Genomic DNA, 144179 nt, shown 5'->3' with positions numbered 1-144179 from the left:
CAACCAGCTTCTACTAGGGCACCTGCCACAACCAAATGTGTTGATTCATTTATTTTATAACAGCTTTATTGAGAGTATTCACATACTATACAATTCACCCATTTAAAGTGTACAACTGAATTGACTTTTATTATATTCACAGAATTGTACATCTATCACCACAATCAATTTTAAAACACTTTTATTATCTCAAAGAGAAACCACACATTTCTCAGCCATCACCCTTCAACCTCCCCTTTCCTCAATCTCCCTAGCCCCAGGCAACCTCCAATCTCTACTCTGTCTCTATAGATTTGCCTCTTCTAGACATTTTGTATAGGTGAAACCATATAACACATGGTCTTTTGTGACTGAGTTATTTCTCTTAGCATAATGTCTCCAAAGTTCATCCATGTTGTAGCATGTGTCAGAACTTCATTCCTCTTTATGGCTAAATACTATTCTATTGTAAGAATAGCCCACATTTTGTTTATCCATTCATCAGGTGATGGACATTTGGGTTGGTTCCACTCTTTGGCTGCTGCTACGAATATTTGTGTACAAGTTTTTGTGTAGACATATATTTTCATTTCTCGCGGGTATATACCTAGAAGTGGAGTGCTGGATCATATGGTAACTCTATGTTTAGCTGTTTGAGGAACTGCAAGACTGTTTTCCACAGCAGCTGCATCATTTTATAATTCTACCAGCAGTTTATGAGGGTTCAAATTTCTCCACATCCTTGACAACACATTATTATCTGTTTTTTTACTATAGCTATCCTAATAGGTGTAAAGTGATAGCTCATTGTGGTTGTGATTACATTTCCCTGATAGATAATGATATTGAACATCTTGTCATGTGTTATTGGTCACCTATATAACTTCTCTGGAGAAATGTCTATTCAAATTCTTTCTCCATTTCCTAATTGGGTTGTTTGTTTTATTGTCATTGAGTCATTGGAGTTCTTTATATATTCTGGGTATTAATCTCTTATCAGATTTGTGATTTGCAAATATCTTCCCACATTCTGTGGGTTGCCTTTGTACTCTGTTGATATTGTTCTTTGATGGGCAAAATTCTTAATTTTGACGGAGTCAATTAATCTATTTTTTCTTTTGTTGGCTCTACTTGTGACGTCACATCAAAGAAACCAAAATCATGAAGATGTTCTGGTATGTTTTCTTCTAAGAGTTTTATAGTTTCAGCTCTTATGTTTAGATCTTCAATCCACTTTGAGTTAATTTTTTATGTGGTAAGCCCTTTGACTATTTTTAATTGAGTTATTTTTCTTTTTTATTATAAAGTTGTAAAACCATTTATTTTTATGCATTTATATATGCTAGTCTCCTTTAGTTTGTGATTTCCTTGAGGCAGAAATGGTCTTCCCGATTTTGGCATCCTCAGGGCCCAACTTAATGTAAGGCATAAAATAGATGTTGAAAAATTATTTATTGAACTGAGTTTATACAATATTTCTGAATAGAACTACTCATGTTGTTACCTAGGAAAGTATATATGGGGGATTTTGCATTCCAAGTACTATTCATGGTTTGAAATCACATACCATGTCTGCTCTTATTGCATTTTCTTAATGTTGTGCAGTATCTTTTGCTGAGTGAGTTTCTGTTGCTGTTTCAGTTCAAGACTAAATACTGCTGGTTTCTTCCTGTTTCCTTAGAAGCCATTAATAGTCAATCCCCTTTTCTTTGCAATCTTCCTAAACCAGGATAAAGTGAGTAAAAGAGAATCCAAAGCAGGTGAGGCCAACCCCAAGTGTACAGACAGAGGTGACAGGCCCCATGACAACCTGGAATACATCTTATTTAATGGATAGCCTCTCCTGTGCTCACACATACTCAATGCTGCCTGGTCTTATAAATTTGGATGTTTATGAGAAGTTGTCCAACTTTTAAGTGTTGGTAACTAACTTTTTTAAAAAAACATGATTTTTAAACATGTTTTAAACAGGAGGACAGCAGTTTGTATCTTTGATCTATATATATTTACTCAACTCGTGTTAAATTACTCACTGTAGCTTGGATTCCAGTCTTTAAAGTCTATTAAATTGCTTCTGCCAAACAAAGTACTAATTCTGAAGCTTGCCTTCGCTTGTCATTACTTATTATTTATACCATGCTGAGCTAATCCCTGAATTTGACCAAACATAAATCATTGGATGCCTACCCTGAGGAATTTCTGTCTTCCTCTGCACTTCAGAGAATTACTAGATTAGACAAAGAAATCTCAGATGGGTTATTGAATGCAGAAAAAACAAACCTGCCCAAAGAAGCACTTTAAACAGATAGTCATGCCTTATACCATATGCCCTACTCCGAGGAAAATCATAACCTTTGACCTACTTCTCTCTGAACAAATATTCAATTACATGATTAATGAAATCAATGTTTACAATTAAGTTGCTACATTTCTTTGAATGATTTCTAAAGCTGTTTAACATTTTGCTGGTGGATAAATACCGCTTGTAGTAAATGTAAAAGTTGTCCTTGTTCGAGGAGTTCTGGTTCTCAGCTGAAAGTGCTCTGAACCATGGTAAGCCAGGAAGGAACTTAAAGCAACTGCCAAACAATTGTTTGTATTGTAGGGGAGGAAAGCTCTTCCCTTTTTCCCTTCCAGTGGCTAGTCTAGTAATTAAATTGACATAAGACAGATTAACAGGAGAAAAACAAATTTAATTTTGTATGTTCGGGAGTCCATAAGAATATGGAACTCAAAGAAGTGACCAAAGCAGACTGCTTTTATACCTTTTAGATAAGGAAACAATAAATGTGTGAAGAATTGACAAGATGAGGAAGTTTGGGTTTGGAGTAGTAAATTAGTTAGGAAGTAACAGGTTTGCTTATACAGGTTTCTCAGCCCTAAATTCCCTATCTTTGGTGATATGGGTGCCTTCTACCCTTCTAGTACAGGGAGGGGACTTTTCACAGGAGAGATTTATCTCCTGCTTTCAGGGAGAAAAAGGAAGTTCGGAGTGTCCTTCTTGCAACAGCTGTTTCTCAAGTTCTTTCAATTCAAAATCATCAATATTCCAAAGTGGCATATCTTGGAATGACATATTCTGAACCCCTGCAATGATTAGAGGCTTCCCAAATATAATATACTGAGAAGCATACCCCTGAGTGTGCCCTTATTCTTGCCTCTCTCCTCTCCTCCATCTTAGTAAATGGCCATGCCATTCACCAGGTAATCAAACTAAAACCTTTCTCTCCTTGCCTCAAACTTATACCTATCCATCAATATTCAAATGTCCCAAACATTTTGATGTGCTAAATGTGTGCATTTGGAGCTAGCATTTGCCTCAGAGCCTTCAGGCTTCACCTGGGCTCACTGATCATCCTTGGGGCTTGGCTTTGGTGTGAGCTGGGGGCCACTTCTAGGCACTAGTAAGTTTAGAAGTGAAGGCAAAAGGATAGGTGTAAATAAACACCAGACAGCAAACCCTGATAGAATGAATGATGCTGACGGATGGGTGCGCACAAAGGAGAGCTCACAGCCCATTTCTGGAACACTGAACGAAGACGGAAGAGCGTTGATGGAGGAAATAGCAAAGGAAACCACAGCCCAGAGGAAACCACAGCTAGACTAGGAGATGCATTTTGGGGGGAGGATGGTGGGGAGGGGAACAGACTGCTCTGCCTGTAGAATGTGGGATGGGCCCAGGGCTTGACACTTAGGGGCAGGAGAGAAGAATGGGGCTGAAAACCAAGCACTGTCTGAAGATCTGTGTACAGGAGGGTCAACATCCCCCTACCCCTCCGCAGTCTGTGCACAGAGCTGCTGGGAACATCAGCCAGGAACTTACCTGAGCCCAGAGGAATGTGCCCAGTCAGGGAAGGACTTGGGCAGCTGGTGTGCAGACCCAGAGTGAAGACCACCTCCTGCTGGAATGCAGCTGTTGAGGGGAGAGGGGCAGAGCCTTATCTTAGCCTCAGGTGCTTCTCTGCCCACTCCTGCTGAGGAGTCCAAGGCAGCAGTCCCTGCTCTAGTCCCAGAGTTTTTGTCTGCCTTTAGGGGCTCACTAGAGATTAGACAAAACTTGTAGCATGAAAGAAAGCAACCAGGATTCTAAAGAGAGAGAGAAAGACAGAGACAGAAACTTATCTCAGAGGAAGCAGAGAGAATTCAGAGAACAAGAGAGTATAAAACAAAGAACATAACAGAATAAAACGTCTTTGATCAGCATCCTCAGAGAGATTTTAGAAAACATTGCATCCATAGAACAAGAGCATGGCACTATGAAAAATGAGCCATGTGAAAATACCCACAACAAAAGCCTCTGGAAATTAAAATTGTTTCACAAAACATAAAATAACAAATATGGATGGACAATAACGTTTGGGACATTTCAGAAGCTACAGAGAGAAAGAGGAGACAGAAAATAGGACAGAAATAATAAGAGATATAGATGATTAAACCAGGATTAATCCAGATACAATGCCTAACTAGTAGGAAATCGAGAGAGACAGAGACAGAGAGGAAGAGAAACAGAGGGGAAGAGAAGAAGGAGGAGGAAGAGGAGGAAAAGAAGAGAGGGAGGGAGAGAGAAAGAGTGGGAGAGAAGGAAAGAAAGAGAACATAAAATGTAGAGTAGAAAATTATCAAATAAATAGAGAAATTTTTCCAAGAGCTGAGGAAAGACACAATCTTGAGATTGAAAGAGGCTTTGAGAGTATAAATTAATATGCCACTTTGAAGAGTGACCTGACAGTAATTCCTGGGGCTGACTGTTCACACACCAAGTAATTTCCCTTTTGAGTCTGTCCTCTAGGACAGAGCTTCCCGACCAGGTGTCCCAAGTTGAATGCAGATGTGTTGAGTTTGTATGTGTTCTCAGGTGTCCCCTGGTGGCTGAGCAGGGCCAGGGGCATTTAGGGCTGCTGGTATCAGCACCTCCTGAAGGAGCAGCGCCATCCTGTGCTGACCCCAATCTGCCACACCAGTAGTGCTGTGTCTGGTGTGTGATGTGATGTGGGAAGGTTGGGAAGCATTTGTCTCAACACAGAACATATAAGCAGCTTACGCGGTGATGTTCGTGGAAGCAAAATAAATGGGAATAGCCTAAATATCTACCAATGGATTAAAAAGTAGTGCATTTGCTGTGCAAACTATTATATATAGGATGGATAAACAAGGTCCTACTGTATAGCACAGGGAACTATATTCAATATCCTGTGATACACCATGACTGAAAAGAATGTGTGTGTGTGTGTGTGTGTGTGTGTGTGTGTGTGTGTGTATGTGTATGAATGATATCTGAATCACTTTGCTATACACCAGAAACTAACACATTGTAAATCAACTATACTTCAATAAAATAATTTTTTTATAAAAAGTAATGCATTGATCATACAATGAACATCACACAAAATAAAAACATGAACTGGACTACACATATCATCAAGGATAAAGTCTGAAAACAAAATGTTGAATGAGAAAACAAGTTGCAAATCATTTATATAATGTCTACAATACCATTTATGTAAAATTAAAAAAAATAACAGTGGACTGTATGTTAAAAACAAGCTTTCTGAAACTGGAATCTATGAAAAGAATGTGCAATGTCAAAATTTAGAAGATTGCCTGAGATGAAAGGAAAAGAATACATTTAAAGATTTATGATTTGGAAGCAAACATTTGATGTGTCCCTTCAAGAAAAAAAGAAAAGCAATGACTATAAAATACTAGATAAAATACATAATGATAAGATAATAGCAAAGGGGAGGGGGGAAAATGGTTGTGAAACAGGTAGAAATGAAAAAGAAGCAGGATGAAACAAGGAAAGAATGTGATATGAAGGACCAGCTTGAGTCACAAGGCTAGAATGCAGCAAAAAACATTGAACTCTATGACTGAATCAATATCACACTTTTTAGAACTACCATATGACCCAGCAATCCCACTTCTAGGCATATACCCGGAGAAAACAATAATTCAAAAAGATACATCACCCCAATGTTCATTGCAGCATTATTTACAATAGCCAGGACATGGAAGCAACGTAAATGTCCATCAACAGAGGAATGGGTAAAGAAGACGTGGTACATATATACAATGCAGTATAACTCAGCCATAAAAAGGAACAAAATAATGCCATTTGCAGTGACATGGGTGGACATGGAGATTGTCATACGGAGTGAAGTAAGTCAGAGAGGCAAAGACAAATATATGATACCGCTTATATGTGGAACCTAAAACAAGGGTACAAATGAACTTATTTATAAAACAGAAGTAGAGTCACAGATGTAGAAAACAAACTTACGGTTACCAGGAGATAAGTGGGGGGAGGAGGGGTAAACTGGGAGGTTGTGATTGACATATACACACTACTATATATAAATAGATAACTAATAAGAAACTACTGTATAGCACAGGCAACTCTACTCAGTACTCTGTATATGCCTATATGGGAAAAGAATCTAAAAAAAAGAGTGGGTATATGTATATGTATAACTGATTCACTTTGCTGTACACCTCAAACTAACACAACATTGTAAATCAACTAGACTCCAATAAATTTTTTTTTAAAAATCACACTTTTAATTAATATAACTTAAAAAACATTTTTTAATTTATTTATTTAGGCTGCACTGGGTCTTAGTTGCGGCACACAGGATCTTTAGTTGTGGCATGTGGGATCTTTTAGTTGTGGCATGCATACTTCTTAGTTGCAGCATGCAGACTTCCTTAGTTGCAGCATGCAAACTCTTAGTTGCGGCATGCATGTGGAATCTAGTTTCCCGATAGGGATAGAACCCAGTCCTCCTGCGCTGGCAGTGCGGAGACTTACCCACTGGACTACCAGGGAAGTCCCTAATTTATTATAACTTTAGAATAAGCTTTAATATCTGATTACGTTGCTCAACTTTCAATATCTTTCTTTTAACACTTAAAAATATATTCATAGTTTCTTCCTTTTGAAGAAAAACTTTTTAGATATGACAAATAAAGACACTACCATAATTTTATAAAAACAAAATATTAATTATTAAATTTGAAGAGAATTTTTTTTAAGTTTTCTGGACTTTAGTTATTGATTATTTTTTAAAAACTACCAATGAGACTTGAGAAAGTATATTTGTTGTGATGTTTGGTGATGCTCTACTCCACGACCAGGGGATGTGAGTCTCCATTATTTTATGTTTTCGAGGCCTGACTTTATTGACAAAGTTATAAGCACCTTAGATGTAGGAAAGAAAATGCATTTACTATAAAAAGTAAATAAGGTAATTGACATATTACATATTAATAAAAAAGTAGAACAGGATTCTGTCAAAACAAAAATTCTGGGACTTCCCTGGTGGTACAGTGGTTAAGAATCCAACTGCCAATGCAGGAGACACGGGTTTGATTCATGTTCCGGGAAGATCCCACATGCCGTGGAGCAACTAAGTCCATGTGCCACAACTACTGAGCCTGCACTCTAGAGCCCACGAGCCACAACTACTGAGCCTGCATGCCACAGTTATTGAAGGCCGGATGCCCTAGAGCCCAGACGCTGCAACTACTGACCCCGCGCTCTGCAACTACTGAGCCCACGTGCCACAACTACTTAGCCCATGTGCTGCAACTACTAAGCCCATGTGCCTAAGGCCCATTCTCCTCAACAAGAGAAGCCACCACAATGAGAAGCCCGTGCACCACAACAAAGAGTAGCCCCTGCTCACTGCAACTAGAGAAAGCCCACGCACAGCAATGCAGCCAAAAAAATAATAATAAATTAATTAGTTTTAAAAAAATGCTTAAGAAACTCAAGAATGAAATTATCCATTCATTCACTCCACAATTCTGGATAAGTGTGGACTAAGGAGCTGGGGACACATGTGGTCCATGCCCAATGGAGCTCCTATTCTGGTAGAAGGGCCAGGTAGAGTTGTGACCAACATCAAATAATAATCAGTATCATGACTGAAAAGAACAGAGTTTTGTCTGAAGCCTTAGGAATTGCAATTCAGGAGACACAGATGCAGGTAAAACCAAGAGTGTTCTGGGGAAGAGAAACAGGAGGTTATAAAGGCAAAAGCTACAAGGTTATTACAGTTGTCTTGCAAGACTTATAATTGGCTCTGATGCAAAAGAGAAATATTTGTTCCTTTATTTTTTTCTTTTGCATTATGGTTTAGTACAGGATATTAAATATAGTTCCCTGTGCTATACAGTAGGACCTTTTTGTTTACCTATTTTATATATAGTAGTTTGTATCTGCTAATCCCAAATTTCTAATTTATCCCTCTCCCCCACCTTTCCCCTTTGGTTAACCATAAGTTTGTTTTCTACGTCTGTGAGTCTATTTCTGTTTTGTAAATAAGTTCATTTGTATCATTTTTTTTTTTTAGATTTCGCATATAAGTGATATTGTATGGTTTTTGCGTTTCTTTTTCTGACTTACTTTATTTAGTATGATAATCTCTAGGTCTATTCATGTTGCTGCAAATGGCATTATTTCATTCTTTTTTATGGCTGAGTAGTATCCCATTGTGTATATATACCACATCTTCTTTACCCATTCATCTGTTGAGGGACATTTAGGTTGCTTCCATATCTTGGCTATTATGGGAAATACTCGTTTTGAAGAGATAGGCTGAAAGGGCTTCCCTGGTGGCGCAGTGGATAAGAATCTGCCTGCCAATGCAGGGGACACAGGTTCGATCCCTGGTCTGGGAAGATACCACATGCGGCGGAACAACTAAGCCTGTGAGTCACAACTACTGAGCCTGTGCTCTAGAGCCCATGAGCCACAACTACTGAAGCCCACATGCTTAGAGCCCGTGCTCTGCAACAAGAGAAGCCACCGCAATAAGAAGCCCGTGCACCACAATGAAGAGTACCCCGGCTTGCCACAACTAGAGAAAGCCCGCCCACAGCAACAAAAACCCAAAGCAGCCAAAAATTAATTTAATTAAAATTTTTTTTAAAAAAAGAGAGAGAGAGGCTGTCACAAGTTATTTAGGGTAAGGGTCCCATAAGTATCTTGGGTTTCTGGAACACTGTGCAGATGATCTGGATGCCTGTGTTAAGGCAATAAGTGGTCAAAAGTTAAGATTCCATCCAAGCTGAGACATGCATAAGTCCCACCTCATCAGTGGCCTCCTGGCTCCATTTTAGAGAGCTCTCTCAGCAATACTGACTCCATTCTGATTTTTCTTTTACACCAGAAACTGGAATGTAAAGTAGAGAAAGCTGCAGGTTCCCCAGGGGAGATGTGATCCAGCCTAGGCATCAGGAAGAGTTGCCTTGAAATGTGATGAGTAAGCTAAGAGCTGAAGGACCAAAGGAGCTAGCAAGGCAAAGAACAAAAGAACATTCCAGGTGAAGGGGGCTCAGGTATGGAGCCAGGTGAGAAATTATTGACTAAAATGAGAAATCTGTGATTACGGACTTCCCTGGTGGTCCAGTGGTTAAGGTTCCATGCTTCTACTGCAGAGGAGTATGGGTTTGATCCTTGGTCAGGGAAGTTCCACATGCCATGCAGTGTGGCCAAAAAAAACAAAATCTGTGATTACAAATAGTGACATTGTCACTCAAGAATTACCAATGCCATTTCTATTCATAAAAGGGATTTGCTCATAGGGTCCTCAGAACAAGATGTGGATTGAGTTTCATCTTCACAGTAAGCAATCTGGTAGATTACACAGCTCTACTATTCTGAAGTAGAAACATATTCTACTATGTTCCATCTAAGACTGACATTCTTTCTGCAGTTGCAAAACACAATATTCAACTGCTTTTGTATAGCTTTGTAGCTTCATACAAGATAAATGTCCTATATCCCAATATATTGACTGATTTTTGTATTTTATAAAAATATTTTGCCCAGGGCTTTCCTGGTGGCGCAGTGGTTGAGAGTCCGCCTGCCGATGCAGGGTACGCGGGTTCATGCCCCAGTCTGGGAGGATCCCACGTGCCGCGGAGCAACTGGGCCCATGAGCCATGGCCGGAACCATGCGCGTCCAGAGCCTGTGCTCCGCAACGGGAGAGGCCACAACAGTGAGAGGCCCGCGTACCGCAAAAAAAAAAAAAAATTGCCCAGAGGATGCTTTGGATTCTTTTTTTCAGAATTTAGAATGTTGCACATGGTGGGGGGGAGGGGTACAGTTGGAAGCCTTTAACTACCAAGTAGAAATTTCATGATGTTCTATATTTGAATGTGTAATTTCATTAGTGATGTGTTCTTTTTCTTTCTTTTTTTGCTGTTTGCAGTGACTATTTCAGAGTTCAAATTACAAGTTTTACTTTGAAGAGTTTATAAAGATACAATTGCCTACATTAATTTACAATATTGAATTTTCAAATAAAACAAGGATGCACAGTGATTAAGGTCCTAGCCAATGTAATAAAGAGACAAAAACTAGGAAGTTAAATAATGGAATGATGCTTGTCTTACAAAATTCAAAATGATCAACATAAAATCTAGTGGAAGTAGTAAGAGAGTTCCATTAGGTGGGCAGATATGGTTCCAACAAACAATAACCATTCACCCTGAAACCAAGCCAGACCCTAAGGAGCCCTCCTGGGTACAAGTCCCTTCATGTCCTGACTTCTGATTTGTAAAAAATGCTTTAGTCTCCTAGGCCTTCTCCAAGTTCCAAAGATCAGACTCAAGCAGTTAAGTATTACAGAAGTGAGAAAACGCAGAAACAAAGGAAAAGCAGTCAAACAAGAAAAGTACTAAGCCTGAACAATAGAGTCACAGGACTCCTAGTTCCTTCTGAAAGGATATAGATAACAATCCGATGCATATCCTTGAGTTTTTTACAGAAACTAGGACCGCCCCACCCCCCACCCCAGGTTGGAAACTGCTAACCACAAGCACACAGACATCAGACTGGTTGGAACCAGAAGGTTGAGGATTGAGATTCCTGAAATATCACCTTGTTACTGCACCACCAACCAAAAAGAAGAATGTCCACAAGCTGATCATGCACCCTATGACCCTCACCCCTAATGTTGCCTTTAAAATCTCTGAAAGCCATGAGGAAGTTTGGGTCTTTTAAACATTGGCTACCCATTCTCCTTGCTTAGTGCCCTGCAAATAAACACTGTACTTTCCTTCACCACAACCTGGTGTCAGTAGATTGGCTTTATTACATGGCAGGTGAGCAAATGTAAGTTTGGTTTGGTAATAGTTTTTCACATAGGAGAACAACCTTACAAGGAACATCCAGTTAGAAATGTAATGCAAAATAATCCCAACAAAAACTATAAAAAAATTACTCAGTAAATTCAACCAATCTTAAACCTAATGGAACTTGAAACGTGAATTCTAAAATTTTTCTAAAAGATAAATAATATCTGCCAAGATTTTTTGAAGAAGAGGAATGATGAGAGCACACTGTCCTATCACAGGCAAAATACTGATGGCTGTGAAATGAAAATAGTGTGGCTTTGCACTGCTGCAGGCTACTTGACCAATGGGAATTTAGCACATGACAAAGTCAAAGTTCAAAAATGTAGAGAAAGAATGCATGATTTTTTAAATGGTATTGAGACAACTGTCTGTTCATACAGGAAAATCTGAGATGTCTTTCCAGTGTATGGGAGCGAAATTTGCCACCCCAAATTGTGTCTCTTTGGCATGAGGATTAAAACAGGCTGATTATTTTTAAGAAACAAGAGATTCAGGAAGTCTTTTCTCTCCCTTCCCCTTAGCTGCCTAAAGAAGTTAAATAAAGGGCTTATTTACAGAATAAAGCTGTCCAGAATTATCTGCAAAGAATATAGATTAGGTGTGGTGGGGGAAACTCAGCAGGACCCAGAGACCAGAGTTTGCTTTGTGTCCCCTCACCTCTGCCTGGCCCAGCAAACATTTATTTACCAAACATTTGCTTTTTCAACTTCCTGTGAATTGTCTTTCTCCCCTTTGAAGTTCCAAACTACTATCCCCAACATCTCTTTTTTCTTTAGCTGAAGATGGTATTTAAGGTCAGGGTTTTGGCCATTTGGGTGAGTTACTTAGTTTTCCTGGGTCTCTCCCATGTACAGGTTATTAAAATTTTGTTTGATTTTCCCCTGTTAATCTGTCTCATGTTAATTTAATTCTTAGACCAGCCAGAAGAACCTAGAAAGGTAGAGGAAAATTTCTTCTTCCCCAACATCAGTTTAAGAATCACACAGCCTTGGGACTTCCCTGGTGGTCCAGTGGTTAAGACAATGCACTTCCAATGCAGGGGGTGCATGTTCGATCCCTGCTCAGGGAACTAAGATCCCATATGCCACGTGGTGTGGCAAAAAAAAAAAAAAAAAAAAAAAAAAAATCACACAGCCTTAAAATGTTTTGTATTGATTAAGGATGTAAATGTTAAAAAGTGAAATTATAAAAGTACTAGAAGAAACCAAGGGGGAATATTTTCGATTGTTAGGTGGGAAAGTGAAACCAAACAGAACCCTGTGGGTCTCCCAAGTACAAATCCTTTCTGTGTTCCCTGTTTCTTGTTTGCAGAAAATAAGCTTAATTCAGCTTCCATGACCTTCCCTGAGTCCCAAAAGGCAGGTTCAAACAGTTGCTAATCAGGGAAGGGAGGGAATGCAGAAATAAGGAAGAAGTCAAGAAACAATAGTACAGCCTTGGGGCTGGGTCCTGGTTCTTCCTGAAGGAATATATATAATAATACCTTTGAATTCTTCTGCAGGAGCTAAGGTCCCCACCCAGGTAGAAGATGGTAACTTCAAGCTGAGCACAAGATTCCTGGAGCACCACCCTTTTACCTCACCACCAGCCAATCAGAAGAAAGTCACACACCCTGCAGCCCTTACCCTAAATTTACCTTTAAATACTTCTCACTGAAAACCATCAGGGAGTTCAGGTTTTTTAGCACAAACCACCCATTTTCCTTGCTTGACCTGGCAATAAACCTTTCTTTACTCCAGACTCCCACATTTCAGTTTGTTTGGCTTCACTGTGCATCGGGCACACAATCTTGTGTTTAGTAACAAAAGTACTGTTAGGGACTGAATGTTTATGTCTCCCCCAAATTCATATGCTGAAATCCTAACCCCCAGGGTGATGGAGTCTGGAGGTGGGGCCTTTGACAGGTAATTATGAATGGGATTTGTGCCCTTATAAAAGAGGCATCAAAGATCTCCCTCATTCCTGCCAGGTGGGGACACAGTGAGAAGACAGCTGTCTAGGAACCAGATAGTGGTTCCTCTCTAGACACTGTACCAGATGGTGACTTGGTCCTGGACTTTTAGCTCATAGAAGGTGAGAAATAAATTTCTGTTGTTTGTAAGCCATGTATGGTATTTTGTTATAGCAGTCCAAACAGACTAAGACAATGACTTACTAATGAGGATATGAAATGCAAAAGCCATAAAGAAAATAAATAGGTTGGACTTGGCTGCATTAAAATTTAAACTTCTATATGGCAAGACACCAAAAAAAAGTTAAGCAAATAATGCACAAAATTTTTTTAACATAAGAAGAAAATTACAACAACCCAGCAGGAGGGAAAATGCATAAAGGATGTGAGTAGACTGTTTAGATAAAGAAAACTACAAATGGTTAACAAAAACACTCTCTCGTAATAGTTATCAGAGAAATGAACACTAAAATAGTGAGATATCATTTAAGCTAATTAGATTAGCATAAATATTAAAGATTAATAATATCCAGTGTAGGGACTTCACTGGTGGAGAAGTGGTTAAGAATCTGCCTGCCAATGCAGGGGACACAGGTTTGAGCCATGGTCCAGGAAGATCCCACATGCTGTGGAGCAACTAAGACCGTGAGCCTGCGCTATAGAGCCCACAAGACACAACTACTGAAGCCCACATGCCTAGAACCCGTGCTCCGCAACAAGAGAAGCCACGGCAATGAGAAGCCCTTGCACCACAACAAAGAGCAGCCCCTGCTTGCCACAACTAGAGAAAAAGAACCCGTGCTCAGCAACGAAGACCCAATGCAACAAAAACTAAATAAATTTATTTTAAAAAATAATAATATCTAGTGTAAGCAAATGAATCTGTATGTTTCTGGCATGGGAAGGAAAACTTATTCTTATACATTTTCGGTAGGAAATTGGTATAGGACTTTACGAAGAACTATTTGTAAGCATCTATCAATCAGATTTTAAAGTGTACATATACTTTATGATAGCAATAACATTTATAAAAAGCCCTTCTACAGAAATAATCATGAATGTTAAGTGGATGATTATAGAAGTATTGTTTATCATAATGAAAAACAGAAACACCCTAGATGTTCATCAGAAGGGGAATTTAATTAAACTGTGTCACCTTAATATTATAGAAAACTATGCAGTGGTTTAAAAGGATATAAGAAAGTCCAGTTCAGGACAGCAGACCAATGAGACATCCCACCTTCCACTTGTCTGAGACCTCCTGCTTATAGCAGTGCCTTCTTCATCCCAAAGCTCCCTGACGACACACACTGAATGAAGTCTGCTGGTCAGTGAGTGGTCCCCTGAGTTCCCAGTCAAACTCACTAGAAAGATCCCTGGGGTGACATGACTTCCATCCAAAACAACAGCATAAATTTCCATTGGCCACTGAGCTCTCCTGTAACAAACATCCACCAATCACCATGCAGAAAAAAGAGAACCAATAATTTACAAGAGAAATACACAAACAAATGGCCAGGCATGGAACAATAATTTGTGAACAATATATAAGATGAAAAGTCTCTAACATACTTGGAGAAATGTAAGAAGATTTTCGTCAACATAAAACCCAGATAAATGTGGAGTTACTGTGTACCGGGTACAGAGTTCAAGTCTGCGAAGATGAAAAGAGTTCTGGAGGTGGAGGGTGGTGATTGTTGCACAACAGTGTGAATGCACTTGATGCCACTGTACTGCACACTTAAAAGTGGTTACAGGCCTTCCCTGGTGGCTCAGTGGTTGAGAATCTGCCTGCCAATGCAGGGCACATGGGTTCGAGCCCTGGTCTGGGAAGATCCCACATGCTGCGGAGCAACTAGGCCCGTGAGCCACAACTACTGAGCCTGCACGTCTGGAGCCTGTGCTCCACAACAAGAGAGGCCACGATAGTGAGAGGCCCATGCACCGCAATCAAGAGTGGCCCCTGCTTGCCACAACTAGAGAAAGCCCTCGCACAGAAACGAAGACCCAACACAGCCAAAAATAAAATAAATAAATAAATAAAAACTAAAAAAAAAAAAGTGGTTACGATTATGTTATCTCTATTAGACTACAATTATAAAAAAAAAAACAGAATATAATGAAAAATAAGACAGAGGGCCAGTTACTCGGCATGGTTCTTCTTGCAGCTTTGGTACCAAAGGAGATGTTAACGGAAGTTCTTCGATTTGACATCTGGGAAAGTGCCTGGAAAGCGGCACACATCCTGGGATGTGTCTGCCTCCGACATACAGCTGTCTTGGGACAAGAGGGAAGGCAGCCTCACCAAAGGCATCACTACCCTGAAGACCTAACAAAGGAAAACAGACGCCTTCCCCAGGGAAGAGGTGAGGAATAACCACCCTGCACTGCGAAGGCACCTTCCACTGGTCTCCTCTGTGGAGGTGGTGTATGGATGATGCCCCAGCAGATGAGGTAATAAGACAAAACCCCCATTGTGAACGTATGTGTTTCAGCCCCTTGGGAAGTCAGCTGTCTGAAGCCAATCAACTTGTGGGCATTAGTGTCAGGGAGCAGGTGACAAATCACATCTTGCTTGTTACAGCTAAAGCCAGAATGCCTCAGCTGTTGAGGAGAGACGCGTTAACCCCTCAACATCCGTTCCCATGACGCGCCTGTCATGAAGACTAGAAGAGAAATGCTTCCCTTTATTCTTGGTAGCCAAAGGGGATCACTTATTCCATGGACACAGGGGATAAAAGAATTCTTAGTCATCCTCATTAGAAAGACCGTTAAACCATAAATCGCACAGGTCATGGAGGCATAGGACAAATACTCCAACTGCTAGCCCTCCTCTTTCATTTTGGAGGTCAGAAACTTGGGCCTGGAAAAGCTAATATTTTTCACAAATTTAACAACTAATTTGGGAACTTAAATTCATGCTTGGAAGTGTAAGAGAAGAAAATAATTTTCCCTCTACCCTCTGAGTTCTTGGCTGAGACCCTCTTAATAATAAAAGACAGACTGACAAGAAAAAAAGAACAGAAGTTTATTAACATGTATACCTCATAGGTGCATGGAATATACCCAGGGAAACTGTAAATCCCCAGATTACCCAAGCCACCACCTTAAATACCATCTTCAGCTAAAGACAAAAGAAAGATGTTGGGGAAGGGAGGCCAGTCATGGTGATGGTGGGGGTTATTTCCAGGAAGAGTAAAGTAAACAAGGGTAAAGTTGTTATATAGATTCAAGTGTGTGCCTCCCTCACTTATTAGACTCTCTTGTAATTTACAGTCATCGTCCTCTTCCTTGTACATAATAGGTGATACCCATACAAATGGATAATTACTTTATAAATGTAAATGTCCCTTACAATAAGGTAACTTCTACTCTGTTTTCAGAGCTTCTATGGCCTCAGCTGTTTCTCAAAATAATCCTTGTGCCAAAGAGGCATATTTTGGGGTGGCATATTCTGCTACCTTTCAGCAAGCTCTAATATCTGTAAGAAAAATGGATAGTTTTGATATTTTTCCCCAAAAAACTGCACATTCACTATCACCTTGAAAAAAATCTAGATGCTTGACTGTATTTTATTCTATTGAGTTGTTAACTGCTCTGGTATTTATAGTTCTGTTTCCCTAGTGAAGACTGCGGTTTTAAAAGCCACTATCCCTCCCCCATACATCACCATCTCCCTTACTCCGCTTAATTTCTTGGCAGTTGGGACCTTGTCTCTAGTCTTCAGGTCAAGAAGAAACCATGATATAAAATATTAATTTAAAATGTCATACATTATCTATTCTGGGTTTTATATAAACCATAATATAAACTATGTTGGATTATATTAACACTGATTCATTTTTTTTATAAATCTTATTTGATGTCTAGAAATTTTTTTCCCTAGAACTCTAAATTTTTCAGCTATAGAAGCCAAATATTCTCTCCATATAGGACCTCAAAGCATAAATCTGTGTTTTCCTGCAGAAACAGTATCAACAATCTGTATCAAAGATCTTTATTTATTTATTTATTTATTTATTTATTTATTTATTTATTTTTGCGGTACGCGGGCCTCTCACTGTTGTGGCCTCTTCCGTTGTGGAGCACAGGCTCCGGATGCGCAGGCTCAGCGGCCATGGCTCACGGGCCTAGCTGCTCCGCAGCATGTGGGATCTTCCCGGACTGGGGCACGAACCCGTGTCCCCTGCATCGGCAGGCGGACTCTCAACCACTGCGCCACCAGGGAAGCCCAAAGATCTTTATTTTTTTAATGGTGACTAAACAGCTCTCAGAAGGTAGAAGTGATTCAACACGTTAAACACAGGAACTAGAAACCTTGCAGGGGAGAAAGGTCCTCGCGTCTTTCACATTCTCATGTGCTTGTGCAGTGGGTCAGTTTTCCTTCATGACCCCTTTTTGTCTCTGTACTTTGCAGAGGGTGAAAACAAAGTCTCGGTATTTACATCAGTAGCACTAATATAACCGGTTTTGCTTAACTGATTTATTTCCATTACTATGCAACGTTTCTGATGGTGGACTATATAAGTAATATGACATAGTCCTATCTGATCCATGTTTGTTCATGAATCAACGTAGCTCTTACATCCTCCTTCCCTTTCCCTTTACAAAAGATTTTGTTTAAAAAAAAATTAAATGGGGAGCAGATGGAGCACTCTTCAGCACATATTAAGCCTTAAATGTGAAAATAGGGAGCTTCCCTGGTGAGACGGTGGTTAAGAATCCGCCTGCCAATGCAGGGGACACAGGTTCCAGCCCTGGTCCGGGAAGATCCTACATGCTGTGGAGCAACTAAGCCTGTGTGCCACAACTACTGAACCTGAATGCCACAACTACTGAAGCCCATGCACCTAGAGACCATGCTCCACAACAAGAGAAGCCACCACAATGAGAAGCCTGTGCACCACAACGAAGAGTAGCCCCCGCTCGCTGCAACTGGAGAAAGCCCATGCACAGCAACTAAGACCCAAAGCAGCCAAAAATAAATAAATAAATAAATAAATATATATAAATAAATGTGCAAATAAGCTGAGGTAGATATAAGGATCTTGCAATGTCCACTTGTGAGCTACAGGGACATGGGAACACATGTAGACATCTCCCTGAGGCTGCAGCCCTGCTTTGTGTTTCCCCACCTTCTTCCTTCCAACACCAGAGGCTAATGGATAGGCACCACACTTCTCCCTTAGTTCTGAGAATGCAGAAGTAAACACTTTCCTACCAACTCCCTGGTGGTCACTGCCTTGCCTCTCCTGAGCATCTCTTTGCCCATACCTCTTTTTCTGCATCCTTCTAAAGGACAGAAATTTGGGGATGCAGTCCACTCTTCACTTCCCAAATACAGAAACTGACAGCTCTCTCCCCAGTCACTCTGGCCATAGTCCAGTCACCTGTAGGAACAGACCAAGGAGCAACAACTGGGCCACTTCTCTTTTTCCTTCTCAAACAAGCTAAAAGAAATTATCCTGATACTTGTTCAAATGGTAAGGAAGACCTTTCTCAAGACTATTGCGATAGGGGCAAGAGATCAGGCCCAACTCTGAATGCAGCAAAGATGGCTAGGGGTTTACAGCCAATGAGCCGACTGTGAGGTTGGTGGATGGGAAATCACTAAGAGGAGACATCCAGGATGGGGGATTCTAGCTAAACCTGTCTAACTGGATTCTTGCTGAAGGCATCAAGGATGAGACACCAATAGTGGGGGATGAGGAGTTTGATCAGATATCAAGAGTGGGTGAATCAGGCTAAACTGACTTAGCAGGATTTTTTGCTAAGATTGTCTTTAGCAGGCCGTGGATGAGGATTCTGTCTAAAGTTTGGTCAAACAGAGAGTCCTTGTGAACCAGCTGACTTAAATTGGGGTAGCCAGGGAAACTGCAAGAGTCCTTCCTTCCTCAAGAATGCCTGGGCCAAGGAGCTGGTGCTGGTGGTGTCCTTCACCATCGGGGGCCTCATTATAATTCTGCCCACAATCAGCCCCTGCACCAAATATGCCATCATGATCAACCAGGCCTCACCTTACAACCACACAGTGCTCCTCCTAGACCATGGGAACATACCCAATGGGTCCAGCCACTCACAGGGCCCAAGCTTAGAGTGGCTGAAGAAACTGTGAGCACCTACATTGACAGGGCAGGGTCCTCTTCCCTGGATCCCCCAATAAAAATGTGAAAACTGAAAAAAAAAAAAAAAAAATGTGGGCAGCAAGCGTATGTGCATGTGCATGTACGTGTGTTTAATTATGGGAATGGGAGAGGCAGAAACAAGTGTATTTTTAGATGAGACAAGGCCCTAGGCCCAGTTATTCCATTCCAAGCTGCTTGGGGATTGGTGCCCTGCCTCTATCCAGAGATTTGAACCAGTAAAGGTTTGCTCCATCTGTTTTTTGAAATACAACTATAATCCCAGGGAAAAACAGCTATTTGTCTTGGGGACAAACCAGCCAGGGAAATTTCAAAGAAACGAGACAAGAGTTGGGGGGACTGGCCCACAGCACTGTCGTACTCATCCTTCAGGATTCCGCCTGGCTGGCTTCATTCCCACAACGTCTGGACAGTCTGCATACTAAGCCCTAAGGGTGAGGACTCTGCCTTTAGTCCTCAAACATTTGTTGAACACCTACCTGAGCTGGGCCCTGAGAAGGTGCTGAGGATCTTGACCCCACTCTTGAGGAGCCTGCAGTCTGGGAGGGGAGGTGAAAATGCAAACACTCCCAGGACACCGGGGATGGGGGGATGGGGGTGTCCAAGGCAGCTGGGGTGCAGCGTCAAAGGGAGGAAAGAAGGAAAGGGGAGGAGGACAAGTCAGAGAAGCTTCCCTCCCTCTCTCTCTCTCCCTGCCTCCCTCCTCCCTGACAATAGGAGAATTCATTTTGCTGTTTTATTTAATCCCAGTAATTCCACAGAGTCTAGCTAACTGCTGGCACATAGATGCTCAAAAAAAGTTTAATTGACTGACTGACTGAACAAACCCCATTTTTCCTCTTAGAATGTCTCCTTGGCATGAGGATTATCTCAAGCTGATAATTTTTAAGAAACAGAAGACTCAGGAAGTCTTTCTTTTTACCTCCCTCTTACTCCCTAAAGAATTTAGATAAAGGCCCTGACCCAGCAAGAGCCCCATCACCAGAGATATCTACAAAGAATACTGGCTGGGTGTGGCAGGGGTCACTCAGCAGGGCCTGGAGACCAAAGTGCTCTCTGCGTCCCACTGTCTCTGCATGGCATAGCAAACATCTGTTCACCAAACATTTGTTTTTCCACTTCCAAGTGAATTGTCTTTCTCCCCTTTGAAGTCCCAAACCCCTACCCTTTCTCCTTCCCTCAGATGACATATAGGCCTCAATTACCTAACTCGCATTCTTATGGAGGCCCCGTAGGTATGTAATATGTAATTAAATTTTATTTTCTCTTGTTAATCTGTCTCATGTCAGTGTGGTTCTTAGACCAGCTAGAGGAACCTAGAAAGAGTAGAGGGAAATTTTTTCCTTTCCCAACATGGCACCATGAGCTTCTGGCTGGCATGCCAGTGCCTCCTTCTCTTTGCTGCTGCTCTTCAGTATTCTGGATCCCCAAGGCATTGATAAGGGTATCCAACCCCACTATGAGGAAACATATTAGCTCTGTAGGGGAGGAAAAAACCCTCCCTCTTCCCTCCTAGGTTCTCCAACTGGGGCCCTGCAAATTAGACTAATAAGAGACAGATTAAGTAGAGAAGCTCAGAGTTTATTAATGCGTGCAACACACATAGACATGGGAAAACTCAGGGATGAGTAACTCAAAGGGGTGGTTAGAACTTGGGATTATATAACATCTTAACAAAAAACAATAAATCTCTAGAGATGTGACAAGACTGAGGAAAAGATGTTCAAAATTTAAAGGCAGCAAACTTGGGAAGGTAAATATATGGGGAGAACTCATGGAAGATAAGTGTTGTTTTAGTAGCCTTGTTACATAGATTCCTCTCCTGCTATTTTGAGAGCTGAGAAGAGACTCAGAGCCACCCTCCTCTTCCTGGTACAGTACAGGGGACACTTTTACAAATGGGGATTTATATCGTGCTTTTAGGCAGATGGGGAGGCTGGAGAGTTTTGTTTGGCATCTGCTGTTTCTCAATTGTCTTCAGCTCAAAATAATCTTTATGCCCATGTGGCATGTTTTGGGGTGGCCTGTTCTGATCCCCTATAGCCCTTAATAATCCCAAATCTTGATTGGTGGCCAAATGCACTGCCCATGTTTAAGGACAACCATGATGATGCAGGATTTATATACCAGTAGTATAACAGAGTTTAAGATGCCCTGGGAGGATGTGGACCAGACTTGTCACCTTATTCCAAATGGCAAAGGCTACCTAATGTGATGGGTTGTATGCCCTTGGCTGTATCAAAGAGTGAGATTTCTTTCTATCTTTTCAATCTTTTTAGTGAGTTACATTGAATGCCTGTGATGTGCATCGAATTCTGGTTTAATGCTTTATTTGATAATAATGTTGTTTTCTTTTTCTTCTGCTTCTGTGGAGCAGTATTCTGGGGTGGGAAAGGATTTTGCACTTATATTTGCCCCGCACTGGCCAAAAACAAGCCCCAGCACACCTGGCCCAGTGTACCTCCAGGTGGTTGCAGACTCAGCCCCCTACCCCAAGGAGTGCTCTTCTTCCTGCCACACCTAAAGTGCCAGGGTACTCTGGAAAAGACCAAGGCCCTGTAGCCCAGGCCAATTATCATTGATCAAAATTTCTGGGGTAGAGCTGGGAAATCAGCATGTTTTTTTAAAACTTCCCAGGAGATTCTAGTGTGCAGTCACTAGAGAGATTTGCAGCTCTGGGAGACAAAAACCCAACTCTTGCTGGAATTGGAGCCTCAAGCAGAGCTATGTAGGGGTCGAAAATGGCCAAGCTCCCCATGAGGAGACACCACATCTCTTCCTGCTCCAGGCCTCTCAGGCTTCTCGGTCTCCCTGTCCTTTCTCAGCCTGGGCCTTTAGCCTTTCCTTCGGTTTTGGGAACAATAGATTGCCATTCATTTCACTTCACTTAAGTTAGCTCACAATGATAAAACCTCATACAGTTATCGGAAGGAAGTGTATGGGATGAAGAGGGATGACCCTCTCAGGGTCCCTGGCTAGGTCTGAAAATTAAACTGATAAAGGCAAATGGACAGGAGAAAAGCATACACATTTATTTAATATAAGTTTTATATGACATGGGAGCCTTCATAAGAAAATGAAGACCTAAAGAAACAGTTAAAACTGAGTGTTTTTATGCTAAGTTTGATGAAGAGTGCACGGTCATGAAGGAACAGGATAGGACAGGGTATGAAGTCAGTGTAGTAAACTGGGGGAAACAGCAAGGCCTGTGTGCTCAGAATCTTCTCAGTGTCTCTCCAACCTGGAGATAAGGAGGCTCCTTTACTCTGGGTATAAGGAGGGCACCTCTTATAAGAGGATCTCATGACCTGCTTTGGGGGAAGTGGGAAGTCAGAGAACCCTTCCAAGCACCTGTCATTTCTCAAATGCCTTCAGTTTAAAATATTCAATATGCCCAGGTACCAAGATGTTCTGAACCCCATCAGAAGGAATTGTTACTTTCAACTTTATACTGAAAAATCTAACCATGAGTTAGATTTTTTTATAACCTCTCAAAACTTAGAAAATCCAATCCAAACTTCCTAAGACTACAGCCCTGTTAAAGAAAATATCATTATGACACTTGTTAAAACAGTAAAGAAGACTCTCTTCAGCACTACGTTGAAAGGTGTCAAGACTATTGCAATAGGGGCAAGATATAGGTCCAACTCCAAATGCAGCAAAGTTGGCTGGTGGTTTATAGCCAAAAATCAGAGTGAGGAGTCAGTGGATAGGAAATCACTAAGAGGATACATCCAGGGTAGAGGATTCTTGCTAAACTAACTTAAGAGGATTCTTGCTGAAGGCAGGCTGGGGTTGTCAGATATCAAGGGTGCAGGGGTGAGGAATTTGATCAGATCTCCAGGGTGAGCAGATATTGAAGGCATTCAGGGCACTGTCAGGGAAGAAGAAAACTTTCCCCTACCCTTCTTAGCTTCCTCTGGTTGGTCTAAGAATTAAATTGATATGAGACAGATTAACAGGAAAAAATCAAATTTAATTTTGTATGTATAGAAATCCCACATACATGAGAGAGTCAGAGACCCCACATACATGAGCAGTTCAGAGACAGAAAGGTAAAATGAGGTATATATGTCATCCTGAGCTAAGGAATGGGATAGGGGCCTGGGGCTTCCAAGGACAGGAAGGTAATTCACAGGACAGTAAAAAGAAGAGCATGTGTTTGGTAATTAGATGTTTGATCTGCTGTATATATTGGGCCACTTAGATAAAATTTATCTCCCAGTAATAACTTTTCTGGGAAAAATCCCCAGTTTAAATTCTTCTAGGTATTTAAGAGAGGAGAAATAGCTTCTCTTAAACCAGCAGGGTCTCAATTGCCTTTAGCTCGAACTAATCCTCATGCACATTTTTGAGAGGCTTGTCCTGAATCCTGACAACATGCTACCCCAAAATATGCCATTTTGGTATATTGATTATTTTGAGCTGAAGGCACTTTAAAAACAGAAAATCAGGGAGAGGCTTTCTCTGAACTCCCCTCATTCACCTAAAGACAGATCCTCCAAAAGGAATTCAGTTGTCATAAATCATATCCCCGGGAGTTTCATCCACCAGGAGAGAAGACTAGTAATTGACATCACATCCAGAATTTGTCCCAGTCTGTCATACCTCCCATCTATTCCTCTAAGGGCTCCGACATCTTTCCTGAAAATCACTTTCTCCTAAGGGGCCCATATTCCCTATCCCCTTCCCCTATTAAGATGGTATATAAGCTCTTACTTATATATGTTTTTTTTAGGTATTCACTTTTTTTCCTGTGACGGCTTTGTGCATGTAACATTAAAAATTAATTGGGAATTCCCTGGCGGCGCAGTGGTTAGGATTCCGCACTTCCAATACTGGAACTCAGGTTCAATCCCTGGTCAGGGAACTAAGAACATGCAAGCAACATGGTGCGGCCAAAAAAACAAAAAAGAAAAAAAAGAAAAAAATTAATACATTTGTATACATTTTCTTCTGCTAATCTGCCTGTTGTCAGGGTACTTCATAGACCCAACCATCAAATGCAGGAAGGTAGAGGGAAAGTCTTTCCTCCCCTACAATACCAAGGGTAGGGGATTCTCTCTAAACTGAGTTAGCAGGATTTTGGCTATAGCTTGACTTGTTAGGCCAAGGACAGGGCTCAAGGACAAGGCATAGTCAAAAAGGAGGCTGTCTAAAGTTTGGTCTCACTCTCTGTTTCCATCACTTCTCAGCCTTTACTTCATGCTCCAGCAACAACCGCTTGTATCCACACACATGCACACATTCCACTCCTTTGACCATGCAATCTTCTATGCTTGAAATATTCATTCACCTCTTGATCTATAACCCACATTCAAAGTTAAATAAGCTTAGATAAATTCCTTGAAAAATATAATTAGCAAATATGACATAAGAACATCTAAAGAGTCCCAAATTTATAAAGAATTCATAATAAAAAAAATCCTCCCTCTACAGAAAGGCCCAGACCTAGAGGTCTTTCCTGGTGAATTCTATCAAACATTTAAGATAGAAATAATATAAATACTATACAAGCTCTTTCAGAAAATGGAGGAAGAGGAAATACTTCACAACTTGTTTTGTAAGGCCTGTGTGACCCTGATACCAAAACCTGATTAAGAATTTGCAAGTAAAGAAAATTACAGACAGATGCAAATATCCTTAACAAATATCAGCAAATTTACTTTAGTAATATATCAAGAATTAGGCTTATCATGACCCACTGGGACTTATCCTAGAAATATAAGGATGGTTTAACATACAAAAATCAATTAATGTGGGCTTCCCTGGTGGCGCAGTTTTTAAGAATCCGCCTGGTAATGCACAGGACACGGGTTCCAGCCCTGGTCCGGGAAGATCCCACATGCCACAGAGCAACGAAGCCCGTGTGCCACAACTACTGACCCTGTGCTCTAGAGCTCGTGAGCCACAACTACTGAGCCTGCATGCCACAACTACTGAAGCCTGTGTGCCTAGAGCCCATGCTCCACAAGAGAAGCCACCGCAATGACAAAAAGAAGCCCCCACTTGCCACAACTAGAGGAAGCCCAAGTGTAGTAACGAAGATCCAATGCAGCCAAAATTTAAAAAAAATTAAAAAACAGAAAAAAAATCAATTAATGTGATTCTCTACATTACATTGAAAAAAGATAAACTTTGAAAACATTATGCTAAGTGAAAGAAGCCAGTCACAGAAAATCACAAATGGTTTAATTCCAATTATATGAAACAGCCAGAATAGGTAAATCCATAGAAACAGAAAGTAAATTAGTAGTTGCCTAGGGAGGAGGGAATGGAGGGTGATTGCTTAAGGATATGGGTCTTTTGGAGTTATGAACATATTTTAAACCGATTGTAGTGATGGTTATGCACTTTAAATGGATAAACTGTATGCTATGTAAATTATATCTCAATACATGCTATAAAGATCTCTTAGGATGTCCGAAAAGGCCCTGTAGGACATTTCTCATGTATCATTCCATGTTCAAAAGGCCAGACCTCCTAACTTAAAAATACAGTGAGGGAATTCCCTGGAAGTCCAGTGGTTAGGACTCAGCACTTTCACTTCTGAGGCCTGGTGTCAATCCCTGGTCGGGGAACAAAGATCCTGCAAGTCACGCGGCATAGCCAAAAAAAGAGAAAAATACAATGAAATCTTTTTCGAAAGATAAATTAAGTTATCTAAACCTAGACAAATACTTTAAAGACAAACAGGAAGAATGCCTCTTCTACCCCACACATGCTCTCAATTTCTGGGAACTTGTACTTGGAATAATGTGGTTTCCTACCACTGAGGCTCAGATGCCTGACTCCTGTGGCCTCATGTCTCTCAAGGATTGGGCAGAAGTTCTGGCACCAAAGGATACAACTTTTGCACAGGCTTCATTGATGGAAACTGATTTTCCTTTTTTGTTGTTGTAGTTGCACTTCATTTTTTTCAGGCATTATTCACGTCTTATTAAGCATGATATCCCTTGCACCTAACTGTGCCTAAAAACTCAGTAGGCATCCAAAAAATATTTGTTAACTGAATAAGGGCAGGAGGGCAGGGAGGGAAGCCTGATATCTGTAACTATAAATTGAAGACTCTTGTTATTTCTATACTTTTGACATAAACAACTCCAAAAAAATGGCAGCATCTTGTAGGGATCTCCATGTCAGGGAATTTTATTGTCAAATTTCAGTGGATTTTTTTTTTTAACTTCTTTTTAAATCATGTTAGCATTTTGCTGTTATTACATGCTGTGATGGTTTTAGAGTGGGATTTGCCAGAATCGTGTTTGCCCCATTAACGAACTGTTATTACCATTGTCATGATTTTTTCCTTCAGTTGAGCATAATCTTGTTCTCCATCTCCAGATACACTGACCATAGGTATATAAATTACATAGTATGGCTTACCAATAACATTACTAAAGTACTTAAAATGCTTTACAAGCAAACCTTTTACAATTATCATTACAAAATTTGTGAAATAATTTTACTCGCTATGACGTGGAACCTTGTGATACATTATTTAGTGTTTTATTAAACCTGGAAACTCACTAGCTTTAAGGAGCTTTCTCTCATAGGTTAATGGACACCAACCTACTTCGTCATTGTTCACTAGTTCTATGCCTCTGACTCTCTGAATCTCTGGTGTGCAAGGTGTAAATTTATCGGAATAAAGCATAATTAAACACAGTGTAGATGCTCAATGAATACATAAAAATCCCACCAGTATGGTGTAAAAGTGGTCTAAAGTATTTGATCACCTAGAGTGTGGGGTCACATTTCTGAATGAGTCAAATTCTATCAGAAGTATTACTACGTTTAGAAAATGAATGAATGAGTCATTAAAATAGATACATAGTGACCTCCAAGTATTTATGCACTCATTTGTTTTGATATTATTTAAACTTATTAATAATATGCTTTGAAAGATGAGAGCTTTTGCTACTTTCCTACATTAGAAAACACCTGCTGTTGGAATATGTCCAAATGAATCTTCTATCCTACTTTATGCCTTTGTTTGCTTGACAGCCAGGTATGAGAAACCAGGTAATTTAAATTTTTTTCTACAAAAATGAATTGCTCTTTGGTTCAGTTAAAATGCCAAATGAATAACTTACACAGTTGTCATGTGTTTTCCTTGCCTAAATGTGAAGCAGGCTCTCTGGCTACAGACACTGTCTGCTGTAGCTGAAATTAAAAGACCCAGCTCAGTGTTGGGTTCATTCTAGGATTAAAAAAGCTTTACAAGTAAGGATAGCTTTATATTAAAACCAAAATGAGACCAAAATAGGGGGGATCTTTTGCTAAATTTAATGAAAAGAATATGTGATCAAGGATCCCTGTGGTAATGATACTTTTGCAGCAATCATTCTAGACCAAAGGCAAGCTAAACAATACAGCATTTTCCATGCCAGGTATAGATGGTGTTCTTATTTAACTTGCATTCCACTGTTTTTAGTGTTTTATTTAAACTAGAGTGTGAATTTTATTGTTCTTGAGCTTGTTTTCTGAGGCAGCACATAACTTGTGTATGAAGAACCAGGAGAGATGGTTAAAAGGAAGAATGTGACTCAGTAGCAGGTGGGTCTCCCAGGGGCTGCTGCTGGTCCATGAGCCTCATATTCATTAAACATGAAGGTCCTAGAGGACTGACCATTCAAAGATCACAAAGGGAGTGATTCTCCTTCCAGTAAGAGTGGAATAAAGGGGACAGAATTTGTATCTTGCCTTACCCAACTGAAAAATAGATCAAATATAGGAAACAACTATGGATTACTGCTTGGATGGTTTGCTGGCCACGGAGCATCATAAAGGGTGCCCAGATGTAGCCCAGCAGTGGCAGGATCCCTGGGTTAAGGAGACACAGCTCAGAGATGGGGGTGGCCAAGGCAGCTATGCTTCACAGGAGAGAGTGCCCCAGAGGAGAGATCTCCACAGAGAACTCCAGAAATCTGTCTGCAGATATGTGAATGAGTTCTGAAAAGTGTGAGTACCTGAGGAGACAGGCCAGAGAAAGATCACCAGAAAGGATCAGGGGAACAATCCCCAGGTTCACACAGTCCAGGAATAATTCATGTTCCACTAGCCAGACTGGAAAGACTCCTAAGAAACAGGGTGTTGAGAAAAGTAGTCAATAGTGTATTGGCTTAGGAGTAGGGACAAATTAGCCCTAGAGTGAAAATCAAGTCTTGGAAGGATCAAACTATTTACAAGTACCTTCAGTATGTACCAGGATAAAGGCTAGTAACATTTAAAGGAATACTAAAAAAAATTCCTACACCCAAGAATATATTTACCATATCTATCATGCAATAAAAAAATTACCAAATATGCAAAGATCTAGGAAACTATAACTCATGATTAGTAGAAAAATAAATCAGTAGAGACAGATCCAGAAATGATACAAATGATAGAATTAGTAGACAAGCATGTTAAAATAGCTACTATGGATGTTTTCCAGATGTTCAAGAAGGCAGAGGAACACATATGTATAAAAGAGTTATTGGAACATATGAAAAAAAATAGAAAGGACCTCAAGAAATAAAAAATATAATGTCTGAGATGAAAAATACACTGGATGGAATTAACAGCATTTTAGACAACGCACAAGAAAAGATTAATGAACTTGAAGACCTAGTAATAGAAATCATCCAAAATGAAACAGAGTCTCAGTGAACTGTGAGACAATATAAGTGGCCTAATATTTTTGTGACTTGAATCCTAGAAGTATGGAGGGAGGGGATTTGATGAAAACTATAAACCCACAGCTCAAACAAACAAGAACAAAAACCAAAACTGAACAACCCCAAGCAGCAGGATCATGAAGATAATTACTCCAAAGCATATCATAATAAAATTGCTTAAAGTGAGTGACAAAGGAAAATCTCCCTGGCATGTGGAAAACAAAGGGCACATTAAGAATGGAGAGATGAGGATGGCAGGGGAGGAGTGGCCAGTGGGTCTAGGACCCTCTGCTTGAATGCTTGTATGTCCCTCATTTGTCCTCCTGGGCCCAGCTCACGGGCCAGCTCCTGTGAGAGACAGGAGGGGACACTGCTTACTCTTTTTTTTTTTTTCACTGCTTACTCTTGATTGGCAAGATCTGTTTCACTGATGTAGCAGGTGAGGGAGGATAGCACCCTCTCCCCTCACTCTGTGTACCTGTCTCTCCAGACTATCTTTGAAGAGATTTGTGTTTGGAAAGGGTAGAGGAGGAAAGACTTGCCCTGGCTGGGTCTATGAAACACACTGACAACAGGCACAGTAAACAGAACAAAAGGCATGCAAATTTGTTTATTTTGAACATCACATGAATGGGGGTGTCTCAGGGAAAAAAGTGAATACCCAAAATGGTGATGAGATTTGAGAACTTATATACTGTCATAATAGGGGAAGGGGAGAAGGGATGTGAGCATTTTAGGGGAGAGTAAATGATTTACAAAAAAAAACCCCAAAAAACCAGATGGAAGGTGTGGTAGCTTGGGACAAAATTTAAGAGTGGTGGTGACTTCCTCTCTCTTCTCCTGTGATAAGAGTCAATCTTCCCTAGTGAGTGAAAAACTCCTGGGAGGGAATTGATGACAATTGAGTTCTTTTTTTTTTTTTTCTTTAATTAAAAAAAATATATATTTATTTATATTTAGGCTGCCCCTGGTCTTAATTGTGACATGTGGGAAATTTTTAGTTGCAGAATGCAGACCTGTTGCAGCATGCATGTGGGATCTAATTCCCCAGCCAGGGACTGAACCTGGGCCCCCTGCATTGGGGATACAGAGTCTTACCCACTGGACCACCAGGGAAGTCCCTGGTTTTTTTTGGAGGATTTGTCTTTAGGCAGATAAGCATTTGCTTTTTTCAAGTACCTTCAGATCAAAATAATCAGTATACCAAAGAGGCATAGTTTGGGGTGGTGTTTCTGAATTCCTTCAAAGGACCTTAGAATTTGTTGGTGCAGAGTTAAAGCCTTGGGAAATACAGAATCCAACACAGACCTTAGAATTTGTGGGTGCAGAGTTAGAGCCTTGGGAGATAATGTCACTTAAATATCTTAAGAGCCACAAAAAGACAAAAATCCCAAATGCAAGGAGGTTAGGTACCATCTTAAGGGGGAGGCTGCTGATCTTCGGATAGGAATTAGATAATGTACAACTTGAGTGATTGAAACATGGGCTGGGACTCCCTTTGGTACAGAAATATGTCCCTTATTTTGAGAAGGATCACCTGGATTTTCTGGAGCTGAGAGAATAACCTTGCTTGGGATGGTTACTTCACTCCACTCAGGTGGCATCACATGCTTGTGTATTTGTTGTGTCAATGTATCTAAAGTATGTGTAGACCTAATTCATAAATCAAACATATAGAGTTAATATTTTTGTGCATACTTAGCATTTTAAGTATTTTTAAAGTTTCAGAGATTTGGGGCCCAACAATCTTGTAATTTCAGCTTAAAATGTGTAATTAAATAACTGACAAGACTTTTTTAATTTTAAAAGAAAATCTTACTCTTTGTAAATAGTATTACCATTTAAAAGAACTTACGGGCTTCTCTGGTGGCGCAGTGGTTGAGAGTCCGCCTGCCGATGCAGGGGACACGGGTTCGTGCCCCAGTCCGGGAAGATCCCACATGCTGCAGAGCAGCTGGGCCCGTGAGCCATGGCTGCTGAGCCTGCACTCCACAACGGGAGAGGCCACAACAGTGAGAGACCCGCATACGGCAAAAAAATTTAAAAAATAAATAAAAGAACTTACAATTCATGAATTTATGAAGATTGGTGATTACTGGGAAAATTTTGTTCACTAATCAAACAACCAAAGTACTCACAAAGGAAATCAAACACACACATATATATACACACATATATACGTATTTTGCTATTTTTTATTTAAGTATAGTTGATGGAAATCAAATATATTGTTAAATGTTTAAGGAGACTTAAGTTGTATAAAAGCCTTAAAATTTATTTAAAGATTTGCTAGATATATAAATAGAATAATATGAATTGTAAGTTTATTTAAAGAAGAACTAGGTTTTTACAATTTTAGAATTCACTAATTTTAAATTTGTAACTTTGATATAGCAAATATTGATTTAAAAAACAAAGTTTACCCCACAAAGTAGTTGAAATGTGTACAAAGAGCTACTCTCAAGGATATCCAAAATGTGCTTTGAAAAGAAGGAACTTTTCCAATAAAAGAAGGACTCTGTAGGTCAACAGGAGCCTTCCCTGAGCATTGAAAGTGCAGGTGGAGCTCATTTTATACATTTCTGTCATTCTTTGTATCTTTTACAGCAAGTATGCATGAGTTTTCTAGTAAGAAAGTGTTTTAACAAGAAAAAAAATCCTTCATCTTCCTTTTCTTCCCAAGGGTGGTCGATGACTCATGTTGACTTAAAAAACACACACACTGTAAGAGCTGTGAGTTGAGTATATTCAGCGTCTTGCTGAGGACTGTAGACCAGGAGACAGCCTCTCAGCCCTGAGAAATTGTTCCGAAGCAGTAAGGGAGAAGCCAGCATATATATGAGATTTTTGCTGGAAAAGACAAACAAAAAAAACATGTAGTTGAACGTCAGATTACTGCTAATCACAAAAAAAAACAGACATATAAAGTTAATGATTTTAGTGCTTTGCTGTATGTGGAAAGATGCAAAAATCTGGGGTCATTGAAATTTTTCCTTAGATATGTATCTTAACTACTTAGGGGCTGGTATCCAAAACCCAGAATGCTTCCTGTTATTCTCCATCCTGAATTCCCCTCAGGTGCACAGGCAACTGCAGTGGTTAATAGATTGATGGTTGTAGAACTGGAATAGCAAGCAACATTTTTTTTTCCTTTACCCTCAGAAGTCTAGCTCTTCGACTGCAATAATGGAGGAGGGGTACAGAGCCCACTGAGGAGCCTGGAACATAAGGGGTGAACAGGGTAATTAAGGAATGATTTGCCGGATACTACTCCAAGAAGAGCTTCAAAGGGCCAGTTGACTTTTGTCCTTGAGAACAAAAAAACATATCTCCTGGAATTAAAAATTCTTCCCCTTAGCCTCCACCACCTACCAACACAACATTATCATTAGCAGAAAGTCACTGCACGCACTCTAGCTGGGCGAACTTATATTGAATTTAATTGACATCCAAGGCAGAGAGAAAAAGCTATGCTTTGCCAATTTTTTATGTAAAGATTAGCAGTAGTATATATGGACACACATTAGAAGCACATTCACACATGGGGGTGCTTGCTCAAAAGGTTTTCAACTTCGAGATCGAACATGTTTGGAGCTCATCTATTTAGAACATTCCAACTATTCTGCCTCACAGGAGAGGTGATCAGAAAAAGACTGAAGATAACAAAATTCTTGGCTTTTGATTTACAGAGTAGGATTCTGAGGTCTCAAGGCAGAGATTTTAGTTTGAGAAAAAAAATTTGAGAAGTATGAAAAGTGGGTTTGAGACTCAAATGCCAAATTGCTAAGGACTCACAGATTTGGGGGATATCGAAAGAATAGATGAAATTGGCCTTTCCCGCCCTCCTGAAATGAAGACTCCCTCCTCCTTCCAGGAAGCTGGCATTGCTATGAAAAGTAGAAGGCCTTGGGATCAGGGCTTGGGACAGATCATACCTGGTGGGAGTCTCTCTGTCCCTAGGTTGCCGATGCCTGGAAGCTAGCATCTTAGCTACGTTCTCCATAGGTTTTGGCTTTGTCCTGGCCACAGGTTGCACCTCTGTGGGTTATCCTGGATGTATGTTATCTGCTAGAATGCCAGTGCTCACTGTATGTGTCTCAGGCTTTGCTCAGCGCTCTGATTCATCCTCATAGCTACAGGAGGTGCGGTGAGGCCCAGATTGAAGTTGGTAGATGACCCAGTCTTGAAGGCAAATTGTGAAAATAATCACCACCCAGGGTCCTTGTTTGCAAGCATTGTGGCTTCACAGATTTAATATCTCTGATAGCTCTAAGGGACTGCTCCAAAGAGGCAAGGGAGGATCCAGGATATACAGGAGTTTTTGCAACTAAAAGCAGGTACTCAAAACATCAAAAGTTACTGCTAACTAAAGAAAACCAGACATCTCAAGTTAGCACTTTTCTATCTATGGGAAGATGCAAGAGTCTGGGCTCATCGAAATTATTCCTTTGATATGCACCTTAACTCTCTAGGACTGGTATCCTGCTTTTCTCCATCCTGAATCTCTTCATGGTGCACATTATGGGGCATCTGCAGTGGTCGATGGCTTGATGGCCCCAACATCCTTTATTTACTGATAAGCCTGGTGACATTCTTCATTCTCTTGATGAAGGGAAACCTCACTAAAATAGAGTTGGGAGGGCAGAAGGGGGAGCTCTCACACAGATACAATTTGAAGTCTATAAGATCCCAACAGGAAGAGAAGTACCTTCCATCTCCTACAGGAATGATACTACTTTATTACCACCAGCAGGAGGAAGAGAGATTTTCTTCTTGCTTGGCATGGCTCAGACAATGAGAGACTGTCACAACTTAACCAATGAAAAGCCACTATACTTTGAACTCCCAGTTTCCTCTAGTGCAGCAGTCCCCAACCTTTCTGGCACCAGGGACCCATTTCGTGGAAGACAATTTTTCCATGGACTGGGTGTGGGGCAGATGGTTTCGGGATGAGTCAAGCACATTACATTTATTGTGCACTTTATTTCTATTATTATTACATTGTAATATATAATGAAGTAATTATACAACTCACCATAATGCAGAATCAGTTGGAGCCCTGAGCTTGTTTTCCTGCAACTATATCTTCCCATTTGGGGGTGATGGGAGACAGGGACACCCGAAGTGTGTTGTTTATGTCCAGTCTACTCCATAATCTCATTTTGGTTGCTGTCACTGCAGGAAACCCTGCTTCACAAAGATAGGATGTTGGAAATGGAAGCGGGCTTTTCAGTGCTTTTGTGGCAATCTCAGGATATTCCGCTGTGACTTTAATCCAGAATGTATGGAGTATGGAGATTTGAAGTTGTCTCAAACATACTTTTAAGGCCACCATCATTTGCAATCTCAAGCAGTTGATCCTCTTCTAGCACAGACAAAGTCAATTCACCTGGCTTATTCACAAATGGGTCACAGATCCATTCCTTCCCAGTTCGGGGGTCTTTTGTGGTTGGGAAGTAATGCTCAAACTCTTGTGAAAGCTGAGATAGATGAGCAGTTTTGAAGGTTTCATGGTTTCGTTGGATAGCTGGTCGCCACATATTATACAAAGTGGGCTTGGAGAATGTGAATCACCTGCTGCAATTTAAGTAAGACTTGGTATTTTCTTTTAAATGCAGCTTTTTTTTGTTGGCAGCCTGAGAGTCTTCTGCTCTCTCATCATTGGGTCTTTCACCCTTTTCAAAGAAGCTCTTCAGCGACATTTGTTTTTTACTCATTTTGGCTACGGTGAGCTTGTGGGCTTACCAAAACTATGACTGAGACAAGTGCACAGTGTGGGAAAGAGGCGCGGATGGAAGTGGTAAATAAAATAATGGGCGGGCCACGTGCAGACTAAAATAAGGGTCAAATTCTGACTTAAAGCCTGCCACCAGATGCAGCTTAATTGTCACTTGTCACTCACTGATAGGGTTTTGATATGAGTCTGCAAGCAATTGATTTATTATGGTCTCTGTGCAGTCAAGCCTCTCTGCTAATGATAATCTGTATTTGTAGCCGCTCCTCAGTATTAGCATCACCACCTCAGCTCCACCTCAGATCATCAGGCATTAGAGTCTCATAAGATCCTTCGCATGCGCAGATCACAGTAGGGTTCAGGCTCCTATGAGAATCTAATGCTGAGGCTGATCTGACAGGAGGCAGAGATCAGGTGGTAATGTGAGTGATGGGGAGTGGCTGTAAATACAGATGAATGGCTCACTCACCCGCCGCTCACCTCCTGCTGTGAGGCCTTGTTCCTAACAAGACACAGACTGGTACCAGTCTGTGGCCCGGGTTGGGGACCCCTGCTCTAGTGGGCTTTTTGTTTATAATAGCCCCTTCCAAATTTCCCTTCTCCTCAACAAAAAGTTTCCTCTCCTTACTTTGCTGCACTTCTTTGCTGGATTTTGATGTCAAAACTCCACAGGCAACTTCCTCACTTTGACCCAAGCTCTTGATAAATATTCAGCCGATGGAATGTGCTTGGCTCTAGCTGATGCTGGTGACACTGTTGAAGATGCTAACTTTATGGAAACCATGGCAGATGCAGGTATTCTCCATCTGTACACCTGGGTGGAATGGGTGAAAGAAATGGTTGCCAACTGGGATAACCTAAGAAGTGGTCCTGCCAACACCTTCAATGATAGAGTTTTTGCCAGTGAAATTATAAAAACAGATCAAAACCATGAAAAGATGATGCTTAAAGAAGCTTTGAAAACAGGGTTTTTGAGTTTCAGGCTGCGAAAGATAAGTACCATGAATTGGCCATAGAAGGGATGCACCAAGACCTTGTGTTCCGGTTTATTGAAGTTCAGACACTTCTCTTGGCTCCATTCTGTCCTCATTTGTGTGAGCACATCTGGACACTCCTGGGAAAGCCCAACTTAGTTATGAATGCTTCATGGCCTCTGGCAGGTCCTGTGGATGAAAGCTTGATACATTCCTCACAGTATCTCATAGAAGTAGCACATGACCTTAGACTGCGACTCAACAACTATATGATACTAGCTAAAGGGAAGAAGACTGACAAGCAGCCTCCTCAGTAGCCTTCACATTGCACCATCTATGTGGCAAAGAGCTATCCATCTTGGCAACACATCACCCTGTCAGTTCTACGTAATCACTTTGAGACAAACAGTGGAAAATTGCCTGATAACAAAGTCATGCTAATGAACTAGGCAATTTGCCAGAATTGAAGAAATACATGAAGAAAGTGATGCCATTTGTCACAATGATTAAGGAAAATCTGGAGAAGATGGGACCTCATGTTCTGGATTTGCAATTAGAATTTGAAGAACAGGCAGTGCTCATGGAGAATAGAGTCTATCTGACCAATTCCCTTGAGCTAGAACACACAGAAGTCAAGTGTGCCTCTGAAGCAGATAAAGTCAGGGAAGATTGCTGTTCTGGGAAACCACTTAATGTTTTTAGAACAGAACCTGGTGTATCAGCTTCCCTAGTGAATTCTCAGCCATTCAATGGCCACTTCTCAACCAAAATTGAAATCAGGCAAGGAGATAACCGTGATTCTATAATCTGGCGTTTAATGAAAGTGGACTGAGGAATCAAAGACCTTTCCAAAGTGAAACTGATGAGATTTGACGATCCACTGTTGGGGCCTTGGCAAGTTCCTGTCCTGGGAAAAGAGCATGCTGAGGAGACGCCCATTTCTGAGCATGCTGTTTTCCACATGGACCCCACGAGCAAGAAAATTCATCTTACTGAAAATGGGCTACGGGCAGATATTGGTGATACAATGATATATCTTGTTCATTAAATTCAGGCACATTGGAGATTTATCCTGGTTTCTGGGGATATTACGACTATGACCGTGCTTACAGATGGGCTATGAGAACCTTAGGCTGGACCTAAATGTGGTTTGCTATAGTTGCGTGCCTCGAATTGCAGTTGTTTTCTGCTCCCAGATAAACTTGCTTTGCTGGTATAATAACTGGCTGTTTTATTGTCTGGTGTTAACAAAATCTTTGCAGGAAAAAAATACTACAAACAAAAGAAAAACCCAAATAAAAAATTTGGTAAATTTTTTGCTACACATATGACAGAAAACTAGTATTCTTCAAGGTGCAAAGAGTTCCTACAAATTAAGGAGAAAAATAAAACAAAAATCCAAATAGAAGAATTGACCATGGACATAGACAATTCACAAGAAATAAATATCAAATGACTGTTTTCTGTTTCATTTTTGAACAGCTTCTTTTGAGATTTAATTCATTTACGGGTAATTCACACCTTTAAAGTGTAAAATTCAATGGTGTTTAGTACATTCCCATAGTTATGGATCCATCATCGTAATCAATTTTAGAACATTTTCATTACGCCCAGAAGAAAGTCTGCACACCTTAGTCATCACTCTTCAGTCTTCCTAACCCCTCATCCCAGGCAACAAATAACCTAATTTCTGTCTCTACAGATTTGCCTATTTCGGACATTTCAGATATATGGAATCATACAATATGTGGTCCTTCATTGGTTGATGATACTGAACACTTTTCCTGTGCTTATTGGCCATTTGCTTATCTTATTGGGAGAACTATTCAGATCCTTGGTCCATTTTTAATTGGGCTATTTGTTGTTTTATTATTGTGTTGCTAAGTTCTCTGTATGTTTTTATACAAGTGCCTTTTCAGATATGTGATTTGCAGATATTTTCTCCCATTCTGTGGGTTGTCTTTTCACTTTCTTGATGGTGTTCTTTGAAGCTCAAAAGATTTAATTTTGGGGATCACTAGTTTACCTATTTTGTTGTTGTTGTTGCTTGTGCTTTTGGTGTTAGAATTAGAAACCATTGTCTAATTTAAGGTCACAAAGACTTATACCTATGTTTTCTTCTAAGCATTTTATAATTTTTACATCTAGGTCTTTGGTACTTCTGAGTTAATATTTACATGTAGTGTGAGATGGAAGTCCAACTTCTTTTTCTAAAATGTGGATATACATTTGTCTGAGCACCATTTGTTGAAAATACTGGCACCCCTTTGAATTGTCTTGGTACTCTGTTGAAAATCAATTGATTGTAAATGTGATGGCTTATTTCTGGACTCTAAATTCTACTCCATCTATCTATATAGCTATTCTTTTTTTTTTTTTTTGCCACACAGTGGCCTGTGGGATCTTAGTTCCCCAGCCAGGGATTGAACCCGGGCCCTTAGCAGTGAAAGCTTGGAGTCCCAACCACTCAACCACCAGGGAATTCCCTATATATCTATGCTTATGTAAATACCATATTGTCTTAATTACTGTAGCTTTGTAGTAAGTTTTAAAATTGAGAAGTGTGATTCCTCAAACTTTATTCTTCTTTTTCAATATTGTTTTGGCCATTCTGTATTCCTTAAATTTGTACACAAATTTTAGGATCAGCTTATCAAATTCTGCAAAAATGTCGAGATTTTGATAAGGATTGTACTGAATCTGTAGATCAATTTGGAGAGTATTACCATCTATAAATATTGTATTCCAGTTTGTGAACATGAGATACTTTCAAACTTATCTAGTTCTTTAATTTCTTTCAACACTGGTAATTTTCAGAGTATAATTTTTGCATTTCTTTTGTTAAAATTATTCCTATTTTATTCTTTTGAAATCTATTATAAAAGGAATTGTTTTCTTAATTTCACTTTTGGTTTACCCATTGCTACTGTATAAGAAAAAATTGACTTTTGTATATTGATTTTATATCCTACAACCTTGCTGAATTTGTTTATCACTTCTTACAGTTTTTAGTGGATTTCTGAGGCTCAAATGACTTTTAAATATATGAAAAGAGACCAACCTGTCATAAAATGAGACAAATGTAAATAAAAACTATCATGGGATATGGTTTTGTTCACCTACTGAACTTGCAAAGATCTAAAATGACATTCATATCATTGTATGGGTGTGGTATGTATTAATATTTTTATTAATATTCATACTCTTTATTCAGCAATCCCACTTCTAGGAATATATCCAAGAGCAGCTATCTTCCAGTTCACATACAGTATCCCTAGGGATGCATAAGCAGTATTGAAGTGTTACGTTGTATGTAGGCAGGTCACTGTTTGATTCCATTTACATAACCAGGCAAAACCACTCTGTTGAGAGAACTCAGCATAACTGTATCATCATATCGTTTAATCAAAATTTTTCAGGAGACTTCCCTGGTGGTCCAGTGGCTAAGACTCAGCGGTCCTACTGTAGGAGGCCTGGGTTCGATCCCTGATCAGGGAACTAGATCCCACATGCCACAACTAAAAGTTCACATGCCACAGCTAAAGATCCTGCATGCCACAACTAAGACCTGGCACAGCCAAATAAATAAATAAATACTTAAAAAAATTTTTTTTCAGGATGTTTCTTTAAATCGTGAGGACTTCCTCCATCTCAACCTAACCATAATCCTCCTCCTCAATAAAATAATAACTCTCCTCTATCATCGAGTAGTTTGCTTGCTGTTTGTTTTATTTTTTTAATATATATTTTTTAATTGGGTTCCTTTTAATTTTTTTTTAAATTTAGAGTTGCTTTACAATGTTGTGCTCGCTCCTGCTGCACAGCAAAGTGAACCAGTCATATGTATTGCTTGCTGTTTAAAAGTTATTGTTATATTACCCTTTTCATAAGCATTGTATCCAGTTCAAATCCAGCCCCCCCAAGTTATTTCAGTAGCCTTCTACATGGTCGCCTATATTTCATAATTCCTACTCTAAATTTTCTTCTAGATAGCAACAGATTGATTTAAAAAAGTCACCCCACGAACCTGACTGAACATCTTCAATTGTCTCCCACTGGATGGTGAAACTCCCTTACATGTGCATAGAATTTAAATTCCCCAATATCCTGGCACTTGAGGCCCTTCACAAACCCTATGTTCTAACAAATGCGCATGATACAGTATTCAGACAAGGCATGTATTCATTTATAATAAATAGTTGTTGAACCCTTACTGTCCTCTAGGAGGTATATTGATAAGGAAAACAGATCTTGCCTCTGGCCTCTGGACTTTATAATGGGGTGGGTGGTGACTAAACAAGTCAGTGCTGGATGTAATTACAAAAGAGAATCAGTACTACAAAGAAAAATAAACAAGGATGTCAGTAAAAGAGAATAGAGGGCAATCTACTTGTGCAGGTGGTCAGAAAAGGCTTCTCTGAGGAGGTGACATTTAAAAGCATATATTTGCCTGCTGGGTAGAGAATGACCTGGAGAAAGGTGGGAGTGAGCCAGGGGAGGAAGCTTCTTAGTTGACCAGATGGCTGAACTCTGCTCCTGCTGTTTCTTTCTTGGAGTCATTCATTCAGTAAATATTTCCTTAGCACCATGTGATGTTCCCTTCATGAAGTGTAAACATTCTTGTGCATGTAGACATAGTGTCCCCTCCAGAGGCTAATGCAGTACCTTGTGCTCAGTAGGGTCCATTTGATATCTGTTGAGCCAGGGAGTGGAATGGCTCTTCTGGCTCTCTTTTTCATTCAGCAGTGCTGTGACAGTGATAGTTTCAATTATTTGAGAGAAGACTGGAAGAGGAATGGTGCTCTAATTTATGATTTTCCTGAGGTTCCAAGGTAAGCCAAAAATGAGTGTGGAGAAAGAGTACTTTCTGAGAGAATTCCTGAGAAGAAAGTGGTCCTCTTTGGTTCTTCTGGTCCCACTGCTGCCAGACTTCCAAGGAAAGAGGCTTGCAAAATCTGGCTCCTTCCCCCTCTAATAGGAAGCTGCTGGGGTCTACCTGGTCTGAGGCTTCCTGGGAAGCAAGGTGGCCAGACCTCTCCATTCAGAATGGGAAAGGAAGGGACTCATACCCTCCTGGTTGAGGTTTTTGGAGCCAGGGCGGACTGCCTCCAAATATGCCACAATGGCACATTGATTATTTTGAATTAAAGTTACTTAAGAAATGGCCAATGCAAGAGGGACACTCTGACCTTCTCCTCTGTCTCCCTGAAAACAGGAAATAAATCTCCCATGTGAAAGGTACCCTTTTTGTACCAGGAGGCAAAGAGAGATCCTTATCACCAGAGATAAGGAAATCAGGCTAAGACGCCTGTATAAACAAACGCTGTTACTTTTTAAATTTACTACCCCAAGCCCAAATTCTGTTTAGATTTTTCACTAACTGAGCACCCAAAACCTAAGTTTGTATTGTCAATTCCTCACAAATTTATTTTTTCTTTGTCTAAAAAGTATAAAATCTGCCTGCTTTGGTCACCTTGTAGATCCCATTTCTATGAGGCCTACATGTGCATGAATTAAAATTTGTTTCTTTCTCTCCTGTTCTTCTGTCTTGTGTTAATTTTGTTATTAGTCCACCCACAGGAACTCAAGAGGAGTAAAGGGGGAAATTTTCCCCTCTCCAACAAGGTGAGGACACTAGAGAGGGCATGGGGGTGGGGGTGGGGGTGGGGGGTGGGGAGGGTGGGGAGGCGGAGGGGGAGGGGGAAGGGGTCAGAAGCCAGGGTGTTGGATCTAGGTCTGTGTGTGGCTCCTGCAGAGCCAGCAGTAGCACCTCTGGCAAACCTGTTTTTTTCCCCTAACTGGTTACTTCCCCTCGAAGAAAAACTTCTGCATTGAGGCCGTGAAACAAACTTGGGGAAGCTGGCTACAAACCACAACTGGTCTTCTGTAGTCTTTAATGAACCACATCTCTCACCAGGCTCTAGTCCAGGCAGTACAGATACCGCAGAAAATAGAAACAAAGGTGTGCCCTCTGGAAGTTCAGAAGACACGATGTGACAGAGGGTGTTAAGAGGCTTGGAGAAACCATCCTCACTCATTCCAGCCTCGTGTAGCCCCGAGTGGGGTAAATACCTGGAGAGGTGCCAGGCAGAGCTGACCCTGCCTTTTCCTGAGCATTCCTTACCTCTTCCTTCTTTTTTGGCCCCACTGCTGGCCATCCAGGTAGGTTGTGGTCACCTCTGTCCTGGATGACAGCCCTAGACCTCATGCTTCTCCCTGTAGAATATGTGCATCAATGTGGCTCTAGTCAGAGATCTGACCCCAGAGCCAGCGGAGAGGAGTGGCTTCTGTCCTAGTGAGGCCACCATCTTCTCAGGATTCACATAGGGCTGCCTAACCAGCGTAGCCATAACCTATAGCCACAAGTGCGAGTAGGAGAACCAGCATAAGCCACAATCATAATGAGGGTCATCATGTTAAACTTGTAAGCCCTGAGTGCTCCCAGTTCAATGACCTTTGTCTCCACTTCCCCGGGGACAGCAGGCTATAGCATCCAATTGGGAGTTGACCCAGGCAAACACTGGGGAGAGATCATCCTTACTTACAAGGTGACTGGTGGCCTATAAGGCTCACTCACCTAGAGGTTAAGTTAATACAAAGAATCATCCCTATTGCGTGGGGTACATACTGAAGACTGAATACTTTTTGCTGTGTTGAATAACTGAATAATCCTGTAATAAATATAACTAATTTAAAAAGGCTCCTGAGGATCAGTTTCCTATGATCCATCAATGTCAGTGGGGTGAATATACCAAGGTTCACTGTGGGTTCATCTCTGGGGCAGAAATTCCCTTCTCCCCAAGTAGAATCCCTGGGATCCAGCATTAAAATAGACATAGGCCTTGTATAAGTTGAAACTTTTAACACGCCTGTTTATATTTGTTTATATTTGCCAGCAATATAGTTCCTGCAGGATGAAAAATACATGCAGGCCCTTCTGACGTAATCTCCAGAAGTACAGTGTGGTTGAAAAACTGTAAAGAAATTAAGTTTCTGGAAATGCTTAGTTAGCAAGTTGGAAGAGAACAGAGGCTGCCTGGGAAGTTGAAGCAATTTGGCTTATTTAGCATTCCAGAAATTCACAAAATACTTCGTATTCCACTTTTCTAACTTGTTATTTTGAAAAATTTCAGTTTTCCAGAAAAGTTGAAAAAATTGCAGAATTAAAACATATATACCCATCACTTAGACTTACCAATTGTTAACCTTCTGCTACGTTTGCTTTATCTGTATATAAAATACATGTGTTTCTGAGCTATTTGAAAGAACATTGTAGCCACCACAACTTTTAAAATAATTCATCACACAACTCCGAAGAACAAAGACGTTCTCAAACATAGCCATTATCACAGTGAAACATTTAACAGACTAAATAATACTCTCTTTAATATATTTTCCATCAAGTTCTCCAATTATCTCCCAAATCTCTTTCATAGCGTCTTTCCTTCAACTTGGTGTAGGATCAATGGTCATGCAATGGATTTGGTTGTGGTCTCTTATGTTTGAACTTATTCCTAGCTGTTCTGTGTTTTTCTTGATGTTGATTTTTTGAAGAGTCTGGTGGAGCTGTTTTGCAAAATGTCTCTCACACTGGATTTGTCGGATTTCTTCCCCTGTGACTAGCTTCATTTTAAACCTTTTTGGCAGATATACATGGGTGACGTAAAACCTCATTTTTGACATTCAGCACGCTAGCAAGTAAGGCTTCTGAGGGCCATGGAGATATTTTTAGCAGAAAGACTAGTAGTTGCCTTCTCTGGAGTGTGGCCCTTCCTGACATAGGGCTGGCTGACATCCCTGGCCTGTGCATTCTTTTTTGTTTTAGAAAATATCTTTTTTTAAATTAAAAACAATTTTATTTTTATTTTTGGCTGCATTGGGTCTTCGTTGCTGCGCAGCTTTCTCTAGTTGCAGTGAGCATGGTCTGCTCTTCATTGTGGTGCATGGGCTTCCCATTACGGTGACTTCTCTTGTTGTGGAGCACCAGCTCTAGGTGCGTGGGCTTCAGTAGTTGTGGCTCGCGGGCTCTAGAGCGCAGGCTCATTCGTTGTGGCGCACGGGCTTTGTTGTTCCGCAGCATGTGGGATCCTCCCAGCCCAGGGCTCGAACCCATGTCCCCTGCATTGACAGGCGGATTCTTAACCACTGCGCCACCAGGGAAGCCCTGGCCTGTGCATTCTTGATAGCTCCCAGTGATCATCACTAGAGGCCAACTTTAAAACAGGGGTCCTCCGGTGTTGGAGGGGGTAGGACAACATATTTGGCTTTGTCTGGAGACATTTTTGGTTTTCATGTTGGAGGAGGGAGTGTGCTACTGGCACCTAGAGGGTAAAGGCCAGGTATGCTGCCAAACATCTCCCTTAAAAACGAGTTATCTGACCCCAAATGTCAACAGTAGCGAGGTGGAGAAATCCAGGGGATGCCACTGAAATATTCCAACTAGCTGACTCCTTGGCACCTGCCTCCTTCCATTTCTCCTTGTTCCTGAAATGCTCCACTACTGTCTGCATCATAAACATTAAACAGAAAGGAAAGTAACAATTTCTCAACACTTCCTAACTGGTAAGTACGGCGACACACTTTTGTATGTCTGTAACTAAATTGGCCCTCTACTTGGCCTGTGAACTTGTAGCTCTTGCCAAGTGTGTCATCTGAGATGAGCACTTTAATTGTTCCAACAGGCACGTATCAATCTTACTTGGAAGAAAAAGGTGCCAGTAAAATCCCAAAGAGCATTGCTAACTGACAATTGTCCTGCAGGTTAGAGTATACACAATGCTTTCCAATAATACATCTGTCATTTGACCTGACAACATTCGGGGAGGCGGTTTATTACGAAGTGACTACGCTTTTGCACTCGAGGAACCACGTCCGCCCAGCGACTCGCTGGAGGACACCGGGCCGGTGGGCGGAGAGGGCTGGGCGGGAGTCGGGAGATGAGGATGTGGGGAGAGGCGAGTCCCAGGCCAGGGCTTGGGGGCAGAACTCCAGGCTGGGGTAGGGGTTCAGACCCGGGGTTCAGCCTCCAGGTACGGCACTCCGCAGGAGTCAAAACTGTTCTGGACGCTTCCTTCCTCTCCCCGTCCTCCTGCAAACAAATAACCTGACACTCAAAGGGCATCTTGGCTTAAACATAACTCAAACAAGTTCACAAGTAACCGTGGGAATGCCTGGCTCCTGACTTCCGCGGAGAGCCGAGCGAGTTCTCCAGTTTGTGGTGGGGGCGGCGCACGGGGAGGGAGTGCAGGGTCAAGAGCTGCAGAGCTCACCCTCCCCTGCCAGGTAGGGCAGGTGAGTGGGCGAGGCCCGGGTCCGTGCCGCGGTGGCGCAGTGCGGCGGAGGGGTCCGCGCGGGAAGCCGGATGGCACTGGACGCTGTCTCTGCGGCCACGGCTCAGCCAGTGGAGGGCCTTGTCACTGTATCCGGTTTTATCCAAAGGGGCGGCGTGCGCGACGCAGGTCGAGTTGCTGCTTAAATTCAAGGACAAGGAGGGACAGTCATTCGGTGAAAGCCCTCCCACCTCGCGAAAACGAAACTTCCAAGGATGCCAGACTTCCGTTGCGACCGCGCCGCCCCTCTCCCGGGCCTCCGGGCCCTGAACGCCGCCTCTTCCAGCGCGCAGCTGGGGCGCAGCCAAGCCCCGCCCCCAGGTGAGAGCCGCGCCCGGCTCCTCCCCGCCGCCAGGCCCCACCCGGCGCCAGGCCCCGCTCCGCTCTGTTCGGCGGCCAGGTGAGTTGTGCCAGACCAAGGCCTGCTCTGCCACCAGGCCCCGCCCCACCTCCAGGCCCTCCCCCACTCAGTCCCGCCCCACCACCAGGTGAGCAGTCTCAAGCCAAGTCCGCCGGGCCCCGCCTTCCGCCCTCTAGGCCCCGCCCACCGACTGCAGCGCCTGCGTAGTACGGCCCGTCGGGCCGGGGCCGGGCCGCTCGGCCGGTGCAGTCGGCGGGCGCAGTGCGCGTGCGCTGTGCGGCCGGGGGCGGGCGGCGGCGGCCGCGGAGCGGGGGCGGGGCGGCGCCGTCTGGCTCGGTTGGGCCGGGGCGGGAGCGCGACGCGGGACGGCAGGGCCCGCGGGCTGCCGACGGCGGCCTAGGTGGCCGGCAGGTGAGGTCCGTGCGCCGTGGGGAAGCGGGCGCCGCAACGGGGTCGCGGGCGGGGCGCGCTGAGGGACGGTGGCGCCCGGGGAGCAGTGGGCCGAGGCGCATTGTCCGGGCGGCGGGTGGCGCCTGCACAGCGCCCCCTGCCGGCCGGGCCGCGGGCGGGGGCCTCGGGCTCTGACCGCGCGCCTTTGTTCGCCGCCCCCGCCAACATGGCCGCCGCCCCCGGCCAGGCCGGTCGGCCCGCGCGCTTTGTTCCGGAGGCCTCGGCACACAGTGGGCGGGGGGCGCGGGGCGGCGGGGGCGCTGCGGCGGGCCCTGGCGGGGGGCGGGGCGGGGTGAGTGTTGCATAACCCGGGCTGGGCGGGGAGGAAGGAATGGGACCCTCGGGTCTTGAGGGGGAGGGGTTCGAGTCCCCTGGGGCGGGGGTGGGGACTGTATCCCTGGTTGGGTGGGAGGGGATGTAAAGGGGGGAGGGGAACGGGCCCTCGGGGCGTGGGGAGGGGCTGGGGTGGAGGGTGGGAAGGAGGTGGGGGAGGGAATGGGGACTGCCCCCGGGAGCGTGAGAGAGAGAGGGGCTCTGCACCGAGACCTCAGAAAGGGGAGGGGGTACTCCGGGTTCTGGACCCCCCTGAGGCCTGGCGCTGGTCTCCCACCCAGGGCTGTGTACCTACGACGGCGTAGCCTCCCCGGCGGCTGCCCTGGGTCCTGCAGCAGTAGGCTTCGTGGAGAAGGTGGTTTTTCGGGGCTCCCCGTAACACCCCCCTCCTAATTTCCACCGCCCCCTTGGCTGCCTGTCCGCGCGCCCTGGTCAGCTCTGCGCGGGACTGGCGGACGGCGGGGTTTCTGCACACCCACACTCACACAGTTTTCTTTTTCATCACGAGTGACCTTGAACGCATTCCGCAAGCATTTGCTGAGATTAATTGCACGGCTCGGAAACTGCGCAGTGCCTTCGGTTGGGCTCTGTTCATCTTTCCAACTGCGGATGCGTCCTCGACTCTACCGGGTTAGATTTTAGTGATGGCTTCAGCAATAAATGCCACGAAGTAGGCACCCCAAATCTGTTTACGCATTTGCTTTACGGTTATTTGCTATTTATGATTTGTGGATTGAGATTCCTGGTTTTGGAGAGGGTTTTCCATGCATGTTGAAGTAGCAAATATGGATTTTGCTGTACGTTAAAAAGCAACACCAAATACATTTAAGTGTTAACGGATTACACTGTATAACGTGACTTGTGCCAGAGACGACATACCTACCAAAATGCGAATTCCTATATAACTTCTGTTGGAATTTTCTGGAAGGAACTCCGCGGTCTGAAAGCATTGATGGAGAGTACAGTAATTGCTTTCTACACAGCTTTTGTTAGGAAGTGAAAACTAAACCTACACTTGAGGATGTATACCAGGACAGATTGAGTTTGTGAACATTCTTAAAGGTTGTGAACTTTCAGAGGCTGTGAAATTTCGGATGGGGGTAGAGTGAAATGAGGAGGCTTCTCCCCCATCCCCCCAACCTTGGTTAATGGGCAAATACCAAAAAGTTGTAGCTACTGGATTACAGAACCTTTATTATCAGACTTGATAATTAAATGTAAGAGTTGCTAAATATGTTTGTCAAAATTATGGGTAGTAGATGTGTGTTTCTTGTGAGAAATAAAATAGAATTTCTTTATTTTGACTCTTGAGTAGCAAAATGGTTACTTTATTTTTTTTAGTATTTATTTATTTGTTTATTTTGACTGTGCCGGGTCTTAGTTGCCACACACAGGATCTTTACTTGTGGCATGCGAACTCTTAGTTGCGGCATGCGTGCAGGATCTAGTTCCCCACCCAGGGATCGAACCCGAGCCCCTGCATTGGGAATGCGGAGTCTTACCCACTGGACCACCAGAAGTCCCACAAAATGCAAAATGGTTATTTTCAAATGCCGTGAAATGGGTAAGGAAAAGAGGCCCTCAGTCATCTCTATGATTAACTTAGCATTCTTTTTGTTTTTTGTGATACGCGGGCCTCTCACTGCTGTGGCCTCTCTCGTTGTGGAGCACAGGCTCCAGCTGCGCAGGCTCAGCGGCCATGGCTCATGGGACCAGCCGCTCCGTGGCACGTGGGATCCTCCTGGCCCGGGACACGAACCCGTGTCCCCTGCATCGGCAGGCGGACTCTCAACCACTGTGCCACCAGGGAAACCCCTAGCATTCTTTTTTTTAAGGTTTTCTATTGGCCCCAGAATTTTGATAGTACTGTTTCTGACAGTACCTTTATTTACCAATTCAGACCACAGTAACAGTATTTACTTAGTTTTGGAATATATATCTGAAGCAGTGTTTAAGGTGGTATTCTTGGTAATACTAGTGCTAAGAAATGCTACAGGAAAAACAAAACGGTTCTTGGTTACCTTAGTTTGGGAAACGTTGCTTTGTCCTTTTCCTTCTCCCCAAGGGTCACAATTCACATTATCAGGTTAAGGGCTCTGAGAAATAGTACCAGCACTGTTTTCCGTATTTGGCCCCAGATCCCTTCTTGTTTTGTTTTTCGTGTAATATCTAGTAACACTCTTGAAATCCAGGTAATGGTGAAACGTTGGTCATTGGTGTCCTTACCGGTAATGGTACCACTCCTGTAAATTGTGGACTGGGAGGTTGATGTGATTTGTGTGTGCCTGTGTATTCTATGGGAAAGAGTACCTCAGATTTGGCTCTTATCACACTGATAGTGTATAATTATGAGTTATTAATTTGAGGTCTTAACTAGAAGAAATTTAATTATGTAGTGTTCTCACTTCCCAATGACTTACCTGATTGCGTACAGTTAAACTCCACTGGCTGCACTCCTTAATTGTTAGCATTTTTTCTGCCGGTATGTTGGAAACACATAAAAAGGGTACTGTTGTTCCTGAAGAATTATTGTGGATTATTTTAGAGATTAAAAATAATGCTGTTGGGTATTTCTTTTGAATTAGCTATTAGCAGGATTCTAATTTGCTGAGAAAGAACAGTTAACATATATCATGTAAATACTTTCTTATATGTATTAGATGCTTAATTGTGTTTTCTTTCTCTTTTCCTTGAATGAAAAGAAATTGGAAGCAGGGAATCAATTGTGCAAAGGATAAGAGCTCTGGAGTTGGACATGGAGATGGCCTTCAGCTCAGAAGAGTCTGGGTTGAAATCCAGCCACACTCCTTACTGGTTCAAAGCTACATACATGATTCATCACATAGCCTTTTTAAGCTTTCTTAAAAAGCTTAAACCTGTGATGAAACCTAGATTTCATCCTATAGGATGAAACCTATCATATAAAGCTATTATGAGAATTAAATGCAATGGATTTGTAGAGTTCCCAATACAGTTCCTGAAGTTCAGCAGCTGGTGCCAGTCATTGTTGATTTCCTTCTCCATCCTGCTTTTGAACTTTGCTATAGTTATTAGCATTTTTTTTTCAACATCAGGTTGCTTAGTTGTGCTCGTCTTCAATTAAATTTTTTTATATATTTATTTATTGGCTGCGTTGGGTCTTCGTTGCTGCACGCGGGCTTTCTCTGGTTGCGGCGAGGAGGGGCTACTCTTCGTTGCGGTGCACGGGCTTCTCATTGCAGTGGCTTCTTTTGTTGCGGAGCACGGGCTCTAGGTGCGCAGGCTTCAGTAGTTGTGGCTCACAGGCTCTAGAGCGCAGGTTCAGTAGATGTGGCACATGGGCGTACTTGCTCCGCGGCACATGGGATCTTCCCAGACCAGGGCTCAAACCCGTGTCCCCTGCATTGGCAGGCGGATTCTTAACCAGTGCGCCACCAGGGAAGTCCCAATTAAATTTTTAATTAAATCTCTACTGGGTGCTTATTATATGGCCTTAAAATTGCCATAAGTCGTGTATGGACATAATACATAAAGATGTGTCCTCAGAGACCTTACGGCTTGGTAGGGAAGATACCCATACATAAGATGAGGAAATTCTATGCTTTTGATATCTGGGAAGAGAAGGTGATGTTCCAGCAGGGTTAAGAATATAGATTAGGAGAGGAAAAAAGTCTAGATGAAGGGACAGCAGGAGCAGAGTCCTGAAGAGAGTGTTCGAGACCATTCTGGATTTGAATTACAACCAAAAGTTTGCCCTGTATTATCGGTTACTCCTGTGTGACTGATTCCTAGGGTCCCTGGACATCATAAGTTCTCTGTGGGTATTGATCATACCACTGCTGACACCACTTATAATTTGGCATGGCCAGTCTGTCTAGGGATGAATTTGGGGCCAGATTTTAAATAATTGTACATATCTCATTAAGGTGGTTGGTGTTTATCCTAAAGGTGAGGGGAGCCATTGAAAGGCATTAAACCGTATGAAAGGAGCATTGGAGGAAATCTGCCAGTGTAGGAGCTCTAGTTTAAAGAGTGTAGCCTGTTCAAGAAGGCAGATGAAGTCATTTGAAGCAGGGGCAATTTGTTTGGAGTCCCTAGAATGTTAAGTGTGTTGACTTTTTGGGGGGTGGGTGGTGGGTGGTAGAGGGAGGAAGGATCCATTCATCATGGATATTGTTTTATCCAAATGTTGAGAGAGTAAATGAAGAGGTTAATAAAGCATTTTCATACCATTTTAGATGTTTCTAGATTGTAGTAATAAAGCATGACAACTTTTTAAACTTAGATTATATTTGTTTGTTTATATTTGTTGTTCAGCTTGCTTATAGTTATATCCTTATAACCTAGGTTTAATTTTTGGACCTGTCTGCAAATGATCCACGTATTTATCTATAGATGATCTATATACTTACACGTATGTATGACCTGTATATCTACCTGTATAGTAACTAATCATATATCTAAGTTAATATTCCTAGTGTGAGTTTTAGGTCCTGACACAGGATAAGAATGTTCTTTTTCCTATGTACAGGGTTGATTTGTTGTTGTTTCTTTTTGCTTTCTCTCTTTCAGGATCACTGTGGACCCAAGGAATTTTATGTATTTGGTGTGTTTTAAACAAGTAGTCATCATTCTTTTCCCTCAGCTTGTTCTAATTTGGGCATGGCTTGGTCCTTTCAAACTAGTTCTCTTCCCTTGGATGCGACCCCATTAATCTTTGAACTGTTTCTTGCTCATGTTACAAGATGTCTTAGATTCACTTTGTGCTTTTCCTGCCCAATATCTATCAGCCAGTTGTTTTAGCTCTTTTTATCAGGCAGTGGAATTTAGATAACAAAATCTGGTGCTGTGTGTCCTTACTGCTACTGAGATGCCCTTGCTTTCATTGGATAGGCTTGGGAAATAATAAATTTTGATTTTGTGTTGATATTTCCAATTCACATTTAACTTTATAGGGTTTTTACTTTGACTTTATCCTTTCTTCTCTAATGTTAAAAATTTGCATTCTTAGCAACAGTAGTTACTTTCCTTTATCCTACAGTATAAATATAGTAGTTTGAAAACGTTAATAACAGTAGAGTGATTGTAGGTTTGTATTTTATTCTCCTTGTTTTAAAAATGTATCCATGCAAGGATGTACAGTTGACAATCTGAATTATAAAATCATTTGAAAACATTTTCCCTCTGATTTTGTAACCAATTTGATCATTAGTTTGGTTTATTTGAATGAAATCTTTAACTTTTAAGGATTTCTTTAATGTTTTAATGTATTTTTTCAGTGTGTAAAACATTTATATAGTTCCAGAATCAAAGCTGCATTACTAAGGTATGTTCACATTCTCCCTTTTCTTCCTATCCCTGCACTGTACCCCTTCTGCCCCACTTTTATTAGTTTCTGGTTTATTTTTCCACTGTTTTTGCAAATTTAATCACAAGTATGTTTTTTACCTGCCTTTCTTAAAAAGAAGTTTGTGTACACTTTTGTTTCTTCCTTTTTACTTAATACATTCTAGAGATCACTTCGTATACACTCTTTTTCATTCTTTTGTGCTTGTAGTTCATTTCCTAATTATAAACACTTGGGTTGTTTATATTCCATTGCTGTGAATAACCTTGTGGATGTATTGTTTTGTATTTGTGCAGGTATAGTTTCAAGATAGTGAGATTGTTGGGTAAAAGGTAAATGTGTTTGTAATTTGTTAGTGTCAGAAATTACCTTTTAAAAAGGCAGATCTGATTATGTCACCTTTTACGTAAAACCCTCAGTGGCTTCCCATTGCTTTAAGGACAGAACTTCAAAACGTGGCCTTAAGGGTGTGCATATTTCTTAAACTTTGGGGCCTTGACCTCACCAGTACCACATCTCCCTTTGCTTTCCTCGCTCCAGCCATGCAGGTCCTTCTCACATCTCCCGTGCCCATCATCATCTCCGCCACCAGGGAGTGTGGCATTTGTTCTTTCCCTCTTCCTGGAATGCTTTTCCGTCCGGGTTTCAGTTATTCCTAGTTTCATTTAGAGCTTGTCTCAGGCATCACTTTTTTATGAAATTCGTTTTGTGTGAGTTTGCACATTTTATAATAAAGGTAGAATAGGGAACTTCGATATATCCACCTCTTGCTACAGTAACTAGCAGTTTTCTTGACTTTACTGAAGTCAAGTTCTTCTATTAGGGACATTGTTGTCCTTCCTGGTGCTTATCAAAATTACAGGGTTACATTTGTTCACATGATTTAATGGATTTTTGTTTTCTCAAAAAGGCTGAGCTTCATTAAAGTAGAGATTCTTCTTGTTTTGTCCGTAATTACTTTTCTAGTCCTTAGTTCAGTACTTGGGTTGTGAGTGCTCAAATTCCCTGGGCAGTAACTAGAATTGTCCAAGGGCAGGTTGAGGCTGTGTGGTTAAATGTGTGGTCTGTTGCACAGGGGTCTGTCAGACAGTCTTATTCAGGGATCTCAGTTAACACAGTGTAGGAGCTGATGATGCAACTCGTTGATAAGACTGTTGTCTGTGTGCCTGATGCTGGAGTTTGCAGTCCATAGGACAGGCATTTGAGAAGGGAAGGTGGATGTAATGTGGGGGAGAACCCAGACTGGAAGCCACAGCAAGACAGATGGAAAGCTGTGTCAGTTCTGTTGCCTCTGACCTTGGTTGTGTGGATATCCTGAAAGAACTGGCCCTTTGTCATGGAGGTAACCACACACACTTGGCCCAGGAGGCAGAGACTCTCAGGGAGCCTGGGGGAAGGTAGAGTAGTTGTTGCAGCCTCGCATCCTTGAAGCAAATGGGGAGTTCAGTGGGTGCAGACTGCAGATGTCCTACCAGATGTTTGCCCCTTCACTTGCTTCCTCCGCGTGCTGCACAGTAGTCTCTCTTCTGGCCCGCCCAATCTGGAAACAAATGGGCGTGGAAATCTTGGGGAATGCGATTTAGCCTAGCCAAGTGAAAACGTTGCAAAGCAAAACGATGAGTTCAGGGTTTTAAATTACCAAGTCAGGTTCCACATAAGGGACCTGAAAGTTTCTACAACTGCCCTAAAACTGCAAATTGAATTCCCCGTTTGTAAGTGAAAACATTGGTTGGTAAGGAATGGGATCCTGAAAATTGGATTAGCGGCATATGGTCAGATTCTGATTTAACTGGAGACCTTGAACACCTAAATTCTGCTGGGCTACCTTTCCCAGTAGAAGCAACCTTTCCATCCCTTCCCTTAACTTAATCTCCCTTTGCCTGAAAAACCTGCATTTGGCTTCCCCTAGGATCATCCCAGGAGGTCCCAAAGGGTGAGGTGCAAATTGTGACCCATGAAGAGGTAGGCCTACCCAAAAGATTGTCTAGTTTGCCATGAGAGAAATAGGAACCTGGGGAATATTTATGGGAATGGATGTTAAGGGTGTGAGTTGAAGGTGAAGGGAATGTAAAGTTGGGTTAGGCCAAATTTATTGATGTGGACCCATAAGGAGAGATTCTGGATTCAGTGTTACAGCTTGAGGGCTTAGAAAGGGCTCTGCTTGGTTGATTGCCTGAAACAAACCGAAGGGTGACCTGTACTAAGTGGAGTTGAGATGCCAGAACTACCTTGGTATACTGTAGAGGAAGGTATCCAAAGGCTTAGGGAGATTGGAGTATTGGAGTGGATTTGTCATGAAAGACTTACCCTTCCTGGGAAGGTTCACAACTCAGGCCTTATCCCACAGCCATAAGACACCTGCAAGACATCTGAACATTTGGTACGATAAGCCCCAGTATCCTTGAGAACTCTGGTCACTCTTCTCTGTAGATCAGAAATCACAGTGGGATCTGCTGGCACTGAACTGGGATCTGTAAATGCTGTGGTGACAGTTGGATCCTGGGTTGTCAGGTCTATTAAATGGTCTTTTTTATTTAGAATCAATCTCTGGGTTGTAACTAGTAATTTTTTGGTTACTCTGGTATTTTTGTGTAACCCTCTGAAATTTTTCCTTAAATTGACTCAGTGAAAGATAAAAGCAATTTTATGTACTTTCCATTCATAATTACTCTTCACCACAAGCTTTAGTCCATAAAGTAGGGTTCATCTAAAATACATTAGCCTTTAAATATATAGTTTATATGACTTGTGGGACTAATTTGGTGGACTCTTTTTGGAAGGTGGCGTCATTGAAACAATATAAAATGCCTGTACTCTGTTCGGCCTAGCAATTCCACTGCTAGGAATTTATGGTATAGATGTATTTGCACAAAGGTACAAACCTGTATGTGTAAGATTTTTCATTATAGTGGTGTTTGTGGTAGTGAAAAATGAGAAACATCTGTCTAATATTGAAGTTAACAGTAAAGTAAGTGATCTTTATGTCCATACTCTGGAATGTTCTGTCACTATTAAAAATAAGAAGGAAATAAAAATAAGAGGAAAAAATTTCCTATACTGCATGGAAAATGTAATGTTTAGTAAGAGAAGCAAGTTGTAGAACTTTGTGTGTGCATGTATGTGTTTTAAGATGTTTGTATATCTATACTTACTATGCTTTAAGAATTTGCATATGTCATTAGATTCACAGCAGTCTTTTAACAGTGGTTACCTCTGAGGGATGTGAGAATGATGAAGGAAGGGGGAGGAGGGCTCCATGTAAACAGTCTGGCTGCATACAGCTTCTTTTTTTTTTTTAGTTTATTTTTCTTGAATTTTTGAATTTTATTTTTATATAGCAGGTTCTTATTAGTTATCTATTTTATACATATTAGTGCATATGGGTAGCTTCTTAATCTGAGTTAATAGTAAGTAGCAAATTCCCCTTTGGTTTAAGGATAGTTGACTTTTCAGAGTCTTGCCTTTTTGATTTTTCTTTTTTTCTTTTTTTTTTTTGGTGAAATGTACTGAAAGTACAGAAGTAGTTACAGATCCATGGTTTGTGACATACCAACCGTGGAACTCTACACATTTTGTCATTAATTTCATTCACTCGGTCATGTATAGTTGTAGTTTGTTTATTAATGTAATGATTTATTCATGTATTATCCATGGTAGTAGTTCATTCTTCTGTTGATAAATATTGGGTTGTTCCCAATTTGAGCCTGTTAAGGTCCCCCAAGGACAAGAAGACAACAAGTTGGGGTTAGATTTTGCTGTAGGAGAAATACTTGTGACAAAGCCAACAGCCCCTTGCAGGACTGATGTATGTAGAGGAGGAAGAGGTTGGAGGGAACGTTTGGTACGATAAGTCTTCGGACTTCAGTGCAGTTCTAAGAAAGTTTAAGTAAGGCCAGTGACATGTCCTCCAGCCAAAGTTGGGGTCAGAGGAGTTCCTTCTCCTGCAGGAATGGACCTGCTTTAGCATCCTGCCTATGGCCAGTCATTGGCTAGAACAGCCTGTGGGAAGTGTTGGGCTGGGGGAATGGTGATGATGGATTCAGAACAGAGCAGCTCCCCATGTTAGGTGATCCAGCAGGCTCATTTCCATGACTGTCACGGGGCTCATGTGAGCAGACGTGCTGTGAACATTCAGGTGCATGTTTCTTGTATGCTTTTTTGTTGGGTAGACTTAGGAGTAGAATTGTTGGGTCGTATATTATGCCTATGTCTGGTATTAGTAGATAATGCCAAACTTCCAGTGTGGATATACCTATCAGTTTCTATTCCAGCTACAGCAGGGGTCCCCAACCCCCAGGCTGCGGACAGGTACCTGTCTGTGGCCTGTTAGGAACTTGGCTGCACAGCAGGAGGTGAGTGAGCGAAGCTTCATCTGCTGCTCCCCATCACTTGCATTACCGCCTGAGCCATCCCCCACCCCCGTCCATGGAAAAATTGTCTTCCACGAAACTGGTCCCTGGTGCCAAAAAGGTTGGGGACCGCTGGTGTAGAGCAAACAGAGAGCAGAGGGTGGGGGAGAGGGCAAGGGTGGAGAAAAGAGGGGGAGGGAATGGGTGGGAGTGGGAATTTTCTTCATCTTAAGCAGCTAAGATTTCTAGGGTGGTTTGTAACCATAGCATACTCATTAACCTATCTTGTCAGATAAACTTTTTTTTTTGTTTTAAATACACTTTATTTTTAAGAGCAGCTTTAGGTTCACAGCAAAACAGTAGAAAGTACAGAGTTCCCCTGTACCCCCTGATCTCACACAAGCACAGCCTCCCCCATTAGCAGCATCCTGCACCAGATTGTACATTTGTTAGAATGGGTGAACCTACATTGACAAATCATTATCATCCAAAGTCCATAGTTCACATAGGGTTCACTCTTGGTGTTCTATATTCTGTGGGTTTTGACATTTATAATATGTATCTGACATTATAGTGTCATACAGAATAGTTTCACTGCTCTAAGAATCTTCTGTGCTGTATTTGTTTTTTTCTGATTTCTGTCTTCATTCCATTGTGGTCATAATACTATGTAATTAAAAGCTTATGAAATTTTTTGAAGCTTGGTTTATGGTCCAACATATGATCACTTTTTGTAAATGTCCTGTGTGTGCTTGGAAAGAATGTGCTTCTGTCTTTGTTAGATGCAGTGTTCTATGTTTGTTAGTTTAACTTGGTTAATTGTGTTAAATTCTTCTACATCCTTTTTTCCTTTTCGTTTGCTGGTTGTATTGGTTACCAAGAGAAATGTATTAATACTCATATTTTGCATTTGTCTGTTTCTCCTTACTTGCGATAATTTTTGCTTTATCTATTTTGTGGCTATGTTACTAGGTGCGTACAATGTTTAGCATTGTGTATTTTCTTTACCGGTTGAGTCTTTTAAAATAATTGTCTTTCCTTAAGGCAAAAGTGTTATTAGAGGTAAAGGTTGATTAGCTTAATATTAATGTAGTTGCATTATCTTTTCTCTGATTAGCAGGTGCAGTGTATATCTTTTTTTTTAACCTTGTACTTTCATTCTTTGTACTATGTTTTGGACGTTTCTGTTGTCAGCAGTATATAGGTGGGATTTTAAAAATCTAGTCAGACAATACTTCTCATAATTGGAGTGTTTAGTCTATTGATATTTAAATTTAACCCAACTGTTGACATAGTTGGGTTTGAGTATGTTGTCTTAATAAGTGCTTTCTGTTTATTGTACCTGTTTTATGTGTCTTTTACTCCTTTCTTGGCTTTCTTTGAATGCCTTTTTTTTTTTTTCCCTCTGCTAACCTCAAGGTTACTTAAAACATGCATCTTTGACTTGTCAAAATCTAATATTTGGTTGTTTCCCCCTCTTCCTGGACACTTAAACTCCATTTATATTAGTTTCACTTACGTAGCACAGTTTGTGCTATTTTAATTCTGTGTATATTTTGTCTTAGGACACTATTAATTTATACAGTAGTAGCCATTTAGATTTACCCTTTTCATTGCTCTTCGTTCCTTGTTATAATTCCAGTCCAATCCAATTCCAATTCCATTTTCCTTCTGCCTGAAGAACATTCTTTATTTCTCCCCTGTTGTGTGACTCCTAATAGTGAATTCTTTGAGTATATGTTAGTCTAAAAATATCTCAAATTGATTTTCCCTTTTGAGGGATATTTTTGATTTGTATAGAGTTCTAACTTGTCAGTTTTCTTCTAAGGTGTTGAAAGAAGTTATTAGATTTTCAGCTTTCATTTTTTTTCTTAAGTAAACTGTCAGTTTAATATTTGCTGTCATGGATGGGATCTTTTTTACTTCAGGCTTTTATGGGTTTTTTTTTTTTTTTTTTTTTGGTCTTTGGTTTTCAACAGTTTTTATGATGTGTCTAGGTATATATTTCTTTTTATTTATATTTTGTGTTTATAGGTCTTACTGAATCTGTGGTAGTGTTTTCTTTTGAGAAGTTTGCAGCCATTATCTTTTAAAGTATTTCTTCTGCCCTGTCCCCCCTACCCTCTACTCCATTTAAATGCATGTGAGGCGTTCCCAGTCTCTTACCCTTTGCATGCTTCGTCCTTGGTATTTCTTCTGATCTATCTTTGTTCACTAATTTTTAACGAGGCCAGCCTATTGATAATCTATCCATTGAGTTTATTGTATTTTTTCACTTCTGGAAAATCTGGTTCTGTGATAGTTTTCTACCAAAGTTTTATATCTTATTTTTCTGTCTCTGAACATAATAGTCACAGCTATTTTATTTTTCATTTAATAATTTTATTTATTCCTGTAACCTTCCTGTAGCTTACTATAAAGTATGATTTTGTAACTGCAACACCTGGTAGCCCAGTGGGTCTGCTTTTTTTTGTTGTTTATCTGTCGTTTCTGCTAGTTTTTATTTTGTCTCTTTCTGGGCTAACTTGCATGGTTGCACATGTAGTAGATTACATTTTTTAAAGTGTTTGACATAATTTGGGGTCAGGATGATATTCCTAGAGAGGATTTATGCTTGTTCTGCCAGACGTCTGAGGGAGCTGGCAGCTTGGGATCACCTCTGCTAAGTTTTAGGGTAAAGAGGAGTTGCGGCTGGACTTCTTACCATTCCTCCAGCTCCCAAGAGCAATTCAGGATTCCATGTCATAGAGACGTGGGTTCACCAGCCCCCTCCTTCCTTTGGTAGTCCCTGGGTTCTGGTCTTTGGCCCCTCACCTGGCAAAGTTATTAGCCTCTAGCTGCCCCTTAACACTTGGCAGTTACTCTCAGGGAGAAAAGTGGTTGCATATGTGGGGTTTACCTACCACTCTAGGTCCTGCCTCTGGAAGCACTGCTATCTTCAAGTTCTTTGATGCCTTCAAGCATATGGTTAGTGTATGTGTCACTGTGTGTTTTCATGTTTTTGTCACGGAAGTTTTCAGTCATATACAGTCGTTCCTCGATATCTGCTGGCGATTGGTTCTAGTATCCCCAGAGGATACCAAAATCCATGGATACCAAAATCAAGTCCCTTACATAGAACGACGTAGTTTCTTGCATATAACCTGTGCACATCTTCCCATATACTTTGTCATTTCTAAATTATTTATAATATCTAATACAACATAAATATTGCATAAATGGTTGTAAATGCAATGTAAAAGCTGTGTAGATAGTTGCCAGTGCTTTCAGGAACTTTCTGGAATTTTTTTTCCCCTGAATATTTTTGATCTGAGGTAGGTTGAATCTGTTGACGTGGAACCCACAGATGTGGAGGGTGAACTGTACAATAGTCAAGAAAATAGTGTAAAAGATCCCCCTTTGTCTCTGTGACACCATTCCAGTGATCTTCCTGACCTTGATAGCTTCCTGGCTTCTGGTATGGCAAGATGTTCCAGGCTCTTCATATATTTCCTCCCGCTCACCTGGAATTAACCTTTTCTATAAGAAACACTGCTTCCCAATAGTTTTTGTTAAGGGTGTTCTTTTAGATTTTATTTTGATATTCTAGCTTTCAGGAGAGTGGTCTAAATTACCAGTCCATCACTACCAGGATTGTCCATTCTTTACATTGATTCCTGCAGGTGGCCTTTAAAGACACATCAAAGATTCAGGGTTGCTTTTTGCCAGTGGTTTTAGGCAGGGGTTGTTGTGCCACGGACGTTTTCTCAGTCTGGTGAAACTTGTGGATACCTTCTCAGAATGTTTCTGAATACAGTGAATAAAATACAAGGGAGCAAAGAAGAAATGTTATATTTAAATAGTTACTAAATATGAAAACAATGTTAATTTAGTAATATGGCTTTTTTGTTAATATGTTAAGTGACAGATAAGACATACAGAAACAATTTCATATTTTAAGGTACTAAAGTGACAGCTCTTGATGTTTATCAAAAAGTAAATTGAGGTGGTCTTTTCTCTCCTTTCACATATTGATCAACAAATAATTGATGGTAGGGAATACAAGAGAGCATAGTAGATCTGTGTGTCACAGCACTGTAATCCTGACACACTAGCTACCCAGAGTGAGGTCAGACTTTATAGGCCGAACCACTGTCCTCCATAAAACTGCCCTCACTACAGACACCAACAATAAACTTGGTGGTCCACAGGCCACCCATGTTTCTGACCACCTGGCTACGAATTCGGGGGTCCTCGTGATCTCATGTTTGATAATTTACTAGAACAACTCAAAGAACTCAGGAAAGTGCTATACTTATGATACAGTTTCTTTATAGCAGAAAAGGATCCAAATCCATGACCATCCAAAAGAAGCACACAGGACAAGGTCTGGAAGGGTTTGAATGGGAATCTTCTAGTTTTCTTCTGTGGAGTCAGGAGTATCACTGACCTGCACATGGATATGTAATGGTGCATGGAGTTAGAGTATTGTTGACCAGGGAAGCTCTCTCCGGCTTCTATGTCCAGAGTGTTTATTGGGGTTTTGTTATGTGAGCATGGCTGATTGAATCATTGGCCATGAGGTTGAGCTCAGTCTTTAGCTTCCCTCCTTGAAAGTTGGGCTATCGGGATTCAAAGCTCCAATCCTCTAATCCCGTGGTTGGTCTTTTTGGTGTGGCCAGCCCCATCCTGAGTCATCTTGTTAGCACAAACTATCTAGGGACCCACCATAAATCACAAACACTCCTGTCATTTAGGACATTCCAACGATTTAGAAGGTACTTCCCAGGAACGGGGGTGGGGAGGGGGCAAGTTCTAGCCAAACTCTTTGTTTTACAACAGTCACCAATTCTGTTGTCACAGTTTGATGACTAATGCCCTGATGGCTGACCTACTCCGGTCATGTCTTGTTCTGTGGCAGGCCTCATAACTTAATTTAGAAGTAGTTGATGAGGGCTTCCCTGGTGGCGCAGTGGTTAAGAATCCACCTCAGGGGACACGGGTTCAATCCCTGGTCTGGGAAGATCCCAAATACCGTGGAGCAGCTAAGCCTGTGCGCCATAACTACTGAGCCTGCGCTCTAGAGCCCACGAGCCACAACTACTGAAGCCCCCGCGCCTAGAGCCCATGCTCCACGATAAGAGAAGCCACCGCAATGAGAAACCTGCGCACCTCAAGGAAGAGTAGCCCTCGCTTGCCGCAACCAGAGAAAAGCCCGCACGCAGCCACAAAGACCCAATGCAGCCAAAAAAACAAAAAAAACCCGAAGTAATTGATGAGCTTAAAAGCTGTTTTGAGATCTGTAATAAATGCAGTGGGGTGGAAAGATCTGTGATTTCTGTTGTTGAGAAAGTCAGGAATACTGGTAAAATAATGTGGTTTCATACGCTCATGATGGAAGGAAGTGCTTGCTGTATAATTCAGGTGAAAGTTAGGAAAATGAAGATAGAATTTTTCCCTCATCCAAATTCATGATACTTGTGAATTTTGTCCATCCTTAAGAGCTCCTTTGTTAGAACTTGGTGGTTGGATGTCTCGTGATTTAGGCTGTTTAATAATTTTGTTTATATTGATATGAGAGTTTGTGGCCCTGAAGGCCTTCAGATATACACTTGGTATGTACTGTAGCCAAACACTGGGTAATTAACAATGCTGTGTTCAAACAGCCCTTCATTTTAATCTTGAGGTTTTAGCCAAAGGGACAGCCTATGCTGGAGACCTCTAGAGCACTGGTTTTACATGCCATCCATTGAAACATTTGTGACTGGGCTTTCTGGTAAATTCTTTTGGGTACTTAGGAAGGTTCTGAGTTGTAATACAATGTTTTTTCTTTCCAGATTTATAGAATCTAAAACTATTGACCCTTTTTCTCTCTTAACATTTTATTGTGAACATTTTCAAGCATACAGAAAAGTTGAAACGCAGTCGAACACCTGTATACTCACCATCCAGATTCAGGAATTGCAAATACTTTGCCACCTTTTTTTTTTATATAATTTTTTTAAAAATTATTTTATTTATTTATTTTTGGTTGCATTAGGTCTTCGTTGCTGCGTGCGGGCTTTCTCTAGTTGTGGCGAGTGGGGGCTACTGTTGGTTGCGGTACAGGGGCTTCTCGTTGCACTGACTTCTCTTGTTGTGGAGCACAGAGTCTAGGTGTGCAGGCTTCAGTAGTTGTGGCACGTGGGCTCAGTAGTTGTGGCTCACGGGTTCCAGAGCACAGGCTCAGTAGTTGTGGCACATGGGCTTAGTTGCTCCGCAGCATGTGGGATCTTCCCAGACGAGGGCTTGACCCGTGTCCCCTGCATTGGCAGGCAGATTCTTAACCATTGCACCACCAGGGAAGCCCTACCACCTTTTCTTAATCTATTTTTAAAAATCACATCTTAGGAAATAAGCTACAGACTTTGGAGTACCTACAGTAAATCTGTGTTGTTGCCACCAATTCCAGATTTTGCTGTTCTTCTCTCTCTGCTGTTGTTTTCCCCAAACTTTTTATTTTATTTATTTATTTTTTTTGCGGTACACGGGCCTCTCACTGTTGTGGCCTCTCCCGTTGCAGAGCACAGGCTCCGGACGTGCAGGCTCAGCGGCCATGGCTCACGGGCCCAGCCGCTCCGCGGCATGTGGGATCTTCCCGGACCGGGGCACGAACCCGTGCCCCCTGCATCGGCAGGCGGACTCTCAACCACTGCGCCACCAGGGAAGCCCTCCCCAAACTTTTTTAATGAAACTTCCTATACACTGAAAAGTTAAACCTATAGCTGAGTTATACCTGTATGTTTTCCATTGAGATTCATTTGCTGACATTTTGTTATACTCAACATTTTTTGTTGTTAAGCCATTTGAAAGTTGCAGTAAATTGCAGACATCATGATACTTTTAAAAATAAGGATTTTTTTTGTAACTACAATATCATAATTAAGAAATTAAGAAAATTATTTCTTGTTTAATATTCAGGTCCTATTCAGATTTTAGCCATATGTCATTTTTCACATAAATATTTGTGATAGCATACATTCCTCCCCACACTTTGAACCCTTTGTGACGACAACTGTAAGACACTTGTTGGCAGCCCAAACTTCAGCTTAACACTTGGTGTGTTTAGCGGTTTGTACTTTTCCACTAGTGTTGAGATTTCTTTGGAACATGGCACTTTTGCTTAAGCAGTTTTAGAAATTTATTTTCTTTTTATAAATAGCACTGTTTGGTGATAGCAGCTGGCAGCAAATATTTTGATATGTAACTTTCTAAAAAAAAATATTTATTTATTTATTTATTTTGGCTGCTCCAGGTCTTAGTTGCAGCATGCATGTGGGATCTTAGTTCCCCTACCAGGGATCGAACCTGTGCCCCCTGCAGTGGAAGCACAGAGTTTTAACCACTGGACCACCAGGGAAGTCCCTGTGTTTATTTTTAAAATAAGAAATTTATCTCAGCTATGTTACTTGTAGTCTGTATGCCCACGTGCATTTTAATTTCGGTGCCGTAGGTTTTTATTATTTATTGTTTTAACATCTTTATTGGAGTATAATTGCTTCACAATGTTGTGTTAGTTTCTGCTGTATAACAAAGGTGCTGTAAGGGTTTTTTTATATATGAATTTATTTATATTTGGCTGCGTTGGGTCTTCATTGCTGCACACGGGCTTTCTCTAGTTGCAGTGAGCCGGGGCTACTGTTCATTGAGGTGCGCGGGCTTCTTGTGGTAGCTTCTCTTGTTACGGAGCACGGGCTCTAGGTGCGCAGGCTTCAGAAGTTGTGGTGTGTGGGCTCAGTAGTTGTGGCTCGCGGGCTCTAGAGTGCAGGCTCATTAGTTGTGGCTCACGGGCTTAGTTGCTCCACGGCATGTGGGATCTTCCCGGACCAGGGTTCGAACCCGTGTCCCCTTCATTGTCAGGCGGATTCTTAACCACTGCCCCACCAGGGAAGTCCCGGTGCCGTAGGGTTTTAATTTCCAAAATGGAACAAGTATAATGTGTGCCTTATGGTGGTTGTGTAGAGTCTGAGTTGATGCATATATAGCAGTGTGTGACACACAGCATGTGCTTGGGGACACTTGTTTGTGAAATTGTGAGAATCTTGTGTTCCCCTTTCAGCTGGTTACAGAAATATTTTGAGTTTCGAAACTAAATTCATGACATGTTTTAAAGATTGTTTAGCAAAATTGCATGCTTGGATAGTTAATTATATTTAATACAGATGGACTTATAGCAAAGGGAAATAAATCCAGGATCTTCTTTTCCCCAGCTTTCTTTACGAAAAATTTTAAATTGAAATAAAAGTTCAGAGAATAACATTAGTATGTTCTTTGTATAGATTCAAAAATTAATATTTTGTCATTTTCACTTTATTGTTTGTGTATGTATCACTTTCTTTCCATGAACTATTTGAAATTCACTTGCAGACATTAATTCAGCCTACCTGTAGAAATTTCAGCATGTATTTCCTGAGAATAAATATATTCTCATGTATAACTACAGTGTCATTATTGTGCTTTTAAAGGTTAATGATAATTCCATAATGTGTCATCTACTATATAGACCCTATTTAAATTTCCCCAGACTTCAATGTCTTCTATAGCTTTTTCCCCTCCAAACCATTCATTCAGGGTTTGCTTGCTGTCTGCTTTTAGTCTCTTTTAATCTAGAGCACTATGTCTATCTTTTTTTCTTATGACATTGACCTTTTAAGGAGTGTATTCCATTTGTCTTGTAGAAACTTCTCACATTCTCTTGTATCACCTGTATTTCTTAAAAACTGGGAATTAGGTCTAGAGTCTCAAGTAGATTTAGATAAAGCATTTTTGTCAAGAATGTTTTATAATGATGTGATGTACCTTGCATCACATCACATCTGGAAGCCTCTAAAGTGTGGTTGGCTCACAATTAGTGGTGTTGAATTGTTTGATCCCTCCATTGTCAAGAAGCATTTATAATCAACAGGTAATTTGGGGTGATTCTTTGGTACTGTGCAACATTATTTTTTAACAGCCTTTCACTGAATGGTGTTAGCAATCTGTTGGGTTTAGTCCTGAATACAGAGCTATCTTTTTTATTGGCTTCAATTTAAGCTCCATTTGACAACATTTTGTGTAATATTTGAAAAAAATTATGACTCCTGCTATCTTAGAAATGAGACTGTGCTGTCTCAGGATTTAAGATAAGATCAAGCAGTTGGAATAGAATTGCAACTCAAAAATGGGGAAGAACTTTTATCTGGAATTTTGTTTTCTTATATTATTCAAAAAGCTCCTATATCATTCCCTTCTGCAACTCTTTTTTTCAATCTGTGTCTTATACTTTTTAAAAAGTATTATAACAGTTTCAACCTGAAAATTTTAATGAAGTGGTAAGCAGTAGAAAAATCATACCAAGATAAGCTTAAATCTGCTAGTGAGAAGGGTACATACTCTTTAGACCATCAGTAAGCTAAAATTTTCATGTTATAGAACCAAGTTGATTTATTAAGTTAAGAAACATTGATACTTGTGTAGATTAAAATATTCTTCAGTCTTTGAAGCAGCTTTGTAAAGAGTGTCAGAGAAAAGGAGCAGAGTCATGGGATGTTTTTAAAATTGGGAAATACTGCATTATTTATTATATAGCGATGAGAACAGAAATTGATAGAGAAGATAGAGATGGGATTGTTAAAACATATGAAAGGGTTGAATTTAAACACAGTTTATCTGTTATTATAGTAGCAGAGGCTACCAACCAGCTGGTGAATTTGTGGTGGGAAGATGAGTAGTTCTCTTCTGTTTGCTTCTGTCTAACTAGCAGATAGGAGGATGGGCTTGGTATTGTCAAATGCCCACTTGAGATAATGAGATTATAAATTGGGAAGTTTTTCAGCCCCATTTAATGGCTGAAATTGTGGGTGCAGTAGGAAAGGAGTTGGGTTAGGGTTTTGCCAGAAAGTGACAGGAAGAGAAAAGCAAGGGAGTCACTCTAGTGGTTGACCATCTGTGGAATCTAAGCTGAGTAATGAGGGAAGTTAGTCCCCAAGGAAGAAAAAGGTCAGGCTGTAGTTTGGAGGTAGTGGTTGCATCAAAGAATTGTTGGAGTGGAATTTCTGGTGTAGGAAAAGTGGAATGATCAGAGGTGGTTTTGAGTGTGAGATGCTTGAAACAAAGATTCCAGAGGTATTGTAGTCATTGGTGATGAGAAGGTTGAGGTTGTGGCTGTGGAGATAGTTGGTTGGAGTTGGGTAGGTAGTTTGAAATGAGGATGTCAGAGAACCAAGGGAGCACGTTGTTCAAGGATCATATGTTGCCAAGAATGTGATGGAAAACAAGTAAGATCTTCAAGAGTGTGTGCAGATGACTAGAGGATTAATAGGTGGATGACTGCAACGAAAAGGGGGGCCTGTTATTACTAGTGCTATGGCACGTGCCTCCACGTTGGGGTGTTGGGGTAGGAGAGATTGTGTAAGTAAGGTTGTTTGGGGAACACAAACAACCAGTTTGGAGAGAGCTGCTGGATGGAGGGGACCCTAGATAGACTTTTGCTACAGACAGACTGCCTTTCAGAAGGCAGCAGAAAGGTTTGGGCAGATGGGGGAAGAGGGCTGTAGGGTTCCAGTAGGGAAAGATACATCAGAGTGGGAAGAATTGAATGGGGAAGTGAGATTTCTGGTGCTGAAAGAGGTAGAGTGATGCGAGGCTTACATGTCTGTTGGGTGGCCTTGGGAAAGACAAGTGTATGTCTTTGTTGTCATGACAGCCTAGACTTTGTTGTCATGACAGCCTAGACTTCATTTCCTTACCTCAGTGCGTGGGGAGGCAGGCTGGTTGTAGCTCCTAGGAAGAGCACATGAACCTTGCATGGGAAAAGTCACCTTCAGAAAAGCTGCTGCTTCCATGTTTTTTCTATACAGGCATACCTTGTTTTATTGAAGGTTTGTGGCAACCTGGCATTCATTGGCAGATGATGGTTAGCATCTTTAGCAATAAAGTATTTCTAAATCAAGGTATGTACATAGTTTTCTTCAGGTATAATGCTACTGCAAACTTAATAGAGTACAGTATAATATGAACATAACTTTTATATGCATTGGAAACCAAAAAATTAGTGTGACTCACTTTATTGCAATATTTGCTTTATTGTGGTGGTCTGGAACTGAACCCTCAATATCTCTGAGGGATGCCTGTATAACTTATTGCCACTTGAAATACTGTCTTTTTTCCTTACTTATTTGTGTACTGTCTCTCCCCTTCTACCTAAGCTTCAAACAGTAGGCATTCTGAATATTCATTAAATGAATTATAAAAGCCATTTGTTTTTAAATTTCCCTTGAAGTTCTATATAGTTAAGCATTTTTACCAGTTGAAATGATTCCTCTCTCCCTTGTTATTTAGGCTTTTTAATTATTTTAACTATTTTGTTGAATTTTAGTCTCTAGAAAATTCATTCCCTTCAATTCTTAAACCTGTGAATGCATGGCTGTATGATGTAGACATGATGACTAACAACGAGAACTGAACGTAGTCATGTGGTTCAGTGAAATTTGTGGTGGATATTTTTGTGTTCTATGAGAATACATTTCCATATATGTTTTACTACGTGGACTGTAAACTGGACCCAAATTTCAATTAAATGATAAACTGACTTTTTTGCATGGGTATGGAAATTTCTTTGAGGCTCCTCCAGAGTTATTGGATCTTCCGCTCTGGTTTCCTGAAGCTTGGGAGCAGAAAGGGAACTGCGAAGTCTTATTGGCTGTAATCCCTTCTTTTGCCCAAGGCTGCTGGTTTACTGACCATACCTCTAGCTGTGGCTCAGACTTGAAGTAGCTTCCAGTGCTGCCTCACCCTCCAGCTGTTGTTCCACCATGCACCTGCCACACCTCTGTTGCCCACTCCAGTGCCTTGCTGGGTCTTTTTGTGTCCCATCAAGAATATGGGACCTGCCAGTCTAAATCTTTTCTGACATGCCAGTGTCTACCCTTTTCTGACTTTTGCCAGCAAAATGGATTGGCTGCCAGCAAAATGGGTTGGGATACAATGGGGGAAGCCGGAAGCCAGATGCTGTATTATGTTTAGTTGACCCGTGAGGAACTGCACTTTTCCTTGTTGAGGGGTCTAGTACCTCCTTTTCTCCTGCTTCTCTGTGTTGTCCTTGGCACTGAGGTCTGAGGAAATAAAGTTAATTACTTCCTGGCAAAGTGTATTTTAGCTGATGTTACGTTTAAAATTTGTCATGTTTGATGGCTTACTTGGAGTAGTTTGCTTTTGTGATGCTCTAGTAATGAACTATTATTTCACTGTCTTACAGAGTACTTAGGATTTCACGTATTTTTGCTGAACTTATTAAAAAAAAAGGCGCTTGGGATGATGGATTAACAAGAACATTGAAATTCTGTGAAAACTTTCAAATTGGAGCATACTGAATTTTCACCCTAGTCCAGCAGCTCTGCTGCTCACTTAAATACAGATGAATGAAGACCCCATTCGGGAAGACACCTGGCCAGCGGTCCAGAGCTGATGCAGGTAGGCAGTGCAGTTCTACACTTTAGTACAATAAATTTAAAACAGTTGTAAAAATGAGAAATGCTCTCATGTAATTCGTAGTGGTTTGCTATTCCTAAAGCTTTGTGATTTCCAGTATTTTAAACACATACACATGTGAAAGAAACAGGTTTAGGTTTTTGAAAGGTAAGGATCATATTAATTTTTTTTCCTGTGGTCTCTTGCAGTAAGTTATAGATGTCCAGTAAATACAGCAAGTGAATTGTAAATACTTGTAGGATTATAGTAAACAAAGGATTTATCATTTGTTTTTGAAAGAAGATGTGAAAGTGAGATGACTAGCTGAGTATTAGATTTAGTGAGATTTAGGATATTTATAGGGAAAAAGGTAAGCTCAGTTTTTTGTGTATTTATTTGAAAGAACTTTACTGGAATGAAATGTATGGAAATGAATATTTAATAGAAATTAATTCTTATTTTTGAGGCACACAGCCGATACTAGAAGTTTAGACTTTACATGATTTTTGTCCACCCTAAAAACAAAGGTTAAAAATCTTATAGGCTACAAAATAAAATAGGTAAGTAGTATTTTCTTTAAGATTTATGTTTTTCTCCATTCCAGAAATACATTTGAATATTGGAAAAAACCTGTCATAACATATTAAGGTTCTTTGATAAATGAATCAGAGAATTCTGCTAGGAAAATTACTATTAATCTTACAAGTGGTTGCTATGTGATTTAGAATTTATTATATTTATTAACTGTAGTGTTTGGAATTCCTTTGTAGAAGAGCCACAGGGATTAAGATTTTTAAGTTTCTCTTTTCTCTTTGATTTTAGTTCCTCTCGTAAAGATAATATTGATTTAACTGTTAAATATTTGTCAGTAAGATTAACTTGCAGTAGTGGTGACTGACTGAAGTATAAGTCACCTGAGAGGTTACTATTTAAATTCCAACAGGCTCATCAGCTCTGTCCTGCTCTTTTATTAACTGTATAAACATTGGTGCATTTTGTATCTTCTTAAGCCTTGGTTTTTCTCATCTAAACAATGGGACTGTTATGGTATGTATCTGTTGGGGTTATTATGAAGAATAAATGTGTTTATGTTGTCAGGTGCTTAGGTAGGTGCCTGGCACATTATAGCCGCTCTGCAAAAAGCATTTTTTTTTTGTTGATCATATTGTTTGTAACGAAATGTTTATTCCATCTCATTAGTTGCAAAAATTGCTGTCAAGTTTTTGTTGATCAGTGAACGCCCCATGTTTCTGTCATTTGAAATAGTAATTCGTACCCTCAAGTTCTTTTTATGCACACCATTCTAAATTCAGCACTCCTATTTTCTTCACTGATTTAGTCATATTCTTAGGAGAGAGAATTGATTAAAGTGATGTGTAGTATGGTGTAAGTAATTGAAGGAGCTAAACCAAGAGATGTTACTGTTAAGGGAGAGATTGTCTAATCCTAGCCAGTTCTTTGATCTTATATTTTCTTACTCTTTGATATTTTTTAGAGCATATGGCCTAGTGCTAAAGACAAAGTAGGTACTCTGTAAATTCTAATCAGCCTATTGATGAATATTTTAACATATGAAACCCTGGGGTCATTTATTGTTTTTCACTGTTGTGTATTATACTCTATTTTAGAGAGATACTGATCCCTTGATCAGTATTACTTATAAACTAGTCTTAATCATTTTCCCTGTTAACATAGACATAAGGCTTTGTTACTTTTAAATCCCTGTATCAGTAACGAATGTGCCCATTTACAAATAAAGAAAATTCACACACAAACGGGGTTTCTTTTTCTCATGCAGCAAGAAGCCCAAATAGGCATTCCAGAGTTGATATGGTGGCTCAGCTATGCCCTTAGTCTGGTGCCATCTGAAAGGCTAAAGTGGGGGCCTTCAGTGGATAAGGCTCCTAGGATGTTTCTCTTCCTCTGTGGGCCATTGTGTAGCTGGAGTTACTACATGAAGGCTCCCAGAGCAAGTATCCCAAGAGAAACAGGCACAGTGGCATGGTGTCTTCTCTTGGAACCTTGGAAGTCATACAGGTTCACTTCTGTTGCATTTTGTTCATTGAAGCAGTCTCAGAGGTCTGCCCAGGTTCAAGGGAGTGGGCATGTACTCTGCTCCATGGGAGAAGTGTCAGAGAATTGTGGTCATGTTTTAAAACCACCACAGTGGGCAACTCCTAATACCTGACAGTGCTTGACATTAGGGTGTGAGTGATCAATAAAAATTTGAAAATTGAGTTTTCTGCATTCTCTTTATGTACCTAGTTCAACATATTAGGGATTTCTTTTTTTTTTAATTAATTAATTATTTAATTTTTGCTGCGTTGGGTCTTTGTTGCTGCGCACGGGCTTTCTCTAGTTGCGGCGAGCGGGGGCTACTCTTCTTTGTGGTGTGCGGGCTTCTTATTGTGGTGGCTTCTCTTGTTGAGGAGCATGGGCTCTAGGTGCACAGGTTTCAGTAGTTGTGGCACGTGGGCTCAGTAGCTGTGGCTCATGGGCTCCTGTAGAGTGCAGGCTCAGTAGTTGTGGCACATGGGCTTAGTTGCTCTGCGGCATGTGGGATCTTCCTGGACCAGGGCTCGAACCCATGTCCCCTGCATTGGCAGGCATATTCTTAACCACTGTGCCACCAGGGAAGTTCCAGGGATTTCTGTTTTTAAAATAACTTAGGTTTATTTATATAAATATGTTGGAATTTAATTGGTTACTAAAGTGGTAGTTTATATATACCTAATGACGTTGGGCAGCAAGTCCTTTTTTACAGTAAAGCTTTTTTCATATTTTTTTTTTCCTGTAAAGTTAGCCTCCATTTTTACTAGTTTACCAAAGGTTGCAAATTTTCTCCTTTTATGACATTATACTGATAGGTACAGGGAATGGTAGTAATAGATATCCATGTGCCGAATACTCAGATTAACAACTATTTTTGCTATATTCAAATATTTTTAAAACCTTGATTTTACTTTTATCAAATCAATAAAAATTCATGGGTGAAATGTCAAGTAGTGCCGAAGACTTATATCAAAAAGTAGGCACTCCATTCATTTTGCTGTTTACCTTCAAAATTTGTAAATGAGTACACAAATTTCTCTTGATCTGAAAAATTTAGATATGTATTGAAACCTGTGGAGGATGACGGCTTTTTCACGTAACATCTTTTTTCTCCTGTTAACCTTTTTTTTTTAAATAATGAAGTCAATATTTAATTTTTTTATTGAAGTAAAGTTAATTTACAGTGTTGGGTTAGTTTCAGGTATACAACAAACAGATTCAGTTGTGTATGTATACATGTACATATGTATGTATTATTTTTCAGATTCTTTTCCATTATAGGTTATTAACAAGATATTGATTATATTGGGACTTCCCTGGTGGTCCAGTGGCTAAGTCACCACGCACCCAGTGCAGGAGGCCTGGGTTCGATCCCCGGTCAGGAAACTAGATCCCACATGCTGCAACTAAGAGTTTGCATGCCACAACTAAAAGATCCCGCCTGATACAACTAAGGATCCCGTGTGCTGCAACGAAGATCCCGACCGCCGCAACTAAGACCTGGCATAGACAGACAGACAGATAGACAGACAGACAGATAAATGAGATTTTTTTTAAAAAAAGATACTGAGTATCATTCTATCTGCTACTTTTCTTTGCCTCAGTTAGTATGATAATCTCTAGGTCCATCCATGTAGCTGCAGATGGCATTATTTCATTTATTTTTTTATGGCTGAGTAATATTCCTTTGTATATACGTACCACATCTTCTTTATCCATTCATCTGTTGACAAATATTTAGGTTACTTCCAGGTCTTGGCTATTATAATTAGTGCTGCTACAAATATTGGGGTGCATGGGTTGCAGTATCATATGGTAGCTCTGTTTTTAGTTTTTTAAGGAACCTCTATACTGTTCTCCATAGTGGCTGTACCAGTTTACATTCCCACCAACAGTGTAGGGAGGGTTCCTTTTTCTCCTTTCTCCACACCCTCTCCAGCATTTATTATTATTTTGATGATAGCCATTCTGACTGGTGTGAGGTGATACCTCATTGTACTTTTGATTTGCAGTTCTCTAATTAATGCATGTTGAGCCTCTTTTAATGTGCCTGTTGCCCATCTGTATGTCATCTTTGGAGAAATGTCTGTTGAGGTCTTCTGCCCTTTTTTTTTTTAGATGTTGGGGGTAGGAGTTTATTAACTAATTTATTTATTTTTGCTGTGTTGGGTCTTCATTTCTGTGCGAGGGCTTTCTCTAGTTGTAGCAAGCAAGGACCACTCTTCATTGCAGTGCGCGGGCCTCTCTAGTACTATCACGGCCTCTTGTTGCGGAGCACAGGCTCCAGACGCGCAGGCTCAATAGTTGTGGCTAACGGGCCTAGTTGCTCCGCGGCATGTGGGATCCTCCCAGACCAGGGCTCGAACCTGTGTCCCCTGCATTAGCAGGCAGATTCTCAACCACTGTGCCACCAGGGAAGCCCTGCCCATTTTTTGATTGGGTTGTTATTTTGATATTAAGCTGTATGAACTATTTGTATATTTTGAAAATTAATCCCTTGTCAGTAGCATCATTTGCAGCAATTTTCTCCCAGTCCGTAGATTGTCTTTTTTCATTTTGTTTATGGTTTCCTTTGCTATGCAAAAGCTTTTAAGTTTAAGTAGGTCCCATTTGTTTATTTTTGCTTTTATTTCCATTACCGTAAGAGACAGATCCAAAAAAATATTGCTGTGATTTATGTCAAAGAGTGTTCTGCCTATGTTTTCCTCTAGGAGTTTTATAGTATCCAGTCTTACATTTAGGTCTTTAATCCAGTTGAGTTTATTTTTGTATATGGTGTTAGAGAATGTTCTAATTCCATTGTTTTACATTTAGCTGTCCAGTTTTCTCAGCACTACTTATTGAAGAGACTGTCTTTTTTCCACTGTATATTCTTGCCTCCTTTGTCGTAGATTAATTGACCATCATGCATGGGTTTATTTCTGGGCTTTTTATCATGTTCCATTGATCTCTATGTCGGTTTTTGTTTCAGTACCATACTGTTTTGATTACTGTAGCTTTGTAGTATAATCTGAAGTCAGGGAGCATGATTCCTCCAGCTCTGTTCTCCTTTCTCAAGACTGTTTTGGCTATTGGCAGTCTTCTGTGTTTCCATACAAATAAAATTTTTTGTTGCAGTTATGTGAAAAAGGCCATTGGTAATTTGATAGGCATTGCATTGAATCTGTAGATTGCCTTGGGTAGTATGGTCATTTTAACAATATTGATTCTTCCATTCCAAGAACACAGTATATCTTTTGTCTTCAGTTTCTTTCATCAGTGTCTTACAGTCTTTGGAGTACAGGTCTTTTGCCTCCTTAGGTGGGTTTTTTTCTAGATACATTCTTTTTGATGCAGTGGTTAATGGGATTGTTTCCTTAATTTCTTTCTGATATTTTGTTTTTAGTGTATACAAATGCAAACGATTTCTGTATATTAATTTTGTATCCAGCAACTGTCAAATTCATTGATGAGTTCTACTAGTTTCCTGGTAGCATCTTTTAGGACTTTCTATATATAGCATCATGTCATCTGCAAACAGGGACAATTATACTACTTCTTTAGCCTTCTAAGTTTTGGCTAAAATGGTACTTACTGTTTCTATCATGATTACTGCATAAGTACTGAACTTTTGAGCCAAGTAATGCAGTATGATTATTTTTTTTGCACATTTTTCCTGGAGTTTAGTGATTGCTTTAGTTTTTTTTCTATTTGTTTAAGTTTCTTTGCAAGTTGAAGTCTCTTAAACCCTCCAACAGCTCTATAAAGCTCCTCTCAGTATAATTTCCTGCATGCCAAATCCATCTGTCCGTGTTTTTCTTAGAGGATTTTTTCCTAGTGCCTTCTGTCCTTTTCTCATCTGTTGATTATTCTCTCGACCTGCTGCAACATTGTCATCCTTGGAATTTCTTTTTCCTCTTTTGTATGTTAGATTCTCCTTTTCTCCTGGTTCCCATGCATTTTGTCTCTTAGTGTGTACTCTTGCCTGGGTAAAGCATGTACATCTTCAAAAGTTTCAAGAGTAGGCAGTGAATGAGTTGATTGTTAAAGCTGCAAGTGGAATGTATAGTGATTCATTCATATTCTTTACTTTCCACTTCTCAGATTTCCTGAAATTGTCTCTAATAAGAATTTTAAAAAATGCACATAGAAGATGGAAGTTTTTTTGGACCTTGTATCAACATTGTTGTTATTCTACTCTCATGCTTTATATTTGGCAGGGAAAAGATTCTAGGTTGGAAATAACTTTTTCTTTCAGAATTTTCCAGGCATTGCTCCATTCATTGTCTTTGAGATCCAGTGTTGCTATTTGGGGAAGTTGTATGCCATTTTCATTTCTGAACCTTTGTATGTGTCCAGTGGTTTTTTTCCCTCTTCTCTAGAAACTTATTTTTTTTTATTTTTTGTAATTTATTTATTTTTGGCTGCATTGGGTCTTTGTTGCTGCATGTGGGCTTTCTCTAGTTGCGGCGAGCAGCGGCTACTCTTCGTTGCGGTGTGTAGGCTTGTCATTGCAGTGGCTTCTCTTGTTGTGGAGCACAGGCTCTAGGTGCGTGGGCTTCACTAGTTGTGGCATGCGGGCACAGTAATTGTGGATCATAGGCTCTAGACCGCAGGCTCAGTAGTTGTGGCACATGGGCTTAGTTGTTCCACGACATGTGGGATCTTCCCAGACCAGGGCTCGAACCTGTGTCCCCTGCATTGGCAGGTGGATTCTTAACCACTGTGCCACCAGGGAAGCCCCTGTAAGTTGCATTTTTAAAAAGCCTTTCTTGAATTAGCTCTACCTCTTATGATTGTCTTAGTGTCTCTTTGCTTTTTGTCTCTATTTGTGAATGTTTTCTCTTGTGAATGTTTTCTTTAGAGATGGATTTTCAGATTTCCTGCTTGTATGATGAGAGTATTTAATACCTCTCAGATTTCCTGATTTCTCCCTTAAAGTTATAAAGTCATACTCTTTTTCTGTTTGTTGAAGTGGCACCCCCAGAGACGACTGCTGGTCATGTAAAGCCAGGCTAATTAAAATTGCTGATCAACAGGGAGCCTGTCACCTTGACAGCCTCCCAGGGAAATTTCACAAGAGGGAAAGGTGCTCACAGGGGAAGAATGAGTGAATTAATAGGATTGGAGGCAATGAGTGTGGTGTGTAGGGGGATTGGTATTTTTAATCCAGATGAGTTGCTGGAACAGACATTGGTCTTTATCCTTGGAACATCTGAGTCCATGCAAAGTTAAGTCAAAAGTTGGTTATTTTGGAACATGTGTCTGAATGAGCTTGTTAAAACAGTTTGAGTGTATATAGTTTTACTTGCCTGTCATGGTTTAGTACAGTTTAAATAGTGGTTTGGTGAGTCATTGAACAGTTTATTTTGTAAATTAGGCTTTTTTTCTCATTTCAATCAACAAATAGATGTAGCTCCCTAATAAAGGGTCTTGTTCTGTTTTCCACTGGAAAATCTGTGATCCTCAGATGGGTGATATAACCCACCATTGACAACTAACTGACATTGGTGCCCAGTGAATATATACACACCTACCTACTCTTCTGTTATTTGCTTTTTCCACTTAACAGTATGTATAGGTGACCTCTTCTTAGCAGTATGTAGAGAAATTGCTCATGACTCTTTACAACTGAACAGTATTCCATTGTGCAGATGTACCAAATTAGTTTGTTCAGTAGTCAGTTATTTGGACATTTAGGTTGTTTCTACTCTTCTGCTATTAGAAATAATAACTGCAATGAATAGCCTTGTCCATTTGTCTTGCCAGTGCCATTAGGATAGATTTCTAGAGGTAGAACTGAATCAGATCTTAAATGTATATGTAGGGCTTCCCTGGTGGCGCGGTGGTTGGGAGTCTGCCTGCCGATGCAGGGGACACGGGTTCGTGCTCTGGTCTGGGAAGATCCCACATGCCGCGGAGCGGCTGGGCCCGTGAGCCATGGCCGCTGGGCCTGCGCGTCCGGAGCCTGTGCTCTGCAACAGGAGAGGCCACGGCAGTGAGAGGCCCGCGTACCGCAAAAAAAAAAAAAAAAAAAAAAAATGTATATGTAATTCTGTGAGATGTCACCAGATTCCCCTCAGTGGGCTCTGTACCGTTTTTCATTCCTACCAGCAAGTAATATGTGTTTCTCACAGAGTCTCACCAGCGTTGTATGTTGTCAGCAGTGTAGATTTTTGTCCATCTGATGGGTGGGAATGGTATCTCTGTAGTTGTATGCGTGAGGCTGCATATCTTGTGTTACTTGTAAATGCCTCTTTGGCCTTTTTATGTTCTTATCTCACCCATTTTTTCTTCTCTACTTTCAGAGGCTCTTTTAATGTCAGAGATATTAACTTTTGTCTGTGGTATGAGTAATTTATCTTATACTCTCTGTTGTGTGGAGTCAGCTTCTTGGAGAAAATCTTCCTTGAGTCCCTTGTCTCTTGTTCCCATTTGTATGGGTCTCTTAGCCTACTTCTCAGAAGCTGCGCTGAACTTCTAACATGGTTTCTCAGATCCTCTGTGTTTACAGTGCTTTTCTCTCAATTTCGGGAGTATCTTCCAATAATGCTGAGAGAAGATTTGTTTAAGGTTTAAATTTTGAGCCCGTACATGACTGTAAATGCCAGTTGGTAATTTATCTGGTTACGAGTTCTGTATTCAAAATAATTTTACCTCAGTTTTGAAGGCATCACTTACCTCTTGTTGTCTAGCCCAGTGTTGATGGTCAAAGAATAAGTCTAGTACCTCTTTATTTTTTTTAAAGAATTAAAAAAAAATAGACTATTTTTGTAGAGCAGTTTTAAGTTATAGCAAAATTGAGCAGAGGGTACAGTGATTTCTCATATACCCCCCATCTCTCCCCAGAGTTCCCCAGTAGCAGCATCCCACACTCAATTATATATGTGTTAACAATGAAGGTACTACATTGACACATCAGCATCATCCTAAGTCTGTAGTTTCAAGTGTTCACTCTTGGTGTTGTATGCTCTGTGGGTCTTGACAAATGCATAATGACACAAATCCACCATTATAGTATCATACAGAATGGGTTCACTGCCCTGAAAATCCTGTGTTCCAACTATTCATCCCTACCTCCCCCTTAACCCTTGGCAACCACTGACCTTTTATTGTCTCCATAGTTCTGCCTTTCCCAGAATATCATATAGTTGGAGTCATAAAATTCCTTCATGGCTTGATAGCTTTTTTTTTCAGTACTGAATAATATTCTGTTGTCTGAATATAGTACCAATTATTTATCCGTTCACCTACTGAAGGGCATCTTGTTGCTTGCTTCCAAGTTTTGGCAATTATGTATAAAGCTCCTATGAACATCCATGTGCAGGCTTTTATGTGGATGTAAGTTTTCACCTCCTTTGGATAAGTGCCAGGGAGGATAATTGCTGGATTATATGGTAAGAGTTTTGTGAGAAACTTCCAAATTTGGATTCCCACCGACAGTGAATGAGAATTCCAGTTGCTCCACATCCTCTCCAGCATTTGGTGTTATCAATACATATTTTGGATTTTCACCATTCTGATAGGTGTATTTAGTGGTATCTCATTGTTTTGAGTTTGTATTTCCCTGATGACTTATGATATAGACCATCTTTTTATACTTTTATTTGCCATCTCTGTATCTTTGGTGAGGTGTAAAGGTTTTTTGGTTCAATTTTTTTTTTTTTTTTTTTTTTGCGGTACGCGGGCCTCTCACTGTTGTGGCCTCTCCCGTTGCGGAGCAACAGGCTCCGGACGCGCAGGCTCAGCGGCCATGGCTCACGGGCGCAGCCGCTCCGCGGCATGTGGGATCTTCCCGGACCGGGGCACGAACCCGTGTCCCCTGCATCGGCAGGTGGACTCTCAACCACTGCGCCACCAGGGAAGCCCTTTTGGTTCAATTTTTAAAAGTTGTTTAATCAGTTTGTTTTCATTGCTGAATTTTAAAAGTTCTCTTTATGTTATGGATAACAGTACTTTATCAGATATGTCTTTCCCAAATGTTTTGTTATCGTCTTGACAGTGTCTTTCACAGAGCAAAAGATTTAAAGTTTAATTAAGTCCAACTTATCAATTATTTCTTTCATGGATTTTGCCTTTGGCATTGTATCTAAAAGGTTCTCAACATAACTGAGGTTATCTAGATTTTCTCCTATGTTACCTTTTAGGAGTTTTATAGTTGATAGTTTTTTGTTTTACATTTAGGCCTGTGATCTGTTTTGAGTTCATTTTTGTGGTGGATATAAGATCTGTGTCTAAATTCATTTTTCTACATGTGGATGTCCAGTTGTTCCAGCACCATTTGTTGAAAACAGTCTTTTCTCCATTTTATTGCCTTTGCTCATTTGTCAAAGAACAGTTAACTGTATTTATGGGTGACGATTTGTGGGCTCTTTATTCTGTTCCATTGATCTCTTTGTTCTTTCACCAATACCACACTGTCATGATTAGTGTAGTTATATAGCAAGTCTTGAAGTCAGGTAATGTCAGTCCTCCAATTTTGTTTTTCTGCTTCAATATCCTGTTGGCTATTTGTGTCTTTTGCCTCTCCATATAAACTTTAGAGTCAGTTTGTTGATAACCACAAAATAACTTGCTAGGATTTTGATTGGGATTGCGTTTAATCTACATATCAAGTTCAGAAGAGCTGACATCTTGACAGTGTTGGTTTTTCCTATCCATGAACATGGAATATCTGTCCATTTATATGGTTCTTTAATTTTTTTAGTCTTTGAGACTAAAAAGTGAAGCGGTCATAAAGTGCAATTATGAAGTTTATTGTGGGGTGACTTATACACAGGCAGGATCAGCTGGACGACCATCCATAGGTGTTTGCAGCTGCACTCCATACCACCAAAAGGAGTATAGGGGGATTTAAAGGAGCCAAAGCTAAAAATGGAATCTGATTACTAAGGGAGAAGCACACCCACACAGATGGGACTGGGGTTTTTCCTCCCCCCCTCAGGGGTCTCATGTCCACTAACCATCTGCATAAGCAAAAGATACTCTCCCAGTTTTCATATCAGGTGAAGGCAAGGGTAAAAGCTGATAGGAAACTTACCTGCTTTGGGTGCATTTCTTGTGAGTAAGCTAAAGCTCAGTCATGCAGAAAGGGGAGAGGGGGTGGGATGGAGATGACAAAGAAGAGTCAGTGTGGTTCAGCCACTCAGAGCCCTTGGCATGTTATTCATAGTTATTTTAAGTTCTCAGTTGGATAATTCCAGCATCACTGCCATATCTGAGTCTGATTCTGGTATTTGCTCTGTCTCTTCAAACTGTGCCTCACAGTTTTTGATGAAAGCCAGACATGATATTCTGGGTAAAAGGAGCTCTGGTAAATGAGCCTTAAGTGATATGGTGGTGTGGTGTGGGAGGGAGAGATACACTGTGTAGTTCTGTGATGAGGTTTTAGTCTTCAGTGAGTCTGCCTCACCGGGCTGTGACCTTCACTTGTGCTCCTCAGTTTCCTCCCCTCTTGTGTCCTACAGGGTGGCTAGGGGGCTGAGCCTTGAAATACCTGTCACACCAGGGGACAGCTAGAGAGTTGGAGTTGGGTATTTCCCTTCCCTCTGGTCACTTAGGCCCTGATACAGTAAGACTCCAATAAAATAGTTTCTCTCAAGGGCAGGCCTTGTTAAGAACATAATACTTTGGTGTATTTCAAAAAGGGTACTTCTCCCTTCCCTCTGCTGAAAGCATAAGGGGGTTTTTCTCTGCTCTTCACTGTGAGAACCTGATGGTGCTTCTGGAGGTAAAACTTAAAAAAATGTGGAGCCCCTTCCTTCCCATGACTAGGTCCCCTGGAGCTTTTATTTTTCAGACTTGTCCACATCAAGCCTCTAGCAGTTAGTCAATTGCCTTTCAGGTTTTCCTACCCAGGTACTGGTTCCTGCAGAGGATTCTGCTACCATGAATTGTGATTCTCTGTATCTGCTTGTCTGTGTCTCCAATTTTGGGGACAGTGATTCCTTGTAACCTCACTTCTCTCACCAATCTAAGAAGAGTTGTTGATTTTTCAGCTTGTTCAGCCCTTGTTAGAACAGAGTGATAACTTCCAAGCTCCTAACATGCCGGACTGGAAATGGAAAGTTCTCTCTCTTCATTTATTTTAATTTTCAAGAGCTCTTGTTGTCCCTTTTTATAGCCACTTGTTCCCATTTTATGACTATAGTATCTTCAGTTTTCCTGAGGATACCAGTTCTTTTATTTAATTTTCGTAGGTCTTGGAACTACAAACAGTGATGCTTATTTTTATCTTTCTCGTACCACTGGGTTTTTCGTTTGTTTTTTTGTTTTGTTTGACTGTTGATCATTGTCCATTCATACTTAAGAATTAAGGATTAATTACAAACGGCTTACCTTTTCTTGAGTGATCAGAAGATTGTTTTTGTCACGGTACTCATCTAAATGGGAAAGCCAGCTTTGTGGGGAGTGTGGCGATGTCTGGGGCCTGTTAAGTGTCTAGGATGCAGGGAGCCGCGTGGGTGTTAGGCCGGGGGTGTACCAAATGCTAACGTCAGCTGCCCTTTCCTTGTATAGTTAGTGGTGAAGGGAAGGAGGGGATCCTGACACCAGGTACAATTCCAGTAGATCTTGATCGAATCCTGTATTTTCACGTCTACTTTTGCATTTTTTATATCGTTATACGCATCTATTGTAAGCCTAGGGATGTTCCAGGGATGCTCTGGATAGATTTGCTCTCTGTTCAGTCCGTATCTTATCTTCATGTATGAGCTGCCCACTTCGTGCACTGTATATATATAAGCATGCTAGGTGAAAGTGGGGGAGAATGGCTCTCTAAGCAATCGGGGTAATGTCTCACTGTTTTTATCTATGAAGTAGAATGGACAATCTTACACAGACCAATTGACCATATATCTCCTTTCTCATTTAACTTCTTAGAATTGTAAATGTTATGTAAGTACAGAAATTTATGTCTAAAAATTGCATGTCTTAATGTAAGGCCAAGGAGAGAGAACTTTGCAGAAAACCCAGAAGCCTTCTTGTTCCACCCAGGTGGATCTTGTTACTTAGCGTGAATTTTGATCAATATAGTAAGCATGCTTTTGCATCATTCCACAGATATTGATAGATTGTTTTCATTTTTATATTTTTATTCAAAATATTTGAATTTTCTTTGTGATTTTGTGTTTGAACCGTGACGTTTTAGAAGATTGTTGTTTAATTTGCAAATACTGGGGTGTTTCCAAATACCTTGTTATTTATTTCTGACTTGATTCTGATATAGTTAGAGGACATACTTTGTATGATTTCACGTTATTTTAAGTGTATTGAGGGTTTGTATTCTGAGTAGCATATGGTGTATCTGGGTTAATGTCCCATGTGAACTTGGAAAAGATCTTTATTTTGACAGTATTGGATTGGCATTCTGTAAATGTCAACTAAGCCTAGTTGGCTGTTTGTGATGTTCAGGTCTTTTATATCCTTTCTGATATTCCTAGCCACTTGTTATATCAATTACTGAGAAGCGTTCATATTTTTAAATATAATTATGAGTATGTCACTTTTCCATGTGAATTCTGTCAGTTTTTGCTTTATATATTTCAGTGTTCTTTATTTTATTTATTTATTTTTGGCTGTGTTAGGTCTTCGTTGCTGTGTGCAGGCTTTCTCTAGTTGCAGAGAGTGAGGGATACTCTTCGTTGTGGTACACGGGCTTCTCATGGTGGCTTCTCTTGTGGAGCACGGGCTCTAGGTGTACAGGCTTCAGTAGTTGCAGCACGTGGGCTCAAGAGTACAGGCTCAGTAGTTGTGGCACGTGAGCTTAGTTGCTCTGCGGCATGTTGGATCTTCCCGGACCAGGGATCGAACCCGTGACCTCTGCATTGGCAGGCTGATTCTTAACCATTGCACCACCAGGGAAGTCCATATATTTCAGTATTCTATAATTAGGTTCATATACATTTGAGATTGTTATGGCTTCCCTTTTTTTGTTTTGTTTTGGTTTTTTGGCCACGCCCTCACAGCTTGTGGCGTCTTCGTTCTCCCACCAGCGGTTGAACCCAGACCCTCGGCAGTGAGATCTTGGAGTCCTAACCACTGGACCACCAGGGAACTCCCTGGTATGGCTTCTTGATTGATCCTTTCATCATTTTGGAATGTCCTTTTTGATCCCTGATAACTTTGTCCTGAAGTTACTTTGTCTGATGTTAATAATCGTCTCTTCCTTCTTTATATGGTCTCTTAATTGATTCATTTAGACTATGTTTAATGAAATTATCAATATTGTTGGGTTGGAAAGATTTTTGCTATCTATAGTATTCTGAATCCACAGGTAGGTTATTTTGTTTATCTTAGCAGCACCTTAAAGATTTATTCCACTGTTTTCTGGCTTACATTGTTTCTGACAACATATCTGGAGCTAGTATTTTCTGTTTCCCTAAATTTAAGGTGTCTTTATTCTTTGTCTGCTTAAAATATTTTATTTATCATTGGTTTTCAGAAATTTGATTAGGTTGTGCCTTGGTGTGGTTTTTTCCTTTGTCTTTATCTTACTTTGGCTTCATTGAGCTTGTTGGCTCCATGGTTATATACTTACCACATCTGGAAAACTTTCTGTCATTATTTTTGTCAGACTTTTTCTTCCTTCACCCCTTGGTCCTCTCTTTCATGGAGTGCATTTCATTTATGTTGGGCTAGTTGATATTGTCCTACAAGTTACTGAGGCTGTTTGTTTCCCCCAGTTTTTTCCTTTGTGTTCCGTTTTAGATATGTTCTACTGCAATGTCTCACATTCACTGGTCTTTTTATCTGTGGGGTCTAATCTGCTATTAATCATATCCAGTGATTTTTTTTCCTTTCATTTTGGATCATGTATTTATCACCAGTTTCATTTATTTATTCTCTTCTCCCCACCCCACCCCCATTTTTCTATTTTAAGTGTTTTTGTCTTCCTTTAGCTATTTGTGCATAGTTGTTAATAGTTCTTTTAACATCCTTGCCTGCTAATTACATCGTTTTGGTAATAACCCGCTTGGTTATGGGGTTACAGTCTGCCGCTTTTCCACAGGTCTAATAATTTTAGTTGGGGTGTTGGACATTTGAAATGTGTTGTGGAGCACTGGGTTTTATTGATGTCCTTTAATGAATATTGGAGTTTGTTTTGGCAAGCAGGTGCTAGGATGGGTCTATAGCAGCTTTTATTTTTAGGGCTACTTCATCCTTCTGGTTAACGGATTATCTTTTTATGGTTTTTACTGACTGCCCTGTGTGTTCAAAGAGGTGGCTAGATGGACTTTGAACAACCCTCATGCCTTTGCAGGTTAATATCTAGCCAGACTTAAGACCACCCCTCCCCTTCCAGATGTTTGGAGCTCCCTCTGAGATCTCTCTCCTTGCCAGCACTCAGATCCACAACTCCCAGCCACCTCTCCCTCCGCAACTCCCATCTGACTCTCAGTGTAGCAGAACCGCAGTGTTCTTGGTTTTCCCTTCATGAACCGTCATCTACAAGTTGTTATGGGGATGCACTTGGTTGGTGTGGGGACCTCTGCATGGGTTTTCTGCTCCCTGGTTCCATAGTCCTCTGCTGCCTGTTGTCCTGATGTTTGGATCCAGATATGTCATATCTCTTGTCCCATTTTCTAGTTGTTCGTGGCAGGAAGACAAGTTCTGTACCTTTTAGTTCTTTATGACTAGGATTGTCATTTTTTGTTGTAGTTTTTGTCCGTGTGATTTTGGTTTTGTGTTTTATGGCTGATTTAGGCAGATAAACTGCTGTCTCTGTCATTTTATCTTCCCAGAATCCCTTATGTCTCCTATTTAAAAGATAAGTAAACAAATGGTTTTGTTACATGTTGGCTGTTTGTGGGTTTTTTTGGCCACGCCTTGTGGTTTGTGGGATCCTAGTTCCCCAAACAGGTATCAAACCTGGACCCTCGGCAGTGGAAACGCAGATTCCTAACCATAAACCACCAGGGAATTCCCTTGTGGTTTATTTTAACTTCATACTTTATATAGCAGTTTTTCATAAGTTAACTTTTTCCTGAGTTTGAACTATTTTTTATTCAGTTTTCGTTGACTCATACTCACTTCTCTTTTAGGCCATGCTGGTGTATCTGCAAGCATGATGAAGAAACGGACATCCCACAAGTAAGCAATTCTGAAACTTGCCTTTTTAGATAGCAAACTGTGGCCTTTGGTTACATGAGATATGAGGTCATCTATGTGAGGCCCTCTCCCTGTATGAGCAGGTCTTGCCTCACAGCAGCCAGCATCACATATAGCCTTGCTGCATGCTGAGTAGTGGTGTGCTATCTAATCCCTGTGCATTGAGGACCTGGCTAGCACTCTGCCAGGCACACTCATTTCTTTATAAGATTTTCAAATGAATGAGGAGCTTGTAATTTAGAGAAAGCATAAGTATATTGAAAGATAATTTTAAGTGACAAATGTGTTATAAATCCTAAATTCTATAGGTACTAGAGAGTAGAAGCAACTTTTTTCCTCCCTGAAATCTTCTTTTGTGTGTAATGTAGTTATGTCCAAAAAGAAAATTGAGATACTATCTTAAATAACAATATCCACTGGTACTGTATTTTATTTAATAGATTTTACAAGTATCCACTACTGTGCAGTAGTGACGGCTACTGTACCATGGAACCCTCTCTAACAAATCAGTTATGATTGTATGAGTCTTAATCATGGATTGTTAAATATGGAAGACTCTCCTTGACCCTAGCACCTCCTAAGACTCCCCATAGCAATTATTTTCAAATTACTTATATTGAACTGCTTGCACCTCTTGGTCACCGCACTGTAGTGGTCAAAGAGTGTGAGTCGTCTGGGCTTTTGTGGAAGGTTTGGATGAATAAAGGTGCCTTAGAGTAATTGTTGGTGATTAAACTAAATATATCTCTATTTAAATGAATACTTGCATATGTAATGTAAATATTTGTGATATTCAGTTTAAGAAATGACTTGGAAAGTAAAAATATGAAGATAAGGCAAGTCCTGAGGTTTGATAAAGCGTTTCTCAAATTTCATTTATTTGCCCATCACCTTCACATCTTCTGCCATATCTAGTAATCTGATAATTTATGTAATATATCTCCACTAATTATCATATCATTACCATAAATGGTACACCACCTCTTGGCACAAATAGAAGGTAATGAAAAAAAACTTAAATACAGTGGGAAATGAAAGTAAATTACACATTAACTTTGCAAAACCGGAACTCTTCATCTTTTTTCACCTAAAACACAAGGCTTGAATACCTACCTGTTCAATTTTTGAAGTTCATATGTGTACAGCTAAAAGGGTTTCTCATCCTGTATGTTGCATGATGCAGGGAACTTGATCTAGTGCTTTAATATGAGGTGTGCTTGTCTCACTTAAAGGGTAGACGTTTTGAACATATTAAAAGGGAGAAGTTGAAATGAAAGGAAAAGTTATCAGTCATTTTCCTATTTTTTCTAATCTCAGTGCAAATTTGAAGATGGGTGGGATGGGAAAAAACTGAAACAAAAGTTTCCACATTTCACAAGTGAAAGGTGTTAATAGTTGTCCTTGGAAGGGTGAGTGGGAATAATGGCTGTTGGAGAGGCTGGCCTTGGAGTGGGAAGCCCCATTGGCTTAGCTGTGGGCCTTACCAAGTTCCCTCATGTGCCTGGTGCTCTGCTTAACTCAGGTAAAGTCATGGTGTTGGACTAGAACAACAAGGTTTTCAGCTTTTTATCATAGAATCCTTTCTACAGATGAAGTGTTTATAGCAAACAAATATAGGAAAGCAGAACTGGAGCCTCACTCTCCTTGCCTGCCCCCATTGTGGCTCTCCAGAAAGTAAGGCACTCGGGACTCCTCATGTGCAGCCACTGACCCGTGGTCATGCCTCCTCTCGCTTCCCGTGTTGGAACAGGGAGACTGAGCAATAATAACTCCATGTGCAGATGCCTCTGCTTGCTTGAGAGAGTCACAGGAACTCCCAGGAAACAAATGCTGGCAGAGCCACCGTCCTGAGAACGGCACCTCCCGTCCCCATGGGTGCTAGGGGATTCGGGTAATCAGGTCTCCAGTGCTTGGAGCAGTACCTCTGCACCCAGAAATGTTGTGTAGCTGAGTCTTGTTCTCATTTTTTAAAGTAAATAGAAACAAACTTTTGTACTTCTTGCGGGCTAGAGTCCTTGGTGTGTTTGGGGGACAAGCTGGTGGACAAGCCTTTCCTGGCTTCCCAGGAGGTTATTTGGGAAATCTGCACTGAAGTTACATCTTGAAGGGAAGTGTAGTTGGGGGACATGTAAGGTGAATTTAGCTACAGTGATTCTTTGTTTTAGTTTTCAAATGTAAATCCGGCTCTTTTCTTCCTAGTTGGAATAGTGGATAGATTTACATTTCAGGGTACTGTTGGAAGGTATGACTGGGCTTTGGTGTATTTCCTACTAATGTACATTTAGAAAATGGATCAGGAGCTGTTACATGCTAAGTTGAGGATTTCCAGGGAATGTTTTCCTTTCATTTTATAAGATACCAATACTAGTCACCAACCAAAACTGTGACTGTGATCCTCCTCCTTGTGTCCCTGGTGTAGTCTCATTTAGTGTTCATGGCATCCCTGTCAGGTAGGGACCATGAATTCTTCGTGCACAGAGAGATTAAGTAACTTGTCTGAGGTCATACATACAAGAAGTGACTGAGCTAGGATTCAGAAATAGGACAGTCTGATTCTAAAGCCCATATTAACTACCACATTCTATTTCCTGAACTGTATGTTTTGTTGTCTCATATCTGAAAAATATATTATTTCTGTCCTAAACACACAGACTAGATAACAGTTGGAGCAAGCATCTAAATGATCCATGGTATTGACAATCTTAAATTGGTCAAATATGTAATACTTTTTAATCAATTTGCCAGTAACAGTTATTAACACCAGTGAAAGTGACTAGTGCTTTGGAAGACCCTTGAGGCATTTGGATGTTTGCCATGGACATCTCTGATATCCTCAGGGTGTACACTGTGTAGACAAAATAATGAAAAAACCATAGTGATTTGGATGGAAAACTTGACTTTCTCCATCTTGTTTTTATATTGCCAGTTTAAGCTGGGAATGACCGTATCAGCTGTAGAACTTTTATCAAGCAACAAGTACTAGAGAAGCAGTTTTTTCTCTCTCGACTTGCTGGTATGCATTTTGCAGAAAGATAATTATTTGCCTTAATAGTTTCTTTTGAAATCTGCTGGAACACAAAGTAAGGAAACTGCTTTTATCTCACAATACTAAATAGAATAAGGAAAGAGGTCAGTAATTAATTCATACACCAAAGTACATGGTGTGTGGCAGTCATTTACTGGTTCATAGTAGAATTGTAATGGTTGAAATTTTAACTTGAAAAAGTATGGTGCCTTTAAATATTGACTATAAAAGTAAGATATTTACTGATGAGAAACAGTAGTCAACTTAAGTCAATAAGGGAGTCTAGATAAAAGATGAAAGGTCTTAAAACAGATTTTTTTTTAATTGGGGTATAGTTGATTTATATTATGTGAGCTTTAGGTATACAACATAGTGATTCACAATTTTTAATGATTATACTCCATTTATAGTTATTATAAAATATTGGCTATATTCCCTGTGCTGTACAATATATCTTTGTAGTTTATTTATTTTATACATAGTAGTTTGTACCTCCTAATCTCCTATCCCTATTTTTCCCCTCCCACTTCCCTTTCCCTATTGGTAACCACTAGTTTGTTCTTAGGAATTCTTTTCTTAATGACCAAATAATTGGAATGGTACATTGAGAACTTATTTAAAGTATTGAGCAAAGTACAGAAATATTTTCTGCACTCTCAGTTTATCGTTTTTGGGCACATGGATGGATAGAAATTAGTGTTTTTTCTGGATTAGCTCTACTAACAAAGGTCTGGTGCCAGCAGCAGTAGCACTTGGAAGCTTGTTAGAAAGTCTTTGGTCCCTCTCCAGACCTGCGGAATGGAGCCCAGAGTCTCTGGGGCAGGGCTTGGGTATCTTTTTTCAAAAGCTCTCTAGGTGATTCAATGCATGCCAAAGTTTGAGAAGCACTGGCCTAGACCATTATCAGAGCTGATATCTTAAAGCACATTAGATAACTAAGTCAAGTTGTTTGGAAATGAGTACACAAAATTACAGCAATGAAGGATGATTGGATGCTGTGTACTTGGTCACCATTTTCTCCCATTGAAACTACAAGAAAAGCCATTTATAGCTTCTGGAGATAAGAAACAAGGAAAGTGATTATAGATGTTTAATTCTTGTTTCTCTGCTTTTATCCTTGAATTGTTTGGATCTTGACGGGATGCAGCTTTTTATTTGCCCTTGGCTATGTAATTCCATATGTCCTCAGTTGAATGAAGTGTCTTGGTATTTGTTTACAGTATTGCTGTTTATTTATTGACTACCTAGTAAATGATAGTTAAGAACATTTTAGACTTTTTTTCCAAAGAAAATACCAGAGACTAAGGCTGTTAAAAATAATGTATCCAGGGAGAACATAAAACAACATCACCATATTAAAGGAACTGTTATTTTATATTTTAAAAGTTCATTGCTTTAAATCATTAATCTCACATCCTTATTTGTACTGCTCTTATTTATTTATTAAAAAAAATTTTTTGTTGTTCATGCTGTGTGGCTTGTGGGATCTTAACTCTCCAACCAGGGATTGAACCTGGGCCCTCAGCAGTGGAAGCGAGGAGTCCTAACCACTGGACCACCAGGGAATTCCCTGTACTGTTCTTAGATTGAACTGTCTAGAGATGACACACGTGTGTTTGTGTTCTTTTTATATCTTCTTCCAGTAATCTGACATACTCTTATTGTTTGCTTTTATATATACTATTTCAACTCATGTAAGTAAGCTTTAATTTTTATTAAAGTTTTTTTTTATATAATAATTATTTATTTACTTTTGGCCGCGTTGGGTCTTCGTTGCTGCGCGTGGGCTTTCTCTAAGTTGCAGCGAGTGGGGACTACTCTGTTGTGGTGTGCGGACTTCTCATTGCGGTGGCCTCTCTTGTTGCAGAGCATGGGCTCTGGGTACGCGGGCTTCAGTAGTCGTGGCTCACGGGCTCTAGAGCACAGGCTCAGTAGTTGTGGTGCACGGGCTTAGTTGCTCCGCGGCATGTGGGATCTTTGGGGACCAGGGCTTGAACCCATGTCACCTGCATTGGCAGGTGGATTCTTAACCACTGCGTCACCAGGGAAGTCCCCCCTTAAAGTTTTTCTTACTGATTTTTGAATCTGAATTAGCAATTAGAAATTAAAGTAAAATATTAGAGTTTGTTTAATGTATAATTCTTAACTTTTCTAGTATGGAAAATTTCAAATACACACAAAAATAAAGTAGTATATAATAAATCCCGAATTCCTATCATCCAGCTTCAGCAATTATCAACATTTTGCCCAATATTAGATACTCTTAGTATATTTCTTGTAATTTAGGGAAGTTCTAAACCTTGTCTTCTAGTGGATGCTATAGTTGGAAGAGCTTAAATCAGTTTATCAAAAACTTATATATGTCTACACTCTTAATATTAAATAATATTTAATATTTTAACATATGTTTAAAAATATTTTTAAACCTTCTTCTTTGTAAACTTCGGCTGCAAGGGTATTTGAACAGTTTAGGCATTCAAGGTGCAGTAATTGGAAAGCTTGACTGATGATTTTTAAAAGTAGTATATTATTCTAATTACTGTTTTTGTCTTTAGTATTCATTGAGGCATCCATTCTTTTTTTTTTTTTTTTTTTTTTGCCGCGCCACGCGGCATGTGAGATCCTAGTTCCCCCACCAGCGATCAAACCCGTTCCCCCTGCAGTGGAAGCACAGAGTCCCAACCACTGGACCACCAGGGAAGTCCCATCCATTCATTCTTTTTTACCTCCTCCTTTCGATCAAATTAAGTTGTTTATTAAATAAATTGGGCAGAAGTGGTATCTATATTAGATCTCCTTGAATTCTTCTTTTAGAACTAGTGAAATGATGTAAAAAAAAAAAGGCAACAGAAATAAAATTTGGAATTGATAACACTAATATGTATAAAATGTATAAATCTGTTTTTATATATAGTTTATTGCAGAATTAGGACATCCATTGCATTAAGAGTAATTAAAAATTGTGTTTTATCTGCCTATGAAAGTAAAATACTTAAGTCATAGAAAAATTTGAAAACACAGGTAAATTCAGAGGAAGGCAACTTAATTATTTTTAATGCCATCATCCAGAGATTACACCTGTTAATAATTTAATGTATGTTTTAAAAAGTTTTTTTCTGCATATCTGTATGGATAATTGTGTGTCCTACTGTGTGCCCTGCCATGCACAGTACTAAGTGCTTTAGAAACATTATTTCATTTATTCCTTGCAACGACTCTGAGGGATGTATGTACTGAGTTGAATAATGTCCTCCAAAATTCGTGTCCACCTGGAAACTGACTGTAATCTTATTTGGATATAGGGTCTTTGCAGATGTGATCAAGTTAGGATGAGGTCATACTGGATTACGGAGGTCCCCCAATTCAATGACTGGTGTCTTTATAAGAAGAAAATTTGGACACAGACTTATAGGGGAAAAGGCTATGTGAAGACAGAGATTGGAGTGATGTGTCTACAAGCCAAGGAATAAAATGTCATGTTTTTTCTGTGATTTTAATAGCTATGTAGTTATTTCATCATATAGATACACTGTTACTTATTAATTCAGTGAGACCTATTGAACATTTTTTATTTCCAGTTTTCCCTGGTATGAACACTGCTCAGAACTTCACTGTAGCTGTAGCTTTGTGTTTGTCCACTGTTTTCTTTTGATAAATTCCTAGACCTGGAATTACTGGGACAGTGGATTGCCAGATTGTTCACTAGGAGGGTTGTATTTATTCTGTAAGCAGTTAGAAAATAGTACTTCATTGTAATTTGCATTAAATTTGCAGTTTTTGTTATTGGTGTAGAAAGATCATCCTACCAGCAGACCAGAACACTGAGAAATCTCTGCAAGATATACAGCAGATGCGAATAGATTTATATAAAAACTCAGCTAAGCCAAGGAACTGCCAACCACTTTCAGCTGCAAAGGAAGACCTCCAAAAAGTTGAAAAAGTTCAAACTAGACCCCTAGAATCTGCTCAGGTCAGGGAGAGCAAAGGCTGGCTGCAGTCGTCTGAATCATTATGGGTGAGAAACCATTAAGCAGTAGATGCTCACCTTACCTCCCCTGACTTGAAGTTGCTACTCAGTCTCGGCTGCTTCACAATTCCCTGGGTCCTGGCTGCTTTATCAGAACCTGTACTTAATACTCAGACACCAGGGACCCTGACTTGGCCTGAAGAAATACATCTCAGCTACAGATACCACTTAATCTTTCCTTGCATCTGAAGTATGAACACCAAGAATCATCAGGCACCTGAGGAACACTGATAGCACCAAAGAGAGCCATACATGGAACAGGGCAGCTAACCAGGAATCTGCAAGTGTTAAGAAAGATGCCACTCAGACAGCAGCAGACTCAACGAAGACAAGGCTAAACCCAGAAGTTCATAAGGAATCAGGAAAAGTGAAAATTATCCTCAGATATCAGAAGGTGTGTTCATTAAAAAGAAGAATGATTCAAGATAAAGAAATAATCAGTTCATAGAAATTAAAAATATTATGTAAGGTATTCAATAGATAGACTGAAATTCAAGCCTGTTTTACTTAATTCAAGAGATTGACCAAGTGCTAGTGAGGGATAATTAGAAACATATGTCACAAGTCCTGGTAACATTTCAGAATCCAGTAACAAAATTCTAAAAGCAACTTGAAGAGGAAGATGGGTTACCCTCAAAGGAGCAAGGATCAGATTGGCATCTGGTATCTCTCAACTCTGGAAGGTAGAAGACAATGAAAATACCTTTTTGCAATAAAGGTACTGAGGGGAAAAGGAATCTGAGCCTGCCTTGTATACCTAGGCAAGTCAAGGATGAGAACAAAATAATATTTTGAGGCTTGCAAGAATTTGGAGTTTGCATTTGTTAACCCTATCTGACTTACCAGAGGACATGTCTAGAAAGACCAAATATATTGGGTTGGCCAAAAAGTTCAGGTTTACGGGAAAACCCAAACGAACTCTCTGGCCAACCCAGTACGTGAGAAAAATATAAATGTTGCAGAAAGCAACAAAAATCCTCTTGTTTACTTCTAAATAAGGAAATGTTTTTTTAAATTATTTTTAAGATAGTAGCAAGATAAATAACAGTTTGGAACAAAAGACTGAATTTCAGCAGTGTGGTGAAAGTGGCCAGGAAGGGGTTACTAGGTGCTAAGGTGTTTGTTTTTAAAATTCTTTCCTTCTTTTACTAAGAATTTTTTTGTTACTTTTAGTCTTGCTTGGACCGGGGAAGGGAAAGTATAGGTTTTGATTAATTGTAGATTTTAATAGAAAATTGTAAGTTTAAATAGGATTTTTTTTTTTTTTTTTTTGGCCGAGCCATGTGGCCTGTGGGAAGCTCCCCGACCAGGCATCGAACCCGCACCCTCAGCAGTGAAAGCATGGAGTCCTAACCACTGGACTGTCAGGGAATTTAAATAGGATATTTAGGAAGTTAGAAGTAATTGCTGTAAGTTTAGAAATAAGATCTATAGATTCCTACAGCTTCCATTAGAAGCTTTATTTGGTGCAAAGGAATCTTGCTCATCCTAGCTGTATAAAGGAAGAAAGGGGTGAGGAAATGAGACAAAGCATTGCAAACAGAAACACAAAGCAAAATGTTAGAATAGATCAAGCATATTATTTACCACAACAGAAGTTAGTGATTAAGGGCTTCCCTGGTGGCGCAGTGGTTAAGAACCCACCTGCCAATGCAGGGGACATGGGTTTGAGCCCTGGTCTGGGAAGATCCCACATGCCGCGGAGCAACTAAGCCCGTGCGCCACAACTACTGAGCCTGCGTGCCACAACTACTGCAGCCCGTGCACCTAGAGCCCATGCTCCGCAGCAAGAGAAGCCACCGCAATGAGAAGCCCGCGCACCGCAATAAGCCCGCGCACCGCAACGAAGAGCAGCTCCCGCTCACCACAAGTAGAGAAAGCCCGCTCACAACAACGAAGACCCAGTACAGCCAAAAATAAATAATTTTAAAAGTTAATGATTAAAGTTCCCTTAAAGAAAGTGAGGAAATAAAATCCATGCAAAAAGGAGGAATTGTGTTTCTTCAGAATTAAAGGATATAGGAGCCACTTTGAATAGGGATGCTTGCTGGCTAGATTTGAGTCCCTTGTGTTGTTCAGAAGATGGAGGAGAGCCTTGTGTACTATACCACTGGAGGTGACCAGGATAAAAACTGCTTGTTCTGAAATGTGATTAGAAAGCATCAAGCATCTCCCTCTTCAGAAGCAATTGCGGTTCCAGAAGAATGCCACTAATGAGTATAGAAAGGATGAGTGACTGAACTAGAAAATCACTGCTCTGAGTCTTCCAGTTGCCCTTTCCTGCTATCAATGGCTAAGTTTATATTGATTTTGTTGAGAATCATAGTAGAAAATTTCATGCCTCTGAATCTAGGATGGAATCTTTTCTGTTTGTAGTCAGTGTTTTCCAGAGAAACAGCACCAATGGTGCGTGCATAGAGAGACTGGAGATCCAGGGAAGAGCTGATGTTGCCGCTTGAGTCTGAAGGTAGAATTGCCTCTTTGTGGGGGGCGAACACTCCTTCTTAATACCTTTAACTGATTAGATGGGGCCCAACTATGTTATGGAAGGCAGTCTGTCTGTTGATTTACATTTTAGTTTCATGTAGAAAAATACCTTCACAGAAAACATCTAATGCTTGATTTAGATACCTGAATACTGTGGCCCAGCCAACCTGACACATTAAAATTAACCATCACACTGGTGAAGATGCTGAATTTGCTTATAATTTTGGTAGTAATAATGGAATGTCTGTGTGAATTACAAAATGGTGCATATGACTGAATTCTTTCTTCAGTGAGTTTTGGGAACCAACCTCTGCCTTTGCTGTGAAGAAAGCCTGATCCTGTACACAGGATGAAACACAAGGACTTTTGCCTAAAGATCAAAAGAAGATAGGTAATTGTCTATTTGAAGAAAAACATAATGCTAGCAAAGATTCTTGTATTCTAAAGGAGGAATGTAATCACCTTCACCAGCCATATCCCTACAGAGGGCCAGTTGGATGTAGTGGCACATTTTCAGGGATTATGAAAAGGTCTTGAGGTTCACTTTCTTTCGGGTTTGAGTATTAGTAGTAGTTACAAGTTACAGACTCGATAATATGTTATTAAGGTTTTTTTCCTCTCCACTAAGTTTTATACTGAAGTCCTTTAAAATTAATCTTATTAATTCATTTAAGGTTATATAGATTGGTTCCTTACTATGAACAATATTGAATTTAGCTCTTGCTTTTCTCCTTTCTCTCTCCATTTAATACCAGGTACTTTGTTCCAAGTAATATTCTTTTGCTTGGTGAGCTTCTTATACTTTACGTATTCTTCTTTCATCCCCCTTTTCAGAGTAGTGTTAACTGTATTTTCAGAGCAGGTAATAGTTAAATACTATTCTATTTCTCTTGTTCCTGTGTTTGTTCTATAGTAAGAGATATTCATTGCTTACTATCAGCTCTGTGCTGAAACTTTTCTAAGTGTTCTTTCTTTTTTTCCCTCTTAATATTTATTTATTTGGCTGCAGCAGGTCTTAGTTGCGGCACGTGGGATCTTTAGGTGTGGCATGTGGGATCTAGTTCCCTGAGCAGGAATCGAATTCCGGCCTGCTGCATTGGAAGCACGGAGTTTTAGCCACTGGACCACCAGGGAAGTCCCCAGGCGTTCCTGATTATCTGAAACTCTGTCCAGTACAGTCGTCCCTTGGTGTCCGAGGGGGATTGGTTCCAGGACCCTTCACACCATACCAAAATCCATGGATGCTCAAGTCCCCTATATAAAATGGCATAGTATTTGCACATAACCCACATAAGTCCTCCCATATACTTCAGATCATCTCTAGATTACTCATAATACCTAATACAGTATAAACACTATGTAAATGGTTGTAAATACAATGTAAATGACAGGTAAATTGTTGCCTGCGTATGGCAATTTCAAGTTTTGCTTTTTGGAATTTTGGGATTTTTCTATCCATGTTTGGTTGAATCTGAGGATGTGGAACCCATGGATATGGATGGCCAACTGTTAACTTCTTCAGGAAGCATTTGTGAGAACAGTATTCCCCGCGTTCTTATGTGTTCACACAGTTTTATCTGTATACTTTTACTTGGAGGTCAGTATAGAATTCTTGGCTGCCTGTAAAACCCTCACCTCACATTTTCTTTCCTGAGAACCTTAAATTTGTCACTCAGTTATCTGGTGGCACACGGTGTCACTGTGTGATTTTCTTTTCCTTACACATGTGATTATCCTTACACATGATGCAGTTCTTTTGCTTGGATGCCCTCGAGATGTTATTTTCTTCAAAGTTTGTTTGTTTCACTAGACTTAGTGTCAGTAGTTCTGGGTCAGTTTTCCCAGGGGCATGTGTGTACATTTAAGTCTTTTATTTCTGGATATTTTTCTTGAATTATTTTAGTATTCTTTCTGTTCCTCTGATTTTAGCTTTTGGGTGATTCTGTTACATGGAAGTTGGAATTTCATATCTGTTCCCATCTGTCTCTTTTTTATCATCTGTTTTCCTTAAATGCCCCATGGTGTCAATTTCTTCCATGTTCCTCTAGTTTAGCCTTCATTTCTGAAAAGTTTTCAAATTGCTGCTTGTTTGTTGACTGTGTCTGATTTTTCTCACATCTTCTCTTGTGTAGCTGTCTCTCATCTGGGCTCTTATGTTTTTGATGTAAGTTCCTCTTTCATGGCCTCTGTTATGTGCATAATGTTAGGTGGTAATTTCCATCTGCCTTGTGGGCATATTTTTGGGTTTGCCTCCGTTGCCCATTGGTGCCACCATGGTTCTCTCCCGAGACTTTTGTACATGAGAAGGGGTGAGAGTATTCCAGGACAGCTATCCTTGCTGCAGAGCTCTTCAGTATTCCCATGGCATACTCAAGTTTCTCTGTATAGTCTCCTATGTGATACCTGTTGAGGTCGGCCTCCTTTGGGCCCACCCTGTAAGCATCTGAACCTCATCTTTCCTTTACCCACGGGCCTCACCCTACTCAGGATGTTATTCTCAGTATGTGTCCTCAGTTCAGGCTCTGCCTTTCCTGGAAGGCCATTTGGCTGGGTGTTTGCAGAGACTTAAGGGCTGGGTTAGACACAGCGTTTTCTGGTCTCATGTCCTGCATATAACCTTTTGAACCCTTTTACAGTCCAACTGGAGAAGTTTTCCTTCTGAGGTGTTCCCCAAATGGTGTTCCCTATCTTGCTTAGGTAAAAGACTGTGTCAACTGATTCTAGGCCTCCTTGAGACAGCTTTAATATCTTGTTGTAACCTGTTTCTCTGTTTCACAAAACACTAAGTTTACTAAGCTGGTCTACTTAAAATATATACAACTGTAGTTTTAAATATTACAGGCTACAATAAATTACTTGTTTTTAAAAGTTTATTTGTATTTATGCCATTTGTTCACCACTTTTATTTGTGGTTTACCAGATGAGAGCTTTATGCCCACATAAGCTTTGGGTTCTTATGAGTGGGTTCTTTTCTGCTCCCTAAATTTTTTCATTCTTGGCATATAGCAGCATCCATGTGCCAGCATGGCTTTGGCCTTCAGCTTGCGTTCAAGCCAAGTCTTGTCCCTTGTCTCTGGATTTCTACATGAAATGAAGATTTTTTCCCTGATACTGAGAGCCAGGTGTATTACTTGTAAACATTGTATGTAGATTTTTCGATTGTTTGTAATTGAGAAAGAATGTAGTTTGGTGTTGCTTCAATAATTTTTAATACTACATTAAGTATTTGTTACAAATTTAAGTGTTGAAGGTTATGTTTTCTAGAGAAGTAATGATAGTATAAATGCATGGATAGAAGCCAGCCTGGACTCCAGTTTAAGAAAAAGTTAAATGTCTAGTTTATTCTTATTGTTTAAGCCAGTGAGGACAAAATTATGTGGGCATTAGAATGGGTGAAATTGAGTTTCTTTTTAATGAGAAATGGATTTCTATTTTATAAAGCCATATGCATGTGTGGTTATTTCATGTAGTCAGCCCTTGTCTTTCTTTGATTAATTTGGATAATTGTGAGTTGATTGAATTAAAGGAAACTCAGAAAGCTGAAAAACTGATACTTAATTTTAAGGCTAAGTTGCTATTGACTAGTTGTATTTTTCTGTGTGTCCACAGTTAGGGTGCACAAGAAGCTTCTATTGCTAGAGACAGGCCCCACCTGTGAGCCACCACTGCACGGCTGTGGGACTGGGAGATGGCTGCCTGTAGCCACCTGAACCCTGAGTGTGGCAACATTAGCTAGCATAGGACCCGGATCATCTGTGTGTGTGGGAGCATGCTAGCTAGCAGTAGTTGTGTTGGTAGGAGTGCATACTTTTGAGATGATACCTTACGTGTGTATATGTGTGAATACAGAAAACATCGGAGCAGTGTGGGGCCGAGCAAACCTGTTTCCCAGCCCCGGCGGAACATCGTAGGCTGCAGGATTCAGCATGGGTGGAAAGAGGGGAATGGCCCCATCACCCAGTGGAAAGGAACCGTTCTGGACCAGGTGCCTGTAAATCCTTCTTTGTATCTTATAAAATACGATGGATTTGACTGTGTTTATGGACTAGAACTTAATAAAGATGAAAGAGTTTCTGCGCTTGAAGTCCTCCCTGATAGAGTTGGTAAGTTCTCTTTACTGTTTGTGCATTATATGCTTTAAAAATGATTATTGAAATGGATGCTTTTTGATTATTAGCATTACTGGTATTTTTTTTAATTGGAGCATAAGTACTTCTGATACACATTTAAATCAGTCACCTAAAACCACAAAAACTGCTCAGCAAATGTTCTAAAACCAAAGTTCAAGGAACTGTGAAGGATATAAAGACGTATAAAATTGTTCCCCAAGAAGTCGACAGTCTAATAATTTCTAATATGATTATTTCCCACATTTTGCTCAGTTTATCTGGACTCTGGTGAGTAAGAGTATTTCTCATTAGCTCAAATATTCAATGTGCTCATTTCATCAGATTATAATAGCTCAGAAAAATTTCATGTATTTATTTTAGGATCTTTATGTGAAGTGAATTTTTATCATTGTGTATTATTATATAAGTGATAATTGTACCTTCAGCCAAAATTTAAGCAACCAAAACATGTGAACTCTGTTACAACATTTTTGGGGTTCGTTTGTACAAGGTTTGTGGGAAATGAATGGCTTTTTTAATGTCATACAAATCAGTTTTGCCTTGCATACCTTAGGTTCCTTAAGGCATAAGGTGTCAGTTAAATAATAATGACTGGTTTTATTTTTAAGAATAAAATAAAATATGATTTTATTCTTAAGATCAACGGAATACACCCAAGTTGTTACTTTCTTCAGAGTATTTACTTTGAAATGTTTTCTTATTATTATTACAGTGATGCTGCTATTGCTTGAATCTGGTTTATGCTTTTGGAATTGTCCTTAGAAGCCTATATATGTACAAATAGAGCCTCAGCAGATCTGCACTTGAAGGATAGAAATTTGGGATCAAATTGTCAAGGGAAGACGCTTACCTAGCCCCCCTTTCCCCCTTTGTTTTTGCCATTGTGTTCCTGGAACACATGCTTCCTCATCAAGTTAACTGCCAGAGCAGCAAGTTATTTTTTTAATCCTTGCTTTAGATAGCAAACACTGTCTTTATTCATCTTGTATAAATATAGTTCAGCTTTCACAGAAATCTTTCTTTAAATTTGTATTTTTAACCAAAGGTAACTAATTATGTAATAGTAAATCTTTGGCATTTTAGTCTAAGTTCAGCGGAACACATTCTTCCTTGTGAAGCACATCCTCTTTTCTCCTGATCTTGACATCAGTCCATTTTCCACATTAGAAATTAACATTGAAGAATCTTCCCTTCAGGGCTTAAAAAGTATTATCCACACCTTTATATCAATTATTTGTGCTCAGTAATTATCATACATTCTTTTTCTGACCCAGAATTTTAGTTTCTGACCCCTTCAAGGGCAAGGCTGCTAGCTTACTTGAAACTTACTGCATTCTGCCACATGACCTGTGTTAGCTCTGTTGTCATCATAGGACAGAAGAAACCTTTTATCTTGATAAAAAAGTGATTTGACTAAACCAAAATATCTGAAGATATATGAGTATCTCTGGTGATGGGATTTAAGGGTTTCTTAATGTTTTTCTTTCTACTTCTGGGCCATCTCTGTTTCCAACAGTAGATATGGATTGCTTTTGTAAACAGAAAAGCAATTTAAAAAAGGAAATCCAAAGGCCTGTGTGCAAAGCAGCAATATGTTACATGCCTAATTTAATTAAGAGTTAACTATGGTATTCCCTATGATACTTTAGTCTGAAAATTTATTTGGACTTCATTTATGTTTCATGTAGGAAGAAAATGGTCTTTCCTAATTTGCTTAAGGCAGTACATTAAAGTTACAGTTTTGTTTTCCTTAAGCTAAAGGTGGAGAGAAAAGTAAGTCAGTCAACCCAAAAGCATGTGATGTCACAGAGTACCAGTTCCCAAAGTGTAGTCTGAGGACCCTTGAGGTTTCCAGAGGCCAATTCAGGAGGCTTATTAGGTCAAAATTAATTTTCATAAAAATCTTAAGATATAATTTGCCTTTTTCACTCTCATCCTTTCACAGTTATACACTGGAGTTTCCCACTATTTGGAAGATCTGCATAACTCAGTGAATACAATATTTTCTATATGAGCAATGCATGATGTTACCAAATCATATATTGGTGAAAGATCCATTCAAAGACCGACAGATTTTTTATGTTGTGGTAAAAACACAAAACATTAAATTTACTACCATAATTATTTTTAAGTATACAGTTCAGAGGCATTAAGTATATTCACATTGTTATGGAATAGGTTTCCAGAAATTTTTCATTTTGCAATCTGTAATTCTTTCCCCATTAAAACAACAGCTACTCTTTTCTGCCTCCCACTGGCCCCTGGCACCCACCATCCTTTTTCTATGAATTTGATTACTTTAGATACATCATAAGTAGAATCATGTAGTATTTGTCTTTTTGTGACTAGATTCTTTCCCTTAGCAGAATGTCCTCAAGATTCATCCATGTTGTAGCATGTGATAGGATTTCCTTTCTTTCTAAGGCTGAATAATATTCCATTGCATGTGTATACCACATTTTTTTCCCCATTCATCCATGATTGGACACTTGGGTTCCTTCTGCCTTTTGGCTATTGTGAATACTGCTGCTGTGAACATGGGTATACAAATATCTCTTTGAGCCCTTCTTTCAGTTCTTTTGAGTATTTAACCAGGAATTCTGAATCATATGGTAATTTTGTGTTTAATTATCTGAGGAGCCTACATACGTAATATTTTCCATAGTGTTTGTTAACATTTTACAGTCCCACCAACAGTGCCCGAGGGTTCCAATTTCTCCGCATCCTCACCAATATTTGTTATTTTCTGTTGGTTTTGATTTGCATTTCTTTGATGATTAGTGATGTTAAGAATCTTTCATATGCTTTTTGCCCGTTCGTATGTCATTTTTGCAGAAATGTCTGTTCAAGTCCTTTGCCCACTTTTTTGATCAGGTCACTTGATTTTTTTGTTTTGTTTGTTGTAGAGTTGTAGGCGTTCCTTATGTATTCTGGAGACAAATGAATTTTAATTTAATAGTGTGACAGAAGTTTATTGATAATGATTTCAGATTCTACATTGCAATTAACCTTTAAGGAAAGCTACCACTTGTTGAGTTTTGATGTGGTATCATAGAAGAATACCTAGAATTATCTGAACACTAATAAAATATTTTTTCAACAGCATATCTTTGTGATTTTATACACCAACTAAAAGTACATACAACAGATTGAATGCTGAAACAGATATGAGATTCTAGCTGTCTTTTTTTTTTTTTTTGCTGGTACGCGGGCCTCTCACTGCTGTGGCCTCTCCCGTTGTGGAGCACAGGCTCCGGATGCGCAGGCCCAGCGGCCGTGGCTCTTGGGCCCAGCCGCTCCACGGCATGTGGGATCTTCCCGGACCGGGGCACGCACCCGTGTCCCCTGCATCGGCAGGCGGACTCTCAACCACTGCGGCACCAGGGAAGCCCCTAGCTGTCCATTTTTAAAGCTAGACATTTCTTACTAATTTTTTGTTAGAAAATATTTTTCATTAAAAATGTGTTTCTGTAGGTATTTTAACATATTTTTAGATATGTCATTTATAATTTCTAAAATAGTTGGTACTGATATTTATCATCCATATAAACAAATGCTCAAAAACTTTTAAGAATGTAAAGGAGTCCTAAGATGAGAAAGTTTGATAACTTCTGGTATGAAGAAAACTAGTGGGATTTTGCTATAGTGTCATGCACAGTGGGGAATTCTATGTTATTTTGGGTAATTATTGCATACTTAAGCAAAGAAAACTACCGTATGTGTTTACAGTGTCCTTCTGATAAAATTGGATAGCAGTATCTTTACCAAGAAATTCTAATCTTTGTTCCTTTGAACTTTGACAAAAATAGGACTCATGAGTAAGAAGTGCTAATTTTTTTTTAAAGATAATTGTCTAAAATGTGAGGAATGGATAAATCTTAAAATCAGTAGGTTCCTCCATAATTTTCCCAATATTAAAAAAGAAAATGAAACTTGTAATTTTTCACCTATGTCTTTAATGTAGAGCAGGGCTGCAGAGGGCTGTTGATACACCAGTAGGGAGGCCTGTGTTCCTAATCACACAGGCCATCTAGAACAACCTGCTTTCCTCTGAAATAATTTATACAACAAATGTTGAACCCCTGTGATCACAGTATTGGAAACAAGATGGGAAAGGCCTTTGCTTTCATCACTGTGCAGTCTAAAAGCAAGTAAACAAACATGTAAAACAAGATAACTGCAGAGAGTGGTAAATGTCTTTAAGAAATCAAGCTCGGTTAGGTGACTGATTGTTGGGGCTATTTTCACCGGGTGGTCCTGGAAAGCCTCTGGGAGGACATCTGCTCAGGAAGAGCCAGCCCCTGAGGATGTGGGGGTCGTAGTCAGCCCAAGGGTATCCCAGGAAAAGATGCCCATGCTGCTGAGGTGTAAGGCAGTCAAGCAGTATGTGACGAGCAGGAGGGCAGAGGGCTGCCAGGGGATGATGGCCAATGTGCTGTGGATCTGGAGAAGCAGTTCGTTATTCAAATTATGAAAGGAAAGTGCTGGAGTATTTTAAGCAAATGACCAACACAATCTGGTATAACGACCACAAATATCACTCTGATTATTGTAAAAAATAGATTGTAGGGGCAAGAGTAAAAACCTATGCCTTGAATAGGTTAATACCTTGGTTTTCATAAATGGTCAATGGTTATATAAGATATTTAAAAGGCAAGGTGGGTAAAGGGTATATGGGAACAATATTATTTGTGGGACTCTTCTGTAAGTCTAATTCTATCTCATAATTTAAAATAATTATCGATTAAACAATAACAATAAAACACTTTATACCTTGAATAAACTAAAAGTTTTAATTAGGTACAGTACCAAGAACAGATGAATTCAGAAAAAAAAGAAAAAAGCAGATTCTTTCACGTAAACCATTGTTTGCTTTTTTGTCCCCAGCAACATCTCGAATCAGTGATGCACACCTAGCCGACACAATGATTGGCAAAGCAGTGGAACACATGTTTGAGACCGAGGATGGCTCTAAAGACGAGTGGAGGGGAATGGTCTTAGCACGCGCCCCTATAATGAACACATGGTTTTACATCACCTATGAAAAAGATCCTGTCTTGTACATGTACCAGCTCTTAGATGATTATAAAGAAGGCGACCTTCGCATTATGCCCGATTCTAGTAAGTATAGATTGACAACTTTTATTTTTGATAATTCAAAAATAATTTGATAAATCAAATATCTTTAGAGCAAGATATTTGATTAACTCTTGTGCAGATACATTTAAAAATTTTAATTATTAGGGTTAAGTGATTATTCTTTTAGTCATGCACAAAGCATAGGTTGTGAAATTTTTACCCTTTTGCCAAGAATAATTTACTTTCCCTGTTCTGGACTTTGGACTTTCATATGAATGGTGTATATAATGTGGGGTCCTTTGTGACTAGCTTCTTTCACTCAGCTTATGTTTTCAAGGCTCATCCATGTTGTAGCGTGTGTCTGTATTTCATTTCTTTTAATAACCAAATACAACTCGATTGTATGGATATACTGTATTTTGTTTATTCATTCATCTGTTGATGGATATTTGGATTTTTTTGCTTCTTTTTGGTTATTATGAAGAATTGTGTACAAGTTTCTGAGTGGACATTTGTTTTCAGTTTTCTTGGGTATATGCCTTGGAATGGAATTGATGAGGCATAGTGATCACTCTGGGTTGAATCATTTAGGCAACTGCCAGACTGATTTTCAAAGTGGTTGCATCATTTTAGATTCTCACCAACAGTGTGTGAGGGTTCTGATTTCTCCACATCCTTACCAACACTTGTTACTTGACTTTTTGATTTTAGCCATCCTAGTGGTAGTGAAATGGTATCTCATTGTGGTTTTGGTTTTCATTTTTTTTGATGACTAAAGATGTCAAGTATCTTTTCGTGTGTTATTGGCCATTTGTGTGTCTTGTTGGAGAAATATCTATTCACATCCTTTGCCTGTTTTTCAATTGCATTGTCTTTCTGTTATTGAGTCGTAACAGTCAATAGTATAGGTATAAGTCTCTTGTCAGATATGTGACTTGCAGATACTTTCTCTTATTCTCTGAGTTGTCTTTTCAGTTTCTTAAAAGTATTCTTTGAAGTACAAAAGTTTTTAATTTTGATGAAATCCTATTTTTCTAGTTTTCCTTTTATTGCTCATGCTTTTGGTGTCATATCTAATAAACTCTTGCCAAATCAAAGGTTATGAAGATTTGCCCCTATGTTTTCCTCTAAGAGTCTTACAGTTTTAGCTCTTACATGTAGGTCTTACTTGGATCTTTGATACATTTTGAGTCAATATTTGTTTATAATGTGTCATGTCCAACTTCTTTGTTTTGCATGTGGCAATCCAGTTGTCTGAAAACCACTTTTTGAAAAGACTGTTCTTTTTCCTACTGAATGGTTTTGGCACCCTTGGTAAAAATTACTTGACTATGGAGGTATGAAGATATTTCTGGACTTTGAGTTCTATTCCATTTGTCCATATGTCTATAGTTATGCCAGTGTCACACTTGATTACACTGCTTCATAATAAGTTTTAAAATCAAGAAGTGTGAATCCTCCTTTTTCAGAATTGTTTTGGCTGTTCTTTGCAATTTCGTATGAATTTTAGAATCAGCTTGTCAATTTCTGCAAAAAAGTCAGCTGGGATTCTGTTAGGTATTGTGTTGAATCTCTACATCAGTTTGGCGGGAGCGTATTGCCATCTTAAGTTAAGCCATTGACCCATGCGCATGGGATGTTTTTTCATTTATTGAGTTTTTTCCATTTCTATCAACGTTTTGTAGTTTTCTGAGTATACGTTTTTGCACTTCTTATAGTCCTAAGTATTTTATTCTTTTTGATGCTATTGTGAATAAAATTATTTTCTTAATTTCACTTTTGCGTAAGCCTTTTTTTTTTTTTCTTTAAACTACTCAATAGCTTTTCCTCAAACACATGAATTCTTGGCCCTAGGCAGATATGGCTGACTGACAGACACTGGATATATTAGCAATGTAACACCATCTCTGTTCCTTTTTTTTTAAGTTCTTCCTGTGAACAAGCCACTCATTGAATCTACTCATGTGCTCATCTGGCCCTGACTTCTGCCTTCTTAATCTTTTTTTTTTTTTAAGTGCGTGTATATTTGTTATAAATGTGTAATGGAAAGTGTTATATAGGCGGGAATTTAAATATGAGAGCATACCATAAAAACATTTCCTCCAACCTATATGAAGTTTTAAACTTTTTTCCAAAGCAAGTACTGTTGACTTGATAATAGAAAGTATGAGGTCATTTGCAGATTAAATCATTGCCTGTACCAACCACGTCTTTATCCTCTCACTCCTCCTTTCTTTCGAGTGGTATGGAAGTTTATTTGCTGTTACTTGCTGTTGTGATGTTCTGATACAAAGAGCTCTGCAGTGGCCTCTGAGTCCTTGGCTTCTTCACTTATGGTTACTGTAAAACGTATGGCGATCATGTGTTCGTAATTTCTTTGTACACATGAGGTGCCACAAAAGTGTGGTGTGGTATGATGTTGCTGCTTGATGGAAGAGCACTGTTGAAGAAGAGTTCAGCTTAGATTTCCTCTTTACTTCCTTTTTTTAAAGAACTGATAACACTATGCTCAGGTGGTTTGTTTGTGTTGTGTGAGATCAGAATAGCAGGTTTCAGATTATGCCATTCAATGAGAGAATTTATTATAATCAAAGAGGCAAACTACTGTTAATACAGATACATGATATGATCCAAACCAGGATACATGTGAAAATAAAAAGGTGCACTGCTAACCATTGTGTCAGGACTACAGGCATAAGCACTGACTGTCTTGGGCAAACCAGGATACCTGGTTGTCCTACTTGAAGGCTCTCTGTTACTACATGGATAAGAGCTTGAGTTATTCAGGACCTGTTAGGGGTTTCTTAAAATAGAATTGTAACTGCCTAGCTCCATCCCCTGGCTACCCTTTTTTGTACTTTGTTTCTTTATTGTTGGCAGTGATGGTTTGTTCTCATTTTATGTGTATTCCTAGAACTTACAGAGTTCTTGCTAGGTCATAGGGCGGGCAGTGTTTTCCAACACTCAGATTTTCTTGGGGGTTTCTCAAAAAGTACAGGTGCCTCAGCCATCCTCTGAGATTCAGTTGTAATTGGTCTGAGGATGGAGTTCACTTAGCACCTATTTTTATAGCACAGGAAATCTCTTTTATTTTGAAACTGGGTTAAGAGGACCATGTGTGATGAAATGAAGTTGAGGGGAAAAAAGCTTTAAGGATTCACAGGATAAGACAGGAATACTTAGGCATTTAGGCACATTCTCAGTAATCCCAGTAGGTATTATCTGCTTTGAAATTATTTCAAAGGAAAACAGCCTTATTTTTAAGAAGCTATAGAACACAACATTGTAAATCAACTATACTTCAATAAAATTTTTTTAAAAAAGAAAGAAATTGTATAATTACAGTTGATTCTTGAACAGCTTGGGGGTTGGGGAGACTGATCCTCCGCGCAGTTGAAAATCTGCATATGACTTATGGACAGCCCTTCGTATCTGCAGTTCCTCTGCATCTGTGGATTCAACTAACTGCAGATCGTGTATTTACTATTGGAAAAAATCCCTGTATAAGTGGACCCATGCAGTTCAAACCCCTGTTGTTCAAGGGTCAACTGTATTTAGTTTTTTTCTTGACCCTTTCCTTCTTTTAGTCCATCCCTCTTTAGGTAATTATAGCTATAACTAAATATAAGCCAAAGAAATTTCTAGTTATGATTTTCAAAATCATTTACATGTCTAGCTCTTGGGGATCAGCACACTGTTTTTGTAAATAAAGTTTTATTGGCACACAACCACACCATTCATTTATATATCATCTGTGGCTGCTCTCATGTGACAACAATACAGCTGAGTAGTTGGTACAGAGACCGTATGGCTTCAGGCCTAACATATGTATTGTCTGGCCTTTGAAGGAAAAGTTTGCTGACTCTTGGTCTAGAAAATCAAGGTGAATTCAGGATATTAAAAAAAATTTTTTTTAATTATTAAAATAGATATGTGAGTTGGTGTGTATCTAAAAATTGACTCTAAATTCTCTTTTTTCCCCCTTTTAAATACAGATGATTCACCTCCAGCAGAAAGGGAACCAGGAGAAGTTGTGGACAGCCTGGTAGGCAAACAAGTGGAATATGCCAAAGAAGATGGCTCTAAAAGGACTGGCATGGTCATTCATCAAGTAGAAGCCAAACCGTCTGTCTATTTCATCAAGTTTGATGATGATTTCCATATTTATGTCTACGATTTGGTGAAAACATCCTAGATGTCATCACGAACTTTGCCAAATTTGTGGAACTCTTAAATGTATAATTTGTAGACATAAAGACTTGATTGCTTTCCAGTTTAATGAAAGCTTAAATGTCCCTGCGAACCCACAATCTCTGCCAGCAGAACTGGTTTTGTTCTGAATAGTACAGATTTATGTGAACACAAAGCATTTTGTGTAAGGAACTCCTTCCTCTTAAAAGAAGTCTGTCTGTTTGGAAGGGAGTTACAGGCAAGTCTGGTAAAAGTTAAGCTAGTATCATAGTCATTTAAAACTGTAGTAGATCTTATCCACTTTCCCCTTCACGCTTAACACTGTTATTCTGCTGCCACAATGCAAGCATAGTTTGGTATTTTTGTTATTGCCTTTTTTTGAGATATATATGTATCTATATCTACCTATCTATCTATATCTGTGTGTATACATATATAATGTATATATACATACACATAGATCTGTGTGCGCGCGCGCGCGCGCACACACACACGCACACACACACACACACACACACACACACATTTCGTGGGCAGTCCTTTCTTTGTGGGTTGGAGTGGGGGTTACATAATTTTCTCCAGTTTAACAGGAGTGCTGACCCAAGCCATTTGTATTTAGTGTATTCATTGTATTACTGCTGTTTATTTAAAATTAAATTTGGGCACAGGAAGCACATCGGGACATTCAGCTTATTTTGAAAGTCAAGTTCAGAGTACCATTTCAGTCTGGAGGCTTTAAACTGTAAATTCAAATATGAATCACCTGTGAACATTTAATGACCCACATTACAATTTTACAAAACAGTTAGAAATCTGGGTAAAAGGCTGCCTTTAATTCTAAGCTTTGTATATTATTTGTTTACATTTTTTATCATAAATACTTCTTTTTAAGCAAAGCCCAGGTACTTGGTCCACATAGTGTAATGCCAGGTGTATTTTGGATGGCACATTTGGTCCATTATTTGTACAAATTAGTAATCTGGAATTTCAGTACACGGATTTAAAAGGCAACAGTGTATCAGCAGTTTATGTGTATTTGGTAAGTTCCTGGAAGAACGTAGTGCTTTTATATTAGAAATGTAAGTTTAAGAATGACATTGTTGCCTTTTAACAAGTTCTCTGGGATACCTTTATTTTTATTACTGTTATTACTGATATATGATTATGGTCAGAAGGCTTTTCCCCCTTGGCTTTTCCCTTCGAAGAATGTCTAGACAAATAACAGCTTAAATTCCTGACACCTCTTGTGGTGCTGTATGTTCTTACTCATGGTATGCTGTTGATGTGGATTCATTCCATTTGGTGGATCCTGCCACATCAGGGTCAGTCACCTGCACTGGCTTGTGGGTGTGACTGATAGCAGCCCTTAGCCATTGAATCCTTTCCTGCAAGGTTGTTTTAACTAAAATAGAACTGCAAAAGTGGTTCATTTAGCAGCAGAACATCAGTCTATCACTTTGTTTTGGATGATCCCTGGCAGTTTGAAAGCTAGGAGAAAGATGATATGTGAAACCAGTCTTGTGGAGATTGAAAATCTTACCTCTGATTTGGGCAGAAAGCTTAAATGCATATGAATCTCAGTCAAACACCAGGTCTGTGTGACGTCTGTCATGGCTGTTCTTGATGTTAAGAGATTCTGTAGTTTCAAGGCCGCGCTCTGCATGGTTTGTGTGATGCCCATTTTTGCCTTCAGGAAGGCTGTGCCTTGTTGTGCTGGTGGGTGGTAACCTCGCACACCATGTAAATACAGCACCCCAGTTCTCTCCAGCGTGCCCAGTGCCTCACTGAGGGCAGCCAGGGGTGAGCTTCTCCATGCAGTGGGTACCCAGGTCTTAGATGTTCCTCCTGTGCTTGAAACAAGTGTCATGCTACAGATCTGTCATCTGTTCTCCTGGAGGCTCTTGTAAGAGTTCCTGCATGTGAATCTCAAGGTTGAGCCCAGCTCCCTGTGCCCAAGTGGACACATGTGGCCCAGAGAGTGTGTTGTCCAGCGTGCACTGCATGAACAGGACACAGTGACTTCAGACTGAAAAACAAAGTCCTTTGGAGGTATCCTGAGGGTTGGGTCAGTTGAGTTGAAACATTTCTGGCATTACTTAATGACTTGCATTGTGGTTTTTCTGCAAGTACCTTTAGCAACTTTTAATACCACGTGATCTCTCTAGATGAATGTGACGTGATTTATTATCATCATTATTTTAATCATTGTTCCATTTATTGCCTTTAGGGTTGAAGGAAGGGGAAGGGGTCTTTTTTTTGTTGTTTTTTCCTTTTTTTTTCCCATTCTTTTTTCTTTTGGTGGCTTAAACCACACTTCCTGATGCCATGACTAACTCTGCTCCCCAGCCGAGTATTTCAGGCTTCGTCTAGGCTCATGTTTCAGATCTGCATGCATTGCTTGCATTTTCCTGGTATCGGAATGTTGGTTCCTTGTTCTAGGAATACAACATTAATTTCCAAAATTATCATGGGACTTGTGACAACACAAGACATGAATCTCTGTATAAAATGTATTGGCCTTTCTCATTGACCTGCTATAGTATTATTGTGTCGTGTGTGTGTGCGTGCGTGATGTCTGGCTGCCATGTAAAGCTTCAAAGGAAAACCTTAAAAGCAGACCATCCTTTTTTGCATGCTCTATTCTAAGTAGAATGTTCAATGTAACTAACTAAAATTGCATGTTAAATATATTTAGGTTTTTTGTTTTCTATCTTTGTTTTTATTTGGTTTCAGTTTCTGTATATTTGCTTAACTGTGCTGTTTCAGTGGTTGTAGGATAAAGATGCACTGGTGAAGCAAATGTAGTGCCAACAGAAGGTGATTTTCCAGTTGTGTATGTCATGCAGCATTTGAAGGGACTGTGCATTCTTAAAACAATCACAGTTGCTTCTAAACCAGATTTCATTTCTATTATTGTTTTACGTGCCAAACCCTGAAGTGCATTGGGCTTGAATCTCTGAACGCTGTGGACCCATTAGAAGACTGTTTTGATTGTCACAAATTGTAGTGCCTGAAGACATTCTTGAAGCTGATTGTCTTAAAAAAAAAAAAAAAAAAGACAGTTCTCCAAAGACAAAACAGGAATTATTGTAACAGAAAATAATTATGGTCAAAATGTCTGTGGTTCCTTGGAAATGCTGCGCTTTTTGTATTTTCCATCATTAGTGCAGTTCGAACGAATGTGTATAGTTCAGAGGTCTTCGTGTTCGCATTTTAATATTAGGTAAATGACCTCATCTTTCAAGCTTGAATTCATTTTTAATTTTAATTTTATTTTATACAATGTGTAGACAGTTCCCTGTTCTCTGCATTTAGAAGTATAAACAATATAAATCTGTTCATTCTGTAAGTAATTTTTATAATTATGATGTAACTCTATCCTATCCTTAAAACATTTAAAATAAACCCTTTATGTGCAACTTTTGACTGTAAATTTTGTGCTTATGAGCAAACTGTGATGTGTTAAACGTGCTTCTGAAAAAGTTTTTGAAGTTTTACTTGAAGATTTTAAGAGACCTTTTTTCCCTCTTTTCACCAAATGTAAATGTCAGATATATATAGGAACAGAAAGAAATAGAATTTTTATTTGAATGATAATTAATAGTACCTGTAAAGAAAGGGAGCAATAATCAGTAGCCCCAATATATTATATAGTCCAAAATATGAAAGTTTGTGATTAGCAATTAATGAGAAATTTCAATTTATCATAAAATTTTAAACTTAAAAGAATTGTTTTAAATAGAATTAAATATTGTGTGTTTTATACTTTCACATCTTTTCTTGCTATAATTATATATTGCTTTTATTAATACTTAAATACCAACTAGTGAAATTCTGCAGTGAAAAAATCTTTTTTTTTTTTTTCCAGTAGTAAGGACAAAGACATGTAGGTAATACTGGAACTATATGTACTCTATATTTTATCTTCCTGGATAATTTTATCAGTGAGAGGGAAAAGTAGAGTTTATGGTATGCCTGCCCTTAATTAGATTCATTTTTTATGTTTCCCTGTTTGGCCCAAGGATCCGTGGTTAAAGCTAGGACGGGACAGGTCACTTTTGTTGCGGCCAGAGTGGCTGGGGAGGCTTGGCATGGCAGCTGCAATGACTACTGCTGAGGCCCTGGCCAAGGGGATTCAGGACCACCTCTCAGACTCTGGTGGGAGGAGTCGCAGACAGGTGTTGGGAGAAGATGAACCTGGAAGCACACGTGTTCACCCTGGGCGAGATCTTACAGTCTTCTTCCTGAAGGTAAATCACTCGTTGCAGTATCGAAGGTACAGCTCAGGAAATATTTTCCCCCAAAATAACAAAGCAAGCTTAGTCAAAAGGTTGGCGGTTGCTGACTGCTGTTTGTAAACTGAAGAACTAGGTCTAGAGCAGTCGCCACTATTGGAGAATTGCAGGGATGGGCTTGCTTTCCATTGTTTCTTCACTTGGTACAGTCACAGCTCTGTGATAATAAAGCATTTGACACTAATAAAGCACTAGCAAAAGTGCTTAGTAAGTACCTTGCCAAACACCTTCTGTTTTTTTGTTTTTTGACCATGCCATGTGGCATGCGGGATCTTAGTTCCCCAACCAGGGATCGAACCCATGCCCCCTGCAGTGGAAGCGCAGAGTCTTAACTACTGAACTGCCAGGGAAGTCCCTTCATTTAATTCTTAATACTGTGAGGAAGGCATGACGTTTTTCCATGTTGTGCTGTTGTAAAAGGAGTGAGGGTTGAGTACCTTGTCCAGGATTACAGAGGCCATCAGGACTCAGACCTTCAATGCCTGTGCCCAGGCTCCAAGCTGCTGTGTTCACGCCTCAGAATTAAATTACTAAAGTGGGGTGATTTGATTTGAATAGTCTATGGTCCAGTAATTTCTATGGATAATTTTTTGTAACCTTATTTTGTACATTGATAGCAAAAAGTATTTTATTTCCAAGTTGCATAATAAAAGGTTTTATATTAAGTCACTAGAATGTAGAAATCTGTCTCTTTATAGTGAGAATTGTAACCCAAAGTTATAATAAATATAGCTAATAAAAGGTATAAAATAAATATCTTTTATTTGGAGAGAAATTATACTGGAAATATTTAAATAATTTCCATCACAAGAATGTAGATACTATTTTATATTTCAGACACTTTAAACATGTCATTAAGTTAATATTCTTACAAAACCTAGACTTCTTATGCTCCTTCCTAGTTTTCACAGTAATTGTCTTATGTCATTAATATACGTGTGTGTGTGTGTGTGTGGGTGTGTTTAAGTTTTTAGGCTGCTGAATTTCGGAAAATTAGGTGAGTCTGTAAACTGTTTCTCCAGACATTCTAGGATAGTCTCTGCGCCTGTATGGGCCCTAAAACTCGTAGGTTTTGGTAACTCAGTGGCAGATGGTCTTCGGGTACTGCCTTGGCACATCATTTTGCCTAAAAATGACATTGCATTCTTTCTGCTTAATTTTTATGTGAGGGCACTGGACCAGGTAGCGCATTGACCCCTGTCAGCTCTCGCAATGGTGACACAGAGGCGTGGGCCCTTTCCATGCATTTCTTTTTTACGTTGGCTATTAACAGTAGGTGAGTAGGCTGCCATGTGTACTGTGGGCGTGTTCCTGCTTCCGCTTTATCTCCATCCTCTTTCATTACTTTCAACTTATGCTTTGAAAATTCATGCTCTGGGGGAACATTAGAGCTTGAAGTACCATGTGAACTACCTAAAAATCCTTTTCATAGGATTGGCACATTACACGTAACTTTAAATTCTGTGTCTTCATGTTGGAACCAAAGCAGATTATGATGTGAAAGGGACAGAAGGAAGACCAAGACCTTTTAAAAACCTTGACATTGATATGAACAGTTAACAACTGAAGATTGAAATTCAGCATTCTGAATTGTCTTCTGATACAGATTGTGAAAGTTGCTTTAAAGCTTTTGCCTTAGATTTGTCTCCTAAAGGATTTGTAAGAAATCTGAACACGACTTCTTGTGCACTGTGCATTCCCACTAGAAAAACGAGAGGAGAGTAGTCCCTGGTGACTGTGGCTTTTTCCCCAAGAGTTGTACTTTGTGTGGACTGTGTTTACTCTGTGTGTGTGTGTGTGTGTGTGTGCATGTCTGTTATTTATGGGGGACCTGATTTGAGCAAAGTGTTGCTTCGAGTTGCCCTGTAATACCGTGGCCAAGTAGTTTTAACCACTGCATTTGTCTTAATTTATCCCAAATCTGATTTGTCACAGGAGAAGGACAAGATTGTGGTCATTTTCAGAGCAGTCCAGCCAGCAGAAGAGAGCAGTATGTTAAGGACTGAAAAACATGTCTGAAGGGATGGAGTCCACAGTCTGCATTGTCCTACAACTAGAATTACTGCCTCTGAGCAGTTTGTGGGGGAGAGATCACACAGAGCACAGGAAACTAACACCTGTTACCAGCCGTCTCTTTAATTCACATGCATTTGTAAGACAAACAAGTAAGCGAAAACAAATGTCTCAGCCGTTGTCACTGGCCCTTTTTTAAAATTTGGTAGTTATGTTTTTTAAAAAGGGTCATGCTCTGATCAAATTACATGTGGTAGACCACTGAAGGATTGTTTTCTGATACTGCTTTACATATTATATGTGTCCGTCAGCTCAGGCTGCCGTAACAAACACCACAGACTGTGGGGCTTAAACAATAGACATTTATTCTTGCTCAGGTCTAGAAGGTGAAACTCCATGGTTAAGGTGTCAGCAGAATGGTTTCTCCTGAGGCCTTTCTCCTTGGCTTGCAGACAGCTGTCCTACCTCCAACTTCACATGGTGTTCCCTCTGTGTGTGTCTGCCGTGATCTCTTCTTGTAAGAACATCAGTTACACTGGATTAGGGCCCGCTATAACCACCTCATTTAACCTTAACCGCTTCTTTAAAGGCCATATCTCCAAATACAGTCACATTCTGAGTTGCCAGGGGTTAGGATACGAACAGGTGAATTTTGGGGTAATGCAATTTAATCCACAGCACCGTGTTAAAATTTAGTTGGGCTTTCTTACTGTTAAGCTTACAATGGAAAAGAAATCTTATTGGCAGAGCATTATTTTTGATAGACTAATTATTTTAAAAACAATACTGATTTTCTATTTTTATTTAAAAGGGATGGATAAATTTAGTGTACTAAAGAGAGCATTGAAAGAAGAGCCAAATCTCTGAGTTCTGGTTGCCCACTTCCTATCAGTATGATCTCAGGCAAATTGTTTAGCCTTTCTAACTTCTTTTCCTCATCTGTATTTGGGGAGAATCCTGCCCTACTCACTCAAAAGATGAGTGGATCCAGTGATGCTGGATGTTCGCGTGATGCAGACCTGAGCCTGATGCAGAGGGAGCGAGTCACCTTCGTGCTGGGATTTCATTGGGTGTCAGGGCCTTACACAGACAGCAGCTCTGTCATTTCAGGCCTTGCCATGATTTGCTTTGATTTTATGATCTTTGAGATCTTTTAGTTTGATACAGTTTCACTTATATAATGTCAATCGGGAAGATTTCCATTTTTATATTTTTTCAGAACAGTAGCATCTCCCAGCATATGTAAAAATTGTTGTAAAAAGCACCGTTGAAAGGTCAGTGGGATGTTCCACATTTTCCATTTTATTGTGACTAAGAAGGAGACTATGAAGATAACCTTCATGAATAAAGGTCTGCATCTGTGTTTTGCTAATGTTCTCACATTGTTGTAGGGGTCATGAACACTGAACTGCCTCCTTAGTGCTTTCGTAAAACATGGTGCTAGAGTTGGCAGTGTCAGCCAGTGGCCTGATTTGGAGTAATTTAAATAGTCTACTTTCAGAATGTTTTGCTGCCTAAGAGGGAAGTCGTATCTTTAAAACAGTACAGTTATGCCCAATGAAACGTAGCCGTTGTGTGTAATAGGAGAGTAATGACCACTGTCCTCACTCCCACCCCAAGTGAGGCCTTGATGCACTGTGTCTTTAATCACCAATGTTGCTTTTTCTCTAATATAATCTGAAATCAGTCCCTCTTTGGAAAAGTTTTAAAAGTTGATTATGGTTTGAGGGGGCGGGGTTGTTTGCAGGTATTAATTTCACCTTAGTATTTGATGTCCCATCTTTAATTAATTTCTGGTATGACTATTTAACATTGGTCCCACACTCAGGTAAAGCCAGCTGCTTTATTTAAACTGCAACCGAATTTCATTTTATTTTCATGTGTGCTCAAAAGAAATAACCATCAAATTGTCCGAGAATGGTAGCTGGCAGCTGGCGCGTAACGGTGCCATTGCTTGTGTTCTTCAGTGGGGCGCCTGGGAAAGTGTCGAGGGTGTGGACACCAAGAGCAGGATTTTGTCCTGCTGAGAAAGTGAAGATAGCAGGCTGCCTTCCTCTAAAGGAGGTGAGGGTTTAATTAAACTTCTTAAGAATGGAATTACAAATGTTGCTATGTTGCAAGTCTTTATTATAACCTGTAAACAAGTCAATTCTAACCTAATTCAGCTTTAATACTCTTCAGATAGTAGCAAAAATGTACATTTGCCTCTAGGATATTTTGTAAATGTGAATACTATACAAATAATTTCATAAGCTACCTAAAATCTTTTATGGAACAAAATAGGTATACATAGTTATTTTGCCCTTGAAAATTCTCCATCCTTAATAGTGAAGTTTTAAGAGTCCTGTGGAAGATTGCTGTTTCTTTCCAGATAATGTAAATTGATATGGTATACTGCCACCTCAGAGAGGCACCTCACTGAAATGGCTCCTAAAACTTGTGGTCACTGTTGTGTGGTTAAACTTCACCAGTACGTGAGTTATATGGTGGTTACGACTTGGGATTTTGGGGGGCACTGTCCAGTGCAGCAGCTGGACTTTGCAGGATAAATTCACAAGGCCTGGTAGAATTAGCCCTGGACAGGTATTTGGAGTCTGGTCTCTGTTCTCTATTTTAAAACATCTCTGTGCTCAGTTTCTTTCTTTGCATGATTATTTTTTTTAACATCTCTGAACTTCTAACTTGTTTATCCAGAATAATATTATTATCTCCTGTTTTTTAAAAGCACTTAGGAAAGAGTAACTTGTTTTTGCAAAAATGCCTCAGAATAAGTGACAGTCTATACTACATTTAAACTAGCAATGTAATTCGGATAGCAATAAGCTCGTGTCTGTTCTACGTATTACTACATCGAAGTCTTCCCACTGCTCATCTGGTTTAGTGAGGTGCCTTATACCAACAATTACTTTGGCTGATGAACATGAAGCTGATGAAGGTGTTTATTCCTAACCGGTGTTCTCCCTGCTACACTGTGCTCCATGGAGGAGCTTACAACTGCCATTTAAGCATTTTAGTTGTCTGTGACACCAAAGAGTGGTGTGGTGTAGCTTTTAGAAAGAGAAAACAAAGTAAAATGTAAATTGTAGCATATTCTCAGTTTACAGTCAAAATCCTCCCAGCCGACCATTGGCCAACAGACCGTTAATACGCTGGAATCCACCAGGGCTGTTTCTGCCCAGCCTCCTCCAGTGAGGGGCTTTCTGTGAGACAGCAGGACAAACTTGTGTTCCACGTTCCAGCGGGATCCATTTGGCTGTGGTCAGGACTTGCCTGGTTGTGTTGTCATACCTGCTGCTTCTCAGGGTTTACGTGCACCTTATAGTTTATCATGAAGTGCAAGGTTAAGTTTCAAATTGTGTACCATTAATATCAGAAAAATCCAAAACCTTTTCTGCAGTTTCTGTGTCTTCATAATTTAAAATATTCTAAAATTGTTGTAATTTGTTTCCTGTTTAAAAACAGTTCTACTTACAATTTCAAGCTGAAACGGGTGAAGGCATGATTTTTGGCTAGACACCCATCTTTTTTTTTTTTAAGACACCCATCTTAACGGTTGCTCTGTATTCTTATCTCTACCTTCTTTGGAGAAAAGACCAACTTTACCAGCTTCACTTTTCTGATGTGATATTGTAGGATTTACTGGATTTCAAGACATTTTAAGTATTTTGAGGAAAGACACTATTAAGATGGGACTTTTGTATACCAAGGTATTTTAATGTTTTCCTTATACTGAGCATCCTAGGTTTAACTTAATAGTTTATATGCTCATTCAGCACTGAACTGAAGGTAAATTAGAAGTTTTTCAAAATTTATTTGAAGCCATTGTTCTAAGCTGACTGTTAATTTTTCCAAGAAAATTAAGTTCCTTTTATAGCTAACCATATTACCAAAATTCCTTTGTACTTAAGTAAATTGTCATACCTTTATTAAGCATCTTATTTCAGGATCATGTTAATATAATTTTCTGTTGATTTATTTACTTTTTATGATCTTTAAAGACAAGATTTTAAGAATCTTATGTCATGAATTTTTTCAGATGGTAAAGTCATACCTAGTTCCCTGGGTACTGTCCAGAGTATCGTTTTGAAAAAGTTCTGGTTTGAGTGACTTTGAGCAGAAAATCCCCCCAAAAGGGAAGTATATGAAAGTACATTATTGCAAAAAGGAGTAAGCTAATTCATACAGTGCCTAGGGTACCTTTAAGCATTAGAAGAGACACTCTGAGCAGATTCATCTCAGGTTCACCTGAGTCTGTCTTTCAGTGGCTCTCCACTTCAGGCTGTCTGCCAGCTCCTGAGTGCCTGCAGAGTGCCTGTGAAGCTGAGGGCTTGGGCGGAGGCCCACGCTAGAGTCAGGAGGCATCTCCACTGTTCTGGCCTCCACCAGGGCCTCTTTGACTGCCTGCTGCACAGCATGTTCATAACATTGTGATTGGTGTCACAGACCAGTTGAGTTTTGGGGTTGTCACCTGTCACCCCTCATGGCATCCGTAAACTCCAGGGAGCAGCCTGGGCCTGAGGGCCAGTGGCAAGTGTAGTCCCTGGTAAAGTGATTGTATCCAGTCTGCCGAACACTGAGGTGACACTCAAACCTCAGAGGTCAGGATGTCCACCTGCCCCCAAGGACCCTGCTGCCCAACCCCTACCCCCCCACCCCTACCCCCTGGCTGCTTCCTGGAGGGAAGAGCAGTGAGAGAACTGCTCTCTTTGCACAAAGATCTGTTGCATAACTACTGTCTCAGTTACACTCCTATTGTGGATGGTCAGGAGGCCCCAGGAAAATGTTCACAGACAGAAGTGTCAAATCTGTATCCCAAGTGACCATGCTGGATTTACAGCCTCAGGAGTTGGTCCTACATGACTGTCAATGAAGAGTGTGTTTGATGGTGGGGTTTGCTGTGGCAGCTAAGAGCACTTCATTTTTCAACATGGGAATTCTTTCTCTGAGTGGTTCCTGGGAAGGCCACTGAGGGTCTAATTTCTCCCTTTCACTTTAGCACCACACATTGGTGACCAGGATTGCAGAGAAAAGGGCAGCTGCCTAGCTCCAGGTTGCCTGTTGGAGCTGGTGGCTAAGCAGGTACCGTGTACTGTAATGAAATGTTGGCTGACGTGACCATTTTCTCTTACACATTAGTCCCCATTCCTTTCATGCTTTTATTTTCCTTGCCTTATCAACAGTTAACACACTTTTAATGGTCTGTCATGAGCCTAAATAAGCCTTTATAGAAGATTCATTTACTTATATTAAGGTTATGTATTTAAAAGGTGAGGTTCTGTAGCTTTTTTCCTCACTGTCTGACATTGTGCTTGTAACTCACCATGAAGTTATTATTCTGGAGTAGAAAGGGGTTAAAGAGCTAAGAAATAGGAATCGATTACATGTTAATTTTGGTAATCATCAGAAATGGGTGGTCTTTAAGAGTGGTCAGTAAGACTGAGAAATTGTTTTTGCTAACCCATCTTAGGCTAGTGTCTTTGAGTGCAGCATGAGAGTCAGCTACATGATCATCTGTGTGAGGGTTATTAGAAATACAGATTCCTAGGCGTCACACAAACTAAAGTTGACACTCAGGAAACTGCAATCTTAGAAGAACTCCTTCCCTACCCCTAATTTTGTGCATACTCAAGTTTGAGACCTACCATCTTGGATCTTAGGGAGTAGAGTATTTAAAAATCATGGAGTTTTTGTTATTTTAATATTTCCAAGGCTGTATCTCAGGGATGGTTAGAAAATGCTTTCATGTTTCTAATGATTTTGACTTAAATCTTCCTGTTTTAAGCCTTCAGATTAATTTTTATGTCAATATACAAGTCTTAAAAGACTTTGGAACTGGGGAAATGATTAAAGTTGTTGTGTTTGGAGTTCTGTGAATGTGCTTATGAGATTGTTCAGATATCAGCACATGGCATTCCTGTGTTTGCCTATTCATGAGCCAGGCTGTGTTAGTTCTACCTCGGACCTCAGCCAGGTGACCCCTGTCTGCTGTTGCCCATTTAGGTATGACTTTCTGATGGAAAACAACCCTAAGGCTTCAGTATTCAAATGATGTTGAGAGCTTCATCAGAAACAGAACTCAAGTCATTTTAGACTACTTCTATTCCTGAAAGGATACTCAGTAATAGTTTTAAAACAAAACAGAAAACTTGCAGGACACGGAAGTACCTTGTGCCAAAATGATTTTCACCTGCAGGATGCTCTCTCATGCTCTCACACATTGATTTAACTTTGGAAAATGAATTGATGTCATTTTATAACTTTGAAAGGTGCTTATTAATTAAAAGAAACTTATAGGAACAAAAGAATAGTATTTTATCACAATTCATTTGCCATGTACACTTGGAATTTCTCTAAATAACCACTTAGCTGTGTGTTTCACAGAATTCTTATTTGTCTTTAAGAGGATGGAACTCAGTCTTCAAACCGTCTGAATGATGACATGGGTGTGTGTGTAGGCAGTGGCTTAATACCAAATGCATCCATGTTTATTTTCCACATAGCTCACATTGGCCTGATTACTGGACTGTATGCATAGATAGATCTTAATATGCTCAGTGTTACTTCTTAGAATCTGAAGTACAGAGCTTGAATTAGTTAACTAACAACCTTTTATATTAAATTCGTTGTTAATCTTCCTGGAAGTTGGACTTTTGCAAAAACGATAGTAAGTGGATGATTAAAGAGGTGTTTGTAAAAAAAAAAAAATTTGGATATCACTTCCTAATAAGTGTTAATCACAACATAATATCAAAATATATGGGATGCAGCTAAACAGTGCTGGGAGGGAAATTTATAGCTGTGAATACTTATATTAAAAAGATCTCAAATCAAAGTCTAAGCTTCCACCTTAAAAGAACTAGAAAAAGAAGAGCAAGAATAAATCCAAAGCAAACAGAAGGAAAGAAATAATAAAGATTAGTATGGAAATCAGTGAAATAGAAAACAAAAATAGTACAGAAAAATCAATGAAAGCAATTGTTGGGTCTTTGAAAAGATCAAGTTTGGCATACCTTTAGCTACACTGACCAAGGAAGAAAGAGAAGACACAAATTACCAACATCAAGAATCAAAGAGGTCACATAACTACCAATTTTATAGAAATTAAAAGAACGGTAAGGAAATGCTGTGAACAACTTTATGTCAACACATGGACAACTCAAGTGAAATGGACAAATCTTAAGACACAAATCAACACTTTGTCAAGAAGAAATAGAAAATTTCATTAGATCTATAACAAGTGGAGAGATTAGGCTGGAAACTAGACTTCTCTCATGAAAATAAACCCCAGGGCCAGATAGCTTCACTGGTGAATGCAATCAAACATATAAAGAAGAAATAATGCCAATCTTTCAGAGACTCAGAAAATGGAAGAGGAGGGAATACTTACTTGTTCTATGTTATGAGCCCGATACAAAAGCCAGACAAAAGCATCACAAACACTACTACAGACCAGTATCCCTTATGAATATAGATACAAAAATCTTCAACAAATCCAATGACATTTAGAAAGGCTTAGGTTCATGGCCAGGTGAGATTTAATACCAGAAAGCCAATGAATGTATTCCACCATATTAACAGATGGAAGGACAAAAGACACGAGTCATTTCAAAAGGCAGAGGGAAAGCATTTGACAAAGTGTGACACCTTTCATGATAAAAACTCTCTTTGTCAAAGATTTCTTGTATACAACACCAAAAGCACAATCTAAAAGATAAAATTGATGTTAGGCTCCATCAAAATTAAAAACTTGTGTGTTACAAGCCACTGTTAAGGAAATGAGAATGCAAGCCAGACTGGAAAAAAACATTTATAAATCATATTGATAAAAGATTGGTGTTCAGAGTATACAAAGAGCTCTTTAACAAGAAGACAATCCAAGTAATAGTGCAAAGGATTTGAATAGATATCTCTCCAAGGAAGATCCACAAGTGGCCAATAAATACAAAAAGATGTTCAACATCCTTAGTCATTAGGGAAGTGCAAATTAAAACTGAGATGCCACTTCCCATGCAGAATAACTGTACCAAATAACAGTACCAAAATAGCTGTAACCCAAAGGATAGGCAATGACAAATGTTGGTAAAGATGTGGAGAAATTGGTGCAGCCCCTTTGGATAACCGTTTAGCAGTTTCTTAAAAAGTTAAATACAAATTTACCATAAGACCCTAGGTACCTAGGAAAATACACATGAAAATCGAGAAAATATGTCTACAGAAAACTTGTAAACTAACGTTTATAGAAACATTGTTCATAATAGCCCCCAAATGGAAATACACCAAATTATCATCAACCAGTGAGTGGATAAACACACTGGTAGATCCATACAATGGAACACTACTCAGATAGGAAAAGGAATGAGCTGGTACAAGCTACAATATCAGAAACATAAAATGGAGGAAGACAGATGGAAAATACCACATATTCTGTGATTCCATTTATGTGAAATTTCCTAAAAAGTAAAAACTACAGAAAGTAGATTATTGGTTGGTTGCTGGAGGCTGCAGTTGGGAATGGAGACCACCTGCCAGTGGATACTAGGAGTCGTTTTGCGTTGAGGGAACTGTTACTGATGATTGTATAACCATTTACTAAATTTACTAAAAAATTATTCACTTAAAATAGTTGATTTTATGATACATATGTGAATTATATCTCAAATAAAGCATTTAGAAGACTCCTGAGATAATATCTGAATTCTAAAAAGAAGGAAAGGTGGGAGGGACAGTTTGTGATTCTGAGTTTGGGCTGCCTGCCTGGGAATTTGTTTTTCTGACAACCTCATGGGTGATGCTTTGGTACCCAGTCTGAGGACACGGGGCTAGACCAAAGAGGGGTGTTCTAGTTTGTGACTTGCATTTGGACGAGGTAGATTGCCGAGGGGGTTGGGGGGTGTGAGCTCCATGAGTGTCATGCGCCTTTGTCCTCTGGGTCAAGTGCTGGGAAACAGCATCAGAGCTGAAGTCATGAAGAACTGAAGTTTTCTCTATTTAGGAAAATAACTGGTGGGAACCATAACGTCATCATCACAAGTGAATCATCTTGCTAAAAGGCTGAGAGGAGGGCAAGAAAACTAGAGAAAAAGCTACAAGTATTAATACTTGTGGAGCTGGGCAGCTCACGGCCCAGGCTGAGAAGCCCTTTGGGCGAATGCCCACATGTGGCCCGTGGGCACCCACGGGGCAGCAGTGGTTGGTGGTGAGTCGGTGCTGTGAGGCCTGCAGGTTTACCAAAAGCTACAGGAAGCACCTTGACGCCAGGGGGCCCCTTCTGATGCTGACAGTCTGTGATTCTTCCGGAGACCGAGAGCAGGCTCAATCTGGAAGAGGGAGCAGGCCCATGAGAAAGGCAGAACCAGAAGAGGCGGCCAGAAGGGAGTGTGAAAAGCCAAAAACTAAAACCAAAAAGTTAAGAATACCGAAAGCAAAAGCAGCTGAGAATGAGACCTTATACACTTTATTTTCACTCCCAGTGACCCGTTACTGGAAATATTCTGCTTTAGGCTAGTTTGGGAATTAAACACATCTTACATGCTGTGGGGCTGAGCCTGCCCTCAGAAAGCGAAGGCAAGTGGAGAGGTGGACCTAGGTCACTCAGGCTGGGTCGAGAACGCCGCCTTGTCACCCTTCGAGTCTCGCCACTACATCCGTCCATCAGAGCTCAGCCCGCTGCAGTGAGGAACCTTCCAGAGTCTACCTTGGGGTGGAATGCAGACTTGTGTTTGTGCACGCCTGTGTGCACGTGCTTTGGGATGCTGCATTTGTTGGCTGGAGCAGGTGTGAGAGCACACAGGTGGTAGTGCGAGGGAGAATGTTAGTCTCATGTACATTTGTGGTCCTAGGGGGTTTTGTGAAAGTAGTTTTTTATTTTTATTTTTTATTTTTTTTTTTGGCTGTGTTGGGTCTTTGTTGCTGCACGCAGCAAGCGGGGGCTACTCTTTGTTGCGGTCTGCGGGCTTCTCATTGCGGTGGCTTCTCTTGTTGTGGAGCACAGGCTCTAGACACGCAGGCTTCAGGAGTTGTGGCACATGGGCTCCAGTAGTTGTGGCTCGCAGGCTCTAGAGCACAGGCTCAGTAGTTGTGGCGCAGGGGCTTAGTTGCTCCGTGGCATGTGAGGTCTTCCCGGACCACAGCTCGAACCCGTGTCCCCTGCATTGGCAGGTGGATTCTCAACCACTGCACCACCTGGGAAGCCCTGAAAGCAGTTTTTGAGGAAAAATTAGCTATGGAGGCAATCCTACAAGTCAGCCCAACACCAGGGCAAATTCATGTGGGAAAATGTTTCATCAAAGTCCGGCAGGAGGCTGGTGGGCAGACGGCATGCCTTCCCCCACCAGAACATGTGTGTGGCTCAGTGCGTTTCTTCATTGCTGCCTCCTACCCTTGCACAGGTGGACATGCTGACGAGAGAAGGGAGCAAACAGGATGTCTAACCCTTTCCTGCCTAAGGTACCTGGACTTTGAGGGAGAACAAATAAAACACTTCAGAGGGGGGAGATTATTCAAGGACCAGAGTATCAAGCTGGGAGTTCCTGCTGGAAGCTATTTGGGATAAGAATCTGTGAGGATTTCACAAGTCTCTCCTATTCGAGTTCTTGGCTAGAGAGATTGCCTTGCTTTTTTTGCATTTTTGTTGCCTAACCACTTCTGCATGTGCTACTTTATGAGTTTCTCCACGTCAGATTCCAGTTCCAGTTGCTGTCATTGCAAAGGGATTCCCACTTCGCAGTCATAACTGGGAACACTTCGCTATTCCCCTTGGGCATTTTGCATGTACTTTGCAAGCTGCCCCGGCTCTCCTGGTGTTTCCTTGGCCTGGATGTTGTACTCACAAGTTAGTGGTCAGCCAGTGCCAGCCCAAGCCTTGACCCTGAGAGCAGTGACTGCCAGTGCCCCATCTCCTCGCAGGCTTGGATGTGCTTGCTCCTTCAAGATCCAGGAAGGAAGGACAGTTGGGTCCAGATGCAAAAGGAAGAGAGGTACCTTCCAGTCTCCAAGAGGACTCGCTCTCCGTTCTTACATGGCCACATTTACACAGGAGAGCAAATCAAGGTTATGTCGACTACACTTGGCCATGAGAGCTGTTTCCCCCGGTGCGCGCCATGTATTCGAGAATCTGTAGTGTTAAACTGAAGCCCTAAAAAGAATGCCTGCACTATAGTGAAGATGAATGTTCGTGCTTAGGACTTGTTACTTTCTTTGCACAGCATAAGAACATAAGATTTTGAGGCAAACAGGCGACATCCACCTCTGTGTTCGTGGTAGCCGTGGCTTTTACCTTGGCCTGTGCTTTTCTTTATGCTCCATGTCTCAGTAGCCTTGGGGTGGTAGCCATTTCAAAACTGCTTTGATTTATTTCACGTCCGCATAGATGTATTGGTCTCTCTTAATATCGGCGATATTCTTGTCTAAATTATGTACAAAAGAATAAAGCCAAATATCTGTCCTAGGTAATAGTGTCGTTATTTTGGAAAAATTGATCACAACAACAATGAATTAATGGTTAAATGAATAAATCACTGCCTCCATCCCTCTCGTCATCTAGGGCCCACAGCCATGATGGATTGCAAAGCCTCCTCCAGAAGTGCATCCCCTGCTCCCAGTGACTTTGTGATAATTTGAGATGGTCTTTTAAAATTCACATTTGATAGTTGATCCTAAAGAAGTCTTTAGAAATACAGTTGCTTGGTGGTTGCTACTAAGAAATGAGTTTTACCAGTTTATCTTTGAATGAAAGTCTCTCAAGAATAAAAGTTTGTTTGGACTTGTGGATGGGGGACCTAGAAAGAGAAGTTTGCAACCTGTGGCTTGGAGAAGACTCTGGTGGAGAGATGTCATGGACCCTCAGTTATCACTTACCCCCTCGTCTGCTGATGGCTACCAACACAATGGTGAGCGATAAACCCTTTCCAAGTGAGTAACAAGCCAATGCAGACCTTACCAGGGTAAAGCAGCTCTGGCTTTGGATTTCGGGAGAATACCTTGGAAGAAGCCAAGGCAGAGAAATCCTGTGCAGGACAGGAATGTTGCAAGCATTTCAGAGTTAGATTTCCTCAGTCCTTTAACAGTAGAGATATCTTATTAACATCTGACAAAGTAAGGACTCCAGGGAGAACCACGTGTGCCTGCATTAAGGCACTTGGCAGAAGCTCAAGCCCATTGCTACAGGCTGTGTCTCTACAAAATTCCTATGTTAAATCCTGAGGCCCAGTGTGATGGTATTAGGAAGTGGGACCTTTGGGAGGTGACTAGATCATGAGGGTGGAGCCCCCTGTTGGGATTAGTGCCCTTACAAAAGAAACCCTAGAGACCTCCCTTGCCCCTTCCTCCATATGATAGCAGACAGCAGTAAGTCATCCATCTATGAACCAGGAAGCAGGTCCTCACCCACCTTCTGGTGCCTTGATCTTGGACTTAAAGCCTCCAGAACTGTGAGCAGATTTCTTGTTTGTAAGCCACCCAGCAGCCTGAGTGGACTAAGACATAGCAGTAACTCAGATTTGTCAGGCAACAGAACACTATGTGTGTACGTGCTGGGAACTTGGTTGTTCTGTGTGTGTGTTTCATATATAAGATATAAAATCCTTGCAATAACTTCTTCTGACAGTTAGGCATTATTTTCACTCCTATTTTACAGATGGGTCCACTTGAGTGTCTTGTAGTAACGATCAGACCTGTGCTATGGAAAGCTGAGCTTGCACTGAACATCCAAGACAAGGCTGTCCAGTAGAACCTTGGGGGATGTTCTGTCTGTGCTGCCCAATGCGGTAGCCACACGTGGCTTCTGAGCACCCAAAATGTGGTTCGTGGGGCTGAGGAACTAAATTTTTAATTTTATTTCATTGTAATATAGATAGCTGTGTGTGGCCTGTATCTGCTGCCGTGGACAGTGCAGATGAGGCTCTAGCATAACCTAACACGGATGGTTGTCCATCTCAGCCCTGTAAACTGTACAGGTAAGTACTATGTGTTCGTTGGTACATAAAATAAATTCCATGCCTTAAAAAGGTGGGCATCTGCCTCCTTTGCGTTTCTCCCCATAAGTTCAGTGTGACTTTTGGGGGGGCTTCAGTTCAGATGTGAAGGGCCCTCGACCAGTGAGCTGTGAGAGCCTCAGTTTCTGCCGTTGGGGCAGCAGGGACCCTGTGCAGAGACTGAAATAGGTGGGTGGTCACATCCTACAGATGACGGGCAGACCTCGAGGTCAAGGGTCTCTCCAGTTGTGGACACCTGCCTATTGGAGGGCAATGCAGAGGGGGTGGTTCCTGTCCTTCCACGAACTCACACCTGCCAACGTGATCATGACCTGACCATGTCAGTCAGCATCCATGCAGCTGATCTTAATTCATTCAGACCACTGACTGTTTCTCAATATATACAGATTTACAAAACAGGCTCTCAAAAGTCAGGCTGAAAAATCCCGATCTTTCTCAGGAGAGAGGACTGTGTATTTTACCCACAGGTTTTACACAGAGTCTTGATGTATGTTGGAATCAATCTTATTCTTCCCTCTCTCAGCTGGTCCCAGAGATTGAGAACAGGGTCCTGTGTGTGCTCACAAGTGTGTAAGTATGCACACAAGCGTGCATGTGTGTCTCTGCATGTTCAGGTGGGTATGCGAGCATGTGTTTAAATGTGCATGTGTGTGTGTACACATCCACGTGTAAAGTGTATGCATGTGCAGCACGTGAACACATGGGTAGTGTCAGCATATGCATGTGCGGGTGAGTGTGCATGTGTGCAGGCAGTGGAGTCCTGTCTCTGGGGACTGAGGGTGAGCACACAGATGGGAGGAAGAGTAGACCAGCTGTGAAGGCCAGTGAAGAGAGGTGACGGCCGCAGGCTTATACGCTGATGAAAACTAGGCATCCAGAAAACAGAATGTTCCTGACTAAAGGCCTCTGTTTAAGCAGAACAGCTGCCCAGGGCGTTGCTCTAAGATTTGTCAGTTGGTTGGAAACTATTAGGTTGAGAGCATGATTCTCCTGGAGTGTGAATGCAGATTCTGATTCTCCTGGAGTGTGAATGCAGGTTCTGATTCTCCTGGAGTGTGAATGCAGGTTCTGATTCAATGTTCCTGACTAAAGGCCTCTGTTTAAGCAGAACAGTTGCCCAGGGCATTGCTCTAAGATTTGTCAGTTGGTTGGAAACTATTAGGTTGAGAGCACGATTCTCCTGGAGTGTGAATGCAGATTCTGATTCAGCGGGTGTGGGGTGAAGCCTGAGAGTCTACATTTCTAACCGGTTCCAGGGGCAGCTGCTGCCCTCGGAGTAGCCTGAGGTGTAGAGGACAGGGCTCCACAGAGAAATCTGGAGACCCTGGGCTGCCCGAGCGGTCCCAGACCGTGGGAGAGGTAGCCTAGGCAAGGTGAATAAGATTCATACAGGCCCCCCGTGATTTGTGAGACAGGATGGCAAGGTGTGTGGAGCCTCTGCTCCGCTCTGAGAGTCAAAGGCTAGTGAGCTCGTGACATGGTGACACCCCTCATGCTGGTTGGATAAACTGTAGTAGTCACCAAGATGGGCGCTTTACCATCCATGAGAGGGTCTGAGCAGTTACAACTTTGGAGAAACAGGTCACCAGGCCTGGAGGGGGTAAGAAACCTCCACAAATGAGGGAATGAGTCTGCCTTGAGGAGGGAAGAATCAGAGACTGAAAACAGAAAGGGCTTTGGAAAGCCTGGTTTGCCCTGAATGTGTTATCTGGACAGCCCCTCAGGCCAATCTTGGTGTTCCCAAGGGAGGCCCCAGGAAAGAGGGGATGCAAGACACTGGGAATGCAGTGGCATGACTTTCTATCCTTTGGGCTTCATCCTAAGTGCTCAGTTCCCATCTTGCCCAGCTGGTTGGAGCCTGTAACACCACACTTTGAGGTCGATTACAGGTATTTGAGCCTCAGCCCCTCCCTGGCCAGCTGTCTTTAGAGATTGTTTCTGGATTGTGGGTCACTTGGTTCGATCAAATGATGGTAAGTGGATCACTATGTCTAATTTGCTCTAACAAATTAAGTCACTCTATTGCTAATAGGAGCTCAGGAGTATCAATTTATATTAAAATGATAATGAGAAACACAGTAGCTTCTTATTTTCCAGGCACTTTTCTAGAGACTTTACATATATTATATCATTAAAACCTCCCAATAGACATTACCATCTCCATTTTATAGATGTGGAAACTCAGGCTGATAGATGATAAATAACTTGCCCAAGGTCATACAGGTAGGAAGAGGTTGGATCTGCTTCACATATCTGCTTCGTACATAGCTCTCAGGCCACAGCATGAAGGGCACTTGGACATGCTTGTGATTATGCATCAGGATTGTGTGTTCTTAAAGGGACGTTTGAATTTGGGTATGATAGTAAGAGGGGAAACCTATTTACTAAAGAATAATATAGTCACACTCATTCCACACCCACTAAGGTGGCTCTAGTCAAAAAGACAAGTGTTGGTGAGGATGTGGAAAAACTGGAACCATCATTTACTGCTGGTGGGAATGCAAATGGTGCAGCTGCTTTGGGAAACAGTCTGGCAGTTCCTCAAAATGGTAAACAGAGTTACCACATGAACCAGCATTTCCATTCCTAGGTTTAAACCCAAGAGAAATGAAAACATGTGTCCACACAATAGTTTGTATACAAATGTTCATAGCTGCATTATTCACAATAGCCAAAAAAAAAAAAAAAAACCTCAAGTGTCTTATAAACTGATGACGAGATAAGCAAAATATAGTCTACCCATACAGAGGAATATTATTCAGCCACAAAAAGAATGAAATACTGGTACGTGCTACAAGTTGGATGAACCTTGAAAACATTATACTGAATGAAAGAAGCCGGACACAAAGGCCACGTCGTAAGTTTTCATTTCTATGAAATGTCCAGAATAGGCAAATCTGTAGAGACAGGAAGCAGATCAGAGGTTGCCAGGGGCTGCGTGGGAATGGGGAGTGACTGTTCAGTGGGTCTTGGGGATCTGTTTTTGGACTATGAAAATGTTGTGGAACTAGATAGTGGTGATGATTGCACAACCTTGTAAATATATTTTTAAAACCCCACTGAAATAAAAGTTCACTTTTAAAGGGTGAATTTACAGTTTGTGACTTATATCTCAATTTTTTAAATGTCTATGATTGAACCTGGAGAAGACAGAGGCTGCAGCCCTGGTCACCATGTGGAGCCTACTGGCCCAAGTGCTGGGGACGTGGACAACACACAGGCTGTCAGGAGGCACCACGCTCTGTTTCAGATCAATGTGTCTTCTCGCCTGGGACCTCCGGGGACCAACCTGGCCTCTGGTTCATTGACCTGTTATAGTGAGCTGATTGCTTACCAAAGGAGTCTTTGGGCATCTTACCAATAAAGGGAAAGAGTTTTTTAGGATTTGTAAAGGATGGAGTTTAGGTGAAATTGGAATGAAGCTATGGGTTGATAGGCTTGCCCTGCAGAGCTGTGTAGACCTCCTTGGGAACTGCAAGAACGTGTGTCCAGAGACCCCTTGTCTGAAGCTGTGCACCTGGGTTGTACATCTGGGCTTCATCCCTGAGTCGGAGACCCAAGTCCCTTGGGGATCATGGGCTGCTTCATTCTCACAGCTTTCATTCCAAATGGCAAGTGTCTGACAGTCTAGGATTTTGGAGACTCAAGCTTCTCAGTGGGAACAGCAGCAATCCTTCACAGAAGGCATTGTTGTGACAGGGCACAGCTGTCCTGTGAGAAGTGCTTTTCTTATGAATTCTGCAGCTGGTCTTCTGGGGCTGCCCTTTCAGCCCAGTGAGTGGCAGGGTGGGTTTTTACTTTTACATGGAAGGTTCATGCCAGTTGCCCAGGTCCCAAATCTGAACAGGAGAGCCACAGCCCCTTCCTCACAAAGCATGCAGCCCACAGGGTAGGATAGACTCAAACTACTAGTAACACTAACTATCCTGCCACACTATGTGGTTATATATACTATAAAAGATATACCACACATACAACTATGCTAATTGGTTACACAGTGTGAAATGTGCTCAGCATGAGTTAACCTGGCCTGACGGGGTCCAGGGGTTGAAGGTGGACTTGCTGGGACAGGGCATTTAAGCAGAGCCCTGAAGGGGAAGGAGGATTAGTGAAACAGCATGTGCAAAGGCCCTGGGGTGAGAAAGCACACGGCTTATTATGTTAGAGAAACTGTAGGGTGGGCAGTGAGGCTGGCAAAGAATGCGAGATGGGATAGACGGGCAGGGTGAAGTTTGGTCTCAACAACCATCTCAGGCAGTATAATTAATGGTCACTATCAATGTACTCAGGCCACGCCAGAGAGGGGCCAGCGAGAGCTACACCTGCTTTTGTCCTGTATCCTCTCCCTAACACACACATGCACACACTTTGTATTTCTCTGTTTTAATTCTCTTACAGACTTCTTTGTGAGGTCAGCACTTACTGATAAAAGCTTCCCAACTTCCTCAAGCCACGTATTCATGATCTGTCAGACAGCCCTCCATGCATTCTGTTACTTTATTCAAGGGTGTCACAAGGATTTCCATTTGTAGTTACATACGAGGTCTACGGGGCTCCCCATTGGCTTCTTCTGAAAACAGTGGTCCCGGCTCACAGAGCCATTGCCTGTGGACCAAACCTCTGCAGGGAGGAAGGCAGGGGGAGGGGTGCACGAGACCTGTGTTTTAGTGGACGCTCTGTAGGCAAAATGACCACATAAGAATATTTGTTCTGTTCTGGCAAAACAAGTGGTGAACAGTGTGGGGGTGCAGGGAAGGTAGCTCGGGGCCCTGTGTGTGTGTGTGTGTGTGTGTGTGTGGTGTGGTGTGTGTGGTGTGTGTAGTATGTGTGTGTGGTATGTGTGTAGTGTGTGGTGTGTGTGTGTGTGTGGTGTGGTGTGTGGTGTGTGTGGTTGTGTGTGGTGTGTGTGTGTGTTTGTGGTGTGTGGTGTGTGTGTGTGTTTGTGGTGTGTGGTGTGTGTGTGTGGTGTTTGTGCAGTGTGGTGTGTGTGTTTGTGGTGAGTGTGGTATGCGTTTGTGTGTGGTGTGTGTGTGGTGTGTGTGTGTGGTGTGGTGTGTGTGGTGTGTGTGTGTGGTGTGTATGTGTGTGTGTGTCTGTAACAGTGGCGGGGGTTACAGGGAAATGACAACCAGAGACTGCCAGCCATTCACCACATGCTCTTAGAGGCTTGAAGGACCCTGTAGCTGGGAAGTCTGTGGAGAGAGCAGACACAGGTGCCTTGAGCCAACAGTTACTGTAATGTACATGAGGAACTCTAGATCTCTCATTGGAAACTAATCTCTTAGCAAGTAATCGTTTGAACAGTCAGCTCTTCATGTCCTAACAGAGGACTCATCTCTGCCTTCATGCCCTGTTGCTCAGGGCGTGGTAGTCAGGCTTCAGATCTACACCTTTAAAATGGGCTGATTACCCCAGTAGGGGCCTCTTTAAAGGGCTGTCACCGGGAGTGGGTGTGACCCCCACCAGAGTGAACCAGGAAGGGGTGAAGGCTCTGCAGTTCTGACTAGACCACCTGTCGAATCATGATTCTGAACTGCCTCTTCTCCCTGTGATTTCATCACATACAGTAGGAAAAATATCTGCCAAAATACTTTATACAAGATAGAAATTTTAGACAAAACACCACATCGGTTGTTTTCTGCAACAGTGATAGAAAACATTGACTGAAACGAGAATGGATCACCTCCCATAACTGAAGGTTCTTAGAAGGGGAGGGGTGATGAGGTGTAGTACTCCAGGGCCGCCTCTGCCTTCCTCCCTGATTGACTCTAGCTATAGTCTGATAGCACAATGGGTGCTGCAATCCCAGGCATCATGTCCTCTCCTGGTCCTGTCCCAAGAACTCAAGCCTTTCTGAGAGACAGTAGGACTCTGAGTAAGAGGATGAGGACATAGGAGGGAAAGTCCACACAGACAGGCACTCTCCCTAGGGACCCGCCTTGCCTGCTGGGAGGTCTGATGGGACAGATAGAGGGGCTGGAGGGGTCTGAACTTTGCTTTCAAAGAGTGCACATGTGCCAGCTTGCTAGCAATCAGGGTGGAGAGAGACAGGCCGCCAACTTGCCGCACTTCCCAGCCTGAAATGCATGCCCGGTAGGACTGCTAGTACCAGCAGCAGCTAGGCACTGAATCTCAGGTGGACGGGCCCTGGGAGAAAACTTGGTTTAACTGTGCAGAGACAGCCTGGAGGGCTTGGGGTGTGGTAATGGTCCAAACCTCAGAGCCCATTGCCAGTGTATGAATGGTGGGTGTGGTCCTTCATTGGAGCCCATTGTCAGCATGTGCACAGTGGGGCACAGGTCCAGCAGTGGCGTGCACACAGGGTGGTACCACAGAAACACACGTCTTGGGCGGACAGCCTCTGAGGAGGAATATGCAGCAGTTCCTTTCCTGGCAGGAGTGCTCTGGTCCCGCCCACCCCACACTATGGCTTGGAGCCAGAGCTGGGATGAACAGGTCCTGGGAGAGAGCAGCCACAGAGGCAGCCCAGGTCCCAGGCGGCAGCACAACCACCTCAATTCCTGCAGCTACAGAACTCTGGACCCCAGCACCAGCCTAGCACTAGGTCTAGGATAAACACAATGGAGAAAGGGATGTGACCTTGGGCTGCTTCTGGGCAGAACCATGGACTTCGGCACAGGTGGTGAATAGGTTCGCTGTGACCACAGGGACCTCACTTGCTTCAGCACTCACCTCCTTTGGGACAAAGCATGCAGTCAAGGGCAACGTAGCCGAATTGAACCCAATCCTCAGGGCTTCTACTCCAGTAACTGGGGAGCGGAACCCGCCCCCAACAGGGCTGTGATAGCCATGGAGCAAAGAGGAGGCCCTGCCAAACATCCAGTGCTGGCTCTGGACACCACAACACCAATTACACCCACTATCAAGGGGATAATGGCCAACACACACTGAGAAAAGATGTGGCTGACATCCATACCAAAAATATTGGACTCACACAGTCTACACAGGGCTGCTCCCACACAAAAACACCCCTTCAAGACCACAGTAGATAACTGTTTCTCCTAAAGTCATAGAGGCAGAGAAAGTTAAGTAAAATGAAAAAGCAGAAGCACCACTCCCAATTAAAGGAACAAGAGAAATCCCATGAAAGAACAAATAATGAAACAGACCTCACCAGTCTACTAGACACTGAGTTCAAAAAGGAGGTAGCACAAATGCTAAAGGAAATAAGAAAGATTATCGATAGAAATGCAGATCACTGTAACAAGGAACTAGAAACTATAAAACGGAACCAATCAAAATTATACAGCTCAATTGCTGAGATAAAAACCGATCTAGAAGCAGTGAATAGCAAACTAAATAACACAGATGAACAGATAAGTGATCTGGAAGATAGAATAATGGAAATCACCTAATCAGAACAGCACACAGAAAGACAAATGAAAAACAAATGAAAGCAACAGGTGAGATCTATGGGATAATGTAAAGCATGCAAACCTACACATAATAGGAGTTCCAGAAGGAGAAGAGAGAGAGAAGGGGATCAAAAATGTATTTGAAGAAATTATGGCTGAAAACTTCCCAAACTTGAAAAAGGAAACAAATATCCAGGTACGGGAAGCACAGAGGGTCCCAAACAAGATGAACCCAAACAGACCCACACCAAGACATAAATATTATAAGTAAAATGGCAAAAGTTAAAAATAAAGAGAGGATTCTAAAGGCAGCAAGAGAAAAACAAAGAGTCAGTTACAAGGGAACCCAAATAAGGCTGTCAGCTGATTTCTCTGCAGAAATTTTGCAGGCTAGAAGTGAGTGACATGATTTATTCAAAGCCCTGAAACAGAAAAACCTGGAACCAAGGATACTCTACCCAGGAAGATTATCATTTAGAATAGAAAGAGAGATAAAGAATTTCTCAGACAAGCAAAAACTAAAATAATACAATAATACTAAACCTACCCTAAAAGAAATATTAAAATATCTTCTCTAAATAGAAAAGAAGCAAGAATCTATAGGAAAGGGAAAATCACAATAGGAAAGACAAATATATAAAAGGATGGAAGATCACTTAAATAGGCCAGTAAATAGATTCAAAAACAATTAAAAATTTTTTGTAAAAGCAATTCTAACTACAATTAACAGCAAAAGGATGAACATGAAGATGTAAAATAGGGCATCAAAATCACAAAAATGTGAGGGCGGGGAATAAAAATGTAGATCTTTTAGAATGTGTTGAACTTGTATTATCAGTCTAAAGCAAGTAGATATAGTTAAGGGTCAACATACTTGAAAACCATGGTAACCACAAATAAAAAACATACAATAGATTCCCAAACACCGAAAAGAAACTCAAGCATAATAAAAAAGAAAACCATATCAAACCACAAAAGGAAAAACAAAAAATAAGTTTTGTAGAACTACAAAATCAACTGGAAAACAAGGTTTAACATGACAATAAGTACATAACTATCAATAATTACTTTACATCTATTGAGATGATCATATGGTTTTTCTCCTTCAATTTGTTAATATGGTGTATCACATTGATAGATTTACATATATTGAAGAATCCTTGCATTCCTGGAATAAACCCCACTCGATCATGGTGTATGATCCTTTTAATGTGCTGTTGGATTCTGTTTGCTAGTATTTTGTTGAGGATTTTTGCATCTATGTTCATCAGTGATATTGGCCTAGAGTTTTCTTTCTTTGTGACATCCTTGTCTGGCTTTGGTATCAAGGTGATGGTGGCCTCGTAGAATAAATTTGGGAGTGTTCCTCCCTTGCTATATTTTGGAAGAGTTTGAGAAGGATAGGTGTTAGCTCTTCTCTAAATGTTTGACAGAATTCGCCTGTGAGGCCATCTGGTCCTGGGCTTTTGTTTGTTGGAAGATTTTTTTTTTTAACAACTTTATTGGGGTATAATTGCTTTACAGTGGTGTGTTAGTTTCTGCTTTATAACAAAGTGAATCAGTTATACATATACATATGTTCCCATATCTCTTCCCTCTTTCATCTCCCTCCCTCCCACCCTCCCCATCCCACCCCTCCAGGCGGTCACAAAGCACCGAGCTGATCTCCCTGTGCTATGCGGGTGCTTCCCACTAGCTATCTACCTTACGTTTGTTAGTGTATATATGTCCATGCCTCTCTCTCGCTTTCTCACAGCTCACCCTTTCCCCTCCCCATATCCTCAAGTCTGTTCTCCAGTAGGTCTGTGTCTTTATTCCTGTCTTACCCCTAGGTTCTTCATGACATTTTTTTCTTAAATTCCATATATATGTGTTAGCATATGGTATTTGTCTTTCTCTTTCTGACTTACTTCACTCTGTATGACAGACTCTAGGTCTATCCACCTCATTACAAATAGCTCAATTTCGTTTCCTTTTAAGGCTGAGTAATATTCCATTGTATATTTGTGCCACATCTTCTTTATCCATTCATCCAATGATGGGCACTTAGGTTGTTCCCATCTCCGGGCTATTGTAAATAGAGCTGCAATGAACATTTTGGTACATGATTCTTTTTGAATTTTGGTTTTCTCAGGGTATATGCCCAGTAGTGGGATTGCTGGGTCACATGGTAGTTCTATTTGTAGTTTTTTAAGGAACCTCCATAATGTTCTCCATAGTGGCTGAACCAATTCACATTCCCACCAGCAGTGCAAGAGTGTTCCCTTTTCTCCACACCCTCTCCAGCATTTATTGTTTCTAGATTTTTTGATGATGGCCATTCTGACTGGTGTGAGATGAGATCTCATTGTAGTTTTGATTTGCATTTCTCTAATGATTAATGATGTTGAGCATTCTTTCATGTGTTTGTTGGCAATCTGTATATCTTCTTTGGAGAAATGTCTCTTTAGGTCTTCTGCCCATTTTTGGATTGGGTTGTTTGTTTTTTTGTTATTGAGCTGCATGAGCTGCTTGTAAATTTTGGAAATTAATCCTTTGTCAGTTGCTTCATTTGTAACTATTTTCTCCCATTCTGAGGGTTGTCTTTTGGTCTTCTTTATGGTTTCCTTTGCTGTGCAAAAGCTTTGAAGTTTCATTAGGTCCCATTTGTTTATTTTTGGTTTTATTTCCATTTCTCTAGGAGGTGGGTCAAAAAGGATCTTGCTGTGATTTATGTCATAGAGTGTCCTGCCTATGTTTTCCTCTAAGAGTTTGATAGTTTCTGGCCTTACATTTAGGCCTTTAATCCATTTTCAGCTCATTTTTGTGTCTGGTGTTAGGGAGTGATCCAATCTCATACTTTTACATATACCTGTCCAGTTTTCCCAGCACCACTTATTGAAGAGGCTGTCCTTTCTCCACTGTACATTCCTGCCTCTTTTATGTGCGTGGGTTTATCTCTGGTCTTTCTATCCTGTTCCATTGATCTATCTTTCTGTTTTTGTGCCAGTACCATAGTGTCTTGATTACTGTAGCTTTGTAGTATAGTCTGAAGTCAGGGAGCCTGATTCCTCCAGCTCCGTTTTTCATTCTCAAGATTGCTTTGGCTATTCGGGGTCTTTTGTGTTTCCATACAAATTGTGAAATTTTTTGTTCTAGTTCTGTGAAAAATGCCAGTGGTAGTTTGATAGGGATTGCATTGAATCTATAGATTGCTTTGGGTAGTAGAGTCATTTTCACAATGTTGATTCTTCCAATCCAAGAACATGGTATATCTCTCCATCTGTTTGTATCATCTTTAATTTCTTTCATCAGTGTCTTATAATTTTCTGCATACAGGTCTTTTGTCTCCTTAGGTAGGTTTATTCCTAGATATTTTATTCTTTTTGTTGCAGTAGTAAATGGGAGTGTTTTCTTGATTTCACTTTCAGATTTTTCATCATTAGTGTATAGGAATGCAAGAGATTTCTGTGCATTAATTTGTATCCTGCTACTTTACCAAATTCATTGATTAGCTCTAGTAGTTTTCTCGTAGCAGCTTTAGGATTCTCCATGTATAGTATCATGTCATCTGCAAACAGTGACAGCTTTACTTCTTCTTTTCCAATTTGGATTCCTTTTATTTCCTTTTCTTCTCTGATTGCTGTGGCTAAAGCTTTGAAAGCTATGTTGAATAAGAGTGGTGAGAGTGGGCAACCTTGTCTTCTTCCTGATCTTAGTGGAAATGCTTTCAGTTTTTCACCATTGAGGATGATGTTGGCTGTGGGCTTGTCATATATGGCATTTATTATGTTGAGGAAAGTTCCCTCTATGCTACTGTCTGCAGGGTTTTTATCATAAATGGGTGTTGAATTTTGTCAAAAGCTTTCTCTGCATCTATTGAGATGATCATATGGTTTTTCTCCTTCAGTTTGTTAATATGGTTTATCACATTGATAGATTTGCATATATTGAAGAATCCTTGCATTCCTGGAATAAACCCCACTCGATCATGGTGTATGATCCTTTCAATGTGCTGTTGGATTCTGTTTGCTAGTATTTTGTTGAGGATTTTTGCATCTATGTTCATCAGTGATATTGGCCTGTAGTTTTCTTTCTTTGTGACATCCTTGTCTGGCTTTGGTATCAAGGTGATGGTGGCCTCGTAGAAGGAATTTGGGAGTGTTCCTCCCTCTGCTATATTTTGGAAGAGTTTGAGAAGGATAGGTGTTAGCTCTTCTCTAAATGTTTGATAGAATTCTCCTCTAAAGCCATCTGGTTCTGAGCTTTTGTTTGTTGGAAGATTTTTAATCACAGTTTCAATTTCAGTGCTTGTGATTGATCTGTTCATATTTCTATTTCTTCCTGATTCAGTCTTGGCAGGTTGTGCCTTTCTAAGAATTTGTCCATTTTATTGGCACAGAGTTACTTGTAGTAATCTCTCATGATCTTTTGTATTTCTGCAGTGTCAGTTGTTACTTCTCCTTTTTCATTTCTAATTCTATCGATTTGAGTCTTCTCCCTTTTTTTCTTGATGAGTCTGGCTAATGGTTTATCTATTTTGTTTATCTCTTCAAAGAACCAGCTTTTAGTTTTATTGATCTTTGCTATTGTTTCCTTCATTTCTTTTTCATTTATTTCTGATTTGATTTTTATGATTTTTTTCCTTCTGCTAACTTTGGGGTTTTTTTGTTCTTTCTCTAATTGCATTAGGTGCAAGGTTAGGTTGTTTATTCGAGATGTTTCCTGCTTCTTAAGGTGGGCTTGTATTGCTATAAACTTCCCTCTTAGAACTGCTTTGGCTGCATCCCATAGGTTTTGGGTCGTTGTGTCTCCATTTGTTTGTCATTTGTTTGTCATTTGTCATTTGTTTCATTTGTTTCTAGGTATTTTTTATTTTCCTCTTTGATTTCTTCAGTGATTGCTTCATTATTAAGTAGTGTATTGTTTAGCCTCCATGTGTTTGCATTTTTTACAGATCTTTTCCTGTAATTGATATCTAGTCTCATGGCGTTGTGGTCGGAAAAGACACTTGATACGATTTCAATTTTCTTAAATTTACCAAGGCTTGATTTGTGACCCAAGATATGATCTATCCTGGAGAATGTTCCATGAGCACTTGAGAAAAATGTGTATTCTGTTGTTTTTGGATGGAGTGTCCTATAAATATCAATTAAGTCCAGCTTGTTTAATGTATCATTTAAAGCTTGTGTTTCCTTATTTATTTTCAATATGGATTTTCTGTCCATTGGTGAAAGTGGGGTGTTAAAGCCCCCTACTATGAATGTGTTACTGTCGATTTCCACTTTTATGGCTGTTAGTATTTGCCTTATGTATTGAGATGCTCCTATGTTGGGTGCATAAATATTTACAATTGTTATATCTTCTTCTTGGATCGATCCCTTGATCATTATGGAGTGTCCTTCTTTGTCTCTTGTAATACTCTTTATTTTAAAGTCTATTTTGTCTGATATGAGAATTGCTACTCCAGCTTTCTTTTGGTTTCCATTTGCATGGAATATCTTTTTCCATCCCCTTACTTTCAGTCTGTATGTGTCTCTAGGTCTGAAGTGGGTCTCTTGTAGACAGCATATATATGGGTCTTGTTTTTGTATCCATTCAGCCAGTCTGTGTCTTTTGGTGGGAGCATTTAATCCATTTACATTTAAGGTAATTATCGATATGTATGTTCCTATTCCCATTTTCTAAATTGTTTTGGGTTCGTTATTATAGGTCTTTTCCTTCTCTTGTGTTTCTTGCCTAGAGAAGATCCTTTACCATTTGTTGTAAAGCTGGTTTGGTGGTGCTGAACTCTCTCAGCTTCTGCTTGTCTGTAAAGGTTTTAATTTCTCCATCAAATCTGAATGAGATCCTTGCTGGGTAGAGTAATCTTGGTTGCAGGTTTTTCTCCTTCATCACTTTCAGTATGTCCTGCCACTCCCTTCTGGCTTGCAGAGTTTCTGCTGAAAGATCAGCTGTTAACCTTATGGGGATTCCCTTGTGTGTTATTTGTTGTTTTCCCCTTGCTGCTTTTAATATGCTTTCTTTGTATTTAATTTTTGACAGTTTGATTAGTATGTGTGTTGGCGTATTTCTCCTTGGATTTATCCTGTATGGGACTCTCTGTGCTTCCTGGACTTGATTAACTATTTCCTTTCCCATATTAGGGAAGTTTTCAACTAAAATCTCTTCAAATATTTTCTCAGTCCCTTTCTTTTTCTCTTCTTCTTCTGGAACCCCTATAATTCGAATGTTGGTGCATTTAATGTTGTCCCAGAGGTCTCTGAGACTGTCCTCAGTTCTTTTCATTCTTTTTTCTTTATTCTGCTCTGCAGTAGTTATTTCCACTATTTTATCTTCCAGGTCACTTATCCATTCTTCTGCCTCAGTTATTCTGCTATTGATCCCATCTGGAGTCTTTTTCATTTCATTTATTGTGTTGTTCATCACTGTTTGTTTCATCTTTAGTTCTCCTAGGTCCTTGTTAAATGTTCCTTGCATTTTGTCCTTTCTATTTCCAAGATTTTGGATCAACTTTACTATCATTATTCTGAATTCTTTTTCAGGTAGACTGCTTATTTCCTCTTCATTTGTTAGGTCAGTTGCGTTTTTATCTTGCTCCTTCATCTGCTGCGTGTTTTTCTGTCTTCTCATTTTGTTTATCTTACTGTGTTTGGGGTCTCCTTTTTGCAGGTTGCAGGTTCGTAGTTCCCGTTGTTTTTGATGTCTGTTCCCAGTGGCTAAGGTTGGTTCAGTGGGTTGTGTAGGCTTCCTGGTGGAGGGGATTAGTGCCTGTGTTCTGCTGGATGAGGCTGGATCTTGTCTCTCTAGTGGGCAGGTCCACGTCTGGTGGTGTGTTTTGGGGTGTTTGTGGACTTATTATGATTTTAGACAGCCTCTCTGCTAATGGGTGTGGTTGTGTTCCTGTTTTGCTAGTTGTTTGGCATAGGTTGTCCAGCACTGTAGCTTGCTGGTTGTTGAGTGAAGCTGAGTGCTGGTGTTGAGATGGAGATCTCTGGGAGATTTTTGCCGTTTGATATTATGTGGAGCTGGGAGGTCTCTTATTGACCATTGTCCTGAAGTTGGCTCTCCCACATCAGTGGCACAGCACTGACTCCTGGCTGCAGCACCAAGAGCCTTTCCTCCACACGGCTCAGAATACAAGGGAGAAAAAGTAGAGAGAAAGAATTAGTAGAAGTAGGAAGAAAGAAAGACAGACAGACAGAAAGAAAGAAGAAAAGTAGGAAAGAAGGAAAGAAAGGAGGGAGGGAGGGAGGGAGGAAGGAAGGAGGGAAGGAAGGAAAAAAGAAAGAAAGAAAGAAGATACAGTAAAATAAAATAAAGTAAAATATAATAATGTTATTAAATTAAAAAATAATTAGAAAAAAAAAAGAGACGGATAGAACCTTAGGACAAATGGTGGAAGCAAAGCTATACAGACAAAATCTTACACAGAAGCATACACATACACCCCCACAAAAAGAGGTAAAGCGGAAAAAATCATAAATCTTGCTCTCAAAGTCCACCTCTTCAATTTGGGATGATTCGTTGTCTAAAGGAGGGAAGGAAAGAAAGAACGAACGAAAGATAGAAAGATAGACAGAAAGAATGAAAGAAAGAAAGAAAGTATGAGAGAAAGAACGAGAGAGAGAAAGAAAGAAAGAAAAGGGAGGAAGGAAGGAAGGAAGAAAGAAAGAAAGGAAGAAAGAAAAGTATAATAAAGTTATTAAAATTAAATATTAAGAAAAATATTAAAACAAAACAAAACAAAACAAAAAAACCGGACGGATAGAACCGTAGGACAAATGGTGGAAGCAAAGCTATACAGACAAAATCTCACACAGAAGCATACACATACACACTCACAAAAAGAGGAAAAGGGGAAAAAATCATAAATCTTGCTCTCGAAGTCCACCTCCTCAATTTGGGATGACTCGTTTTCTATTCATGTATTCCACAGATGCAGGGTACATCAAGTTGATTGTGGAGCTTTAATCCGCTGCTTCTGAGGCTGTTGGGAGAGATTTCCCTTTCTCTTCTTTGTTCTCACAGCTCCCAGGGGCTCAACTTTGATTTGGCCCCACCTCTGAGTGTAGGTCGCTGGAGGGGGTCTGTTTTTTGCTCAGACAGGACAGGGTTAAAGGAGCCGCTGATTCGGGGCCACTGGCTCACTCAGGCCGGGGGGAGGGAGGTGCGCGGAGTGCTGAGCGAGCCTGCGGCGGCAGAGGCCAGCGTGACGTTGCACCAGCCTGAGGCCCGCCGTGCATTCTCCTGGGGAAGTTGTCCCTGGATCCCGGGAACCTGGCAGTGGCGGGCTGCACAGGATCTCCGGAAGCGGGGTGTGGATAGTGACCTGTGCTCGCACACAGGCCCCTTGTTGGCGGCAGCAGCAGCCTTAGCGTCTCCCACCCGTCTCTGGGGTCCGCGCTTTTCGACACGGCTCGCACCCGTCTCTGGGGTTCACGCTTTTAGCCGCGGCTCAAGCCCGTCTCTGGAGCTCGTTTAAGCAGCGCTCTTAATCCTCTCTCCTCGCGCACCAGGAAACAAAGAGGGAAGAAAAAGTCTCTTGCCTCTTCGGCAGCTCCAGACCTTTTCCCGGACTCCCTCCCGGCTATCCGTGGTGCACTAACCCCTTCAGGCTGTGTTCACGCAGCCAACCCCAGTCCTCTCCCTGCGCTCCGACCAAAGCCCGAGCCTCAGCTCGCAGCCCCACCACCGCCCTGGCGGGCAAGCAGAGAAGCCTCTCAGGCTGGTGAGTGCCAGTCGGCACCAATCCTCTGTGCGGGAATCTCCCCGCTTTGCCCTCCGCACCCCTGTTGCTGTGCTCTCCTCCGCGGCTCCGAAGCTCCCCTCTCCGCCTCCTGCAGTCTCCGCCTGCGAAGGGGCTTCCTAGTGTGTGGAAACCTTTCCTCCCTCACAGCTCCCTCCCACTGGTGCAGGTCCCGTCCCTATTCTTTTGTCTCTGTTTTTTCTTTTTTTCTTTTGCCCTACCCAGGTACGTGGGGAGTTTCTTGCCTTTTGGGAGGTCTGAGGTCTTCTTCCAGCATTCAGTAGGTGTTCTGTAGGAGTTGCTCCACGTGTAGATGTATTTCTGGTGTATCTGTGGGGAAGAAGGTGATCTCCGCGTCTTACTCTTCCGCCATCTTCCCCTCTGCCAATCTGTTGGAAGATTTTTAATCACAGTTTCAATTTCAGTGCTTGTGATTGATCTGTTCATATTTCTATTTCTTCCTGATTCAGTCTTGCCAGGTTGTGCATTTCTAAGAATTTGTCCATTTCTTCCAGGTTGTCCATTTTATTGGCATAGAGTTGCTTGTAGTAATCTCTCACGATCTTTTGTATTTCTGCAGTGTCAGTTGTTACTTCTCCTTTTTCATTTCTAATTCTATTGATTTGAGTCTTCTCCCTTTTTTTCTTGATGAGTCTGGTTAATGGTTTATCAGTTTTGTTTATCTTCTCAAAGAACCAGCTTTTAGTTTTATTGATCTTTGCTATTGTTTCCTTCATTTCTTTTTCATTTATTTCTGATCTAATTTTTATGATTTCTTTCCTTCTGCTAACTTTGGGGGTTTTTTTGTTCTTCTTTCTCTAATTGCTTTAGGTGCAAGGTTAGGTTGTTTATTCGAGATGTTTCCTGCTTCTTAAAGTAGGATTGTATTGCTATAAACTTCCCTCTTAGAACTGCTTTTGCTGCATCCCATAGGTTTTGGGTCGTCGTGTCTCCATTATCATTTGTTTCTAGGTATTTTTTGATTTCCTATTTGATTTCTTCAGTGATCACTTCGTTATTAAGTAGTGTATTGTTTAGCCTCCATGTGTTTGTATTTTTTACAGATCTTTTCCTGTAATTGATATCTAGTCTCATAGTGATGTGGTTGGAAAAGATACTTGATACAATTTCAATTTTCTTACATTTACCAAGGCTTGATTTGTGACCCAAGATATGATCTATCCTGGAGAATGTTCCATGAGCACTTGAGAAAAATGTGTATTCTGTTGTTTTTGGAAGGAGTTTCCTTATTTATTTTCATTTTGGATGATCTGTCCATGGGTGAAAGTGGGGTGTTGAAGCCCCCTACTGTGAATGTGTTACTGTCGATTTCCCCTTTTATGGCTGTTAGTATTTGCCTTATGTATTGAGGTGCTCCTATGTTGGGTGCATAAATATTTACAATTGTTATATCTTCTTCTTGGATCGATCCCTTAATCATTATGGAGTGTTCTTCTTTGTCTCTTCTAATAGTCTTTATTTTAAAGTCTATTTTGT

At 40.5% G+C, this 144179-nt stretch overlaps 1 protein-coding gene and 1 pseudogene across 2 annotated transcripts; both read left to right on the top strand.

The window, feature by feature from the left end:
• Positions 1–35280: 35280 nt before the first annotated feature.
• LOC101328295 (leucine--tRNA ligase, cytoplasmic-like) lies at positions 35281–36634 on the top strand (annotated as a pseudogene).
• Positions 36635–45538: 8904 nt separating this feature from the next.
• Positions 45539–110697, top strand: SPIN1 (spindlin 1). Of its 2 annotated transcripts, none has more exons than XM_019936249.3 (6): positions 45539–45687; positions 67988–68202; positions 84273–84321; positions 97728–97981; positions 102896–103129; positions 107083–110697. In XM_019936249.3, exons 2-6 carry the CDS (start codon positions 68151–68153, stop codon positions 107280–107282), a joined length of 789 nt encoding a protein of 262 aa, XP_019791808.1. In that variant the 5' UTR covers positions 45539–45687; positions 67988–68150; the 3' UTR covers positions 107283–110697. The 2 variants fall into 2 exon arrangements, with proteins under 2 accessions (XP_019791808.1, XP_073661990.1); XM_073805889.1 differs by lacking the exon at positions 45539–45687 and adding an exon at positions 50400–50452.
• Positions 110698–144179: the final 33482 nt, after the last annotated feature.

Source organism: Tursiops truncatus, chromosome 6 (assembly GCF_011762595.2).
Source record: "Tursiops truncatus isolate mTurTru1 chromosome 6, mTurTru1.mat.Y, whole genome shotgun sequence".
NCBI classification, from domain to species: Eukaryota; Metazoa; Chordata; class Mammalia; order Artiodactyla; family Delphinidae; genus Tursiops; species Tursiops truncatus.
The sequence above is the reverse complement of the archived record's forward strand: the minus strand, read 5'-3'. Positions and strand labels throughout refer to the sequence as shown.

What these genes read in the sequence shown, in the direction of transcription:
- SPIN1 (XM_019936249.3), top strand. Translation starts at nt 68,151, where the DNA reads ATGAAGACCCCATTCGGGAAGACACCTGGCCAGCGGTCCAGAGCTGAT. An exon ending in GCGGTCCAGAGCTGATGCAG is followed by an intron (nt 68,203 to 84,272) that starts GTAGGCAGTGCA and finishes CTTCTCTTTTAG; the next exon opens with GCCATGCTGGTGTATCTGCA. An exon ending in AAGAAACGGACATCCCACAA is followed by an intron (nt 84,322 to 97,727) that starts GTAAGCAATTCT and finishes GTGTGAATACAG; the next exon opens with AAAACATCGGAGCAGTGTGG.